At 38.1% G+C, this 113,787-nt stretch overlaps 1 protein-coding gene across 4 annotated transcripts; it reads right to left on the minus strand.

Annotated features, from left to right (window-relative positions):
* Window positions 1-3,213: 3,213 nt before the first annotated feature.
* On the minus strand, window positions 3,214-42,052 carry KIF5B (kinesin family member 5B). Of its 4 annotated transcripts, XM_045820076.1 has the most exons (27): window positions 41,978-42,042; window positions 41,479-41,683; window positions 32,504-32,591; window positions 30,574-30,647; window positions 29,514-29,618; window positions 28,938-28,986; window positions 28,399-28,454; window positions 28,219-28,306; window positions 27,936-28,060; window positions 26,295-26,399; window positions 25,849-25,994; window positions 25,007-25,155; window positions 24,404-24,597; window positions 23,494-23,562; window positions 21,419-21,625; window positions 20,770-20,913; window positions 16,358-16,546; window positions 15,390-15,507; window positions 14,793-14,854; window positions 14,589-14,698; window positions 12,864-12,965; window positions 12,268-12,328; window positions 12,082-12,153; window positions 11,807-11,911; window positions 10,717-10,933; window positions 10,032-10,158; window positions 3,214-5,652 (listed from the first exon to the last, which is right to left on the minus strand). In XM_045820076.1, exons 2-27 carry the CDS (start codon window positions 41,602-41,604, stop codon window positions 5,646-5,648), a joined length of 2,895 nt encoding a protein of 964 aa, XP_045676032.1. In that variant the 5' UTR covers window positions 41,605-41,683; window positions 41,978-42,042; the 3' UTR covers window positions 3,214-5,645. The 4 variants fall into 4 exon arrangements, with proteins under 4 accessions (XP_045676032.1, XP_045676031.1, XP_045676034.1 ...); XM_045820075.1 differs by having other exon boundaries at window positions 41,479-42,052; XM_045820078.1 differs by having other exon boundaries at window positions 16,358-16,543; window positions 41,479-42,042.
* Between the last annotated feature and the right edge of the window lie 71,735 nt (window positions 42,053-113,787).

The following is a 113,787-nucleotide window of genomic DNA, read 5'->3' on the forward strand; positions in this document are numbered from 1 at the left end:
TATCTTACCCATTCTAGGGAAAAGACTCACAGATTTATGCTGAGATGTTTGAGAAGCAACTGCTGGGCTGTACAGTCTTAAAGAGGTTATCTGGGGGTTAAACTGAGCATCCTAAGTAGACTGTCAAGTAATCCTCTTTTCAGCCCTTCACTCCAACTTTGAGAGGTATCTGATGTCACATTCATGGATATTAGGGGATTCTATGGAGGCATTTTGGGTTGCTTCTTGGCACTCCCTGCTGCTGACTTAGGAATCAGACTTCTGGGGTCTGCTAAGTTTTGCTCTTCTTTTTCCAAGATGTTATTATTGACTTTTATGCTTTATAAATTATTAAGTAAACCCTTTATTAAATTGTAAAGGTAATTCAGAGAATACCCCTTAATGCTTTTTATCCAGTTTCTCTTAAGGTTAACATCTTATACCACCACTGACCCTTTGTCAAAACTAAGAAATTCACTGGTATATTACTATTTAACAGACTTTACTCCTTTCCCACTGATGTCTTAGTGTTGCAGGATTCCACATTGCATTTGTTTTATCTCCTCTGGCTTGTGACTGTATTTGCTTGTTTTTCACAACCTGACACTTTGGGAGAGTACTGGTCAGGCACTTGTATAATATCCCTCTATTTGGTTTGCCGGTGTTCCTCATGGTTAGTCTAGGATTATGGGTTTTGGGGAAGAATACAGGGATGCAATGTCTTCATCACATATTTGAGGAACAAGATATCCATGTTATCATTGGTGATGTTAACCTTGATCACTTGGTTAGATACAAAGTTCAGTGCTGGCTCTCTTCTGTAAAGGCAAGGCTGACAATTGGTAAGGCTGTTTATAGATTTGCTGATGGCAATGCAGGTAAAATTCTACCCCCTCACTTTTATCATAATGGCTAATAGAACAGTGTTTCAGGGAAACATAGGCGGCCAACAATGGTATTATTGAGCATTTATCACGTCAATGATGGAAGACAAAGATCATCAGTTGCCCTAATTTTTAAAAAAGTGTTTATTTTTAGAGAGGGGAAGGAAGAAACAGCAATGTGAGAAACATTGGAGTTGCCTCTTTATGCACCCTACAACCCAGGCATGTGCCCTTACCATGAACTGGCCACCTCTCACTTTGCAGGACTATGCCCAACTGAGCCACACTGGTCGGGGCCAGCTACCCTAATTTAAAGTCATGACTTCTTGCCCACTAAGCCAAACCAGTTTTCTGGCCCAGAACAGTGAAGGGGCTGGATGCCCAGGAGGAAGTTCTTTGTAACACAGAAAGTTCAGACTATAACATCCCCCCCACCACTTCTGCCCCCAAAGTAATCAGGGCCTTTTACTGAGGTAACCATACATTTAAGGGGAATACCCAGATACTTGAGGGCCATTGGATAGGGGGTCTAAGTTGACATTGATACCCAGAGATCTGAAGCATCACCACAGTGGCAGGATGTGGGGGGAGGGTATAGTAATAAACCGAGTGCTGACCAAGTTATACATGCATATACTCACATGGGAAATGTATACTCTGTGGACTCACCTGGCGGTTATTTGTTTCCTTATGTATAACTAGACTGACATACTTAGTAACTGCCATGACTTCTCACATGCATCTTTAGCCTGTGGGACACAGGCTGTCAAGAGGCCATGGAGAAGCCTCTGCAGCTGCTATGTGGCCCCCTTCTCACTCTGCCAGCTAAGAGTAAATGTGCTTATCAAGCACACTTACCACAAGAGAGCCAAATGCAGGTCAAAGTCACAGACAGCAGTCAACACATATGCACAGTAGTGTAAACATCTAGTCATCCCACAGAACGTCACACTGACACCATTTAATGTACAGCTGGATGAGCCGCAAGTAGATGGTACAACAGAGGCTCTGGTAATGTAGAGTGTCAGGTATAAACCTGGAGACTCTAGTTAAACTCCAGAAAAGAAAAAAAAATTACTTGGGGGAATCATAGAGCACACCTAAAACCAAATTAACAAAAACCAAACAAGGGACAAAATGCACAGCTAACTGGTCATCATTGGAAGATAGAGAAGCCACTCATTTTGAAACTCACAAATGGAAAAAAATCAAGCATTTATCTTATTTTTCATCTATAAGCTATACTACTAAGTAGCCAAATAGTGGATGAGAACAAGTTTCTCTACTGCAGCTAACAATGAAAGAATGATACAAGTTGGAATACTGCCATTCTTTAACTTTTAATAAACTGATGAATTAGGCTTTCTAGAACAATGGTGGCTAAATCCAATGAGACAACTAGACATTATATGCCACCCACTGGAAGAACACCACCACCTACCTGTAAGGTACCACCCTCCAATGAAATCAAACAAAAATATGAATCTGATTAAATCTGTGAATCCAGAAACAAAAAGTCACTGGAAACACCGTAAGGGCAAAGTATGTTGAATGATATCAAAGGAATGCAATCAGGAAAATCTGGGAAACTGTAGGACAACTAACCTTATTCTCTCTCTTCATAGATTAATTGCAGGGAAAAAAGTGAAAAATAGACAGAGGGAACTCTATTGTAATATATAGATTTTAATTGGATCATGATTCAAACAAACTGTTTACAAAAATTGAAATTTTGTTTAGGAAATTATGAATAAAAGCATATGGTATCTGAAATCACTTCAAAATAATATGTAGGCATGTGCACAAGAATGGGTTATATGGGAACAAGATTAGTCATGACCTGGTAATTGTTGAAATTGAGTGACACATACTTGAAATTGTTGCATAATTGTTGAAATCAAGCAGACAAGTACGTTATTTATTGTCTGCGTTCATGTCTGAATAAAAATTTCCATAATAATTTTAAAAGATAAAAAATAAGAAAAAACCCCAATCATCACTAGATTTAGAAAGTTATTCTTTAAGTTTTCTCCAGCTAGACCTGAATGGCCATTGAAAAAGTACTGAAAAACAAACTTCCACACTTATGTTAATATATCAGGCTTAGATAAAAAAAGAACAGGTAAATTACACTAAAGTGAAATAATGTAGTAAGACCAATAATTCATTTCTAGCTCTCAATCCTTCAGCCTACATATTTAATACCAAATGTCCAAAGAATATGCAATACTTTAGGAAACAAAATATACATGAATATGACCTATAGTCACTATTTGGTCAGAACAAAAGGCCACTGAATATAAAAATCAACCCAATACTTTATCAAGTAAGTTTGTTAAAAGTCATTACATTTCAAAAAAAATTTGCCTCTTTATTTTAACATAAAACACATTTACAGCATGCAGGTTAAAGTAAAAATTAAAATTACACGTTGTCTTCCCAAACCAATGATCTCTGAATATATGTCCAAGCACTGAAAATAAATCAACATATTCCACAGGTAGACTCATATTCTACTATCACCTCATGTCAAACTGAGTTATGCACACTAGTTTTCTTAAGTTAGGCAAATAACTTAATTGATCACCATGAATAAATATTACTTTTATTTTACTGAGTTTATCTTCTGAACTGTTTATCAATACCATTCAGAGAAACATTAATATATTCAGTCAAAAAAAAGGATACTGCAAATTGAAATGTGTCAATGTTCTAGATGATCAGAAATTTTCATTTGTAAGAGTTAATGCTGTTTAATAACCAAGCAAAAGAGCAGTTCACAGAAAACAAATTTATGAAATTCTCTGTACATTTTATGAAAGTTTAAAATTATAAATAAAAAAAAATTGAGATATTTTTAAAAACCTAACATTGTATATACCCCGAACCACGTTAGTTACAATTCATTGTTACACAGCACCAATACCCATGATACATCTAACAAGAAACTACCATATTGAGACATGAGGGAAAAAAAAATTCTGCTTCACTTATGGGTATTGCCAAAGAAGCAAATTTTCATTTGAAAACAAAATATAAATGTCTATGTGAATACAGCCAAACATTTCTCATTTTAGAAAAGTACCATCATAAATAATAAGCTGTAGTACTTTTTTAAAAAATTTAATTTAACTTCATTACTTCAATCTTGCTGCACCAAGGTTTCATATAAATTTTTGGAGTATTTATTTTGATCAATCCTAAAGGCAACACAATCATTTCAAAGGTTGTAGTCTACAACAGCAAAGATTTCTGACTGTTAAAAAAATAAGTAAGTTTATCTTTTAAATCAAAAATTATATAAAAGTGGAAATTACAATAGTTAAGGAAATAGAAAAATAAGTCAATGATAATCTGTGTCTTCTGATGATGGCTCCAAATTTATTACAAATATCTGTGTATAAAACTTCTTCAAAAAGTTAATTCTGCCAGTCAGATCCTAACACAGAACTTTTAAAGTTTTTCTACTAACTGAATACCCTTATATCCCCATTCTTTGCAAACTTCTGACATGGTTGCAATCACCACCACATTGATGAAGCATATGGAAATCACTTCCCCTATTACTTTTATAGCTTTGTAAAACAAACTGTTGACTTAGTTTAATCACCTAAAGAAAAAAGAGGCAAAAACAGGTACACTTAGTACTAACTATAAAATTAAAGGTTATAACCAACAAAATAATTTATTTGAGGATTATTAGTAACTTCCAAACAATTAACTATTTCTAGGCAAAACAATAAATTATAGTGTACGACTTAGTGTAGCAAGTTAAAAATGCCTGAAGGATTTTATACCAAATTTTACCTACATATATATAAATTCACCATATATTTGTCCAGTTCTTCCACTTTTTTGTTTTCATAGGCTATAAATTTAGATCAACCAATATAGTACTAACAATATAAAATTGTTTAATCCTATATTTTAATTCATTTAACTATATTAAATAGACAAGTTAATATTGTGTTCAATTCTTATAATAATTAGCAGGCTCACCAGAATGAAGCAGGGTATTTTCATTTCACCAAGCTATGTTGATTATAGAAGTGAGAAAAAGAGAAGCCCAATTCCTTTCCAACTCTTAATCTGAGATTTGTTTTTGATACTGTAAAATACATCTATTCAAGAAAACTGAGCAATAGGCATTTCATAAGATAACAATTAAGTAGCTGTGCTCAATCTTAAGTGCCTACTTTAGCAGTTTTAAGGTTTCAGTGCTCAAATAGTAGTTTTCAGAAGCAAATAATAAAGATATAAATAATTTTGACTCTGAAATCATTTCAAGGGATTTTAAAGTACAGTACTGACCTGATATACTTTGTGAGCATGTAGTGTGTAAGTGGTAAAATTTAAGACATATAACCTAAATGTTTCATTTCCTCTAAAATAAGGAAGATAGATTAATAAGGAAAAAAAGCAGTAGCAGCTAGGTAATTTAAGATTAAAAAATAAACACAAACACACAAGTACAAAAAACACAATCCTATATTGTACAGTTAGCTTGGCACAATGAAGACTAAATTAAAACACAAAAGACAAACTGTGTAATAAATAGGACCACAGTTGTAAACTCATTTTCCTCTCCTATGATGCCAAAATTGCACTCTAGTTGTGTTGGGAAGCAGCAGAATTTACAAGAAAGTGGGCAGGAAACAGCTGAACAGGCCAGATATAATTTATAGATTTTAAAAAAGTTGTAGTTCTACAATTCCCAGGAGTAAAGGTTAATCACTGAATGACTCTGCTTGATACTACATCCTCTTCATATTTCAATTACTGTCAGCATCTGAAAATGGGAGAATGCATAGAGAAAATATTTTTTATTTGCATAAAACCTATGTTTGAGATAATCATGAAAGGAATAACGTAAATAAAACACACCAATATTTTAAAAACATTTTGGCTAAAAGCTTTGACCACTTCTGCTAAAATTAATTAAATGTCATTATTAAATGATTTTATTTTTTCTCCTTTAATTTACCTCCTAAGTAGAGCTATTTATGAGTAGTACAATGTTTAAAAAGAGGTCAGTCCTTCATTTGTTTTTATTCTTCCCAAGATAGCCTATGAGTAAGCTGATGTATGAATTACATATTTTTTAAAAGATTTTATTTATTTTTAGAGAGGGAAAGGGAGGGAGAGAGGGAAACATCAGTGTGTGGTTGCCCCTCGAGCACCCCCAACTAGGGACCTGACCTGCAACCCAGGCATGTGCCCTAACTGGGAATCGAACCTGAGACACTTTGGTTCCAAGGCTGGCACTCAATCTGCTAAGCCACACTAGCCAAGGCTGATGTACAAATTATATTTTTTAAAAAAAGAAGATGAAAAGCAGTAGACGGTGTCAGTAACATTCTTAAAGCTAAGGACCATTAACCAGCAATGTTATATACATGGTAGCTATAAAAAAAGGGGGAGGAAAATGAGGGGGAGGGATAGGGATATATAAATATGGTAGGAACTGACAGGAAAATAAACAATTTTAGTAGTTGCTACCTGGAAGATTCCTTGTATTTAACTACTTACCTATATGTTTAGAAAAACTCAACTTTCAAAGTGCTGTATGTTGCCATGTACAATGTGCACTTTTTTTGCCCAGATTTTTGAGGAAAAAATCAGGATGCACATTATACATGGGTAGTACCTGAAATACTTTTTATCTGTTCTTGTGTTTTGTAATTATGTTATATAAAATTTCTTGTACCACAGTATGTTCAAAAATAAATGCTAAAATTCCTTTATAATACAAAAAACCCCCCAAGTATCTAAATATAAATAAATAAAAAGCTGAATTAAAAAATTAAAATGAAGGATTTTCCCCCTGTAAGTTTGGGCCAAAAACGTGGGCATGCATTATACACTGGAATATATTTCACACGGCAAAATACAGTATTATGTAAGGTAGAAGACCAGCCATGTACAGCTGAATACTAAAGGTATCAGTATTAATATATTGCCACTGTTCCCAAGAATAAACCCAGTGTTTTGTAATGTTTTTCTCGATAATTAAAAGACGGATTTCACAATTTCTCTACAAAGCTGTACATTTTTCAATAATTTATCACTTAAGTAGATCATATGCTCCTCAATGATGGTTTAAGACCAAATGATGGATGTAAGAGTTAAAAAAATAGTAACTACTATGTCTGGACCAGCAATGAGACAAACCTGTAAATTTTATACTTTTATAATTACTTCAGGTGTTGAAAACCTAGGTTATAGCAAGGTTAACTATCTCCCTCAAGGGCTAAACTGCTGTATTCTTTTTTTTTTTTTAGTATTCTACTTTTAAGCTAAAACCCAACTATTTCACCATTTTTTGCTTAAAGTCACAAAACCCATTGATGATGTTTAGTGAGAACTTACTATACTTCAAAGGGGGAAAACAGACCATGCCTAACTGGCAGGAAAACTGGCTAATGTTGTATCTAGTAATGTAACACAGTATTAAGCACATATTACCTACCATGTAGTCTTGTTAAAAATGTTTGTGCTGAGCCCTGGCCAGTGTGGCTCAGTGCACTGAATGCCAGCCTGTGAACTGAGGAGTCGCCATTCCTGGTCAGGGTACATGCCTGGGTTGCAGGCCAGGTCCCCAGTGGGGGGGCGTGTAAGAGGCAACCGCACACTAATGTTTCTTTCCCTCTCTTTCAAAATAAATAAATAAAATCTTTTTTTAAAAAATGTGCTGAATCTAATAAATGTTTTCAATATACAGGGAATAGAGGAACAAAGCAATTATATATAGAAATAATCGAACACATTCAGAAGGTGGCATATGCCAAAAATAAACAGCCTAGTCTCTTCAGTAAATCAATGTTAATAAAAAGCGGGTAATTCTAGATTGACAGAGACTTAAGGGATAAAACCAAATATAAACAGCAGCCCTAAATTTTATGTTGGTTTAGGCCAGCAATTTTTAACAAGTGTGCCGTAAGAATTTTTAAAATGTGCACTACTGGACTATTTAGTCAGGGGCACTGACCTCTTTCCCCTTAGATTGTCAAAAAAAAATGACAACAACCAACACAACAATAATTGTCGGGTGTGAAGGAATCAAAATTACACCTATTTTTTTTTTTTTTTTGGTGAGATTGGTAAAAAGCAGTTTTTTGTGTGCTGCAGAATTTTAGTGATTAGTTTATGTGTGCCAGGAGATTTAAAAAGTTGAAAATTGCTGCTTTACACAACCCAGTGCTAAAGAACTTTAAAAACACAGAAATCTGAATATAGATTGGTATTAGATAATATTAAAAATGTTTTCAGTTGTTAGTTGTCTAATATTTTGTTGATGTTATTCTGACTATAAAGAAAAATGTTATGTTTTAGAGATACATTCAACAAGTTGTGAATCCATAATTTATTTTTACGCTAAAGAATTTTAAAAGGAGTCAAAATGAGAAAAAAAATTACTTAAAAAGGTAACTTGCTGAAATTCATGAAAGTCAGGATTCAAACTCAGAACCTCAAAGTCTGTGCTCTTTTTACTTTATCACTATCTTTGAAATCCTATGCTATATAGACAATAAATATTAAATTATAATGTGAATCCTCCAGAATATTATATAATTCTCCACCCAAATTGGGAGGCAATACTATGCAAAATGTCAAAGTAAAAACAAAGATTAAAATCAAGCGATTTTAGTGTTTGCCAGAAATAAGTTAAGCATCATAATAATCTAGCATTTTTAGTTTCCAAAACACCTACACATTTGGGACTTCCTAAAGAATTAAAATCTGAGTTGCTGCTATATGATGAAATATTAGGCAGCTATTTAATTAATGAATCAGATTGTAGGAAAAAAATGTTCAGAATATACTATTAAGATAAAGAGGCAGGCTACAAAGTAGCATTATAGAGAATAGGGGTAGTATGTAACTAGATATTTATCAATAGTTTAAATCTTTTAATTTAAAACATATAAATAAAGCTCCTCCTCTTCTTTTTTTAAAAGATTTTATTCATTTATTTTTAGAGAGGGGATAGGATGGAGAGAGAAACATCAATGTGTGGTTGCCCCTTGAGTCCCCTCACTGAGGACCTGGCCACAACCCAGGCATGTCCCTTGACTGGGAATTGAACTGGCAACCTTTTGGTTCACAGGCCAGCACTCAATCCACTGAGACACACCAGCCAGGACTAAATAAAGCTCTTCTATACACACAAAATATTGGGTGGTTTTTCTAGATGATATTTACTTCCACTTTGTAATAGCTTTTAATGCTCTATAAGGAACAGATATTACTTATATTAATTAAAGACAAATAACTATAAGAACTCATACATCTGTTAGAAAAAATTCACTCCAAATAGGTAATTTGAAAAGGACACAGAAATAACTCATAAAAAAAAAAAAGTGGGCCAATAAATACATGAAAAAAAAAAATCCAACTTCATCAATAAAGCAATGAAATGCTAATGTTGGCCTATTACATTAGAAGCTTAAAAACTATTAATACTCAGTGTTGGCAAAGATTCAACAAAATGGACAGTATTCTTGGCTAACAGGCAGTTTGGTGCAGTCTTTCAAAAGCCTCAAAAAATGTTCACATTTTCTTATAATTCCACTTTGGGAATCTTCAAAAATAATCTAAAAGGGTGTAAAAAGATTTTTCATACTTCAAATTTCATATAAGAAATTTCAATTTTGGAAAATTTCAAGTATGGAAAAAATTAACATACTTATTTACATGTCCAGTAAAAGGGAATATAGTTATAAACTACGGTGTATCTACTAGACAAAATAGAAGTATCTTTTTTTAAATGACCCAATATTAGCTGTAGCTGGTACGGCTCAGCAGACTGAGCACTGGCCTGTGAACCTAAAGGTCCCAGGTCTGATTCCTGGTCAGGGCACATGCCTGGATTTTGGGCCAGGTAGGTGATCAATGTTTCTCTCACACATCAATGATCCTGTCCTTCTCTTTCACCCTCTCTTCCCCTCTCTCTAAAAATAAATAAATAAAAATCTATGTGAATTATGAAAAGACTAGAAGAAATGTGTCAAGTTACTTTTAAAGTTACATACATTAAAAATATCAAGACACAAACGTAAGAATCCAAAAAAGTGTTTTAACGACCAATGGTTGAACATTTCCATTTATAGCTGTAATTCTAAAGCCAGATATAAACTACAAACCTGTAGTTAATGCGTTAACGCTTACACTTGTTTGCCTCCTCCACCTCGTACTGCCACTGGCTGGCTGTTCTGAATAAATGCACCTCCTCCACGAATTGCACTTGGATGAGTTGGAGAAGCTGCTGGATGTTGCCCAGGACGAATAGGTTTAGCTAATACAAAAACCAAAAACTGGCTTTAGAATAAATCTGAACACATGACTGTTAACAACTTTTTAGGCCTTTTCCCTTTATTTACAACAAATTATTCAAATTATTAAGTGTCTTTTTTCTGTGCCTTTTTGTTGTTCATTAGATTCCTCTCTCTTTTCTATTCTGTTACATACTTTTTTCTCTAGCCTCTTAGCCACTTTATTCCTTAGCCTCTTAGACACTTTACTCTTACTTCAATCATTATTCTGGAGCATGAAATATTGCTGATAACTTACTGTCAGCAAATTCTTTTTGTTTTAGTAACACTGCTCGGTACAGTTTATCTCCTATCCCTGATCACTTTTGCTTGTCTATTTCTCATCTTCTTGTCTTGCTAATGTGGTTATTCCTCAAACTTTGTGCTGCTCTCCCAACAATGCCACTCTTTGGCAAGTTAGAAAATAAAAATAGACAAATACCACCATTATAACACATAATTAATGAATCAGATTATGTTTTCAAGTAAATAAAAACACTCTAACCAAATGAAGTTTCAAGGTTTGCATGTGGTCTACTAACCAATTTGTGCAGAATGCCCTCTTCTGGCCATATTCTTTGACCTGACTGCTTCCTTTATACGATCTACTTCTTGCTGATAGCGTTTGCGATCACGAGATGCATTTTCTTTGGCTTCTTTCAGTGCTGACTCCAGAGCTTTCACTCTCTCAGCTGTAGCTCTCAGTCGCTTTTCCAACTTAGGAAGTTCACAGCGAAGATCTGCATTATCACGCACCAACTAAAAATACATAAAGAAAATTAGGATTCTAGCTTTAACAAGATGACTTGAGAAAGTATGCATAGTTCATAATTTCTCTTTAGAAAATAAGTAAAACTACATTTTATATTAAGGTTTGCCAATTAGCTAATTTAATTTAGGCAACCTCAAGCAAGACATACATATATATCCATATGCATATATTTCTCACTAAGATACAATTTCATTCAGATTTTTTGGGGGAGGAGAGGGCTGTTCTTTCCCACTTCTAGGTAATGACATTAAGTTAAAACACAGTACTAAGTCCCTCAGTAAGATACAAATCTGATGGAAATGAATATCCTTTCAGACCCACAAATACATGTTTATTATGTCTTAATAACAGTTTTGAAAGCAAAAAGAGCTAAAATTTCTTTAACCTTACCCTAGTGCAAACATCTAGTGTAAACATCAGGTTTACAGTAACAAAGACATACAATTTAGTGCCTTAAAAATATTTTTGTAATTAAATCATTTATCAAGCCATTAATTAAAAGACATGGTAAGCACTACTTTTTAAAAAATATTAACTGCCTCACGATATTATGTTTCATGCTAAGGGCATTAAATGTAAAAGAACAAAAAAAAAATTGTATTTCCATTGCAAAGACTTATCTACCAGAAAATTTTAAATCACCATGAATCAATTAAGAAAGCTGACAGACCTAGAATCCCAGAAAGGTTTCCACTGGCCTCTTTTGATAAAAATGTTGTTAAAAATTGCTAGTGGTTTCTTTATATAAATACTTGAAAAATAATGAAATAGCTCAGGGTATATAAATTAAAAAAATTGCCACTCCCCATTCTTTTAATTCTTACAATGTTAAGGGTATCACAAAATATATCCTTTATTACCTGTTTGTGCACTTTAGTGAGTTGTTCAAGATTATTTTCAAGGAAGGAGATTTTTTGCTTCTGAGCAGCACTGCCTCCAGTGTCATCAGAATCGATTTCTGCACTCTAAAGAAAAAAAAGTCAATGAATACCGTGAACAAATTTAAAGATCAAAAATACCTTAAACTACACAAAAACTGGTACGACTATAAAATTATTTCACTTATACATGCAAATAACTGCACACTGTAGGCAGCATTTATACAAATACCCATACCTCAGTACAGTTTCATTACCTTTTTAACTCTGGTGGCCAGGTCCTGAACAAAGAGCTTCCGCAGGTTGTGTAAAGTCTGAAGTTCTTTTGCCTTGAATTAAGAATAGCAATATTTTTGGAATCCAGACTTCAAATTTAGTATGATCAAAGGGGAAAAAACCCATTAAACGTTCTGCATCTTAATTTATTTTCAAGTTTCTCTTACCACTGTCTCTTCCAAACCCTTCAAGTCCTGTCTTGCTTGTTCTCGTCTATCTTGCATAACCCTAAACAGAGGAAGAAGAGACATATATATTTTCAACTATGAGTCCATAGAATTCTAGTTTTACTTAGCATAGAAATTAAAGCAAATATTTATCTAAAAGAATCAATTCCTAAATCCAAATAAATGAAAGATACTTATTTTAAAAGTGCACTCAAACTATGTCTTTCAAAGAAATTTTTATAATGCCTTACAATTCCCTCTATATCCATTACTAGAAGCAATAAAATGTTGCTGTATCTAAATAAGGAGTGGTTCTTATTTATATTTTAGAATATGTCACATATAGCATATTGCTTTTATCCAAAATCTGATTAACTGGTTCTTACAGAGATTATAAATTATCAAAAGTTAAAAGTCTACATATTTTACTTAAAATTATTCTATATAAATGATGGCAGATATCACACCAATGAAGAGGGTTTAAGAAAAACACTCTTCACCCTAAACAATGTATCCACTGGATATATCTTCTAGTAATGCCTATAATTCTCTAATTTAGTTTTTAATTTTAAACCTGAATTAAAACATTTACTCACGTAAGTTCATGTAGTTTTCTGCTCTTTTCCTGATCGGTAGCTTTCAACTTCTCATGTTCTACTCTCAGACGTTCCTGCTCTAACATCATTTTCTGGTTTTGACTGATAAAAGAAACAAACAAACAAACGAACAAATCCCACAACATCATCACCACCATTTTCTGATTGTTGTCATTAAGACTTTTTAAATTCTTAAATTCTACCACCTCACCATTCAAAACAGGGCCTCCTGTGATCCAGCCAACTGCAGGGGGCGTAAGAGGACTGGGCTACGTTCAACTGTACAATATTTTTCCTATTTCGGTTTGAAATCCTGATTTTAGTCTTTTATATCTTTCATCTCCTCAAGTCCTCGTCCCTAAATACATTATGTTCAATAATAAGATCCACACCTCAAACTTTGTCTTAATTTTTTTCTTAATGTGCCTCTGATGCCTACTCAAATCATGATTTAGGTGCAGACCTCCAATTTCTATCAATTCAATGCTATTTATGCATATGGTTATAAGAGTGGGAACATGTCTTCTTGATAAATGACAAAGATAACTTTTTTATACTAACATTTTTATTTCTGAAGTAACTGCTTATTAAACCCCCATTATGGGTGTTTTACAAACTGTTTTTCTTGTTTTGTTTTTTAAGATTTTACTTATTTTTAGAGAGAGGAAGGGAGAAAGAGAGGGAGAGAAGCATCAATGTGTGGTTGCCTTTTGAACACACCCCAACTGGGGACCAGGCCTGCCATGCACGCATGTGCCCTGACTGGGACTCTCTGGTTCACAGGCCCGTGCTCAAATCCACTGAGCACACCGGCCAGAGCTGTCTTTCTCATTCTTTTATTCACTTCTCAAATGAACCCTACAAGTTAGGTATTTTTATTCATAGTTTACATGTGGCCAAGAGTCTCAAAGGCCTTGCACACAGTTAATTGGTGGGTAAATAGTCCAATTAGGATTTTATCTCAGGCCTGCTTATATCCATAGCTTTATTTTCCTCTACAAGATGCCCTGAGTCTCACTGAAACCAAAACAGTTTTTTAGGAGTGATATTTTATTTAACTGATGGGTAATGCTCTCCTGTGTTGCCATCACTGTGCTTTGCCCAGTAACTACCAAGAAGTTCACGGAAAGCCTGCCCTGTGCATGCTATATGGCCCACATTACATCCTAGTTCCAGGAGTGAATGTTGTTTTCAGAGTGATTCAGGTAGAACTTGTTCTCATTTTCAGTCTAGGAAAATTGAGTTGTTGTATAAATGTATGAGTTATATATGATTAGTGATCTTAAATTTGGTATTGTAGTTATCTTCAGAGAGAAATCTATTTCCATCAGTGCTGGTTTACAAAGATAACTTGTATTTAAAAAAATTTAAAGCCCCAATTTCCCATAAAGTTTGTCTCAGTTAAGAATTTTTTTAAAAAGGAAGAAAATGATTTGTAGGAGACTGTGGTTTCTATTTGCAATAATGGCTAAAGTTGTTTTTTTCCCCTTTTCCTGAATAGTTACATCAAAAGACTGCAAAATATTTTCACCAGGGACTCAGAAGTTATACTTATAAATGAAAAATTTATTTTTAAATTTAAAAATAATTTCAATGAAAAAATATATGAAGGTGTATCTAGTAAGACTATATTAATTTACCAATAACCAATTATTTCCTTTTGTCTAAATAGTCAATCTTCCTGAGTTAGTTTTTAATATTTAGAGGAAAGAACAGTATACTTACTCTTGAAGATCAGTAATAAGTTTTTCTTTTGCCTCAACTTCATCTCTCAAGCTACTAATTTGTTTTTGATGAGTTTCTCTGTGGCTTTGGATCTGTTGTTCAACAGCTTGCTAAAATGTTGGGGGGAAAAGGATATTAAGTCAGACTAATAAAGATTAATAATGATGAATTAAAGCCATTACAATCCAATTACATCAAACTTGCCTTAACTTCATTTGCAGTCTGAACCTTATTTAAGTGTTCCTTTTCCATCTCATGCACTTTCTCTGTTTGGATAGGGAGAGAAAACAAGAGGGGACATAAGACATAAAGTTCTTCATAAACCCAGGTTTTGTTTGGGATGCATTTCTTAGCAGTTCTTGATTTTAAACAATCCAAATGCCACACAATAAATCTTGCAGTTTAAGTTAACGACATGTTGACTAAGTACACTTATAGCCTTCTGTTGAAATTATGGTTTCCTTTATTTTCTTCACCTAATCCCAGAACAAATGGGTTAAGGCATGGTAGGGAAATAAGACAGCTTTCTAAGTTCCTGTGTCAAAATTGTATGTATGCATAAACTTCATATATTATGTATAACTTGGTTAAGTTTATGGGAAATTCACAAATTGGCGACTTCCATACTCAAACATAACTTTAAAGATGTTTGAAAGCTTTATTAAAATATATTAGTTTACTATTCCAAATTATCCAGATTCCTTCTATTCTCTATCAGTGCAAATATAAGTTTAATACAATTACACTAAAGTAAGAACAAATTAATGTAGACATAACTCATAAACAGTTAGAAGTTAATACCTTGTGCTCGAAGCTGGACTAGTTCTTCACTGAGGGAATCGACAGATTCTTCCAGCTGCCTTTTCTTTTGTTCCACATTTTGAAGGTATTCAGTCAATGACTTAATTTTGGCTTCATGCTTTTGGGGAAAATGTACTGATATGAAGTAGAAAAAACCTCACACACATTTTATTGTTACAAATATTTAAAAATGAGCATGTTTTAGCAATGCATATAAACATACAATATTCTTCAGGATACTGAATGTTCAGGGGCCAAATTTACATGAAAAAGAATATAATCACCCTGGCTGGCGTAGCTCAGTGGATTGAGCTCGCTGTGAACCAAAGTGTCACAGGTTCGACCCCCAGTTGGTACATGCCTGGGTTGCAGGCCATGACCCCCAGCAACTGCACATAGATGTCTGTCTCTCTCTCTCCCTCCCCTCCCTTCCCTCTCTAAAAATAAATAAATTTTTAAAAAATCAAAAAAAGAAAAAGAATATAATCAATGAAATGGTCGTTGCTTATTAACACTTGTAAACAAAGGCAATGAAGGCAAAAGAGAGAGAGAGAGAGAGAGAGAGAGAGAGATGTTCTTTTTTTTCTCCATATGACATTACCCCCTTCCCTCTGTCTATAATTCCCATGTTGGTGAATGGCCCCCTCAATTCAGTTGCCAAAACCAGAAAAATGGCCATGCAGTTTTACCCACCCTAGGATTCTTCTAGGTTCTTCAACAGTCACATCAGTCACATCTTTCTAGTAAATCTGTATACTTAACCAAGTTAATAATTCATTGTACTGTAACCCAGTTAAATCATTCATTTTACTATAATGCAGCTAGACTACGAAAACTGATCAAATTAACCTTTCTATTTTGTTACTCAGAATATCCTATGGAAGTTCATTTTTCTTGAAACTCATACAATAAATAAATCTTATGTGGCCACTCAAAAAATTAATAAAGTTTGTTTTGTTAATACATACTTGAGAGATACGAAGTTGGCATGCTGCTAACTCCTTTTCATTTTCTTCCATTTTTTTGTTGCTCTCAGTTTGTGTGCTTTCTAACTGTTTGCAGCGTTTTACCATTGTTTTTACTTCTGATTTCATTTTACTGATGTAGAGCCTTGCAACAGTGAATTCTTCATCTATCATGCCAGTTCCCTCAGGCTGCTATGAGAAGACAGTGAAATAAAATAGAGAAACAAAAATGTCCAGTGTATGTTTACTCAATTAGAGTCTAAAGTCTTAGAAGAAAATTAAATATATTCTGATATTACTCAATATTCATAGAAAGTCTAGAGTTTCCCTTTTATTAAGTATTATCTTAATAAGGAGTAAGTAAAATACTTTCATTTTTGGTCTTTGTTCTTTTCCTAACTTAATGCTAATACATGCCTACAAGGAAAAAAGAATGCACCAGTAAAAAACAAATAAACCCTGATGAATCTGTCTCTTTCAATATTTGAATTTCCTCTTCATAGGCCCTTTTCAGTATATTTACTATTAATTATGTGTAACTCCAGTTTAAAGCTTAACAAATAAGCCCTTACTGGTGTAGCTCAGTGGATTGAGTGCTGGCCTGTGAACCTAAGGGTCACTGGTTCGATTCCTAGTCAGGGCACACACCTGGCTGCAGGCCAGGTCCACAGTGCAGGGGCGCGTGTGAGAGGCAACAACACACTGATGTTTCTCTTCCTTTCTTTCACTCTCACCCTCTCAAAATAAATATATAAAATCTTAAAACAAACAAACAAACAAACAAACAAACAAACAACTTAAATAAGTCCTGGCTGGGCAGCTCAACTGGCTGGAGCATCATCTTGTATACCAAAAGGCTGTGGGTTCAATTCCTGGTCAGAGTGCATACAGGAAGCAACTGATTGATATTTCTCTCTCTAAAAATCAGTGAACATATCTTCAAGTAAAGATTAAAAAAATAAAACTTAACAAATAAGGATGTTTAGGCGGCACAAAAAGGATGACTTTTAAGCTCACCAAGGAGGAACTGTGGTCACTGTACATTCCACAACTCCCATGCGTTTCCTTATAAAACTCCTGTATAATATTCAATGTCAAAATTAAGTGGAGCTTGAGACAGAAAACAAAACTGTCTTTTCTTTACAGATGACATGATTATTAAAGAAACTCCAGGAACTAATAAGTCATTATTGTAATATTGCAGAATATAAGGTTAACATACAAAAGCCAATCATTTTCCTATGTACCAGTTTATTTGAAACTGCCATTTATGTTAGCACCGGGGAAAAAAAAGAGAGAGACAAACACTTAGGTATAAATGTAACATTGTGTAAGATCTATGAGGAAACGATAAAGCTGATGAAATCAAAAACTAAATAGATGGAGGTGTTCTGTATTCATGGATAGGAAGACAATACTGTTAAAATACAGTTCTTCCCATCTTGATCTATGTATTTAATGTAACCTTAGTCAAAATCCCTGCAAGTTATTTTGTGGATTATCAACAAACTGATTCGAAAGTTTATACAGAAAAGCAAAAGGCCCTGAACAGTCAACACAAAACTAAAGAGCAAAGTCGAAGACTAACGCTACCCAACTACAAGATTCACCATAAAGCTACAGTAATCAAAATGATTTGATATTGGCCAAAGAACAAATAGGTCATTGGAACACAACAGAACTCAGGAACAGACACACGCAAATACAGTCAACTGATCTCCGACAAAGGAGTGAAGGCAATTCAATGGAGAAAGAATCATCTTTTCAACAAATTTGCTGGAACGAGTGGATGGCCCCATGTAAAACAATAAACTCTAACAGATTTTATACTTTCCAGAAAAATTAGCTCCAAATAGATCATATAGACCTAAATGTAAATGCAAAACTAAAATACTTCTAGAAGACAACACAGGAGAAAATCTAGGTGACCATGAGTTTGGAGATGGGGTTTTAAACACAACATCAAAAACATAATCCGCAAAAGAAGAAATTGGTAAATTGGACGTTGTTAGAATTTCTGCTTTGCAAAAGACACTGTTTAAGAGAATGAAAAGATAAAACACAGACTGGGGAAAGTATATGTAAAACACCTATCTGATGAAGAGCTTATCCAGAACATAACTCTTAAAATTCAGTAATAAAACAACCTAATTGCAAATTAAAGCCATGAGGTAACACTACGCATCTATCAGAATGGCTCAAAACCCGAAAAATAACGATAGTAATACTGAGGAGAATGTAAAGTTACAGGAACTCTCACGCACTGTTCGTAAGAATGCAAACTGGTACAGCCACTTTGAGAGTTTCTTACACAGCTAAAATAGTCTTAAGATACAATCTAATAATCATACTCCTGAGTATTTTTACCCAATTGAACTGAAAACTTATGTTCCCAGAAAAAGGTGCACATGAATGTTTATAGCAGCTTTATTTAAATTTTAAGTGCCCAAAACTGAAAGTAACCAAGATGTTCCTCAATAGGTGAATGGATAAACAAAGTGGTATGTCCATACCATAAACGATTAAAACATGAGCTATCAAGTCACAAAAAGACACGAAAGAACCTTAAATGCACACTGCTAAGTAAAAAAAGCCAGTTTGAAAAGGCTACACACTGTGTGATTCCAACTGTATGAAATTTTTGAAAAGGCAACACTGTAGAGATCTTTTTAGATCAGCGGTTGCTGAGGGTTCAGGGGAGAGGGATGAATAAAGCACAGGAGATGGTAGAGGATGGATGTTGAAGTGGTAAGACTATTCTGATATTGTAATGGTGAATCTGATTTATGCATTTGTCAAAATCCACAGAATTGTACCCATAAAGAGTGAACCATAATGTAAAAACACAAAATAAGTGTTAAGTGGAGTTCAGCAGGGTTTAACTGATGATGTTAAAAGGAAAAGAATTATGTGGAAATGACAATAATACTGAGAATCCATAGATTTATTTCTGAAGAACCTATTTTTAAGGCTGGCCTGCTTTCAAAATGCAAGTGTAGGAGTCAGGGAACCTATATTCTAATCACTCTGTCACTAAACATAAGCCATTTCCACTTTTTACTTTCTGTCTTTACCACTTCTAAATAGCAGTTGTAAGTCTACAAAGCAAGTTTTGAGTAACATCTCTCTAGTATTCAGTGATATGAAATGAATACAGTTTTCTACCTCCCAAGATTCCCATATAGGTTTAACATCTTCCATAACTTTACCATGAAAAGGACTGAACAGAATGTTCAGACTGATGTGAAGAGAGATTAAGTCAAGCCACCCAGTATTTAATAATAACACTTTTCCTTTCTTTCAATGAAGTGAGTTGACATTAAGAAATGACACATGAGCCCTGGCTGGTGTGGCTCAGTGGATTGAATGCCAGCCCAAGAACCACAGGGTATAGGTTCAATTCCCAGTCAGGGAGCATGCCTAGGTTGCAGGCCAAGTCCCCAGTAGGGGGTGCACAAGAGGCAACCACACACTGGTTTCTCACCCTCTTTTTCTTGCTCCCTTCTCCTCTGTCTAGAAATGGATAAATAAAATCTTAAAAAAAAAAAAAAAAAAAGAGACACACGAGGAAAAGTTACAATTCTTATCTTCATCAACAGACTTTTAATAATGAATAACAGAAAGAATTTATGTTCCATACTGAAAACCTTTATCTCATTTCCAGTTCTTGTTTAATTTGGCTTATATGCTCTCATCATAAACCTAAGTATAAATTTTTTCTGTTTGTAACTATAATTAAGCTTTAATCAAAAAGTAAAAGTTCAAATGAACACCTACTGTGACATACAAATCTTTCAAGTTATATACCTGTTTTTGCAGTTAAGAGTCTTAGTTTATCTTTTTGGTCTAAGTTGTATGATCGAGTAGGTCACCATTTTTTTAACAACATGTCTAGTGATAACACAACCATTAGTATTATTATCTTTAAAAGAATAAAAGAAAAAGGCATAAATAAGTGATAACTGATAATTTTGATAACTGATAATAGAGGTTCATGGTATTATTCTGAAAATTTTCATAATAAAATTTAAAGAAAAAATTAATTAGCAGTGCTTGTCTTTTTCTTTTTAAACAGTTAATGCAATTATAGGCCAATTCATTCATGACTTTACTCCCTCAGCTAATCTTCACTGTTGTTCCAATTATATCCTGTCATGTATGGTAATCATTAACATAACTTCTAAGTGCAAAATATTAGAAGAACTAAACATGGAGTACAAAAAATGCTACTTACGAATATTCATCTACTTGAATGCCCCATTCTCTTCCTGTTTTCTCATCTATTTAAAATAGAGATAATACTATCCATCTACCACACATGACTATTACAAAGAAAAGAATTTTGTAAAAATAATCAGTCATAACGTATGAGCTGCATACAGAAAATAACTCTTAATATTGGTTATTACATTTACCTTTACGTCATTATTTCCTACAGCAATTCCTATTTCTGCAAGGTCTTTCAGTAAAGATGCCATCATCTCAGCTGCTCGTTTTTTCTGGTGGTTAGTCATTTCCTTAAGTTTCTGAAGCTCTGCATCTATACTTGCTAAAGTTGCCTAGTAGATTCAAAAATAAACAGAACAGTTAAATCTACTGAATGAAAATATTAATGCAAATATTGACAGGTATTTCAAGTTTTCCCTTAATACTCTTTTAAAATTATTACTTTTTGCTTTCATTTTCTTGAACTATCCTCTATTCCAGAATAGCTCCCAGTTCAAACTTGAAAAATATTTCTGACCTAACAGACAATGTAAAGTTGCCATATTGTGTTCCATGAAGAGTGGTAATCAGTATTACCACTCTAGGAAGAGCAATAATTAGTATTACTTCACTAATTATTGATGTTGGGTAATGTTTTCAGCCTTGAAATGGGAAACTTCCAAGTTAATTAGATTCAATTTTCATTTACTGCCATAAGTCTGAGCAGATGAATGTTAGAACGGAATTGACAATTTTCTAGATGGTCAGTATATTTTCTTTACTGTCTATATATCTACTTAGGTAACTTGTCATTAAGAAAACGTGTACTAAAGTATTAAGAAGGAAAAAATATCTTACTGATTTTTGATTTAGCTCATCACTAAGTAATTCATATTCCTTAGTTTTATCTTCAACTTCCTGAGACTTCTGATCATAATTGACAGCAAGTTCCTCTAAGGCTTGTAAAACTTCTTTTACTTCTTCTTTAGAGGCATCATTTTCTGCTTGAAGGCGATTCAGTTCAGCTTGCATATTATCCTGATCCCTTCTGGTAGATGCCAGAAGCTATGTGGAAGAGCAAAATCACCAAACATATACAGGTTATTTAAAAAAAAAAAAAGTCTATTTGCTAAGCAAAAAGGGGAAGAAATGAGGATGCTATTCAGTGCACTAACATTAATTCATTCAACATATTTACTGAATGTCTACTACGTGCAGGCACTGCGGCTAGACATTTCGGGAGACAGGAAGAAAAATCAAATAAAGGCTTTGTCACAGAGGAATCTGAGAAGACAAAAGCACAAGTAGAATACAAGATGAAATGTAACAGCCATAAAGGAGGGACAGAGCATAACAAAGTGCTTGGTATTTTAAAAGGAGGGTGGGGGGAATATTTCTGCAGGGAAAGCATAGGGTATGGAGAAGGTGCCTAGGATAAGCAGATTTTAGTCAAGTACAAATTAATGTAATAGACAAAGGCATTCTAGGCTCATGAACACCGTGCACGGAGAAAAAAAAACAAATGCATGTTTAGAAAATTTTCTTTAAAGTTTAGATTGGGGAGGCAACAAGGGGTGACTTCTGAGCTACGCCTCAGGAAACCTTAGTATCAGCATATAAAATCTGAACTGGAAAGATGTAAGGAGACTAGTAATTAGGATACTGTGTGGGAATATTAATAATGGGGCAGAATGCTAATGGCACTTAGAAGCAGGGTCCAGGGATGCTAAATATACTATGATGCACAAGACAAAACAATATAATGAAGAATTACACAAATATTACTAGTGCCCGTTGAGAAAGAATGCTATAGCTGAAATAAAGATGATCTGATAATGGTCGGCATCTTTTCTTATTGAAACTGTACAGTCTTTGCCACCCTTCCACAAAACAAACCTTAAATGAAGGACCATTTCAAAATTATCTCCCTGCTTTGCAGGTGAGATAAAATGAAGGTCTGAGCTAGATGAAAAACTGTGGAGAAGAAACTTTGAAGTAAAGATGGCAGAAATGAACAACAGGTTAGATGAGAGTAGGAATGTGAAGAAGGAATATAAATTGATTTTATTCATTGACATTCTCTTTCTCCTAACTTACACATTATTAAAGACAAAGTCAGGGACTCAGAAACCAGTCTTTTCTTTCCTTTAACAATACCTTTAGGCCTGAACCTATATCTCTGTGTTGAAGTGAATGAGTGAAAATAAAACACTGTATTTTTTTATATTCCTTCCCTCCTTTCCTTGTATAAACACTGTACTTTTCATTAAGGGAGGGGGAGACTAAGGTTATTCCGGCCACTGTAATATGTCTTTCCCAAGGATCAGTAAGAAATGTTTTGGGCAGACAAAATAGCACTGAAATTCAAACAAAACAGGGCTTTTAAAAAATCCAGTAACTATATGTTAAATAGTAGTTATTTTTTAAAATTTATTCTCTCCCTTCTAGTTAGATAGAACTCAACCTTAAATCTTTTTTTTTTAATAAATACTCAGATCTCTTTAGTTACTAATTACTTCAACTTTTTAAACAAGATTTTAAATTTATTTTTAGAGCGGAAGGGAGAAAGAGAGGGAAAGAAACACTAATGTGTGGTTGCCTCTCATGAGCCCCCTACTGGGGACCTGGCCCACAACGCAGGCATGTGCCCTGACTGGGAATTGAACCTTAAATCTTATAGGAAGTCAATCTGTGCTTCAACCCATACGATGTATCAATCTCATAATGTATCTATAATGAAGCATGCACATATTAAAAATTTTTTGAATGTACTCTAGTATATTCTGAGCTCTGTAGATTCCTTCGACTTTTATTTTTCTGGAAATAATATGAAAAATACACAACTACCTCTTCCTGATACAACATTCTTGTCATCAATTTCAATGACAAACTATAAAGCATTGCTGGGGATAATTGAATGGTATTCAACTTACCTCTTCTTGATCTAACATTTGTGTCTTCAATTTCTCTACCAACTGGCTCTGTTGATTAATTTCTTCATCCTAGAATTTTAATATAACAAGTAGCTCACAACCTGGTTGTAACTGTTTCCTAACACAGTATGTAAGATAACTATCCTCCCCAAAATACTTCAAAATTATTTCTCCAAATTCAACATAATTTATTCCAATCTCTTATAAATGTTGAAACAAATGTAATCTCTTTCAATGATCACTAATTATAACACTTATCATACAGTAAGAAAAAAGGCTTACAACCATTATTGTCATGCAATAAGAAAAAAAGCTACTCATTAAGTATTTTAAATACAAAAAATAATTAACATTCAAAGCTATTATTGAAAATAGCCATGCAACCACATCAAACTTGTCACCCCTGCTTAAAATACATAAAAATACCACCTAAAAACAAAACTAGAACAATTTTCTTCTAATCTCTTTACTGCTTTTATTTTTCCCTTCCTTTCTATGTGGGTTCATAATTTGTTATTTTTCACACTACTGACTGATATAATCAATGCAGGAAGATATTTTCACTCTATTCTGTTCCACTATCTAATCATCTTTTATTAGTCTTCAGATTCCTGATTCTAAGAGGCCATTTCAAGAACTCTCTCCATTGACCCAATGCCAAATTATTTAAGAAAGTTATTTTTCAGTTTAAAAATGGGGGGCGGGGGGGGGGCGGGGAAAGACATGCCTCATACAGTTTCCTCACAGATACAGAAACTGTGATTTTCTATTTCTTGTAAACACAATTTTTCAAAAGGCTAACAAAAATCAAGAAAGATGTATATAGGTCATGAGGACCAATAACATTTGAAAATAAAAATATCTATATTAATAATATTCTAAAACAAAACAGAACATGAACAATATCCACCTTGTCATCAAGTTGTTTGTACAATTTAGCAATTTCTTCTTCACACTTTCTTCTTTCAGCATCAGTCAATTTTCCAGTAACTCCAATTGTGGCTGCTGGTTTATCATTAATAATAGCGGTATCTTTATCCACGGCAAAAGCTTCCAAGTTGGCTTTCTCTTTATCAAACTGTTCATCAACAGGCACTGTCTCTCCTAAAATGTGACAGCAGAATGGTCAATACAAATTCACCTGTCTAAAACTAATCTCAATTTTATTCAATTTCAGCAGCTCCTACCAACTTTTCTTATCTGCTTAGTCCCTGAGATCTGAAAAGTTGTAATTATTTTTTGACTCTCCTCCATCTTCTATGACTGACTCCATAAATCCAGTCATCAAATCTTTATTTCTACCCTAATCTAAGCACCTTGTCATCTTGTGACTTTTATAGCTTCCAAGTTGGCTTTTGTGCCTCATTTATTATTTTTGGTAAAACCAGAATTTAATGTAAAAGACTTTAAAATGGATGTTATTTTATTTACATTCATACATGAATCTCAAATTTATAAAATAGCTCTCAATCTGTATTCAACAGCTAAAAATGACAAATTCTTAAGTTATTACCATTACGCCATCGGTTGAGTTCATTCTCAAGCCACTGAATAGTGTTCCGTAGGGTCTTATTTTTTTCTTTTTCTCTTTCATACTTCTTTTTCCACTGTTCTGCAGTTAATTCTACATTGACACAAACTGTGTTCTTAATTGTTTTGGCCCTAAGAGAAGTGATTGGGGGAAAAAAGAATGTGACTGAAATTACTTTCAATTGATATATAATCTTTCTAGGAGAAAACTGTAATTTAACTTAACTATTCTTGTCTAGTTAACTCTAACTAAATACTGAGAGTTTTAATTATTATAGTGCTTTTTCACATTCCAACTAGGTTTGGGTTAGCCCCAACATCTGTGAATAGCATAAAATAAACAAACAAACAACCTGTCAACCTGATGAAGATGAAACATGAGGGCCTTTATTTTCCAATTCCTTTGCAAGGTTGAATTAATAAATTACTCTAAGTCAAAAATAAAGCTATCATTATTTTCCCAGGCTAACAATCTCATATAGATTATTTGAACCCTGTCAATTATGACAACAGGTTAAACATAGGATTATGTGTATTAGACTTGTCCTATACTACCTGATTCAAATGCTTATTACCTTACTGCTGAGTTAAAGCTTCTCACATAAATTTGACTAAGTTAACATTTGACTTTAATGTTTACTAAAACTTAATTCAAATCCAAGCAATCTAAAAATACTGACTTACTTGTATTGTCTAAATTTAAAAGTTGTGTGTAGCACACTAACAATATGAACTGATTTGAATACTGTCTACCTGATATTTTCCTAGATTTAATAAGCAAAAGGCCAATCTATGTTCAAACTTTGTATTTTATTAACAACAAACCTTTGGCCAAAAAGAAGTGTAGATTTTGTTTCTGATTCATTGTATGATGATGGAGAACAGCAAATTACAATAGTGGTTCTACAGTTCCCACCTAATGAATCTTGAAGGATTCTTGTCATTTTACTATCTCGATATGGAACATAGGTCTATAAAAAGAAAGAAAACAGAAACACAGAAAACCAATGGGCTTCTTCTACATAATAAAATCTATTACATAAATATGCTATTTTAAAAAATTACAAAGTGATTCAGTTATTTAGTTTAATATTAAGATGGGAACTAGGATATACATACTAATACTAAAAATACATTTCTAAGAGACAACAGATTCACATATATTGATTCAAACACAGTGAACCTCTCACTCACACATCCATGCACATACGCACACATTTAAGTAATTCCCCATAGGATAAGACAGGGAAATAGAAGGCATGTATACTTACACTACCCTCAGCCAAAGCAGAAATAACATTTCCAAGAGCAGAAAGTGACTTGTTGATGTTCTTGGCTTCATCCAGCACAGCACCTTCAGCTCCTGTCTTACTAACCTATATACAAGATTTCACAAAAATTTTAAGTTTAAGATGATTATATTTGAATTATCCAAAAAATCCAGAAGTCACCAATAACCAATAAAAAAGAAAGAAAATTAAAAGCTTCATGACATTATTTGCCAAGTGTTTACCCTCAGGTACCACTATTTCTCAAGTATAACTACTTCGAGGACTTGAGTCAGTAACCACCTGCACAAGAATGTCATTAAGGAAACGCCAAATTTTATTTTTAGTTTGTGCTCTTCAATGTAACCAATTCATTTACACACACACACACAGCCATAATTTACTAATTTTTTAAAAGATCTATTTTTTGAGAAAGGGGAAGGGAGGGAAAAAAATGGAGAGAAACATCAATACATGAGAGCTACACCAACTGGTTGCCTCTCGCATACCCCCACCAACTGGGGACCTGGCCTGCAACCCAGGTACATGCCCTGACTGTGAAGTGAATTAGCAACTCTTTAGTCCTCAGGCTGCCACTCAGTCCACTGAGCCACACCAGCCAGGGATATAGTTTACTAATTTTTGAGTCCCTTTTGCTAAATTAGAAAAGAAGAACCTCTCAAAATTTGCTAAAGCATGCCCAGGCTGGTGTGGCTCAGAGGACTGAGTGCCAGCCTATGAACCAAAGGGTTGCTGGTTCAATTCCTAGTCTAGAGCACACGCCTGGGTTGTGGGCCAAGTCCCCAGTAGGGTGCACATGAGAGGCAACCGAATATTGATATTTCTCTCCCTCTCTTTCTCCCTCCCCTCCCCTCTTTAAAAACAAATACATAAAATCTTAAAAAATAAATAAATAAATAAATAAAAAAAATTGAATGAATGAATAAATAAAAGAAATAACAAAAAATAAATAAAATAAATAAATAAAAAATTTGCTAGAGCATAAAGTTTATGGAACCATTAGAAAACAGAAACTAAAAATACATAAGCAAACTTGCTTCTTTAAAAAAATATGAAATATAGATATTAATGAATATGTTGCAGTGTTCGTGGAAAACTGGCATCTCACAATCTGCAAAACAGAGACAGGTTTTAAAGGCTGTACATAAGACCTTTGAGTAGAAGGAAGTATGTTATTCTAAATCAGAAGAAACAAACTAGTAGAACAACAAAAATGGTCACAGAGGTCAATATTACAACATTTCAATTTATTTTGACAGAAACTAGAGTCAGACTATATAGGACTGTAATAGTGAAATAATCATTGAAAGGAAATAAATAAATATAACCAGAGCATAAAGGACTAATGGATAGTTACCAGTTTTCATAGGGAGCCCTTTGCCAATATGCATAAAAAGATGCCAAAAATGAGAAGGATATCTACAGAATCTGTAATGACATAAGCTGAAAACATTCTCAATAAAAACATCTCTCGTAAGTCAAAGGTAACACCTATTGGTTGAACTGGACTATGGTCCAAATAACAGAGATCTGAACTGATTACTGAGTTTATATAATCATAAAGCATTGATACCAATGCTTGCAACTCTCAAAAAATGCTTTAGATATATGTAAAAATTTTACCTTTTCACTACCAGCTAAATCAACCAGATAAAGTTTTCCACTCAGCTTTTGCTCCGTTTGCGTGTTCTCTTGTTTTACATTAATAAGAAATATACTGTGACTCCTAGAGCTATGTTCATTCATATCTGCAATGAAATTACACAAACAACTATAAACAAACATGGCTTTTCTTTACTAATAATTTCTAAGGCATTATTTAACATAAAAACCTCACAATCACCTTGATAAAGATGATTTAAGGCAATTTTGTACCTTAACTAGTGTTAATAAGTATTCAACTTACTTGTAACTGCTACATGTCTGTTGGATTTTCCTTCATCTATGGTATCCATAACTTCATCTGGACTACATACAAAACGCTCTGTGCATCCCTGTAAAATAATTTTGTTTAGTATGTCAATATCCTTACAATTTTTATTTCAGGGCTTTTTGAAATAATCACTCTATATTATTTAATTAGTACCTTTACATAGGGGACTCGGTTTTTATCTTCATGAACTGAAAGGTTGGTCTTTGAAACTGAAAAGAAAAAAAAATAATGTTAGCACCACTTCCCTAAACTCTAACACTGGCTGTGAAATTCAACTGTTTCCTTCCCAAAGCAGCCTGATGGCAATAGGTAAACTTTAAAAATATGAAAACATCACTATTAAAATAAGACCTGTAGAAATAGTAGATTTACATAAAAACCAATGTAGCAATATAGAATTTTAGATCCAGTCCAACCTCTACCACCCACATTTTGGAAATAAAAACATTAAGCCAGTGTGGTTCAATGGTTTGTCCCAAAACAGTTTATCTAATTGACAGCTGATAGAAGACCAGAATTCAGGACTCAGGTTCTCTAACAACAGTTCAATGTTCTAATCAGTACTTATAAAACATTGATTAATATCTGCTTTAAATAAGTTATTCCATGTGTCAAAATGCATTCAACAATAACTTTAAAAGAAAAAATTTTAATGTCTGTTTCCTAGGTCAAAAGGCAAGAATCTAACTTACCATCTAATAGGTCCCTTATCTTATCCAAGTAAATTTCAAAATATGAAACCTAAAAGGCAAAGAAATAAAGGAAAAAAGATCGACCAAATACAAATATAAAGTTATTCATTTACTTACTTATTGAATAGTTATTGGGGTCTGAGTGCCAGATACCATCTAGACTAGGGAAACAGAGTTATTAACAACTCAGCCCTAGTTCACATTCTAACCAACAGACCTAAATTCACCAAACTGCTTATATAACTAAAAGCCAATTTCCATCACGTATTTTTATCTAAAATGAATTCAACAAAGTGAGAGTAGTAAGAACCTTAAGTTCCATAAGTAAAATAAACAGCTTTATTTTACAAAGAAGGCAGAACAGGCAAAAGAGACTTGGCTAACTTGTTTCAGGTCATCTAATGGCAGATGAAGAATCCAAGTTTACTAACTCTAATGATCTTTAACTATATCAGTCCATAAAATAATTCTTAAAATATTTAAAAATGTGTTTAAAAAGAAATTAGCATTGATTATACTTGTAACAGAATTATTCTAAGTATAAAGTCAAATATAATGTTTCCCCAAGGATTTTACCTTAATATGGAATTCCAAATTTTCATCCATAGAATAAATATAATTAAAAATATCTTGTACTATTCTTGGAATAATTCCCATGCCTTCTGGATCATGAAGTTTTCCCTAAACAGAAAATAAAACCAGACTTTTAAATCAATTGTAAAGTATGAATTAAAATTCAAAACTTTCAATGTATAATTTACAGTCAGTAGAGAATAGGAATTGGAATTGTTGCCACTTTTGGTGAAAATGGCTTTAAAAAGTATCTGAAAAACCCAATTCAACTATTACACATTTTGGGAAGTTACATGTAAGTATTGTATATAAATATATATATAAAAAAAACTTTGGTAAGTTACATATAAGTACTACACAACCACATGAGTTACCAACTTATCTTGGCCTTTTATTTAGTCATTAGATTTAGATTATCCATGTTTGTAAGTGAACATATTCTAGAAGAAGGTTTTAGCTTTTTTCCATACAAATCTGCATTATTCCTTTCTACTTCAAGTCAAATTCATGCAAATGCTAGGAATATCCTTGTTCTCAGACTTTATGAAAATAAGTTAACAGATTTAAATAAGCTGTCACTTACTTCACATAGAAAGCTCAGCTATATGATAAAAGCAGAAGCTTGGTAGCAGTGGCAGAAGTTTTCTAGAAGCAAATGCAAACAGGTCTACATCTATTATTAATTCTTACCAGAGAAGAATGGCAGTTTAAGGGAGTAGGGAGGGACCAAAGACAGGAGTGAGAAATTAATTGATCTTAATAGAACTGAAAACACATATTAAAATTTTTCCCATTGTAAGGCAATAGAAAATTCCTGTTTAATTCTAAAATGTTCACACTTTGTGGTTATGCTAATTGATAAAACTAGATATGATTTAAAATATATAATTTCACTATTCAAACTCAAGAACTGATTAGATTCTGACAATGAAGTTCCTTGTGTATTATTCACATGAAAACAGAGTAAATAAAGATGTTTAAACATGGTAAAATAATTCCACAAATGATTGAATGTACTGTCTGTACTGCAAACTACATTCAAGTTCAGATTACAAAATTTTACCTCCATTGTGTGTGTCTTCCCAGAGGATGTCTGTCCATATGCAAATATTGTTCCATTGTATCCCTCAAGTACATCTGTAAGAAAGCAGGATATTTTATACTTGAGGGGATTCTTTCCCTTAATCAAGATTCTTAAGAAATTAAGAATGTTAGAAAACACTCTAAAAAAATTCATACACACAGAACCCTTTTCCTTATCCATATGTAACCATAATAAATTTTTTATAGCAAGAATGGTGAGACAGATTCAGATTGTCCTTACACTAATATGAAAGAGTCTATCAGAGTCAAAATTTAGTACATGAAAGATTTATGAAGACATTTAAGAAAGTAAGTAATATATGTAATAGTAATTTTCTTAGTGATTATCTGATGATCCATCTAAGCAATTACTATCCAGCCCAGATTACTTTCTGTGCTCAACAAGAAACAAATGTTAGACCAATACCATATGATCTCACCTTTAACAGGAACCTAAACAACAAAACATAGAAACAAACAAAATATAGTCAAAGACACTGAAATAGAGGACAGGCTGACAGTGACTGGAGGGGAGAGAAGAGGGAATTTCAGGGGAGAATAGGACGGGTGTACAGGAACAAATATAAAGGACACATGGACAAAACTAGGGGGGTGGAAATGAGAGGCGGGGGGGAGGGATGGGTGGGTGGGCTGCAATGGGAAAAAAAAAAGGCAGAAAACTGTACTTGAACAATGACTAAGATAAAATTAAAAAAAAAAATGAAACAAATGTTAAATTCTGTTGCTTATAATTATCAGTTATGCCAGTGTACATCTCAAATGTCATTACATCTATGTTCTAAAGTTTTACATGACCTAAAAGAAAAGAAATGTCCCACCAATTTACATACAGATACGAATTAGCTTTAAAAATAGGGCTACTGATTGGTAGTTAACTTGGGGAAAAACTATCCCAATATTGGGCACAACTAACTAGGTAATAGATTTCTTACAGAAATATTTATTAGTGAGAAAAAGAAGACACCAGTACTTATTTCCCTGATAAAAACTTAATAGGCCTCAAACATTTAGAACTTTCTGTAAAAATCATTTCAGTTTTAAGAAGGAAAGCAAAATAAGCCCAACAATCATATTTAAAATAGATGGAATTGCAGTATGTCAGAAACTCTGAAGAAGAAATCATCTGGGGGTGGAGGGGGAGAAGCACTAGACCCTTCAATTCATTTCCTTCATATACAGTCTTTCTCGGCATGGCAATGTCACACCCTCTGCCTAAGATCTTTTAATCGATCACATAAAATGTAACCATAAGTTCCAAAATTTTTTAGATCTATACAAGGTCCATTCATGATATGATCAAATTATACATCAACTACAATAGGTAGTTAATATTTGTAGGTGAATGAATAAGGGACTTTCCCAAGAGTGCATCAGTAGCCTGTATCTATATGATATTATAGTACATTTGTGTTATGTGAAACTATATAATACAAGGACTCCTAGGAAAGGGGGTATTGTAGCACATTGATATTTGGGACATCAAGCACAACTTTAAGAATTTTATATGATTACAGAGATTAGGAAATACTCAACATTCAAACACTTACTGAGCACCTGCTATGACCTAGGCTCTTCTTTGGGTGCAGGGGATATGGCAGTGACTGAGTAGGTGATTTCTAAATATGCCATGCATCACCCAAAGTAATGAATTTTATATCAAATAGGAAAACAATCACTTTTTTAACTAATTTAGTACCTATTTCTGACTTTGCTTTCTATAGTGATTTAACTTCTAATTACTTTACTGTTTGCTTTAATTATGTACTGTTTTCTTTAATTATGTTTATTTTTTTCATTAAAATGAAAAAAAGTACGCTGGATAAATGGGAAAGATCACAAAGAAAATTTTACTTATTGCTGGGACGAATTAGCAATTTAAATATATTTACCTTTAACAATCTTCTTTGCACAGTCATTATAAACTTGCTCTTGAGACGTGTTGGATTGGAAAACCCGATCAAAAGCATAAGGCTTGGTCTGAAAAACAGAAACAAAGCTTTCAACAATGCAAATTAAGGGTGGATGGATTTCTAATCTCCTTCAAAGACATCACTGTATATATTACCTTCACAATAGGATAGCTAAAATACAACATAATCATGACTCCAGAAAAAGTCCCGGACATATGGAATGCTAGGGATCCCCTACTCCTTAGGTCTTAGCAAAAGAGGGAAGGGAAGGGGAAGGGGGAAGGGAGGAAGAAAGAACACACAAAAACAAAACCTTATTTTTGAATGCACAATCTTCCTCCTCAAAGCTTAGGATAATAGTAAGAATGAAGCAGACATTCCTAAAGGCTACACAAAGTCATTCCTAATCACCCTTGCCTTTGCCACCTTCCACTAGATAGGCTGGAAAGCCAACCCCCTGTTAGTCTAGTCTCCTTGCAACTACTGGCCACATGACCCAGTTTTGGATATTATGAAGTAAGTGATGGTCTGCTGGGAGGTCTTAGAGAAGGGTTTTGTTTTCCTGATATAAAGGACCATTTCAGCTGAGGCTGCCCTTTCTCCTTTCTGGACTAAATGGAGTTGTAAAATCTATCCTGAAAACATGACAAAAATGATGATGAAAAGTCAATAACTAAGGAAGACAAAGGATAACAGAGTCAATAAACAGTAGCAGTGAAGAGCCTATATCCAGAATTTTTATAAGAAAAATAACCTCTTATTTATTCAAACCACTAGTTGTTGCTTGTTTTCCCTATGCAGCTGAAAGCATTCCTGATGGATATACTAAGAGGATCAACTCTGGTGTAAACTGAAAGTAGACATGTCAATGTCTAATTATTCTTTGGCTAAGGCATATATAAAAGTGTCCTTTTATTAAAATGCCACTGTCACATTAACATGTAAACCTACAGATGTGGCAAAAAAGAGAGCAAATCTATTGTTTTACTGATTATAAGATGTATTCATGATTAACAATTCTGGAAACAAACGTAAGTACAACATTCAAAATAGCAATCACTATGTTTTTTCTCAAGATGGCAACACAGTAGGTAGAGGCTATACTTATCCCCTCCCAGGACCAAACTAGAATTACAGACAAATTATAAAACAATCATCCAGAATAGCTAACTGAAGAATAGCTGAGGAGGAATCTTGTAGCCAAGGATTTATAGAAGCTATATAGAGACTGGAACAGTGGAGGCATGAAATGGGCTGGCACCGCTCCCACGGGCAATGGCTTAGGTTCTGGAGGAATGTCTTAGATGCAGGCAGTGTCCCCTGAAAATTGTGGGGTCTAAACCCCAGGCTGGGCTCCCTAGTCCAGAGCACTAGATCTGGGAAGAGGTACCCACATAACATTTTACTATGTAAAGAAGCAGTGTTTCTTCTGTCTGCCAGGGAGAGATAGGAGTCTGCTGGAGACACAGGCACATAAAAAGTCCACACACAAGATTTCATTCACAGCCAAGCAGACTAGAATCGCCTGAGGGGAGTCTGAGGTTTATGGCTCTGGGGAGGGAGCTGGCAGGACAGCTGCCAGGATCCCTATGCTGAGTCATTCTTTCATACCGCAAATGCCATCTTTCTTGGGTGGAGCAATCCCCTCCGTGTGACATCAGCCTAGGCAAATGTAATTGCCCCACAGAGGCATCAGCTGCCTTGGCCAAGGTGTAGAGGTCTAGGCAGACTCTGGGGGTGTCAGTGAATGAGTTGTCTGGTTCATGCCCCCCACTACCCTGTGAACCTGACTGGTGCTTCACCCACAAGGGATATCCAGCAGAACCACCCTCCCATTCTCCCAGCTTCCAGCAGCCAACCTCCAGGCCCCACCCTGCTGAGGGCAAAATCCAAGACAGACAGGGTCTGCATGGCTCTGATGAGGGGACCACACCCACCACCTTCCAGAGGCCTGACTGGCACCACCTCCTCATGGGAGATTATCTAGCACCATTCTCCCAACTACACCAGAGGCTCTTTCAGCAAATGAGTGTACCAGGCAACTAACAGGTAGAGGCAGATCTTGGGGTGCCTTGAAACTTTTGCGGACCTGCCCCCAGGCTAGGTGCTAAATAAAGCTGGCCTTCATTTGCAGCTTGGTCTTTCCTGCAAGCATCAAAGCTCAAGTAGAGGCAGCCACAAATGGTGGATTGCTTGTAGCTCCAAACAGGTTGCTGGAGGCCAGTCATAAAAGCATCTGACATTGGTCACCCCAGAAAGAATAGGAGTCACAGCATATCTAAAACACAGAAACACCACAGAGAAGCAGCTGAATGGGGATACAAAGAAACAGGCCCCAAACAAAAGAGAACTCTCTAGAACAAGAGTTAAATGAAACAAAGTTAACAGTTTATCAGATACATGTTTCAAAGTTATGGTTTTAAGGATGCTCAACAGCATAAAAAAGGATACAGAAACCATAAAAAAAAGTCAGAAATGAAGAACACAGTATCTGACATCAAGACAAGGTAGAAACAAAATGTTCAATCAGAGCAGCAAAAAGGAAAAAAGAATGAAAAAGAATGAGGGTAGTTTAAGGCCAGGGTTCCCAACCCCTAACGATGGGTACTGGTCTATAGCCTGTTAGGAACTAGGCCAGGAAAGAAGCTCACCTGAGCTCCACCTCTTGCGCCCCATCCCACTCCCCACCCACTTCTACAAAACTGGTGGTCCCTAGTGCCTGCCAGTTTAAGGGACATCTGGGACAACACAGAGCAAGCATATTAATATCCACAAAAACAAGGGTACCAGGAGAGGACAGAGAGCAAGGGATTGAAAAACTATCTGAAGATACAATGACCAAAAGCTTCCCTAACACAGTGGGGAAAAAAATCAAGACACTCAAATCCAGGAAGCACAGGAACCCCAAACAAAATGAAACCAAGAGGTCCACACCAATACACATCCTAATTAAAACAGCAAAGGTTAAAGATGAAGACAATCTTAAAAGCAGCAAGACAAGAAGTACATACATTCCAACAGTCACTTTAAATGCAAATGGCTTAGATGTTCCAATCAAAAGACATAGGGTACAGCCCTGACCAGTGGGGCTCAGTCAGTTGGGTGTTGTCCCACAAAGCAGAGGGTCACTGGTTCAGTTCCAGGTAAGGGTATGTGCCTGGGTTGTGATTTTGGCCCTGGTCAAGGCACACAGGTGAAGCAAGCAATTGATGTTTGTCTCTCACCTTGATGTATAATTTTTGCATGGCAAAGTAAACCAGCAACAAACCCGCCTACCAAATGGGAGAACATATTCACAGATACATCTGATAATGGCTTAATATCCAGAATTTGTAAGGAAGGTATAAAATACACACGCACGCACACACACACAATCCAAATAAGAAACTAATAAAGGACCTGCATAGACACTTCTCCAGTAGACACATGAAGAGATGCTCAAAGTCACTAGTCATCACAGAAATACAAATGAAAACCACAATGAGATATCACCTTACCCCTGCCAGAATGGCCATCATCAATAAATCAACAAACAACAAATGTTGGCAAGGATGTAGAGAAAAGAGAACCCTTGCGTACTGTTGGGTGGGAATGCAGACTGGTGCAGCCACTGTGAAAAGCAGTATGGAGGTACCTCAGAAAATTAAAGCTGGAACTGCCTTATGACCCAGCAATTCCACTTCTGGGAATATATCCAAAGAAACTCAAAACACTAATTTGAAAGTATATATGTACCACCACTAATAGCCAAGCTGAGTGGATGAAAAGCTGTGGTACATTTATTTACACAATGCAATACTACTCAGCCATAAAAATGAAGAAAACCTTACCTTTTGCGACAGCATGAATGGATCTTGGCGAGTATTATGTTAAATAAGCCAGTCAGAAAAAGACAAGTACCATATGATTTCCCCCATAAGTAAAGTCTAATGAACAAAATAAAGAAATTGGAGACAGACTTGTGGATACAGAAGACATGGTGACAGCTATCAGAGTTAGGGTAAGAAGCATGAAGGAATTAAGCAAAGAAAATAAAAAAGACTGGTGTATACAGACAACAGTATGGTGATTACCAGAGAGCAGGGGGAATGAGGGTAGGTAGAAAGGGTAAAAGGGGGATAATTGGTGATGGAAGGAGATTTCACTTGAGATGGTAAAACAACCAATACAATATACAGATGATGTACTGTAGAATTGTATGCCTGAAACCTATATATTATTATCACCCCAGTAAATTATAAAAAGTAATAATCACCATTCAGAGAGAAACCATGCTATTTTTTCCATGCAAAAAGAAAGTAACTCTTCCTCCTCACTTATCCAGCAAACATTTATTTAGTATCTATAAGGTATTAGATATAATAGGTCACAATTTTAGAAATGAGATTTAATTGGTACAGGCTTTTGTATTCAAAGAGTAACAGAGGATAATAATAGAGTTCAACACTCAGGTAAAAAGCTTTATACTAGGATCTAATAAATATAACTGATCAATGTTAACTGAGTTGAAATGGAGACAGTCTCCAGCCTTAACTCACAACCTGATAGAGTTAAGAATAGATTTCAACTAGCTAAATATATATTTAGTAACAGGTATGTTAAAAAACTGCATGAAAGCAAAATTTAAACAATGATTATTTCTAATTTTGCTTACAAGAAACAAGTTAATCAACAGAAAACGGAAGTATGAAGACAACTGTATCCCTCCAAAATAAGTCAAATAATAAAATATTATTAAAATAAACATTTAACAGAAAGAACAGAGATAAGAGAACAATCAGAGAACTTAACTTTTAAGTTCTTATCTCCATTTTTACACCAATAAATCTGTGCTTTTATTCCATTTAGAAAGAGATACGCTAAAGATACCTAATAATAATAATCCCTGCCTCAAAAGTACATTATGCAGCCATTACTCTAGCAGCACCACATAGTAAATATGCATACTACTTCTACAACCTAATTAAAGTACAACTATAAACATGCAAACATAAAAATAATCAAGCTGGGACAGAGTGATTTATTTAGAAGTTGTATCATTGTTAAATAAAAAGTTAAGTGCTTAGAGTTAAGTTGATAAAATAGCCTCATTTTAATTCCAAAACTAAATTATAATTTTATTAAGGCAAATTTTTTATTAGAGATCTAGTCATAAGATCTCTAATGTATAATCTCTTACTAACTGACCTTGACTTCCTGGGATGAAAAACAAAACTCATGAAACATAAAAACTATTTCTAATGGTCTATAATTAAGGCACACCTCTAAACTAATAATCTTTTAAATAAACTAAACAAAGGAAACCTCAGTATTTCTCTCTCTCTCTCTCTCTCTTTTTTTTGGACATCTACATGGGAAAGCCTGGTTCTTGGCCTTGAAATGTATATTATGCACTCTATGTGATCCTTCAAAGACATTCCAAGTCACAAGATTCACTGACATACATTTTGGCTTTGACAGGACAAAACCAAATAGGAATGTTTATTTGAACTGCAACCATACCTTAGATTTCTTAAGTGATTCATGTCTGTCTGCACAGACCAGGCTGAACACCAAACTGGGTTACAAAGGAGACCTCTCTGGCAGTGAAATCGCTCTCTCTAGAATTCTTAATAGTAATCACAAGGAATTACAGGATATTAGATTTTCCTTAGTTAGCCACTGATTATGGACTAAACATTCCATAATTGTAAAGGTATGTAACAATGGCTAATAATTTTCACTGTTAAGGTAAACAGGATCAAACACCAAATCATCATTCACTTAGAAAGGGAAATCTGTTGCGCCAGCAGAAGGCAAGGAACTGGGCAAGATAATTAGGTTCATTCTCCACCTTCGATGAATTACATACAATGGACCTTTTTTGGTTCTGGCAGCCTCTACAGTATACTATATAAGTAACAAAGATTAGTAAAGATAATTAATGCAAATGTGAATGTTCCACTTTTATGATGCATAACTACAGAAATAAGTTTTCCTATGGATTTTTTTTTTCTGTTTTCAGCAGGCTCATGTGGAGTACATAAGTTTACCTTGTCCTCCCTTTTTTGGTGGATATCAAATTCTCTTATTTAAAGCAAATAGATTCTGCTTGTGTCATTTACAGGTTTTCATAAAATAAGCTTATTTCATTCAATATGTGATATTTATAGCACTTCGCCAAGCTCTTAAATAACACACAAAACTATGAAAAATGGCCAAACAGAAAATACAGTAAGATTACAAGATCTGTTTGTCATGTGGTCACATGACATTAAAAATAGCTGATTGCATGAGTAAAAGGAAAAAATCTGACCAAAATATTGGAAACCAAATTTAGATGAAAATCAGAATTCTTAAAAATTATTTTCTACATTAGCACTGATTATACTCCCAATTTGGTCACATAAACCAATATACTTATTCTCTAAATTTTTATTTAACTAAAAGACTATAAACAAACATTTAAAATCATGTTTATTCTTCATTACAGCAATTTCTTTTGAAATTCTTTATTTTGAAACAGGTTCCAGATTCAATAAAACAAAACAAACCAAGAGGTTTTATCTAGAGACTTCCCAATTTACATCCCCCAGCAGCCCTTAGAAATTCCCAAACAAGCTTTAAAAAAATAAAAACATTCATTAAAAAAACTCAGAGACCTCAGACTAATTAATGACATTACTATATGCAAAAGACTAGTTCCTGAAAATAATAAACTAAACCTATTACCCTTACATTTCTAAAGGCTTTGTCACTCAGTTGTAATGTATTTCTGCTCACACGTTTCTTAAAAACCAGACTAAAATGCTCTCCAGTTTACCTAAAGACCAACAGAACTAGTCATCACTGATTCACACAGCTCAATCATCTATCCATTATTTCTATTATCATTTAAGCTTATTTACATTACTAAGTAAACATATAGGAAACTTATAACTATCCAAAAGAAAAAACCCAGTATAAATGTGTGCTTCCTGTGGTAATTACTTGTTTGTTTGCTTTTTAACTCTTTCCTCAAACTTTTGTCATTTTTGAGCTGCATCAGAGGGTTGCCATCTAACATAATCTTAATACATTTTGTGAATCCTAAATTCTAACATCCCCCCAAATAAATCTTGGTAATATTTACAGATTTGTGTAATGACACAAAAAAGTCTGGAGAAGACATTTTTAATACAAGTTGAAAGGGAAAACAGTTTTGATGTGTCAAACATTGTTGAGGCTGAGTAATCACAAAAACTCTATGAGAAACAGGAGCCTCGTGTTTGCCTTGCAAGCCTCCTGATTCCATGTAAAATATATCATTCTTAAAAAAAAAAAAAAAAGGATGGCTACTTCTTGACCTCACTATGATGTCATTAGTTATAAGAGTTTTTCTTGTGGACTTGTTAACAAAGCTTTACTAAGGGAGGGAGAAAGAGAGAGGGAGAGGGAGAGGGAGAGGGAGAGAGGGAAACATCCATGTGCAGTTGCTGGGGGTCATGGCCTGCAACCCAGGCATGTGCCCTGTCTGGGAATCGAACCTGCCATGCTTTGGTTCACAGCCCGCGCTCAATCCACTGAGCTACGCCAGCCAGGGCTTGTATGCAGTATCTTACTATACGTTTTAATCTCCTTGAACTGGGAGTGTTATCTGAAACTTTTTTTTTTTTATTTTATTTTAATCATTGTTCCAGTACAGTTTTCTCCCTTTTACTCCCAATATTATCTGAAACTTAATACCAGAGATCAAACCTCAAAAAAATCCAGAACACAACAAAAAAAACCCCATTACATCTGGTCTCCCTGACAATGATTCAGCCAACTCTGATTATGTTATGTTTTATACTACAAAGGAACAGTATCTCACCATCCTTAGAATCATAAAAATCAACTTTATTAAAGCTAAATACCCTCAACATTAATTACAGAAGTAGGAATCTAATACTAACATGAAATCTAGTTTACAGGTCAATTTTTTTTTTCAAAATCTTCCTTTTGTAATACTCTGATATTCACACACAAAAAATTAACACTCTTACCTAGACTGGTACCTGCTAAAACCCAGTAAGAGTGAGATTATGGGTGTTTCTGGGAACTTGTTTGACCCAAGTGGGAACATATCCGCTATAATTTTAAACAAAATTGATCACTCCAATTTTAAAGGACAACCTAGTACTTCTTTTTATATAGTTCTTAGTCTTTTTCAATTAACAAAAGGTGGGCGGATAGACATTTGAACTACAGGTATATCTGTAGTTTTTTGGTACTTTTTCCTCCTCCCGCGGGGAAAATATGGTTCCTCATGTAGTTATGGTTCTATAAAACTAAGTCTTGACCATTTAAGATACAGTAGGGCTGCCCTGGCTGAAGTAGCTCAGTGAATTGAGCGCGGCCCGTGAATCAAAGGGTTGCTGGTTCATTTCCAGTCAGGACACATGCCTATGTTGCGGGCCAGGCCCCCAGTAGGGGTCGCGCAAGAGGCAACCACACATTAATGTTTCTATCCCTCTTTCTCCTTCCGTTTCCCGGCTCTCCAAAAATAAACAAATAAAATCTTTTTAAAAAATACAGTAAGACTGGTCTCACAACTCAACGTTCTTAGCTGAATTTTAATCTTAGATTTTTAACGAATGGTAAATTGGGAGTAGTCCAAAACCCCAACGGCCGTCAGCAACACTAACTGCATACATACAAACACACTAAACTCGCTCCCCGGACAGTTCCTCCAGCGTCCCAGGTTGAAGAGTGTCCCAGACTGAGACTCGGTGCCTCCCGTCTCCCGGCACTGGAGACCCGGGTGGTGGCGATCCAGGAGCACCCGTGGAGTTTCGCAGTCTCCCTATCCTCGGTTATCTGACTCCGCAATCTCCACCAGAGAAGGTCGGGAACACCACTGCTCCCTCTACATTCTGCGCCCCGACACTTCTCTGGACTCCAGGCCAGCCAGGCCTGAAGCAGAGGGACAGGGGGTAGGTGCGGGGGTAACTCACCGCGATCACAACCGTGTCTTCTCCCTGAAATTTGGCGATGTATTTATCGCCGCGGTTCACTTCAGACTCATTAAGAGGTCTGAAGCGACACATCACTTTAATGTTGCACTCCGCCGGGTCCGCCATCTTCCTTGCTGCCGGGGCTGGAGGCCCGGAGCCACTCCCCGCTGCTCAGTCTTGGAAGAAGCAGGCCCGAGGGGAGAATCTAGGGTCGCAAGGGCAAGATAATCAGCAGTCCGCAGGGTCGAGTTTTCTCTGGCGGGGGCGGCCGGGAAACTGAGACTCAAAGTGCCGGCAGCTGTCGCATTGAGGCTCACTTCCGCTCCATCATGGCAGCCATGGCGGCGGCTCGGAGTGGAGCAGCTGAGGTCCCTCGGTTTCCCTCTCGCTGGCCTGCGCAGACTGCGGGGTCTGGGGAGATTCTGGAGATCGGGAAAGTGGCCCGCCCCTTCCTCCTCGGAGAAAGCAGATGATGCCCACTGTCTCCCCACCACACTACCTGCTTGCTTTCTTGCCGACTTGCCGGCGACCTCCCGGCCACTCCTAAGGCCACAAACTGTCGACCAGGGGGTGGGATGGGCGGTACGTCGGAGCACTGCGCAGGCGTCCATATCCGCGCTCCCCCGGCGACCAATCCGTGCTCGCGCCAGGCCAAGCCACTGCCCCTTCGTCCTGTTTTTAGTTCGGTGGTCGCAGATTCAAGTTTTACTGAATGTGACTGCTCACTCGACGCAGTTTGGCGTCTCGGCCGCTGATCTCACTCCTGGCCGCAGAATTCCGCACAGCTAAAGCAAAAAAAAAAAACAGCTTTCTTTAGAGAACAATGGAATTTTTCAAAACTATGTTGTCGTTTGTTTAAATATAATACTGTATTCCGATAAGGTATGTTTGCTTTCTATTTAGTCTGGAGGTAAAATTGATCCCTATTCTCCTTTTTAGAGCTCTTTGCCAGAAAAGGGAAGATTTGAATCAAGGAAGGAATATGTTCTGTGGTTAAGCGGTTGCTGTTTCCTGAGAGAGTGGGTTGGGGAGACAGGGAAAAAGAAAAAAGGGAATTTCTTCTAAGGAATGAAGGTTGCTGAAGAAATGTGGAAAAATAGGGTGAGGTGGGAGAAGGCCTTAGTGGGAGGTCCCTCTTCTCCAGGAATAAACGAATGGAACTCATCAGTCTCAAAACCGGAGGAATGTCATTCTCGTGGGTTTCAAAGGTCTTGGAAAAATTTGTGGCTTAAATTTCTAAGGAAAACCACTCCATAGTTGTTTTTTGCCTCCTATTTGTGGAAGAATACCATAATAGGTTTACTCATGAAAGTGTATTTGAAGTGCTGTAGTAGGAGAACTGCAAAGATAATTTAGGAACCCTTCCTCTGGTTCCCAGTTTTGGTTTGTAATGTGGACTGGACTATGAAAAACTTCCATGCCCTCTGCCCTTGCCCAATCCTCATACCTCCAAAAACAAATCCATTGTTCAACAGGTTGATTGATCTACTCCAATGAGGGGAAGATCCCACCAGGGGATCTGTGGGGCATCTCCCCTAACAAAAGTGTCAACTGATGGTCCATGGTCCTTGGTGCCAATTCAATGCCAACAGGAGACCCCAGTTTGGGGTGAGGTGAAGGAAACTTTAGTTAGTGCTTACAGCTCAACAGTAATATAATATGGCTATAAAAACAGCAGTGCTATGGAATAGTTCGATACACGGTGGGGGAAAAGTAGGTTTACAGTTGTTCATGTGGGAAATAATATAGTAATTAATATGTAATAACAAAGAATAAACTTTCATATAAAACTATAAACCTACTTTGGCCCCAGTGCTATAGTGCAGGCCAAATGGCCCAGGGTCAGGCCTCGTCCAGCTAGGATGTTTTCCTCTGAGATGGTCTACTCCACTCTACTCTACTCTACCCTATTCTACCTTCTTGCTCCGGTCTTTGGTGTCCATCCCTGGACCCTATTCCCCCACAAAGTACACTTCCACAGCCACAAGGGACCTAGCTTATATAGACAGAAGTCTCCAACCCTGGTCCCTGATTGGTCAGAATAGAGCTGCTCTGATTGGTCAGAGCTATGCAACTTCAATTAGATGGGAAAAGGCTCAATCCTAGTGGTTGAAATAGTACTCCAGGAACTCCTTTCTTAGGGCTGGCTTTGATGGCAGAAACACAGTGCAGGCAGGCAGTTCAGTGCAGAGGCAGGCATCCTAGTGAAGAGGCTTCTCTGCAGAGTGTATTTTGTGTGAAGGGATCCCTGTACAGAAATGGCTGCTAGGCCCTGCTTGCTTGCTTGCTTGCTTGCTTGCTTGTTTGTTTGATTGTTTGTTTGTTCGTTTGTTTGTTTGTTTATGTCAAGTTAGCCACGAGGATCCCTTCTTAGCCCTCAGGGTTCAAAAAGGAAAAGATGGAGTTGTTACAGGGCTTTGAGGGAAGTGTGGAATTCAGGTAAAATTTAAGTGAAGCTGCGTTTTGATAGTGTTAAAGAAAAAAAACAAAACAAAACCACAGGTGTAACTGCAGAACCAGCTCAAAATGGCCCTATTCTATTCCTAACAAGATACTGAATTGTTTTTCAGACACAACAGAACAAAACTGCAAGCCATGCAGCCAAGCATAAGTAGGGGAGAGAATTTTGACCTCCAATAACACTGGGAACCAAAGTTTGGACTCCACCTTCCATCCCCCCCCACCCTTCCCCACCCTCGTCCAAACATACACACAGAGCTAAAGGACTCATTTCAGAAACGAAGGGCCCTTTGTCCAGGAAGTTCCAATGCTGAAGTCCCTTACCATATCTTACCGTATATGGCTAAGTTCCGAAGTTATTCAATTGAAATTTGCCTTGCCAGCATTTCTGCAAAACAGCCTGTTGCCTTCAACCCCTTAAATCTTGTTCTAAACTCTTGATGAGGAGATAGAATTGAGCTCTTCCTTTTGTGTCCTGGTTAATCTCACAATAAAGCTTTTTTTCCTTTTCTTAAAAGCCTGTGCTACAGTATCAGCTTCTATGCATGTAGGTCAGTGACCCCTTGCTCAATAACAGAGGCCAAAAATGGCATCATTGGTGCTAAAAACCCTGGATACCAAACCTAGGTTTAATACCTAATTTAATTGTAGTTTCAACCTCTTCCAGAAACATAATCTTAATCAAACAGTATGAAATTTTCTGGTCAAGGACAAGTAAGGTAATGTCACATAGGCCTTCTCCAACCCTCATAGGAAGAAGCAGACAATCTACACCATGAAAACCCTCCCTTCTTCCCCCAAAGAAAAGATGTATTGGTTTAAGAATAATCCTTTCTTTTCTTTTGATAGTAGTTCCCTTTCCCCACTGTTCTTCCTAAAAAATCCTTCCATTTTGTACAGCTCCTCAGATCCCCCTTCTAGTTGCTTAATGGGAAGCTCCATGATACACAAATCTTTCAATAAAACAAATTAGAGCTTCAAATGTACTCAGTTCAATTTTGATTTTTAGCAATAGACTCCAAACAAAGCAGACCTGTGACATCAGGTCTGGGCTACAAATGGCTCCTTGTTCCTGTTTCCTTGAGAAATACAAAGTTAAGGTACATTTGGAATGCTGTCTTCAGTAACCCCTGTCCCAAAACTCTGTGCTTGGCTTAAAAAAATCAATCAAATCTGCTTCTTATGACTTAGATCCTCCAGGCAACTATGGAATGTTTTATTTCTACTGATGTAATTTCGAACAGTTCCTGATAAGCTTTGTTTTAAAAAACAAAGTTTCCAGTGAGTAAGGAAGCAGTAATCACTCTAAGAAGAGGTTGTGGCAGGTATGCAACCAATTTTTAACCTTGGCAGCAGGATTTCATGAATGCTCTGCTCTTAGCCCTCTGCTCTTTTCTCTCTGAACTCACTTCTTTAACAAGTCCTGGAACCCCTTATATACAACTTAGAACTTTTCACCTGTGTGGTATTTCCACCTCTCCAGCTGCTTTTAGGTTACCTTGTTTACAATGCTCTACCTGTAGACAGAAAAAAAGGAGTTCTACAGCAAGTAATATTGTAACAGGGTGCAGCCAGGAGGGCAACTCCAAATAGGGATTTGTAATGGGGCCCAGGACTCAAGGTGTCCAGGAAATATTAGAAAAATGTATATAGGATGTCCTCACCCCCATGAGTCTGAGCTGGGGGTAAAGGACACATGGAGCAGGGCCATTCGGAGCTGTTTTGCATAGCAATAGCTTTGTAGCTAACCTCTGGCATGGTCCTTTAACATATCTATAACCTTTAACTGGTTTCATGGATATGTTAAATAGTTGTGGCAATGCTTTGAACTAGGGGGATGGAAGTGACTTCCACCTAAGATGTAACTGGGAGGCAACTCCTGCTGCTTACAGGACCTGCATGAGAGCTTGGAGATGATTGGCTCCATGCCATGGGACCACACCTGCCCAGACTCACTGTGGCAGCCCAGAAAAGCTGGAAGAATACAGGAATGCTGGCAGGTGTAACTGATTGTGGGAGGAGTTGGAAATGGGGCTGCACAGGAAGATTAGTTCAGGGATTTAAACCTAGGCAACGCAGCCATGAGAAGGAGATTCATGCAGCTTTGGCAGAGTTGGGATCTCGAGGCCTTGGGGTGCTCCCTTTTGCCATGTGGCTTAGGCAGCAGGAGAGACTTTGCCTGGAAGAAAAGGGGTGAAAGGACTCTTGCTGGTGGGCCATGAGAAGGTAGCACATGGCTTTGGATTAACTGGAGATCGTGGCGGCGACACAGCTGATGGTGCCAGGAGCCTGAATCACACACGAACTTTTCTTTTCCTGAGATACGGTACCCTGGACTGGGCAAAGGGGAGAGGGAAGAACTGTGTGTGTTTGTGGGTGTTCTAAAGAAGTTCAGTAATTTAATGAAGACATTAAGTCACTACTCTAAGTCTGTATAGCTTTTAAATAAATAATTCCTTTCCTTCTTACCAATCTCTGGTATTGAGAGACGTCTTTCCTCTGGTGGCGGGCAAAGCAAACCTAGTAGGTGGGGGGAACCCCCAGAGCAGAAGGGGAGGTCCTTTCAGTAATAGTGTATCGTACACCCACCCCCGTCTGCTCTGTAACAATATCACAAGGTGATCTGATCATAAATTCCTAACTGATCATGATAGGTAGTCATGCCCCAGGCCTATAACTTCTTTAATGAAAGGTTTTAAACACGTTCTGTCCATTGTTCTTGTTCATAAATACCAGAAGTAATGCCCTGGAAATTAACTCTCAAAACAGTATGTAATCTTGTTAACTGTCAAGTAATCTAATCCCCACCTTGCTTTTCCAGTCTTATTTACATCTCCTCCTCAATTTCAAATTCATGAAAGAAACTGCAAAACTGTTATTCTCTGCAGCATTTGAGATCTTGCTCCCCAGTATATGTGGTCAGTTTGGCTCAAAAAAACTCATAAAAATCCTCTGTGGGTTTGGATGTTTTTTATATTGACAACCTCAAATTTAGAATTCAGAGATGAAATTAATTATTCTCTACCTCCTGCAAATATTTAATTCACCCACTTGACTTTCTAGTTTTGATGCAGAATTGTTACCAGAGTGGGATTGAGCTGCCTGCCACCAAACACAAGCATTAACACAAAGATTGGTCGGAAAGGAAAAAGGTCTTTATTAAAATGTTGCCCAATTCGGGGGAAGAGGGAACCCCTTGGATCCAGGCTCTTCTTTTCTGCCACTCCCAGAACCAGGGACAGTGTCCAGAAACCCCACTCCATTTTTATCTGTTCTCCTGGGGCCCAAAGCAGTTACGGGAATGACTTTCTGGCTTTGTGTGTTCTTCCTGGAGTGTGTACTTGTGGGCCCAGTGCTGCCAATGCCTCACTGAAGCTGCTTCTCTCTCCTGGGACTCAGGGCTGCTGCCAGACCACTGCAGTTGGTCATGCAGTGGGGCTCCATTCACAGGGCCCTGTGCCAGATACTGCTCACCCTCCTCCATCCCCTGCCCCACCCTGGCCCAGGGCTGGCAGGAGTTCCAGACCACACATCTATGTTCTGATCTCAGAGCGAGAGAAAGGGTGAAGTCCAGGACCCATGTGGCATGGGGCCACAGCAGGCCATAGGCTGCCACTAGGCATGCCCAGTGTGGGGCCCAGTGCACAGGATTCAGCCCCTGTGAGGCACTTTCCGACCAGGTGAGCAAGGGGTCAGAAGAGGAAAAAGGATCAAGACTCTGCCTTCCCTCCATTTAAATCTTCAGTCCCAAAATTCTATGCACTCTGGAAGCATCCTGCTTTCCTAGCCAGTCCTGGCTAGACTGGCAGGTCTGCCTGTTCCCTTGCTGCCATGTTCCAGAAGTGGATAGGAGGGTTTCTAGCTGCGACCATAGACCAGCGTCTGTACCTGGGGTGAGGAGTCATTTGCTGGTTTGTTTATCATTTATCCAGGGGAATGGAAATCTATCCTGCAACAGCTGCAGTTCCAGTCCCACCAACTCCAGCACTTTCCAACCCCTCCCTTTTCTGGGGAAGGCAGTCTCTCCCATGCCACTTTAGGATTCTCTCCCTGCTCACAGCAATCTTGCCAGATCACCCTGTAACAGAAAAACCCTTCTTTCATACTTCCAGGCTAAAAGAGTTTCAATCACCTGTAACCACTATTTCTTTCATCCCCTGTACATGCAAAAGGGAAACATGGTAGTCTGTATCTGAAGTTCCTCAACTTTCACCCACCATTCCCACTTGCTCCCCAACTCAAAAGACCTGAGGAATGATTGATCTTGAGCAGTGATTTTCAAATTCTACTCCATGGAATAGAGGTTCAGAAGAGGTGACTGAGGAGATTTCATGGATGTGGGGAGAGAACAGAGGTGGTGAATGAAAGGAACAAAGAGTGAAGCCTAGGAACACCTGCTGCTCGAGGCACTTGGGTTGCCTATCAATTCTTGCTTCTTCTATCCTCCTGTACAACAGATTCTAGAAGCTCACACTTTATGAAAACAAAATCTAAAAATAGAAGTGTCTGCAAGAGCCTTCTGCTTTCAGATTTGACATGCCTACCTCCTCTAGGCAAAGGAGCACAAAAAGCCTGATTCTGTACAGACCAGGATAGAGAAAAATGCTGTGTGAAAAACCAAACAGTTCTAAAGGTGGCCTGTCTCATTAGTGAGGAATTGTGGTATCAGGCAATAGGATTTAGGAAATATTTTTATAGAGAAACAAAAGATTGATCGAAAAAATCCAGCTAGTTAATCCTAGTTTTTCTTCCAAATATAGAAAAGACCATGATTATTTAACATAAGCAGTGAAACAGTAGGTTTCCTTAAGAGTACAGTTTGAGACTCATTAACATAAGTTTTTCTTGTTAAAATGTGAGTGGTACTTGCATCTATATGGTTTAGAACATTAATTCTCCACTGTGGAGGTTAGCCACCAAAGATTGTCCTCTAAAAGGCCATGCATACCTGATTCACATAGTTGTGTGACCTCACTCCTTGAAGGCGATTCTTTGACTTGTAAACAGTATAATGTGGCAGAAGTGTGACACTGCCTGCTATCCAAGACTAGGTGAGAAGAAATCTTGTAGCTTCAACTTAGGTGTCTTGGAACACTCTTCCAGGGAGCTTGAAACTGCTACATAAGACCAACTACCCTGAGAACACCATGCCAGAGAGGCCACATATATGTAGATACTACAGTCAATACTGCTAGCTGATCCCAGCCTTCCAGCCATTCCCCACACAGGCACCAGAACTGTGATAGAAGCCACCATGAACTGGCCAGACCAGCACACCCACTAGTTGAATACCAGTGAGTAATCTGAATTGATACCATTGGAGCAGAAGAATCACCCAGCTGAGGCTTCTCAATTCCTGATGCATAAGATCATAAGATATAATAAAATGATTATTGGTTTAAGGTACTTGATTTTGAAAGTGTATAACATAGCAATGGATAACTGGAATAATAGCCCACAACTTAGAACTTGAAATTTATCTCCTGGAAATGATCCTATAACATGTTACCTATGTATAATAGATGTAGTTAGATTGGACTGTATTTTCAATGTAGTTGCAAGGGGTTCTAAAAACATAAATGTTGTTTAAAACATTATTACTATAAGAAATTAGTTTTATGTTTAATATGAAATGAAATTTTTTAAAATGAGCATTTAGAATAGGACATTACAGCATTTCTTTTTTTCAAATATGTACAAGAAACATCTGTTTCTTTCCATTTCCATTACCCCTTACTACTCTGAGGGTTTACTACTTCATGCCTTCCTAACTGCTACAGCTCTCAGCCTCCCTCCCACTTGATCATTCAGTAAGTATGGTTGAGCTCCTTATGAGTCAGGTACTAAGACAGGTGCTGGGGGCACAATTGTGAAAAAGACTAAAAAATTTCCTTCCATACCCACTATTTTGCATGCAATTTTCAGATTAAATTTCCTAAAACATTGCTTTTATTATAACATTTCATTGCTCAACAAGCTACAACTCCCTTTTTTTCTTACTCAAACAAGTTCATATTCCTCCACTTAGATGCCAAGACCTATTATCATCTGACGCCCCCTTATGTGAGCAGGATTTTCTTACTGTTTCACAGGTAACTTTCTTGACTCCTAGCAACTGGCCTGTCTGCTCCCTTCTTCCCCTTATAATATACCAAATCCAAGGTCATGTGATCATACCCTGAATATTTCTACTTATGCCTATCCAAATTCTGTTTTTCTTTCAAGTCCCACCTTCTTCAAAAGGTTTTTCAGAATAGAATTACTTCACAAGTCAGATGGAAAACACCTGGAAAAATAACTTAATATCATAGTTAATTCTTTAGAACATATTTTTAATGTTACAAAAAAACACATTCACAGTTTAAAAGTAAAATTGCAATAAAAAATAGTTCTTGCTCCACCCACTCCAATCCTCATTTCTGTTCTTCTGGGCAATCACTTTAATTTCTTCTGGTATTTACCTTTTTGCCCCAAATAACATTATTTTACTGCTGCTTCTTGATGTTATTAATTATTGTCCTACTAAATGAAATTATAACTCTTTTACTCTGCTTGCCATCTAATGAACACACACATTTTCTTCCTTATTTCCCAACATATTTCTATCATATTTTTTGTTAAATTAGGGTACAGTGTTTACATTCAAAGTAATTATTCACAGCTTAGCCAAATAGTACACTATAATTACATTGCCTATCTTGTACAACTTTCTGTGTTTTCTGTAGTTAACAATTGCCTCACTTTTTCCAACTTGTTTACTACTAACACATTCCAAATCTCTGCTGGAAGTATAAAGATACTCTTGATATTTTGAAGGCATTTGTCCACTATCTTCTAACTCCTGTTGTTGTTGAGAAGTCTGATTCTTTTTGAGTCCTGATCATTTGTATGGGATCTGCAATTTTCTTCTAAGTAGCTTTAGTATCCTTTTATCTATACTTCTCTTTTCTTCCCTATTTCCCATCTCTTTGGTTTTTTGTTCTACTTCTAGGGAGATTCTCTCAACTTCATTTTCAGCTCTCTGTTAGTTTTTATATGCTGATTCCACACTGATATAGATGTATTTAACTTTTTGAAATTTTGTTCTCTAAATGGATGTGTTTAATGAAATTTATTCTTGCTTCTTAGAGTAATACCTCTCATCATTTTAAAGAGCTGTTTTGCTTTGTTTCTTAGTTTTCTAAATTTTCTCTGTGGTTATTTTGGTCTGTAACTCATGTTAGAGGGTTTCTTCAAATGTATGGTAGCCCTTGGTGTTCTAACATATTTGAGCAAGAAACCAAAACACTTAATGGAAGCTTTGTGCATGTGAATTGGATTTGTAGACTGATGGATTTCACCACTGTATGATTGGATCAGGACCTAGGAATTTTATTAACAACAGTCTAAATATCATTGTATGTAGACATCTCCTTTTCCCAGAAAGGAATTCTTTAACTTTTTGCAAAATGATGTAAGTCTGGTGGCCAGTTTTCTTTGACATAAGTAAGGCCAGGTGATCTTAACATTCAGTTTGTGGACTCATCTTCCTGTTTTCAGTAAGGCAGCTCAACCTTTGTCAGCTGTGTCCCATGTCTCTGAATCCACAGCCTCTCTGGTCATCTCCAGAGTAAGCTTTCTTCCTATCTTTTTCTACTGGGGAGAGGGCAATTTCTGGCAATTCAGTTGGGAGGAATTTCATTTTAACATCTCCCTATATAAACTTTCAAGTAAGTGGGCTTTTTTTTCTACCTCCACTCTGTCCTCCTGGTATCTATAATTCCTGAGGCTTTCTGGTGTTTTGTGTGAAAAATTGACTTCTTCCTTGGCTTCCTGCCTGGCAAGCTTAGGTTTTAGTGTTCTCCAGGCTATTTAGACAATTGCACATTTCCAACCTTTTGCTGAAATTCTATTTGCTGATGATATTCTTTTAAGTTTTCTTCATCCTGTGGTTTTAGGACTTTTGTATTTCTTATTTTAGTGGAGTGTCAGGAATATAAAAAATAAATGTGAGTATTCAAACTGTTGTCCACCTTCAAATGGTGTCTAGTTGTTTAAGTATATAATAAACCCCAAAATATAAAAGTATATTGTAAGCCCCCAAATACTTCCTTGAGGGAAGTAATTGTGACTCATTTTTTCCAACAATTAGTGTGCAGGATCTCATAAGTGCTAATAAATCCTGTACTGATCAAAATTGAAATTCAGTGAGTATCTATTGTGTTCTGCTCAAGAGGTGATGAGATACAAAGGTGAATAACTTTCTATTGAGATAGTCCTAGTCTAGTGGGGGAGTTATAACAAGCATAAATCACAATATAGCTTCTATAAAAGCAGTGCCAAACATGAATGTTTTGGAGAAAATTCTTGACATTTTGAAGTTGATATCAGGGATGACAGTTAAGATCTTACACAAAATCTGCCTCTCTTACTGGCTGGATATACCATGGTTTTACCAAGTACATCGTGATCATATATTTAATTCTTATTCAGCAGTTATCCAATAGTAATAGTTATATTATAAATAGAATGCAAATAATTCAGAAAGTGGAAACTGAAAAGTCTCTCCTATTTATTCATGTATTTACTCTGATTTGGCAAGCTTGTTAATTCTGTTTTTTTAAGAGACTTGTACATATTTTAGTATTTTTAGTTTTTTCAAACTCCTTTTTAAATTAACATATATATAGCCAAGTCTACATATTTAGAATTAAACAGATTGGTCCACAGGAAAACCAGCAGGAATTTTACTTCATGCAGCCAGTCAATTCACTCAAATCAAATTGATAAATAAATCATTTACAATGTCATAAAGATGGTGATTTTTAATCCTACCAGAGAACTTTCCCTATGTCTTAGGTTGAGTTCAATGGGGAAAAGTCCCTGAGACAGAAAGTGCTTGTAGGAGGTTAACTGGAAAGTGCTCTCAATAATACCACATGCAAGAAAATGAGGGAAGCAGTATTGAACAAAGAAGTTGAACCATGATACGGTTGCAACAGAAGCCTCATCTGATTTGCAGGGAAAGTTCTGGAGCATAGCTCTTCAGAGTTGTTCTAATTGAGAGAAAGGGCTAGTCATAAGATGTTGGCTGCCCCCAGGGAAGGGGCGTAATTTTAGGTAAAGCAGATCCTTTCTGTGGAGGGCAGTTTCTGGGAAGAAATATCACAGCGTCCCCTATACTTTTGCTGCAGGCCACTTAGGGAGTCTTTATAGTGTCTATTTCTGCAAAGACTTGATTGTTACTATACTAAAAAATGTCAGTCTATGCCCTTCCATCAACTTCTCTTTTCTTTGTGATGCAGACACTGGCCCTCACTGTCCTCGTCATTATGGATGAATTGAGACATTCACACGGACTACCGGGTCCTGTGGAGGAAAAGGGACAGCATGGCTTTTCTCTCAAGGGGAGCAAAAGCCTTGGCCCTTGCTATTACTGGCCTTTATTGGGTCTCTCGGCGTGTTACATGATGGTCCTCATTTACTATGCACAGGTTCACTTTAGGTGGTTACCTTTTATAGAAAACAAAGGAGTCAGTGCTGCTAATCACATCATAGAAGAGGAATATTTGCAAATGAAAAGGCAAAAGTGATTGACCCAGTTACACTCATTTTTGGAAGGTTTAGTATGGATTTTAGGAAGTTGCTTTGTAAATGCCCTCAATTCAGGGTGAGGGAGTTTTTTAGCAAGAGCAAGACTCAAAGCAGCCTAGGCACATTGCAGGCCTGATTCCCCACGGGAGAACCTATCTGTGGACACGGGTCCTGTGCATCTCCAAGTGGGAGCTGGGCCCACGCCATGCATAACAGTCTCCTACACTTTGTAAAAAGAAAAAATCAAATGTTTAAAGAACTGAATTGAAAAGCAGGCAACTTGAAATTTATTTTCAGTGAACAGCTTCCCAGAGTTCAGGCAATTCCAGCTTTTCTAACTGGTATGCATAATAACTCTAAGCATGTTTCTTAATGTTGAGGAACCTTTGGAACCTGAACTTTGGTTGTTACCACTGACCACTTGCCTTTTGGTTCTGTTGATTATTGTCACTCCACAAGATTAGCAGTCACAACAAAGCCTATTTCCAAATATAATGAAATTTCTGTCTTATTTTGGAGGTCCTGAAGTATAATAATTAATGACACAGTTTGATATTTGATTATAGTCATCTTTATCACAGGCATTTCAGTTATAGACAGGATTAAAGCAGCGGACTCTTTAAATTAGAAAGGTAAAGTTTCTCTTATCCTGATACTAAGCGTGTAACATATTTATTCCAGGTAAGCCTTTTGCAGGACTGTATTACCTTAATCAAGACAACTATAACCTCAATTTTGTGTTTCAGCTATACAGAAACATAGAGTAAGCAAGTTATTTATTATGGTGAAGTTTTATAAACAATCTTTTTAAGGGTTGTAGTCTTTCTCAAGATCCTGGGACTGTGAGTATGTATATTATATATGAGTAGTAATTAAATGCTCCTGGCAGTAAATAGTGTTATAATAGTTTGTTTGCTGGGTGAACCTATTAGGCACTAAACCTTTTATTCACAATGTTAAAATGATTGTGATTATTTGATGTTTCTGAAAGGAATTGTACTCAGCACATTTGTAGCTGGCACTTCTATTCATGAGAATAAAAAGCTGATTTTACTATTGATGTATAAGGAAAGCACAGAAAGGAAAATGTGTCATTTTTTTTCAAATAAGCAGTAAAAACAAAGATTTTAGGTAGGACAGATTTTTATTATTAAGCATTCCTTCTACTAAAACACTTCATCTTCTTTGATATACTCCAATAGCTATTTGGATTTATGTATTAAAATAAAGGGAAGAGTTGCTATGCTACAAATTTGGTTTATTTGAGAAAACACAAAACACATTCCTGTTCTTTTTTGAAAAGCATACATTTTTCATATTAGTTGTCTATGAAATACATAGCAGTCTATATAATACATAGTAACAACACAGAATATTTTTTAAGTTCCCATTTTACCTTATGTTATAATTGAGGAAAACCAAAGATCTGTTCTTTTATTTGGGTTATCCCTTTGACTTTTAAGATTTAGTAGAATTCATGGGGATGTATAGTAAAGTGTAGGAAATATTGCCAATAATATTGTAATAACTATGTATGATACCAGGTGGGTACTTAAAATATTGGGGGGATAACTTTATAAGTATATGATTGTCTAACCACTGTGCTGTATACCTAAAAGTATTATAAAATAATATTGAATACAAACAGTAATTAAAAAAATTTTAAAAGGCTCCTACAAAAAGATTTAGTAAGCTTATAAGAATGTTAGACTTCAGTGAAGTGTAAATACAAATGTTTAGTTTTCATCTGGGAGGTAGAGTAAGTAAATATGGTACTCACCTTCTCCACAACCCCATCTAAATTATAACTAAACTACAGAAAAACTATCATTAAAAACCACCTCAAATCTAGCTGAACAGAAGTCCTATAACTAAGAATATACAGAAGCAGCCCAGGTTGAGACTGCCAGGAGGGGCAGAGATGTGGAATGGGATGGTGGTTAAAAATTAGAAGGGATATTTCTACTGGGGAGGTTTCCCCTGAGGATCAAAGGGTCCCAAGCCTCACACCAGGCCCACAAGTTCAGGGTTCCACTGCTGGAAAGAAGTCTCCAGTACTTTTGGCTGTAAAAACCAGTGGGGATTGTATGTGAGTGAGATGGAGGGCTTTTGAAATCTGAGGCATTCCTCTTAAAGAACCCATGAACACATTTACTGAGGTTCACTTGCTCTGAGTTGCAGTGCTAGGGCAGCAACTCAAAAGGTAACAGGGACATATAGGGAAGAACTAAACTGTCTGGCATCAGAGAAAGAGCTGGTGGGACAGCTTTATTCCAAACAGAAGTGATGACAGAGACCATTGTTTCCTTGCTGAGCCCTCCCCCAACACAGTGGTCAGGCAAGCACCATATCTGAGACTCTATCAACCCAGCTAACACTGTTCACACCACCCTGGTGATTCCCTAAGACGCCCCACCCCACCCAACCTTTGAGCTCACCTAAGCCACTTCCAGTATCTCTTCCATACAAATGGCCTGTCTTATCTCATGCTGTGGGTCTTCTTAGAATCTCTCAAAGGTACACAAATCCCAAACTAGCAGCACCTTGCCTCAGCATTTCCCATACCTCTTGCTGAGTGGCCCCAAGCCCCACACTAGTGACAGCCAGCCTTAGTTCTCAGCTTGGCCTCTTTTGAGCACAGCCAAGCCCAACAGAAGTAGCAGGCATCTGTAGATCACTCTGTAGCTCATTCCAGGTGGCCCTGGGTAGAGCACAGGTAGCAGCTGATCTTTGGCTGCACCTACTGGTAGGCCCCAGAGCCAGTATGCTTGATGGACAGCTTCAGACCATACCAGGGCACCTCCTAACCACCTCCAGAGAAACACACTCAAGGGGTAGACTCATTGGGTACCCAAGACCCACTGAAGTGAGTACTGTTTTGTAGGGTCATCCCTTGCACATCAGCTCTGTCACAATAGTCACAGCTAGTCCTTGAATGAACTGGGGGTAAATCCCTCCCATTGATGTAACAACAACATCAAGGCTCCACTACAGTAGCCCAAACAGGATTGGGTAGGGGGAGGATGCATCTGGAGCACTCAGCTCAGGTGCCTGGAGAGGCTGAGCCATTGGGCCTCATAGGACCCTACTATATAAGGCCACCCTACCAAGACTGGGAGATTAGGAGGGATATCTCTGCTGTGGAGGTTACCAAGCAGAGATATCCCTCCTAATACATAGGAGCAGCTCTATCTAATACATAGAAATAAACACAGGGAGGCTGCCAAAACGAGGAGACAAAGAAACATGTCCAAACTGAAAGAACAGAATGAAACTCCAGAAAAAGTCCTAAATAAAATGGAGATAAGCAATAAACCACATGCAGAGTTTAAAACCCTGGTTATAAGGATGTTTAATGAACTTAGGCAAAGAATAGATGAATTTAGTGAGAACTTCATAAAGAGATAGAAAACATAAAAAAATAACCCAGTCAGAGATAAAGAATATATTAACTGAAATGAAGTATACATTACAAGGAAGCAACAGAGGAGTAGATAAAACAGAATCAAATCAGTTACTGGGAAAATAAGGAAGCAGAAATGCCCAATCAGAATAGCAAAAATAAACAAATAAATGAATAAATAAAAACCCCCAAAATGAGAATAGTTTAAGGACACTTTGAGACAACTTCAAGCATACCAACACTTGCATCATGGGGCTGCTGGGAGGAAAAGAGGAAGAGCAAGGAATTGAAAACATATTTTAAAAAATGACAGAAAACTTCCCCAGGCTGGTGAAGGAAATAAACATACAAGTCCAGGTAGTGCAAAGAAGCTAAAAAAAAATGAACCCAATGAGGTGCACTTCAAGACACATCTTAATTAAAATGCCAAAGGTTAGAGATAAAGAGAGTATCTTAAAAGAAGCAAGAGAAAAGCAGCTATTTATCTACAAGGGAGTTTCCATAAAACCATCAGCCAATTTTTTAAGAAAAAATTTTTAGGTTAGAAGGGATTGGCCTGAAATAATCAAAGTGATGAAAATCAAGGACCAACAACCAAGATTACCCAGCAAAACTATCATTTAGAATCAAAGGACAGATAAAGAGCTTCCCAGACAAGAAAGAGCTAAAGGAGATCATCACCACCAAACCAGTATTACAAGAAGTGTTCAAGAGTCTTCTTCAAGAAGAAAAAAAAAGATTAAAATGTGAATAATAAAATGGTAATAAACATATATCTATCACCAGTTACTTTAAATTCAAATGGATATGTTCCATTCAAAAGATATATGTTGGCTTAATGGATAACAAAGCATGATCCTTACATATGCTATCTATAAGAGACTCACTTCAGATCAAAACACATACAAACTGAAAATAAAAGGATAGAAAAAGATACTTCTGTTTTTAAAGATTTTATTTATTTTTAGAGAGGGGAAGAGAGAAAGAAAGAGGGAGAGAAACATCAGTGTGTGGTTGCCTCTTGCACACCCCCTACTGGGGACCTGGCCCATAACCCAGGCATGTGCCCTGATCTGGGAATTGACCTAGCTACCCTTTGGTTCACAGGCCAGCATTCAATCCACTGAGCCACACCAGGCAGGGCAAGATATTTTCTTGAAAATGGAAGGGAGAAAAAAAGTTGGGGCTATAACAAGAGATCAACGAAAGACCCAACAATTCCACTTTTGGGTATTTTTCTGAAAAAAAAAAAATGAAGACACTAAATAAAAAAGACATGCATCCATATGTTTCTTTTTAATTTATAAAATTAAATATTTTGGCCCTGGCTGGTGTAGCTCAGTGGATTGAGCATGGGCTATGAACCAAAGCATTGCAGTTTCGATTCCCAGTCAGGGCACATGCCTGGGTTGCAGGCCATGGCCCCCAACAACCACACATTGATGTTTCTCTCTCTCTCTCTCTTTCTCTCTCCCTTCCCTCTCTAAAAATAAATAATAAATAAAATCTTTTTAAAAATTTAAGTATTTTATTGAAAACTTTTAACTATTTAAATTCTTTTTATTGTATTTTTTCCTTTACTATTTATCTCCCTTATAACCCCATCCCCCCCTACACCACCTACACATGACTTACCAGCATCATGGGTGAAATAGGCAAAGGGATTAAGAAGTACAAATTGGCAGTTACAGAATAGTCATGGGGATGTAACATACAGCATAGGGAATATAGTCAATAATAGTATAATAACTATGTTTGGTGTCAAATGGTGACTGTATCAGGGTGAGCACTTCACAAGTCATAAATGCCTACTCACACTTAAAACTAATACAATATTGTACATCAACTGTAATTAAAAAATAAAAACCTTATTTTTTAAAATACTAATATTTGTGATGAAATAGAACAAGCATATTTGATTTAGCAAGTCAAACAGAAATTCTCAGTAGGGTATCTGTAATTTATATGCAGAGTTTCCATTTTATTATTGGTACTCTGAGAATGAGCACATGACTTACCAGCATCAGAGTACAATGTGTGCCCTGATTACAAAATCTTTAAATTAAATGTGAGAGCAGTTCAAAGTATCTTTTGTTAAACTTGAGTTGCTGTGAAGTAACTTGCTCTCCTTTTTCAAGGTCATAAGAAGATGTGTGTAAGATTTGTCTAAGTTCATAACAGAATTCTTTGTTATCACTATACTCACCTACACAAATATGTAACATATGCAGCATATACATATAAATCTATAATACGTATATCTGTGATATATATGTTATATATGAGATAAAACCCCCCAAAACACCAGAATTATCTTCTGGAGGGTGAATCCCTAGTAGTACAGTCTTCCCCTGCTAGGTTAGTGTCCTAGGACCCATCTGTATCATTGGGCCTGGTGGTGGTGTTGTGAGAGGCTGCCTTCGGCTTCAGTGAATTTTTTTGAAGACTCTTTCAATGCATTTGCCCATTTCATGATGGGTGATTTATGAGTGTACCTGTCCACACCACACTGTCTGTTCAGCAGTTTTTGACCAAAAACAGCATGACCTCTGTGCTCCATCCTCCCTCTGTACCCCATCTTGCCCCCAGCGACATTTTTTTTAATTTCTTTGGGTGAAAAAAACCCTCAAAGGAAATGTTTTGCTGATGTGGAAGAGGTGAAACCAGAAAAACTGCAGAAGCATTAAAACACATTAAAATTGACAAGTTCAAAAACTGTTTTGAGCACTGGGAAAAAAATCTTGAGAAGTATATTGCATCAAATGGACAGTACTTTGAGGATGACTGAAATTTAAACATTTATGAATAACTACACAATTTTTTGTAAGTGAATTCTGTTTTTTGGGTCCCCCCTCATATCTATATTCTGAACATGAAGTGCATTATTTATTTCTACAGTACTCCCTCCTTATCCCCTAATCCAAAATCCTAGTTCCCTGTCCCACTTGTAATAGCTATTGTAAGAGCAAACAGCTACAGATTCTATTCCTACAAATCTTCAAAGGAGTTCTGTCAGCCACTAAATGATGTTAGGCCAAACTCATAACACTCATCACTGAGTTTGCTTATTGGTAATCAGGAGTCAGTGTCACAGTTGATTTATCACAGCTGACAATGAGCAAAAAAGAGGATGAACTCAGAACTCAGCTACCTGGCTATTACCTCCAACCCTTGGCAAAAGCCAAATCACAACAATCCCACAAATGACAGGATCTTCCAGGACTGAGGTCTTCATTTCTTATTCTTCATTAAACAACTATTTATTGATGTCTGGCACCAAGCTCTGGAATTACAATTCCAGAGAGAAAAAACAGAGCTGGAGCAGCTCAGTGAAAAAAGGCTAAGCCTAGACTATAGTGAAAATAGCCTAGACTATAAGGCTAATAATTAAGATGGGAATCTGATTATTTTTATGAATAGCTTCTTTTCCCAGCACCATTTATTAAATAGTTAATCATTCCCCACCATTTTATATATCTACTTTCATATACCAAGATCCCTCAGACTCATAGGTACAATGGTCCTGGGTTCTCTATGATTAAGCATTCTATTGATTTATTTGTGTATTCCTTCACCTTTAATTTTTAAATTTACAACAGATTTTTTTTTACTGATTCTACAACTTTACTGAGTTTGCTTATTAATTCTAACATTTTTTTGTGCAGTCTTTAGGGTTTTCTTTTTTAAGTATATTTTATTGATTATGCTATTACAGTTGTCCCATTTTCCCCCTTCACTCCCCTCTACCCTGTACACCCTCTCCCAACCATATCCCCCCCTTTAGTCATGTCCATGTGTCATACTTATAAGTTCTTTAGCTTCTACGTTTCCCACACTATTCTTACCCTTCCCCTATCTATTTTCAACCTACAACCTATGCTACTTATTCTCTGTACCTTTTCCCCACCTCTCCTCCTCCCACTCCCCTGTTGCTAACCCTCCATGTGATCTCCATTTCTGTGGTTCTGTTCCTGTTCTAGTTGTTTGCTTAGTTTCTTTTGGTTTTGCTTTAGGTGTGGTTGCTAATAATTGTGAGTTTGCTGTCCTTTTACTATACATGTTTTTTTTTTATCTTCTTTTCTTCAGTAAGTCCCTTTAACATTTCATAAAATAAGGGCTTGGTGATGATGAACTCCTTTAACTTGGCCTTATCTGAGAAGCACTTTATCTGCCCTTCCATTCTACATGAAAGCTTTGCTGGATAGAGTAATCTGGGATACAGGTCCTTGTCTTTCATGACTTGGAATACTTCTTTCCAGCCTCTTCTTGCCTGTAAGGTCTCTTTTGAGAAATCAGCTGACAGTCTGATGGGAACTCCTTTGTACATTACTGTCCCCTTATCTCTTGCTTCTTCTAGGATTCTCTCCTTCATTTTTACCTCGGCTAATGTAATTATGATGTGTCTTGATGTGTTTCTTCTTAGGTCCAACTTCTTTGGGGCTCTCTGAGCTTCCTGGATTTCCTGGAAGTCTATTTCCTTTGCCTGAATGGGGCAGTTCTCCTTTATTATTTGTTCAAATACATGTTCAATCTGTTGCTTTTCCTCTTCCCCTTCTAGTACCCCTATAATTGGGATGTTGGAACGTTTAAAGATATCCTGGAGGTTCCTAACCTTCTCCTCATTTTTTTTTGAATTCTTATTTCTCCATTCTTTCCTGTTTGGTTGTTTCTTTCTTCCTTCTGGTCCACTCTATTGTTTTGAGTCCCAGTTTCCTTTCCTTCACTATTGGTTCTCCGTGCATCTTCCTTCATCTCTTTTATGGTAACCTGCATTTTCTCATCTAATTTGCACCCAAAATCAACCAATTTTGTGAGCTTCCTGATCACCAGTGTTTTGTACTGTGCATCTGATAGATTGGCTATCTCTTAGTCACTCAAAAGGGTGAGTCCTGGGGCATTGATCTGTTCTTCTGTTTGAGACATGTCTCTCTCTCTCTCTCTCTTTTTTTTTTGGGGGGGGTGGTCTGGTCACTCCTGTTATGGTGAGGGGTGGAGCCTTAGGTATTCACTGGGGCTGGGCACCCCAGTTGCTAGATTGTGATGTTGTATGTGGGGGCGGGGGTGAACAATGGTGGTGGCTCCATTCTCCTGGGACCTCAGTCCCTCCTCTGAGATCCTGGGTTGTGCTCTCTGCCCTGGTCCACAATCACCACCTCACTGGGTCTGCCAGCTGCCACTTTCATACTTGGGGTCCACCCGCTGCGATCTTGCGCACCCCAGATGCCTTACTCACTCCCAGTTGCCTTATGCACCCAGTTCACCCTGTTCTCTGTGCGCTGAAACTGGCTGCTCCTCTCTGCCCCTCCTACTGGTTTGGATGAACGGGTCTACTTCAACTTCTTGGCTGTCTGACTTCCATTCAGATAAATTTTCTATCAGTTCTGGGTGTTATTCTGCCTCCAAATTGTTGTTGTTCTAATCTTGGTTGTGCGTGGAGGTATGGTGCGTCCACCTATGCCTCCATCTTGCTGGAATACAACAGATTTTTAAAAATAAAAATTTAAACTGACAACAAAATCAAAAGAATTTTATTTTATTTTTTAAAAGATTTTATTTACTTGTTTTTAGAGAGAGGGAAAGGGAGGGACGAAGAGGGGGAGAGAAACATTGATTGGTAGCCTGAACCAGGATAGAAGCTGCAACCCAGTCATGTGCTCTGACTGGGAATCAAAACAGTGGCCTTTTGCTTTGTGGGATGATGCCCTACCAACTGAGCCACACCAGTCAGGACCCCAAAAAACTTTATAATGAATACCTGTTTAGTCACCATCTAGATTCAACACTCAGTAACATGTTACTGTACTTCCTCACTGACATTCATCCAGTTATTACTCTGTCCATACATTGATCCATCTTCTTTTTGGTGCACTTCCAATTAAATCGCAGACATCAGCATATTTTTTTTCTTAAATACAATACTACACTTTACAATTATTATAATTTTATAGTGTTTATAGTTTTACTTTTATCATAATTGAGTTTTTAAATTATAATCTGAGAAATTTTGATGTTTAAAGATATTCATATTAAGACTATAAAAAATGAAAAGTTGAGACTTCAAAAATGCATAGTCAAGGGTAAATAGAGCTTTTACAGTAAGTCTGGGCTCTAGCTTCTGAACCAATTGGAGGGAGGGGAGCTCAGATAACTACTCTGATTATCTGAGTACTGAGATCTTTAAAATGTGAGATACTTATAATTCAAAGATTCAGCTTCATGTTCCAGAGGAGAAGGCTTGAATTTATCTCTGAGGGTATGGTTTTTCCTAATTCTTCTATTTTTGGAAAGAAAATGTTAGTAAACATTTTAGTGGAGAAAACCCTATTTTGTAATAAAAGATCCAAGAAAACGAGGTGCTATACTGTTCTAGTATTTCCAACATCTGTTTTCATTGTGGGAATTACATCCCTGAAATTTATGATTTCTTTAGAATAATGTTTCTTTCTTAAATATGGTTTTGCTATTTTCTGTCCTTGAAAATTATTGTTTGTTCATGTAGATGTATATGTGTGTCTGTGTGTTCTTGTTTAAACTTAGGTCAAAGTTCCTGGCACATCATAAACACTCAATAAAAGTTTATTATTATTAATGATAAAAATCCTAGACTTCCATTGTTCATATAGGATGGATACTGAGGCTTTTCATATTTCTGCAGGAAGGGAAGGAAGCTCTTACAGGGTTGAGATTAGGCATATCTGAGTTACATATTATTTTAGAACATTATTATTGCCTTATCCTCTAATTATTGTGGTTATTTAATTTCCCAGAGAGATGAATGTTAACTTGTGGTAAATTATTAATTATAGGGATTCCTGCTTCAGAGTCAGGCAGATAAATAAAGGAAAACTGAGAGATGGGGAGGATGCAGGGAGTCCGAAAATATTATGCAAAAGTACTGAAGGAGTCAGATTTCCCATTCTGCCTGCTCCTAGTATCACCTCTCCTTCACTCAGCTGCACTATCTTTCCCCATCACAACCTCTCCTCAGTACAAGGTTTTAAACTTAGTTACAAAAAGGTACTAACAATTTGCAGCGTGAAGTATTAGCCTTTCCCAGGGATATCAGCATTTTAACTGGAATTCAGTTTTAATTTACCTACTATAGGGCTGCCTGCAGGGCAATGAGAAATGCAGGCTTTAAAACAAACACTTAGATGAATAATTATCTCGTAAATATTGGGGCCATTTCACATTGGTATAAGAAGTGATCCCCTCAAACATGTATGTGCAGAGATACATTTTAACTGTCAACACATTTGAATGGGAATGATTAGATGCATTTCTCTTGAGATGTTTCATCCTAATAGTGAGTCATGAGATGTCCTACAGCTCCTCTTGGCTGTGACAATTCCTCAGACTTCCCTTGTTTTTTTTATGACTTTGATAGTTTTTTCCATTTCTTTTTATTTCCAAATACATTTTAATTTTTAATTGTGGTCCACAAAGCTCTGTAATGGCCTGTGCTACCTGTATTAGTCTGCTTGGGTTGCTATAACAAAATACCACAGATGGGGTAGCTTAAACAATAGACATGTATTTTTTCACTTACAGTTTTGGAGGCTGGAAGTCAAAGATCAAGGCGTCTACAGAATTGGTTTCTTCTGAGACCTTTCTCCTTGGTTTGTGGATATCTGCCTTCTCGGTGTATCTTCATATGATCTTTCCTCTGTTCATGCACATCCCTGGTGTTTCTCTGTGTTCAAATTTCCTCTTCTTCTAAGGCAGTCAGATTGGTTTTACTTCTTTAAAGACTCTTCCAAATATAGTCATATTCTGAGGTACTGGGGGTTATAATTCCTCAAAATTACGTCCTCAAAATTCCCTGAAGGTCTTATCTTTCACCCCACCTTCAGCCACAGCCCAACATTCCTCACTCTTCTTTCCAGCCTTTATCCCCAAGCTGTGCCATGATTAGCAATTTTTCCACCATCTTAGAAACTGATAAAGCTGACCTACAGGACAACACAGTGACTGCCCTGCTTCCACTGCCAGTCAGTTGTGTAGTCTCATTCAGGACTGCCCTCAAAATGGCTCTATTTATCTCTTGGTAAGAAGAGGAAATTCTGTACATGGAATTGCCATTCTTTTGGTTTGCCTGCTATGAAAAAGAAACTAGTTACTGCCATGGAAGTGTAACTTTCCATTCAGCCTGCAGAACAGCCAGCATGTGAGGTCGTGTGGGAAACGGGAAGAAGTGAAGGTCTGGGACACCTTCCAGGAGTGGGTGATGCCCACATCAGGAGACCAGGGCAATGGTACAGCTATGGTTATATAGCTGCCACATGTACCCTGGAGACTGTAGGGTACCACATTCACTGCTTCAAGTTTCATTCTTTAGAGGAGGGTTTGGGAGAGGTAGATCCCTGTTTCTCCCTCTGACTCATCCCTTGGTACCCCTTCTGCATTTTATCACAGGGCTACTGTCCCAGTGCCTCATGGGAATCTCATCTTGGCAAAGCCATTGACTACTTTGACAGCATAAGAGTCATATTAGGTAGAAAGCTTTTCTCTCTAATTTACTGGTCCTTCAATCCATAAGCACAAACCTGATCTACTTCTCATATATATACTCATTAATGTATGTGTATCTGTGCACAGATACAAGATATATTTACTTCTAAATCTATAGTACAGTGGTGTCCATAACTCAATGTATTGTTTAATTAATTTAAGTTAATCTACCAATGAACAAATATTCTTAATGGTACATTATGCGCAAGCAAGAAAGAAGATTTTTTAACTCCAAGTTTTGGAATTTGAATTCTAAACAATTACAAAAAAAATAAGTTAGGAGTGGGGTTTTAAGAATAAAGATACAGATTTTAGATATGTTGAGAGAATAAAGATACAGATTTTAGATATGTTGAGGTATCAAGGGACTGTTCAAGCTGGTATAGCAATGTCAGCTTGGTGAGCACCCAGGGCTGAAGATAGAATTTGGAGAGTTAGTTTCCACAGGAGGCACAGTGAGAGACAGAATATATGAGGGAAGACCAGAAAGTAGAAGGTCACAACTTCCAAACTAAGTTATTTAAAAAAATATTTTTCCACCCGGGCTGATGTGTCTCAGTGGATCGAACACCCGCCTGTGAATCAAAGGGTCACTGGTTCAATTCCCAGTCAGGGCCCATGCCTGGGTTGCAGGCCAGATCCCCAGTAGGGGATGCATAAGAGGCCACTACACATTGATGCTTTTCTCCCTCTCTTTCTCTCTCCCTTCCCCTCTGTCTGAAAATAAATAAATAAAATCTTTAAAAAAATACAAGTTAAAAAATATTTTCCTAGTTGCATCAGATTTGTGGTGATTGAATACATTCAAGAGCATCTTTTCTAATTCTCAATAAACATTTGTATTTTCTGTCGTATATGGCTTGTAATGGGTTATGGTCTCAAAAACATTGATTTTGTGATTGGTTTTTCTTTCAAAAACATTCTTTAATTTTTATTTTTTACATTATTTTTACTGTATTTTTCCATTGCCATTTATCCCCCCAGACCCTCATCCACCTCCACTCACCTCCTCCCCCCACCAATTACCACAATATTGTCCGTATCCATGAGTTCTCTTTCTTTTTGGTCCATCTCTTCTCCTCCTTACTCCCTTCCCCAGAGCTGTCAGCCTGCTCTCTGAGTCTGTTTTGCTTGTTAATTCAGTTTATTCATTAGATTTCATATATGAATGAAATCATATAGTACTTATCTTTTCCTGACTGGTTTATTTTACTTACCATAATGTTCTCTAGGTCCATCCATGCTGTCCAAAAGGGTAAGATTTCCTTCTTTTTTATGGCCAAGTAGTATTCCATTGTATAAATGTCCCATAGATGTTTTATCCACTCATCTATTGATGGAAACTGGGGCTGCTTCCAGATCTCGGTGATTGTAAATAAAGCTGCAATGATTAAAACAGTTGCTTCTTTGAGTAGAAAGGCTCAAAAATTACAGTTCGTAACTGGTAGAATTAAATAGTGTTTTAGTACTAGAGGAGACCATCAGCAGGATACAAGTTTCTATAATTTTGTTATTTGACATTTTGACCCATTAAAATGTGTATAGACAATCCTCACTTTGATGTTAATGCAGGACTGTAAAAATGACCATGTAAGCAGAAACCATGTAAAGCCATCTTTAGTATTAGTAGAAAAAATTACAATTGTTCTGTGACATTTAAAAATTTTGTCAAAACATTAAAAACTCTGTCAGTTATAAAGGTATAGAATAACAGGAAATAGTAAACTAACATTTAACATATTATAATGTAACACATTAGAAATATTAAAAACTGCCCTGGCTGGTGTAGCTCAGTGGATTGAGCATGGGCTGTGAACCAAGGGGTTGCCGGTTCGATTCCCAATCAGGACATATGCCTGGGTTTCGGGCCAAGTCCCCCAGTGGGGGCCATGTGAGAGGCAACCACACATTGATGTTTTTCTCCCTCTCTTTCTTCCTCCCTTCCCGTCTCTCTAAAAATAAATAAATAAAACATTAAAAAAAAGAAACATTAAAAACTAAAGTGGTTTTTTTTTTTGTTAAAAACTAATCAAGAATAGTTTGGATAGTACTTGCCTTCTTCTTATAACTTGCAATATGCATGAAGCAAATTTCTATGCCTTGGTAAATTGTCACATTCTTCTAGGTTTGAATCAGGTTCCCACATTTTATCCTTTTGATTTTTAGTATTGTGCAGTGTCTCTGAGTTTCTTTGATGTGAATTTGTTGTCAGCCTCACTTTCTTTGGGACATCATCTTTTTCATTACCACCACTTTACTCATTTATGTCGATAAGTTGCTAATTTCACTAAGTTCACTGAGTTTCTCTGGCTGTACATCTAGAGGCCCTAACAAGAGCAGGGTCACTATTCCCACAGTTGGCTATTTCTCTTAGAACTCATAGGTGCTCTATTCAAATTTTACTTTTAGCATTGTAACTTTTTCTTCCTTTGTTGCACTTTAATATTTGTTGGCTAATTCCCTCTTTCTACAGTATTACTAATTTTTATAAAATGTCACTTCAGTTTATCACTGGGAAACAAAGAGGCTATACGATTCTATCCTTAGCTGTCTTTACATGTTTGAATAACAGATATGAAGTGACCGATAACCAACAGACTTGGAAGAAGTGATGTAACGGTCACTGATCATAGTTCACGTCTGTTACTTACACAGCAATTTGTGAACCAAAGACCTAGCAGTGATTACTTTATATAATTACTGCATATTGTAAGAGATGGTAACTGAAATTTGAATCATGTTATTGGAGGACAGGTGTCATTTACCAATTAAGAGAAAATTGTGGGCTGTCCCAGATTTAATTATAGCAGCCCAGAGAATGGGGGAGAGAGAGAAGGGAGGGTAACCAGTTAACTTCTGTAGGGGAAAACAAAAGACTGCTTACATTCCTGAATGCATGTTGAAACTTTGAATCAACTTCCAAGTGGTGATTTCAGCCTTTACCTAGAGGGAGTAGCTGAATATCAAATACCACCATGTTTTGCTTGCACATGAACTTTCTGGATAGTTGTCCACAGCCAATGCAAAAGCAGTAAACACTTCTTCTTATGGTCTACGCATCTTTCCCAGAACTGTCTCTACTTCACTTTTTCCTGTTTTCCCTTATCTATAGCCAATGCAGATTCTTTTGAAACAACTTGCATTTTTCTTTCCCAAATCCATTGTATAAGAAAGCTTCCTCCACTCAAAGATGGTAGACATATTTGTCTTTTCCACTTAGCCCTTTTGCTGGTGTTTTATACTGCATGACCAGGATTTGGTCCTTTTTCTGGATAGTATATGGTTCAATAAGCCCTTTCTTTCAGAAAAGCTTTGGAAACTTCAGATTGAAATGTTAAGTACTATGTCTTTGGAGGGTAAATAGATGCCATGTGGAAAGGAAGCTCTTAAATGGCAGGAATTAGATCCATATATGCTGCTGGATGCTCAAGAAACAACTGAAACAACAATAAATATCTATTTTACAGAACTGTTACCAGTAATTCTTGTCATTGACACCATTTGTCCTTCTAGGATCTGCCTGAGAATCAATGACTATATGTGACATATACAGGAATATCTAAGATATTAATAGTCAGAATAGTGGAATATGCTTACTATCAGAGCACTCTGCATTTAAGGAACCATTTCTGGAATCATTTTCTCTGTTAATGAATGAATGAGAGGAAGCATGTTCACTCTTCCTTCTCCAGGGGTGAAGTTTTAATTATTAATTACAGAAAAAATATTCCAATATCTCAGTGATAATTGGTAGAATCTCTCTAGAAAATACAACAAACTTCAAAGCCACTGATTCCTCAAGGTCAATGGAAATTCTGATTATCACACAAGTAGGAAGAACCTATAAATAAAATATAAATTCTTTTTTTTTTAAAGATCTAGTTTGGCTTGAGGATTCCACAACTTAGGTGAATTTCTTTACAGTTGTCTAAATGTCTCCACCCAATATTCTCTCTCAACTTCAGATTTGCCTGTCAGTGGAGTGCTCTCCCAGATTTCCTTAGCTCTCTCACTACTTTCCCTTACCTAGTCCTTTTTCTCAATAAAATTCTTACACATGTAATCCTATCTTGGCATCTGGACTAACACATCTTCCAACAGCATTTCTATTTCTCTTCTCTTCATTTCCATGGGCCTATATCAGGCAATTAGAACAGATAGGAAGAATGTGAAAATAATGAGATTTCAGCCATCTGAAAGAATTTCACTCTAACCATAAGGGAATCAAAGCAAGTGTTTCCATTAGAAAATACTATACACACATAAAAATGTTGAGTGCTTGGGGATTTGGAAGACACAAGGTTGAGTAGTCCTTTTTTTAATGGTTCCCAGACATCATTGGTGTGCACAAGTGCCTTGTGTGCATGTATGTGTTTAATGCAAATGGCTGGGTTCTTCTCCCTCACTCCCCAAGACCTACTGAAATGGTATCTAGAGATGGAGTTCAGGCATATGCACTTTTTACAAAATATCTTGATGATTCTAATTTACAGCAAAGTTTGAGAATCATTTGAACATCACTGCCCTGTTGCTCCAGAAGTTGTTTTCCTAGCTGTAACAATAAATCAAAAGCTTCTGACTAGTTTCCCCCCTTCTTCCTACAGTCATGCCTTTCTTGTACTTGTGTTATTGATTATTTGTAACCTGAGATTTTTTTTTAAGATTTTATTTGTTTATTTTTAGAGGGGAAGGGAGGGAGATAGACAGAGAGAGAGAGAGAAACATCAATGTGCGGTTGCTGGGGGTTATGGCCTGCAACCCAGGCATGTACCCTGGCTGGGAATCGAACCTGGGACACTTTGGTTCCCAGTCTGCGCTCAATCCACTGAGCTACGCCAGCCAGGTGTAACCTGAGATTTTTAAAACATCTGAAGTATGGAAAATTTGTATAAGACTCATTTGTTCCAGAAAAGTTATGTATATATTTAATTGTCTGACATGTAAAAGTAAATGAGGATGAACCACATCCATGTTTAATTATGTCTTCATGTTTGTAGGTTCTACATCAGACTTTCCTAAGGTGAGCCTCATGTGTATGTATTTTCAAATAATTGATGCATGCCACTGGTGTTTTACTTTGAATATGTCACTTTCTAGAGAAGTGGTTACTCTAGATTCTGAAAATTGGTTCACCTTATATATCTCTCCCAGAAAAATTACCACATTTATGGTCTTGATGGAAGTGGAGTGAAGAAACAAGTTCTAGCTGGTTTCTGTTTGATTTAGGTAGATAAATGGCAAGGCTTCCAGACCAAAGGTTGTCCCAGAGTAGGAGGGATAGAAAAATCACCAACTAGATAAACATGAGCAACAATTTTCCACCAAGTTTTCCTTCTAACTTGAGAAAATGCATACTTTGCCCTGGCTGGTGTAGCTCAGTGGATTGAGTGTGGGCTGTGAACCAGAGGGTAGCTGGTTCAATTCCCAGTCAGAGCACATGCCTGGGTTGCAGGCCAGGTCCCCAATGGGGGACGCATGATAGGCAACCACACATTGATGTTTCTTTTCCTCTCTTTTTAAAAATAAATAAATAAAATCTTTTTTGAAAAAAGAAAATGCATATTATGCACATGAAATATTCCTAAATTTGAAAGCTTTTAGGTTACTCAAATATAGTGCATAGTTCTTTTTGTTTTTTTTTTTAAGTGTGAGCTTTCACAACTATTTGGTCTTTCAATGAGGGTACTCTTCTTTGTAGTCCTGAGGGGTTTTTTGTAGTAATTCACGATGATTTGGTACATTTTAGGTGGTAAATACTCATGATAGCATTACTACCAGTGTAATCTTTCTTAAGCAAATTTCTAGTTAGGTCAAACACAAATTCCTCAGTGGCTACTGTAGACCCCCTGTAATATATGTTTCATTATCTTTACAGCTCCCTCAGTTCCCTTGCATGTACCCCACTGGACCAGTTTTCTGTTTCCAAAGGTTCCATAGCATACCACCTTTGTGCTATTGTGTCCTCCATGTGGAGCACCCTCTCCCAACATCTCAATTCACTGATTCTTCAACTACAAGTTTTGTAACCCCCATAACTTTTGGTACGGCACTTTGTGGAACTTTATTGCCATAAGCCTTATATTAGTTTAAACTGAATATTTCTCATACCCAGTCACATTAGATGAAAATTCTCTGAGGGGGGAATTGTTTCTAATTCATCCTTTAGGGTACTGAGACCAGCACAATGCATTAGCCAGTGTTTTAGTTAAATTGGATAACTTCAACCCACTGGGCCACACCAGCCAGAGCTTAAATTGGATAACTTCAGAGGCTCCAACCAGTGGAGATAGAATAAACAAATACTTTCAGACCCTTTATTTAATAAGGTATCAGTTCATAAAAAGTACCTGGTTGTTGAGAGTGGCAACCATAAATCTATCATTAGATAGCTGGGTGCAAAAACATAAAAAGGAAGGCTAATAGTTTTGAGTGCCTACTGTGTGCCATGCATTATTATGTCCTTTTATACAACTCATTTATTCAGTAATTTAACAAACATTTACTGAGTCCTACTAACACTGTGCTAGGAGATGAGAACACAAAGGTAAAAAGTTATGATCCCTGCACTTAAGGTGCTAAGAGTCTAATTACAAGTACAGCATGATGGAAGTGGTGGTAGACAGACACATGAAGTGCTTTGAAAATACAGAGAGTGGGTAGATAAATTCAATGACCTGGGCAGCCAGTGCTTCCCAAAGGAAATATCCTTGAGATGAGTTTTGAAATGTAAGTCAGCTAAAGAACTGGGGAAGTGTATTCCAGGGAGAGGGAACAGTATGTGCACAGGGCATGGTGGCCTGAAATAGCAAAATGCATGTGGGAGCGAGAGCCCTGTGTAGGCTATGGCAGGAAATGAAGTCACAGAAGTAAGCAGTGGCCAGGATATGAAAGACCTGGGGAATGAACTTAGGTCATTCTGAAACCTAGTGGAAATCTTTGAAGACTTTAAAGCAGGAAAGTGACATGATCTGACTTACTTTTTAGAAAGCTTCCACTGGCAATGATTTGAGGATGCATTGTGGGGAAGACAGGTAGACTATAGTAGAGCTGACTAGTTAAGATGCTCCTGCAGTCATCTGGAAGGGGAGTGATGAGACAAATCTAAACGGGACTGTGGATGGAGAGAGCAGAGGAGGATAAGAGAGGGGGAGAGCAGATGCTATGATGCTTGGAGGTTGGATATGGGAGGGCTGTCACTAATCTCAGGTATAAAAATTAAGGTGGATCCAAAAAAACTCAGTTATCAATACTGTTATAATTCAATATTTTAAAAGTCAAAATTAATGTAAAAAATCCTCAATGAAGTAAATATCAAAAATTTCAGTAAAGAAAGAATCTGACCCTACTCTCATGCAGCTCTCTCTCACTCATTTCACCTGAATCTTGGCCCTGAATAAACATCCCTGATAAGAAAGGCATTGTTAATCCACCTTCACTGAGAAACTGAAGTCTAGAGAAGTAAAATAATTAGCTGAAGGTCACATAGTCACCAAGTCTCAGGAGCCTGAGCCTAACCCATGTAGTGTTGGGCTGTGATGGAAGTGCTTTCCTGTACCACAGGACCTTTGCTGGGGTGAGATAGCCAGTCAGCAGTGCTATATTTTCATTTCTTTGTTTCACTTTTAGCCAATAGTGACTATGTCAGTAAGGAGAGGTGTCATCACACCCCATTGTCTTAGAGTTGAGTTAGCAGTAAAAAAAAAGGTTACAAGGAATAACAGAGAGGTAAGATTACAAGTTTCAAAGAAAAGAAAAATCTTTAAAAGCTGTCTAGACTCAAATAACAAATGTTAAATCTTGAGGTTTCTGTAAGTGTAGAATCAAAACAGAATTGATTAATTGAAATATTAACCTGAAATTCCTGTATACATGTATTAAGGATGATCACATGGAATTGATGCAACTGAAATAAGCGAATAATTCTTTCAGCATCCACCCTGTCACCAAACTATGGGAAAAATTCAATCTTTTAGTTTGGTCAATTTCAGAAATTTTGAACTCTTGTTTATTCCTCTTCTTCCTCCTCCTCTGCTTCTCCTCCTTTTTGTCAATATACTATAGCATACTTAACTATTCCCCTCTTTTTTTAAAAAAAATATTTTATTTATTTATTTTAGAGATAGGGGAAGGGAGGGAGAAAGAGAGGGAGAGAAACACTGATGTGTGCCAGAGAAATATTGATCAGTTGCCTCTCACACACACACAACTGGGGACCTGGCCCAAAACCCAGGCATGTGCCCTCACTTGGAATCAAACCAGTGACCCTTCATAGGCCAGCACTGAGCCAGCCATCCATGGCCCCTCTCTTTTTTATTAAGTATATTGGGATGGCATTGATTAATAAAATTATATAGGTTTCATGTGTACACTTCTATAATACATCATCTGTTTATAGTATTGTATGTTCACCGCTCCAAGTCAAGTCTCCTTCCATTGCCATTTATTTCCCCTTTACCCTCTTCTATCTCCCTGACTCCACTTTCCCTCTGGTAATCACCATACAGTTGTCTATGCCTATGAGATTTTTTCATTTTGCTTAATACTTTCACCTTTTTCAGTCATCTTCCCAATCCCACTCCCTTCTAACAGCTGTCAGTCTGTTCCCTGTATCTATGAATCTGTTTCTATTTTGTTCATCAGTTTATTTTGTTCATTAGATTCTATGTATCAGTGAAATCATATAGTACTTGTCTTTTTCTGACTGGCTTATTTCACTTAGCACAATACTCTCCAGGTCCATCCATGTTGTCACAAAAGGTAAGATTTTCTTCTTTTTTTATGGCTAAGAAGTATTCCATTGTATAAATGTACCACAGATGGGGTGGAAGATGGCAGCTAAGTAGCTGGGAGCTAAGCCCACTTGCTCGGGCAACCTAACTTGGACACTTAGTTGATCTTCCAAAAACAAAGTGAACATTCAACAAAATCTTAGCTGATATGAAGTTTGGAAGCCAAGCAGTACTGAGGTTACTTTGAAACTGGCAGTAAGGAGGTTTTATAGGTGGATGAGGAAAGTCCCCAGGTATGGCTCCAGAAACCAGGGTGGCTGCAGGGACAGCATCAGAGGACAACCCAGTCAGAAACAGCAGCCTAGCGGCTATCTCCCCTCCCAGGGTGAGGAATCCACAGACCCAATACCTGGGAACAATTTGAACACACAGAGTCACCAGGGAAAAACAGGATGTACACATGCACACAGCTGGCAATGCACCCTAGCTGTGGTGGCAGACACCAACCAGCATGGTGCCAGAGGGTAGAGAAGGATTTTGGCTGCACCTGGAGCTGGAGGAAGTAGAGGGCCACAACTGGCCATGGCAGAGATGGACTCTTGACTTGTCAGAAGTTGGAGTGTGTGGAAAGCCAGGCAGTGTCTCAGTGCTATAGTGGGAGTGCCCAGAGAGACTTTTCAAAAGGGAAGCTGAGTAGTGCTGGCCAGGGACCCTGAACACGTAGCTGCCTGGCCAAAAGGAGGGAAGTTTGTGGGTACAATCTGCTCCCACTCAGAACAACTGGGTGGTTTGATCGAAGGGGTGCAAAGTGAGGTGGTTTCTTGGCCCCAGCCTGGTGCAGTGGTGCAGAGTGAAGAGTGCAGCCACAATGTGCTGTGAGGATGGTGGGCTGGAAATTGTGCACCTGAGATTAATTGAGGCCAGACTGGACCCCTTCCTTGGTGGAACCTCTGGGAAGGGAAGATTGAACCCAATCCCCTGCTGCCAGCAGGAGGGGACTGCAGACCAAGATCTGCAAAATCGGCTGGGCAGGCTTAACCACTCTGCAGGGGACATTTTTGCAAGAGTAAGACACCTAGACAAATCCCTAAAAGGGCCCATTTTGAACTCCCCACAGGTAGACAAAATACTCTGGGTCCTAGGGGCTATTCACTGAGGCTGTCAAAGTAGGAAATTAATAAAAGGTGCAACATGGTGGATTCAGGGAGTTGCCCAGCCTTGGCTGGCATACAAGAGCTGCAGTCTACACCAAACAGGAGAGAGATGACACTCTTACACAGATTCCCCCTCTTCCCCTGTAAAAGGGACAGCTATTTAATCGGAAACTATACATTATTGGAAATAAACTGGGGAAAAATAAGATGGGAGATGTAGGAGCAGGGGGAGCATCCCCACAATTTTCCCAGAAGGCTGAACAGTGCCTCCCAGGGGAGACACAGAGGCCTCACCCTCTTGATAACAACAGAAACTCCCTCTAGAGGCAGGAGAAGTAGATACAGGCAGTGTTGCCAGAAGTTGAACGACCACCCAGCACCTTGAGCTGATAAAAAACCAGAGGCGGATTCAGAAAGAAGCCAGAAGGCGAACACCAACAGCTGAGGTGAATTTCACTTCCTTCTTCCTGAGAAATTGCATGATTTCCCCCTCTTTTTCCCCCCTCACAAAGCAGTTTAATATTTCTTCTTTCGCTTTACTCGTATTCCGAATAACTCACTGCTCTTGGTCTTTTTTTTTTTTAAACGAAATTCCCAGAGCTGACAATGGTCCAGTAGGTGACTTAGACTGCACAATTTCCAGTCGATATCATGACAGCTTTAAGCTACTCCAAAGTTCTCCATAAGGTACAGGAGATCACTAGACATTTTTCACATTTCTCTTCTCTTGTGAAGTTAATCCATTATACTGTTCTATAGGATTTTTGTTTGTTACTGTGAGTTAGTTACATTTCTGTTTTCTGTTATGGCTATTGTTCCCAAAATTTATGTAAAAATAACTTACCACTCGTAACTTACTTGGTTAACTCAACAAATTGAACATTGTTAGTGCAGAAAATGTTTTCCTGTACACACACATACTGTTTGAGGGCATGGCATATGCCAAATGTCCACAGAGGCAATGTGCCTTAATGTCTAGAGAATATATTAAACAGTTCCACAAAAATCTGATTTAATGGATTAACATATATTTAATGGTGAATGCCATTGGAATAAAATGTTAAGGCTAATTTGCAATGTAATTATCTGATTTGAGCAGTTGTTGTAATGGTCTTGAACTTGCAAAATTCTACCTTTGGAGATGAGATTCCAAGGTGCTGATGTTTTTTTAAAGTAACTTGAATGAATCTAGCCATTCAGTTTGGACTAAGACCACCTTTTTGATAAGAGTTTCTCTTCCATCAAATACAACTGTAAATTTGTTTTATTATGAAATATTTCAGCAGAGAAGAATCCATAGAATATAATAATATGAACACCTATTTGCCCAAAAGCCCAGTTTAAGTAATAAAGTTGGTAAAAGGGAGGCCTCCCTCCTCATCCTATTCTTCCCTCCCCCACTGAGTACCATCATCAGTCCAAGTTATTCCTGCAACATGCCACCCTTCTGAACTGTGGTTTAAACTTATTAATGCCCAGGAGTTTTGTAACATGGAAAGGTATACTCACAACTATTTGTACTTTGTTTAATGCCCAGATTATTAAGTTCTTATATCTAATAAAACTCTGAAAGTTGAATTTCCCTCAGCATTTAAAAATCAGTCCTGGCCACTGTGGCTCAGTTAGTTGGAGCATCATCCCATGCACCAAAAGGTTGGAGGTTCAGGGCACATGACTAGGTTGTGAGTTTGATTATTGGTCAGGTAGCATATGGGAGGCAACTGATTGATGTTGCTCTCTTACATTGATGTTTCTCTCTCTCTCTCTCCCACCCCTCTCTCTAAAATCAGTAAACATACTTCAAAAAATTTAAATCATCTCTAATTAATTGCAGACTTGTAAACAATTTAAACTATAAATCACAAATGTATATTAGTATTACTGATTTTTAAAAACATTTCAATCCTTCAGTTGATAAAACATATGCAAGTATTATAAAATGTATTATTACACTGAAATTTATTTCTGAGACATCAGCCTAATGGGCTTACTCTGTTTCTTCATTATTTCTGTATTTGTTTTTATACCTTTTTTGGGTTATAGCTATTCTTATTTTAATAAGAATATTTTGATATCTTCCTAGGGTTTTCATAAATTTATTTAAATACTGTCCCAGGAATACAGAAATCTTGCCAGACCCAAAAGAATATTCCCCAGACCAGACCATTTATACAATATGGCTTACCAATTAATTTTTGGTGAAAGTACAGGACTTGAGGTGAGTCAAACCTGGCCCTTGGATATCCCAGCTGAGCTTCTTGTTGACAAGGAAGCTCTACTTACCAGCTCAGTCAAGTTTTCAAGATCACTGATTTTTTTTTTTTTTTGGTAACTTGGTATATTGCTTCAGAGTGGTTTATATTTAAAGTCCTGCTTGGCTATTGTTAGATAACATTTTTTTTCATTAAGCTATATTCACCTTGTCTCTTACCATTATTAAAACTGTATTTTGTCCCTTATTGGTATTTCATTATAATTAGTAGAACCATCAAGAGGTTTAATTAATTAGCTTTCTCTTTAGGACATTTGGTTTATTTTGTGTCTTTAGTGTGACTACCTGTAGTGATTAAATATTATGTGCAACCACTAGGAATGAATAATCCTTCCTGTCCTTTGTTGTAGTCTCTACAACTTCTTAGACTTTTTATAGTATTTTGTATTCACCATTTTTACTCACACAGAAGCAAGTATATACCCATACTTTATAAACAGGCATAAGCTTAATGAAAGAAAGATAATACACACCACTCTCTTTTTCATTTATTAATCAATACAAATAAAACATATCCCTTTATGGTTACTCATTTTTGTACTACCATTGCCTTTTGTATAGTTAATGTTAATATTTCCTTTACAGTATCATAAACCCATGGTCTTTTATAGATTGAACTTGTCTTGATTATATTCACCATAATATTTCCTGTTTGCTGAGGTTCTCTTTCACAGTAGGAAATTTTAAACATGTTGCTTTGCCTGCTAGCCCTGCTTCTGGCATTTTTTAAAGTATTCTTGCTTCTTGGCAAGACATGATGTTCCAAAACCATCCCAATTTTTCTTGTTCCATAACATGGAATGAGGTATCCTCTGGGAGTCCTTTCTCTTTTTGGTGGAGAATATTATCAGGGAGCAAAAGATGTCATGAGTAAATGTGCTTTCTGTTGCTGTGGGACCAAATTTAATAGTGTTAGAGCTAAAAATATGTCTTTTTTAAGCCCAAAGTTCAAACTGATCTCTCCATTTTAGCATATCAAGTTAATACTCTACTTTCATGTAGAAGTAGTGTCTCTATTGTCTACATGAGAAAAGCCACTCATTGAAATAAAAAGGACACTTAGTTCACGTCCATGGATCATACATATAAGTTCTTTGGCTTCTCCATTCCCTATACTATTCTTAGCCTCCCCCTGTCTATTTTGTGCTTACCATTTATGCTTATTCTTCCCTGTACCTTTTTACCCATTCTCCTTTCTCCCCCTGCCCACTGATAAACCTCCATGTGATCTCCACTTGTGTGATTGTGATCCTGTTCTAGTTGCTGGCTTAGTTCGTTTTATTTATTTATTTATTTATTTATTTAATTTTTGTTTTTAGGTTCAGTTGTTGATAGTTCTGAGTTTGGTGTCATTTTACTCTTCATATTATCGATCATCTTCTTTTTGTTAGATAAGTCCCTTTAACATTTCATATAATAAGGGTTTGATGATGATGAACTCCTTTAACTTGACCTTATCTGGGCAGCACTTTATCTGTCCTCCCATTCTAAATAATAGCTTTGCTAGATAGAGTAATCTTGGATGTAGGTCCTTGCTTTCCATGTTTGAATACTTCTTTCCAGCCCCTTCTTGCCTTCAAGATTTCTTTTGAGAAATCAGTGGAAAGTCTTATGGGAACTCCTTTGTAGGTAACTGTCTCCTTTTCTCTTGCTGCTTTTAAGATTCTCTATTTATTTTTAATCTTGGGTAATGTAATTATGATGTGCCTTAGTGTGTGCTTCCTTGGGTCCAACTTCTTGGGTATTCTCTGAGCTTCCTGGACTTCCTAGAAGTCTACTTCCTTTGCCAGATTGGGGAATGTTCCTTCATTATTTGTTCCAATACGTTTTCCATTTCTTGCTTTTCCTCTTCTTCTTCTGGCACCCCTGTGAGTTGGGTGCTGGAACATTTAAAGTTGTCCAGGAGGTTCCTAAGCCTCTCCACATTTTCTTTTTTGCATTTCTGTTTCTTCATTTTGTTCCAATTGGATGTTTACTTTTCCCTTCTGCTCCAAATCATTAATTTGAGTTCTGATTTCCTTCCTTTCACTGTTGGTTCCCTGTGTATTTTTCTTTATTTCACTTTGCATAGCCTTCACTTATTCCTCTATTTTGGGACCATACTCAACCATTTCTGTGAGCATCTTGATTGCTAGTGTTTTGAACTGTGCATCTGATAGGATGGTTATCTCTTCACCACTTAGGTCTATTTTTGGACTTTTGATCTATTCTTTCATTTAGGCCATATTTTTTTTTTCATCTTGGCATGCCTGTTATATTCTAAGGAGTGGAACCTTAGGTATTTGCTAGGGCAGGGCAATCCATTTCGCTGTGTTGTGGCACTGTATGTGGGGGATGGGTCTGAGAGGGAATGGTGCTGGTTGCTTGGCTCTCTGCCAGCTTTTGGTCACTTCCCCTCTTCCCACAAGCAAATTGGGCACTTCTGGTGCTGATTCCTGGGTATGTGAGCTTGTGTATGTTCTAGAACCCTGTGGGTCTCTCCAGCAAACTTTCCTGTGAGGCTGGAATTCTCTCCTGCCACCGCAACCCCCAGAGGTTTTTATAGCCAGAGGCTTTGAGGTTTTATTTCCCTGCATTGGAACACTGGGTTGTGCAGTCTGTCTCACTCCTATGTTGTTCTTCCTGGTTTATCCATGCATGAATGTGGGACCTCACAGTCCTCCAGGTGCCACCTTGCCATGCATCCTCTCTACACTGACTGCTCATTTCCACTTTTCCTACCAGTCTGGATGAATATCTCTTCTTTAACTCCTTGGTTGTTGGACTTCCATACAGTTCAATTTTCTGGTAGTTCTGGTTGTTTTTTTGTTTTCAAATTTGTCATTGTACTTTTGTTTGTGTGAGGAGGCAACATGTATATACGTATACCTCCATCTTGGCCGGAAGTTCAGTATTATTATTTTTAAAAACATTTTTATTTATTGATATTAGAGAGAGGAAAAGAGAGAGAAACATCAATATGTTGTTCCACTTATTTATGCATTCATTGGATGATTCTTGTATGTGCCCTCCTGGGGATTGAACAAGCAACTTTGGTGTATCAGTTTGAACTCTAACAAACTGAACTGCCTGGACAGGAACTCAGTGTCATTATCATTCTTGTTTTATTGAGGAGAAAATGGATTCTGAGAGGCTAAGTGATGTTCCAGTGTCACACTGGCAGCGAGGGGTAGAACTAGGAGTAATCTGACTCTAAGGTGAGCATACTTTCCACTGCCCCTTAGCTGCCTAACATGCACCAGTAGAAAACCCACCAGTTGAGTTAATAAGGCACCAACAGAATCTCAGGAACAACCAGTTTCCTTTTTCTGACTCTAGGCTCACCAAATCATCTTTTGATTTGGCATCTTGGGAGAGGCATAACTCCAGAATTGTTGCACTCAGAACTAGCTTTGTGTGTCTGCAACCTGTGTAGTTTCATAGGATTATATGCTATGCTTCACTCTTTCTTTTTCTTTTTTAAAGATGTTGTCCAAGTACAGTTGTTTCCATTCACCCACCAGCATTTCCTTTGCCCCAGCTGCCCCCACCTCCCAGCCAAAATCCTAACTGCCTATAACTTTGACCATGGGTCCTTTATACATGTTCCTCAAAGACCCTTCCTCTTCTTTCCTCCATTATCACCTCCCCCCTCCCCTCTGGCACTGTCAGTTTGTTCTGTATTTCAGTGTCTCTGGTTGTATTTTGCTCACTTGTTTGTTGTGTTGATTAGGTTCCACTTATAGGTGAGATTATATGGTATTTGTCTTTCACTGCCTGGCTTATTTCACTTAGCATAATGCTCTCCAGACCCATCTATGTTGTCGCAAAGGGTAGGAGCTCCTTCTTTCTTTCTGCTGCATAGTATTCCATTGTGAAAATGTACAACAACTTTTTGGTCCACTCATTTACTGATGGGTACTTAGGTTGCTTCCAGCATAGGGCTATTGTAAATTGTGTTGCTATGAACATTGGGGTACATAGGTTCTTTTGAATTGGTGTTCCAGGATTCTTAGGATATCCTCCCAGCAATGGGATAAAACATTTTTAATTTTCTGAAGAAATTCCATATCATTTTCCACAGTGGTTGCATCAGTCTGCATTCCAACCAACAATGCCCTTTTCTCTACAACCTTAGAGCACTTGTTTGTTGCTTTGTTTATGATGGCCACTCAGACTGTTGTGAAGTGGTATCTCATTGTGGTTTTAGTTTGCACCTCTGTGATGGCTAGTGATGCTGAACACCTTTTCATATGTCTCAGGGCCCTTTGTATGTACTCCTTGGAGAAGTGGCTGTTCAAGTCTGTTCAGTGTCTGCCCATTCTTTGATTGGGTTGTTTTTCTTCCTGGAGTGGAGTTCTTTCTATATTTTGGAGATCAAACCCTTGTCTGAGGTATCATTGGGAAATATGTTCCCATACTGTTGGTCCTCTTTTCATTTCTCTGATGTTTCTTCAGCAATGCAGAAGCTTTTTATTTTGATAAAGTCCCATTTGTTTACTCTCTCCTTTATGTCCCTTGTTCTAGGGGACGTGTCAGTGAAAATATTGCTGTGTGGAATATCTGAGATTTTCCTGCCTATATTCTCCTCTAGGACATTTGTGGTACTGTGACTTATATTTAGGTCTTTTATCCACCTTGACTTTATTTTTGTGTACGTTGTTAGTTGGTGGTCGAGTTTCATATTTTTACATATAGCTGTGAAGATCTGCCAGCATCATTTGTTGAAGAGGCAATTCTTATTCCATTTTATGCTTCTGCCCCCTTTGTCAAATATTGACCATAGACACATGGGTTAATAATTCCTTGGCTCTCTATTCTTTTCCATTGATCAATGTGTCTGTTCTCATGCCACTATCTGAATATTTTGATTACAGTGGTCTTGTAATATAGTGTGATGTCAGGTACTGTGTTCTCTCCTACTTTGTAGTTCTTTCTCAAAATTTCTGCAGCTTTTTGGGGCCATTCATAGTTCTGTATAAATTTTTGAAATATTTGTTCTATATCTGTGAAATATGTCATTGGTATTTTATTAGGGATTGTGATGAATCTCTAAATTACTTTGGGAAGTATGGCCATTTTGATGATGTTAATTCTTCCAAACCATGCCTCCATTTATTTGTGTCTTCCTTAATTTCTTCAGTACTGTGTAGTTTTCTGAGTATAGGCCTTTTAACTCCTTGGTTAGGTTTATTCCTAGGTACTTTATTTTTCTTGTTGCTATGTCAAAAGGGATTTTTTCCTGATTTCTGTTTCTGATATTTCATTGTTGGTGTGCAAAAATGCCTTTGATTTCTGAATATTGACTTTACATCCTGCTGTTTTGCGGGATACAAAGTCAAAATTCACTAATTAGGTCAAGTAGTGCTTTGGTGGAGTCTATAGGGTTTTCTATGTACACTGTCATGTCATCTGCAAATAATGACAGTTTTGCTTCCAGTTTCCAATTTGGATTCCTTTTATTTCTTCTTCTTGTCTGATTGCTGTGGCTAGGACTTCCAATACTATGTTGAATAAAAGTGGTGAAAATGGACAACCCTGTCTTGTTCCCAATCTTAGTGAGAAAGCTTTCAGTTTTTGCCTATTGACTATGATGTTGGCTGTAGGTTTCTTGTATATGCCTTCATCATGTTGAGGAATACTCCCTCTTCTTCCCCTTTGCTGAGTTTTTTTTTTATCATAAATGGGTGCTTTAACTTATCAAATGCTTTTTCAGTATCTATTGATCATATGATTTTTGTCTTTCCTTTTTTTTTATGTGATATATTCCATTTGTTGAGTTGCAAATATTGTACCATCTTTGTATCCCTGGGATGAATCCCACTTGACCAAGGAGTATGATCTTGTTAATGTATTGTTTGATGTGGTTTGCCAATATTTTGTTGAGGATTTAGCGTCTATGTTCATCAGTGATATTGGGCTGCAGTTTTCTTTTTTTGTTGTATCTCTGTGCAGTTGGGATTAGAATGATTCTGGCTTCAGACAAAGAGTTTGTGAGTCTTCCCTCTTCTTGGGCTTTTTGAATAGCCTAAGAAGGATAGGAGTTAGCTGTTCTTTAAATGTTTTGTAGAACTCTCCTGTGAAATCATCCAGTCCAGAGCTTTTGTGCAATGGGAGTTTTTTAATTACTGCTTCAATTTTGTCAGTTATTGGTATTTTCAGGCTTTCTGCTTCTACTTTATCCAGTTTTGCAAGACTATATTTTTCTAGAAATTTGTCCATTTCACCCAGGCTTTCCAATATCTTGGCATATAATCGTTCATAGTAATTTCTTACCATCCTCTGTATTTCTGTGGTATTGCTGTAATCCCTTCCCTTTCATTTCTGATTTTGTTTATTTGGGTCTTGTCTCTTTTTTTTCTTGATGAGTCTGCTTAAAGCAGGAGTGTCAAACTTATTTTCACAGGGGGCCATATAAGCCTGGAGATTGCTTTCAAAGGGCCAAAATAATTTTAGGGCTGTATAAATGTAACTACTCCTTAACTGTTAAAGAGTTGAAATTATGCCTGGCCCTCTGAAGGCAACTGCAAGGCTGATGTGGCCCTCAGTGAAAATGAGTTTGACACTCCTGGCTTAAAGGCATGCCAATTTTATTTATCTTTTCAAAGGACCAGCTCCTGAATTTATTGATCCTTTGGATTGTTCTTTTAGTCTCTATGTCATTTAATTCTGTTCTGATCTTTCTTATTTCCTTCCTCCTTCTTGCTCTGGGTTTTGTTTGTTGTTTTTCCAGTTCTTGTAGATGTAAGGTTATCTTGTTTCTTTCTAATGTTTCTATCTTTTCTAGGTAGGCCTGTATTGCTAAGAAATTCCCTCTCAGGACTGCCTTTGTTGTTTCCCATAGGTTTTGGATTGTTGTGTTCATTAATACTTATTCCAGAAACATTTTTATTTCTTCCTTGTTCTTATTGTTAACCCACTCATTATTTAATAGCATGTTATTGAACCTCCATGAATTTGAGTGGTTTTGAGTTTTTTCCATGGGGCTGACTTCTAGTTTAGGCCATTGTAGTCTGAGAAATTGCTTGACATGATTTCAATTTTCTTGAATTTGTTGAGGTTTGTTTTGTGTCCTATCATGTGGTCTATCTTTGAAAATGTCCATTTGCATTTGAAATGAAAGTGTTTTTTGCTTCTTTCAGATGAAAGGCTCTATATATATCAGTTAAGTCCATTTGATCGAGGACCTTTTCCAATGCCACAATGTCTTTGTTGATATTTTGTTTGGAAGATCTATCCATTTTTGACAGTGGTGTGTTGAAATCCTGTACTATAATTGTGTTGCTCTCAATATCTTTCTTGAAGTCCTCCAACATTTTCTTTATGTATTTGGGTGTTCCTATGTTGGCTGCATGTATGTTTACAATGTTTATGTCTTCCTGATGGATTCTTCCCTTGAGTATTATGAAGTATTCTTCTTTGTCTCTTTTAATGGCTTTTGTTTTGAAGTCTATTTTGTCTGATTTAAGTATCACTACTCCATGGTTTTTTTTTTTCTGTCCATTTGCTTTGAATATTTTTTCTAACCCTTCACTTTAGTCTGTGTAGGACTTTTGTTCTGAGGTGGGTCTCTTGTAGGCAGCAAATGTGTGGGTCATGATTTCTTATCCATTCAGCTACTTTATGTCTGTTGATTGGAGCACTTAATCCATTTACATTTAATGTTATTTGATAGATACTCATTCATTGCCATTTTACTCCCTTTGTACTTGTGTTCTTCTTTCCCTCACTCTTCTTCCTCCTTTCCTTAAAGCAGTCCCTTTAGCATGTCTTATAGGGATGGTTTGGTGGAGGTGTGTTCTTTCAGCCTTCTTTCCTCTGTTAATAAGAAACTCCTTATTTCTCCTTCCATTTAATTGAGAGTTTTGTTGGATAGAGTAGTCTTGGTTGCATGCCTTTGCTTTTCATTACTTGGAATATTTCTTGCCATTCCCTCCTGGCTTGCAGTGTTGCTGTTGCGATGTCAGCTGCTAGCCTTATCTGGGCTCCTTTGTATGTTACTTCATGTTTCTCCCTCGCTGCCTTTAAGATTCTCTGTGTTGGAATCTTGCCATTTTAATTATGATGTGTCTTGGAGTGGGCCTCTTTGGGGTCCTCTTGATTGCGACCATCTGTGCTTCCTGTTTTTGTGTGACTTTTTCTCTGATCAAATTAGGGAAGTTTTCCATCATTCCTTATTCAAACAGATTTTCTGTCCTTTGCTCCTCTTCTCCTCCTTCTTGTATTCCTATTATACATATACTATTATGTTTCATGTTGTTCCGCATTTTCCTTAACCCCTCTTCATTCTTTTTCAGTTGTTTTTCCTTTTCTTGCTCTTTCTGGAATTTTTTTGTACTTTGTCTTCCAGGCCACTGCTTTTATCGTCTGCTTCATCTAGCCTGCTTTTGATTCCTTCTACTGTGTTTTTAAGTCCAAAAATCATATTCTTCATTCCCTCTTGGTTCTTGTTGATAGTCTATGTTCTTTTTCATGCTTATCTAGTTCACAGTAAGTTCCTTGTAGCTTCCCTGTAGTTTGTGGTAATTCTCACTGAACTCATAAGCTTCCTTATAACCATTGTTTTGAACTTAATATCTGATAGTTGACTTGCTTCTATTCTCTTTAGCACTCTTTCTGTGGATTCCTCCTTTCCTTTTGATTGTGGTTTGTTTCTTTTTCTTCACACTCTTTGTTAGACTCTTCCTGTTTGTTTTTACTTCTCATATTGATCTATTTTGAGTGTCTGACTTTAGGTGTGAACCTTTATTACAGTAGACTTGTGAGAGTCAGAGGTGCAATCTCCTTGATCTGGTGGACTTGGTGCTGTTTAAATGCCTGTTATGTGGTTTATGTTGGCTTTTTGTATACAATTAGCTTTTGATTGTTGTTTGGTCATTCTTCGGTGGGTCCTTCCATCACATTGGTTAACTGAAGTTCATTCCACTCATCACATCTTGTATGCTGTTGTGCAGATGCTTCCAGAACAAAACCACAAAGCCCAGGAAACAAACCCACACCTGCAAAAATAATTTCCCTCAGAATCTCACTATGTACAGTAAATGAACCAGTATTAATAAGGGTGTAAAGCAACTAAGAGTACTGTAATAAAGAGAGCAAGTATGAGATAACCTACAGAAAGAAAAGTGATTTTGAGAGGATAGAGGGAGGAGCACTAATAAGATTTGGGAGTCAAAGCAATGCAAAGAGAGAAAATACAATATACATCATAAATAAAAAAGGGAATGAAATAGCCAGAATAGGCTTGATGGACAAGAAATGAATATTAAAAAGCAATGCAGGAAAACATATATTGGAAATCATGGAAGAGATCACAGTGGATTTCATGTTGGTTGCCTCTAGTATTTTCCACTGTTTCTTCTTTCTGGATCTGCCTCTTGTGATTTCAAATGTTCACCCTGTCTGGCCTTAGGCAGACTCTTCAAGACTTCCAAAGATCACTGTCTGTGGCTCTCTTCTTCAGTTGTTAATCTAGTCACTCTGCACTCAGCAGTCAGGCTTAAGCACCACAGAGCAGGGCAGAATCCCTCCTGGGGTTGGGGTTATTGTTTCCCCTCATGCTGCTGCTTGGAGGGGAATGGTCTGCCTGAGTGGATGGCTGCCCCTTATGGAGGATGACTCTACATCACAACGCTGGTGTCCACTCTCTCAGTTCTCTCCCCAAAGCTTCCATGCCCAGTCTCTCCTCAGGTATCTGTAGTCCAGTCTGCCCCCACCTTTGCTGGAGTTCAGGGTAAGTGGCTATAAATGAAAATTTGTGCACTGTCCCTTTAAATGGCTCTTTGTGCCTCTAGCTATCTGTCTCTGGCAGAGAACAACTCTACTTCTTTTTGCTGCTGGATGTTATCTGTGTACTTTTTGGGCTCTGGTACTCTAGGTTGAGGATGCCAGCTTAGCGTTTTGACCCCATTCTTTTCAGGGGGAACCAACTGCCTGCTTAATTATCCCTCCACTTAATTACCCCTCTGGTGCTGCCACCTGTGGGTACCCAGCCAGCCTCTGAGAGTCCCCTCTGCACTCCTTACCAGTCAGGATGTGCTGAAGCTAATTCTTCTGTCTGTCTGAGGTTATAAGGCTTCTCTCATACTACTGTTCAGTTGTTTGGGTGATTACTCCACAATTTAGTTGTAATTCCAGATTGGTCCAGGGAGGAGGTTAGTGTGACTTCCATTCACTCCTCTATTATCTTGCACCTCCATCATTATTCTACTGGTTTTTTTTATTGTTTGTGTTGTTTCAGTTGTCCCAAGTTTTTTTCCTTTACCCTCCTCAACCCAGGCTGCCCTCTACTTCCATAGTCAGTCCCTAGACTATTATCATTCCTCTTTTATTGTCCATGTCTATGGGTGCTTCATATGTGTTCTTTGACTAATCCCTTCACCCTCTTTCAAATAGTCATCAACTCCCTTCTTCTCTCTTACCACTGTCAGTCTATTCCATGATTCTATGTCTCTGGTTTTATTTGGCTAATTAGTTAATTTTCTTCCTTAGATTCCTCTTATAAGTGAGATCGTGTAGTATTTGTCTTTCATTGACTGGTTTATTTCATTTACCATGCAATCTCTAGTTCCATCCATGCTGTCACAATAGATAAGAATTTCTTCTTTTTTCTGCTGTGTAGTATTCCATTGAGTAAATGCACCACAGGTTTGTTTTTTTTTAATCCACTCATTTACTTATGGGCTTTTACGTTGCTTCCAGCACTTGACTATTGTAAATTGTGCTGCTATGAACATTGGGATGCATTGGTTCTTTTGAACTGGTGTTCCAGGTTTCTTAGGGTATAGTCCCAGCAGTGGAATTGTCTGGTAAAAAGGCAGTTCCATTTTCAGTGTTCTGAGGAAATTCCACATTGTTTTTCACAGTGGCTGTACCAGTCTGAAATCCCAACATTGCACTAGGGCTCCCTTTTTCTCCACAACCTTGCTAGCACTAGTTGTTTGTTGGTTTGTTTATGATGGTCATTCTGACCAGTGTGAAGTAGCATTTCATTGTGGTTTTATTTTTCATCTCTATGATGGATAGTGATGTTGAGCATCATTTCATATATCTCTGGTCCCTCTATGTGTCCTGATAAGGAAACAATCTTAAAAACAGCAAGAAAAAAGGAGAGAGTTATGCAGAACGTAGTTCCCATAAGACTGTCAGCTGATTTCTCAAGAGACCTTACAGACAAGAAAGGCTGGAAAGAAGTATTCAAAGTCATGGAAAGCAAGGACCTACATCCAAGATTACTCTATCCAGCAAACCTATTATTTAGAATGGAAGGGCAGATAAAGTCCTTCCCAGATAATGTCAAGTTAAAGGATACATCATCACCAAACCCTTATTATATGAAATGTTAAAGGGATTTATGTAAGAAAAAGAAGATGATCAATAATATAAACAGTAAAATGACACTAAACTCACAACTACCAACAACTGAACCTAAAAAACAAAAACAAAAACTAAGCTAACAACTAGAACAGGACCAGAATCACAAAAATGGAGATCATATGGAGGGTTATCAGTGGGGTGGGGGAGGAGGAGAATGAATGAAAAAGGTACAGGGACTAAGAAGCATAAGTGTTAGGCATAAAATAGACAGGGGCAGGTTAGGAATAGTATGGGAAATGGGAAAGTCAAAGTACTTATATGTACAACTCACGGACATGAATAAGGGGTAGAGAATGCTGGAGGATGGAGGTGGTGCAGGGCAGAGGGGAACAAAGGGGAGAAAAAAACAAAAAAAGCATAATCAATAAAATATTACTTAAAAATAAATAAAGGCTGCCCTGGCTGGCGTAGTTCAGTGGATTGAGCATGGGCTGTGAACCAAAACATCGCATGTTCGATTCCCAGTCAGGGCAGATGCCTGGGTTGCAGGCCACAGCCCCCAGCAACCACACATTGATGTTTCTCTCTCTCTCTCTCTTTCTCCCTCCCTTTCCTCTCTAAAAATAAATAAATAAAATAAAAAATTTCAAATACAGGGATAGAATAATAAACAACACCTCTCTACCCATCAAAAATAAATAAATAAAGGAAGTAAATGTCCGTTTGAGAACAATGTAAATTTTGCTTCTTTTAGGTGAAAAATTCTGTAAATTTCAATTAAGTTCATTTGAGCTAGAATATTGTTTAATGGTACAATATCCTTATTTATATTTTTTCTGAAAAAATATATCCATTTTGACAATGGTTTGTTAAAATTTCTTACAATTGCTATTTTGCTATCTGTCTCTTTCTTCAAGTCCTGCAAGATTTTCTTGATCTAGTTAGGTGCTCCTATGTTGTGTGCATATATGTATACAAGAGTTATATCTTCTCGTTGGACTACTCCCTTAAGTATTATGTAGTGTCCTTCTTTGTCTCTTATTATGGGCTTAGTTTTAAAGTATACTTTTTCCTGATATAAGCATTGCTTATAAGGCTAAGCCATTAGTGTTAGTTTTGTCACTGACCTGTCTATTTGTGAGAGGGCTTTTGGGGCAATCGGGAGGATGAAACCCCTGGATCTTCCCTGCGAAGGCACCCTTTAGACTTTGAGGAAGATGTTTTGTGTGTTCCCCCACACTTGCACCATATGTCTTGGTCAGTCCCGTATTACTTCCGGTAATTTATAGTTTCTGATGAATTAGCTGTTTGTTTTGTGTGAGGTGCCAATCAGTGTAAAAGGGGCAGCTCTTTCCTGTTTGGCACTTATGACAGCTCTGTATAAGATCCAGGGCTGGCTGGGGCCCAGAATACCCTTTGTTGCTCCAATTTCTGATCTCTCTGCTCAGTTGGTTTAAGTGAAATAGGACCCAGGGAATCAGCATGTCTTGGCAGGTGAGAAAGGTTCAGAAAGGCCCTTTTTGTAGTTTCTCTTTCTTTCTTTTGCAGAAATGTGACTAGCAGGGGGATCTTGAAGATGGCAGGACTGTTCTGCAGAGTTTCCCTTTTGGATGTGGTATCTGCAATTTTGTGGGAGGATGGGCATGCCTTTCCCTCCCCAGAGGTTTGTATTTTGCGTGTGTGTGTGTGTGTGGAGGGGGGTGGTTGCCTGGCAGCAAAGAATCTCAGGTGCTCACTTCTTGCCCATCTAACTCCCAGTCCTCTGCCTTTGCATGAGATACAGTCCAGACCTCTCTGTTCTGCTAGCCAAGCTGGGTGGGGCTCAGCAAACCCCTTGTTGCACAACTTTCTGATCTCCCTGTCCAGTAGGAATGGACTTGAAGATCTAGCATGGTTTGGCGTGGCTAAGAAAAGTTCAGAATGGGTGAAAAAGCAATTTTCCTATTCTGCAAGATTCCTCTCCACAGCCACATCATCAACAGCTGATTAGCTCTTGCTGAGGGTGGGGGCACTGCCTTTCACAGACTTGAGACTGGGGAAACTGATTTTCTTCCCCAGTCTGCTCAGCAAGATCTCTGTTCTGGCCTCCCCCATGTGTTGCACCAATCTCTGATCTCTCTGCCCAGCTGGTCTCAGTAGGAAGAAAACCATAAATACATTGTAGTTTGGCATGGCTGAGAGATGTTCAGAACAGGTCCAAGAGAAGCACCTTTCCCATTCTGCTAGATTTTCTGCATAACTGTGTTTTCAATCTGGTCTCTTTGCTGGCAGAGCATTTGGATGTGGGGTCCTTGCTCTGTCATGTTTCAGTTCCTTTTTAAAAAGTCTCTATGTGGTATCCACACCACAGTACTGAATCACCCTCTGGCTCACTGCACATACCACATTCCCCAAAAGCAAAATGTCTCTTAAGGTCATAGCTGGCTGTATCCTTCAGGTGCCTCTGACAGACCCAGGTGTGGCAGCCTGCTCATTTTAGGAGATTGTGTCCTTATCTGGAATTCTTAATGTTGGTGCTACAGCTTTGGATGTGCTGCTTGCTATGTGTTTGCATATACAAACTCTCAGACTCCTACTTAGGGTTGGGGATCCCTGTGTGGGACTGGGAACCACTGCTCTGAGAGGAGAGGGAGCTCCAAGGTGCAATATTTGTGTAGTTCTGCCACTGCCTCAGGTGCCACACACAGGGTATTTCTCCTTCAACTTATAAAATCTCCTTACTGGGTAGGATGAAACATCTTCTATCTTCCTTGGCTTCAAAATGTCATATCAGCTAAGATTCCATTGATTGTTCAGGTTAATTGTTGGAAGATCAGCCAAAAATCTGAGTAGGGGGCAAGAGCAAGTGGACTCAGCTTCCACCTACTTGGCTGTCATCTTCCCAGGGCCTATGCTTTACTCTTGATTTAATTTTTTGCTGTTACTATCTTGAAATTCCTCAAAGTTTTGAACAGGGAGACCTCCAATATTTTAATTTTATCACCAGACCCTACAAGTAATGTACTGGCCCTAACTGCCCAAATGATGGCTGCCAGCTGAGCATGAGTCCTTGGGTAATCAGCTGTTGCCTGGAAGTTTGAAGGACATGTGGTATTTGGAAACAAGGACAGGAGAGAAATTGGAGAACAGTCTTCCTAGGGGAGAAACTCTCAGAAAGGCAGTGATGAAACACACAAGACTTGCTCTCAGGAGTAATGCCATCTTATAAGACTGCTCCCTTTGCTCATTACAAAATATTCTTGATGAGAGTTATCACAGAAGATCTGTATGCTTATTCCTTACATGCCTCTGAAGGAACTATGATTGACCCTTGGCCACCACCTAGGAATGTATTAGCAATCGATCATTTTGTTGTATACTCTTGGAGGAATGGCCCATGCTATACTGATTGTCAGGTTGGTTTGCACAAATCTCAAGAGTGATTATGTGTACCTGTGTTCATTGTGTAGTCTTTCATTTTGGTTGTCATGGCTGGTTGTAGAGAAAAATGAACCTGTGTGACCTGCCCCCTATAAAGGCCTCAGGTTCTGAGAATGAAATGGATTTCCCTGGTCAGAGACATACTCTATACACCCAGAGAGAAAGTGCTCTGGTGTGTCCTTAGATGAAGGACATCAGAAACTTGTGCTGAATTTCTCTGGACTCCACTGATACACATCTATTTCTTGCTGTTTTTACTCAGTATCCTTTGCTATAATAAATTTCAGCCATGAGTATAACTTCCTATTTGGTCTTTGAGTGCTTCTGACAAATTACCACACAAAGCAGTCTTACCTTAACTGCAAGCATAGCCTGTGTGCTATTTCTTGCCTTTTTATTAATCAAAATCATGTATTTTAATGAAATATCCTCATTTAATAATACTAAATACAGATAATTACAATATTTATAATGATAAACTGTAGTCCCAATATAGTCTTTTCCTTAAATTCCTTTCTAAATTTTAAAAATTATTTTTTTACTGAAGAGTTTGGAGAGTCTAATAAGATTTGAAATGATTTTAAAAGACTTAAAAAGAAACCTATATGATACAGATGCCATTTGACTATTTGAAATCATCTTTCATTTGGAGACATGAGCACTTGCTAAAACAGACTTAGAACAGCTCACAGAGGACACGTCTTTGTGTTCTCTTGGGTTGATTACTGACATTCCTTTCTCCCCAGCATTCCAGAGGTGCTGACTCATAGATTACAAGTGTTTCAAAATTCTGTCATATATGTCCCTGCCTATTTTTATATCTTTGCAAAAACTACTTCAAATGAGGCCTTAGGTTTATTTTATAATCCACTTAGCTAAAAATAACTAGAGTTAAATTTCTTTTATATTGTACAGCATTTGTCTGTATAGTTAGCTCTTGTAGTATTGATTAAAACATATAATAAAAAAAATTAAATGTGCCCTGGTTGGTGTGCCAGTGGATTGAGTGCCAGCCTGTGAACCAAAGGGTCACTGGTTTGATTCCCAGTCAGGGCACATGCCTGGGTTGTGGGACTGTTACATGGTGCAGCAAAGAGGGGGTACCCCAAATGGGCATTTGAAATGGGGTCCAGAACTTAAGGTGTCCAGGAGATTTTAAGATGTCTCCAACCACCCCCCCCGCCCCCAGGGTGTGGGTTGGGTGAAGGGACGAATGGAGCAGGGCCATTGAGAGCTGTTTTGCATAGCAACAGCCTTGCAGCTAAGCTCTGGCGAGGTCATTTAACATATCTATAGCCTTTGGCTGGTCGCTTAGATATGTTAAATAGCTGTGGCCATGCCCTGAGCCAGGGGAATGGAAGTACCTTCCCCACTAAGACATAACTGGGGGGGCAGGTCCCCCAAGTTACAGCGCCTGCGTGGGAGCTTGGAGATGATTGACTCCAGGACATGGGGCCACGCCTGCCCAAACTCATGATAGCAGCCTAGTAAAGCTGGAAGGATACGAGTTCTAGCATGTGAAGCCGAGTGTGGGAGGAGTCGGAAAAGAGGCTGCAGAGGAAGATTGGCCGAGAGGATTTAAAACCCAGACTTGGCAGCCATTGAGAGGAGGAGAACCATGCTGCTTTAGGAAGGAGAGCCATGCGCAGCCATTGAGAGGAGAGAACTGTTGGGAACAAGGAAATTAAGAACTAAATTTAACCTTAATAGACAAGAACCACACTGTAGCTAAAAAGAAATGATAAAAGAGACAAAGTACAGTTAAAGCAAACATCCTGTGTCTAGCAGACGTTCTCCCCTGGGTAGGCTAGATAAGCAGTGCTTTGTAGTTTTTAATGAGAAAATAGAAAACTAGCTAGCTAGAGCCAGGAGATTACTAGGTTAATGAACAAACATCCTGCCTTCCCGCCTTATGAAAGAATGCTTGGTTTGAAATTCCCGCGCGGTCTTTGTAAGCGAATTACTAACTGCCACGTCTGCTTCTGTATAACGCTTGCTTGCCCACCCATATATAAGAACGTAGTTGTAAGCGCTTGGCGCAGCTCTCATTTGCAGCTCCTTGTGGGCACTGTGTCGCTGGACACTTTGAGAATTCGCCCCTGCGCAGGTTAAACTTGGCCAATAAAGTAACATCTTTGATACCCTGAAAGTCTCCGATATTTGTTCTCGCATTTGCTGGATGCTACAAGAACCATGTGGCTGTGGAGGTGCAGAGAGGATCACGGCCATTGGAGAGAGAGCCACACAGCTTTAGCAGAGTGAAGACTCCAGCATCCCTGAGAGGGAGAACCATGCAGCTTTAGCAGAGTGGGGACCCCCACAGCTTTAGAAGGGAGAACCATGCGGCTTTGGCAGAGTGGGGACTCTCCCCTTCCCGCAGCCCTGAGAGGGAGAACCACGTGGCCTGGCAGAGTGGGGACTCCGTGGCCCTGGGAGAGAGGACCACGTGCCTGTGCCAGAGTGGGGACCCCCACAGCTTTAGAAGGGGAACCACCACCTGGTTTTAGCAGAGATCCCGGCGACTCAGCTGAGGGTGCCGGGAACCCAGGGAGGTCTCCCAGTTGAGATGGAGTGCTAACTAAGAACCAGAGGACTGCCTGAGCCACGGACTTCTATTTCCTTTCCTGAGATACGGTACTCTGGACTGGGCAAAGGGGGAAGGAAGGAAGGACTGTGTGTGTGTGTGGGTGTTTTTAGGGACTTTATGATTTTTGATAAAGACATCAGGTCACTACTTGAAGTTTGTATAGCATTAAATAAACATTTCCTTTCCTTTTCACAAATCTCTGGCATTGAGAGACGTCTTTCCTAGGGCAGTGGACATAACGGACCCGGGGCCTTCTTTCAATAATAGTATATTGTCCCAGGCCCCCTTGTTTGTTCTGTAACAGGACAGGTCCCATGTAGGGAGTACATGAGAGGCAACCACACATTGATGTTTCTCTCCTGCCCTTTCTCCCTCCCTTCCTTTCTCTCTAGAAATGAATAAACAAAATCTTAAAAAAAAAACAACCCACCAGTGAATGTTTGGAAAATGCCAGAAAAACATTTTTTTTCTTTAATTTCTTTCACTGTATCTCTCTTGACCATGATGGATAGTCTAGTTTATACTATACATATGGTGATTTTACCACTTAAAACCTTTTACTTAAACTCTCTTATTGAGTATTAAAATATAGTTATATATACAAATATAGTTATATATATATCTTGCTTTGCAAAACATCTTTATTATAATCAGTTGAGTATAAAGGCAAGTTTATGTAAACTAAATATAATCTTTATATTTTCATCATCCCAATTGAGGTTTGCATTGAGTGTTCATTATTTTACTTGATCTTTCAACCAACCCAGGAGTCAGGTATTATGAGAGATCAAGGAAATTGCCATAGTCATGTGGTCATTCACTGGAAAAAATGAAGTTCATCTTGCCACCTTGAAGTTCAAAAATCTTCAAAGGTTATTCATTTCTAACCAAATCACATTAAAATTGTTTTGCTATAATTTTTAATGTCCTCTGTAATATGGCTCCATCCAACCTATTTGACTTCATTGCTTAGTTTCCTTACATGGATACTTAGCTCCTTATTCTGCTTAGAACAATGCTCAGTACATAGTAAGCATTCAATAAATGTATATTTACTTATAGATTTTTAAAGATAAAAACAAGATATTCCCATAGGCTACCAATAAAGTAAAAAATCTGAAGTTATTAGAAAAGTATATGACAACTGGGCAAAGTTGAACTTTGTTAAATATGATATTGAGATTATTGCTATTTATTTTTAAGTGTGATAATGGTATTGTGTTTATGTTTTTGAACATCATTGTCTTTTGGACTAAATTGTTTTCTCTAAAAATACATATGTTGAAGCTCTAATTTTCATGTGACTGTTTGGAGATCTCTTTGTCTATCTGCCTATCATCTATCTATCATCTATCTAAATGATGTGATATCTGGCATTTGCTTCAAAATAATTGTTGGAGCAGATTGGAGTATAGATGAAACATCATTGATAATTCTTAAATCTGAGTAATGGGTATTTGGAGATTAATTATGCTATTCTGTTTACTTTTGTTATCTTTAAAAGTTTTATCTTAAGGGCCTTTAAGGTGGTAATTAAGATTAAATGAGGTTGGGGTCCTAATCCAATAGGACTGTTGTCCTTAAAGGGATCAAAATCCTGCCACCCTAAAGCTGCTTTTTGGAATATTAATTTTAAGCTGTTTATTAGGAAATTAACTCCGAATCTTTGACCCCTGTCCTCTTTTCTTGCCCAAGAGATTCAGACAGAGAAGCCTGCTTCAAAAAGGAGATCTTAGGATGCTGCTGTAGACTAATTTGAACTGAGTAGGTAAATGAGGGCTTCAGGCAGGTACTTGTTAGCTAAATACCCCCTGTGTCTCATTGTTTCTAAGTAATTTAGCAAGGATTTTCTGGCCATGTGTGCTCCTCTCTTCCTTAACTACCTCAAAATTGACCATTCTCACTTCTGAAATCCAATAATGCCTTACTTCTTTCTCCTTTGTCCAAAATGTCTTACATACCTAATGTGGCCTCACTATCTTTGGGACTTTTCATGGATTTATCATGCCTAAGTGGATTACCCATGAGCACGTATTAAACTTTGATTTTCTCCTGTTAATTTGTCTCATTAATTTGGTAATTAGACTACCCAGAGGAACTTAAAAAGTGAGAGAAAATTATTAATATTTTTGCCCCCCATCTTTATAAAAAGAGGAAGAGAAACCAGGGAGGCAGAAGCACAGATGCAAAAGGTCATGTGAGGACACAGTGAGAAGCTGGCTATCTGAAACTCAGGAGAAAAGATCTCACTAGAAGTCAACTCTGTGGCATCTTGATTCCAGACTTTCAGCCTCTAGAATTATAAGACAATAAATTTATTTTGTTTTAGAAATCCAGTCTATGGTATTCTGTATGGCAGCTAGAGCAAACTAATATATCTTGTTTTAAAGATGTATCTCTATATTTATCTATTATCTCTTTGTCTATCTGCCTATCATCTATCTATCATCTATCTAAATGATGTGATATCTGGCATTTGCTTCAAAATAATTGTTGGAGCAGATTGGAGTATAGATGAAACGTCATTGATAATTCTTAAATCTGAGTAATGGGTATTTGGAGATTAATTATGCTATTCTGTTTACTTTTGTTATCTTTAAAAGTTTTATCTTAAAACTTTTTAAATTTTAGCAAAAATGAAAAACTAAAAACAAAAACTTGTCACTGAGAAGAGGGCACAGTTGTTACCAGGTCAATGGCATATGGCAGAGGGTGGGGAGTTGAGCTGGAAAGATGTTGGGGCTTTGTGGCTTTGAGAACTTTCAGCACTTATCTGACTCTAGGAATTTCTTTTTCTCAGTAATTCTCCTTGCTTATTCCCAGACCTATCTATAGGTCATCATTCTAATTCTATCCAACCAATTATGAGAAGGAATGAAGCTGGCCTGATACATCAGTGGAATAGTTTTATTGCCAGTGGAAATGGGGTCCTTCCACAGAGTCACAAGGAAAGCATTTTCAGGGACCCACACATAGGAGAATGAGGTGTACTGGTAAGATTTATTAGGGTAGAAATAAGAGACTGCCACTATTTCTAAACAGACACACTTCAGGCCAGGAGAGAATGGCAAAAAATATACCAAATAATGAAAAACCAAGGCCTAAAACCAAGATTACTCTACCCAGTGAGGCTCTCGATTAAAATGGAAAGTGAAATAGGAGTTTCCCAAACAAAAGAAGGCTGAAAGAATACACCTCCACCAAACCAGCATTGTAAGACATGCTCAAGGAACTGCTACAAGAAGAGGAAGGAAAAGAGTGAGAGAGGAACACAGGTACAAAGGGGCAAAAATGAATAAGTACCTATCAATAATAACCTTAAATGTTAATGGATTAAATGTTCCATTCAAAAGACATAGGGTAGGGGTAGGGAAGGTGGCAGCAAGGTAGGTGAGAGCTTAATCCACATGCCTGTACACCCAACTGGAACACCTATCTGATCTTCTGAAGGATGGCGTGAACAGCCAACAGAAACCTAGCTTATATGAAGTTTGGAAGCCAAAACTGTAGAGGATGTTGAAAAACAAACAGTAAGGAGATTGTATTAGGATGGTAAGGTCCCTGTGACCAGTGCGGGGACCAAGGTTTCTGCGGTCCCTGACCAGCACCTGGTACAGCAGTGGGCAGCTGCCCTTTGGAGGAGAGCCTGATCAGTGATTGTAACTCTGCAGTTTCCTCCCCTACCTGAGAAGGGAAGGCAGCCTCACATCAGGAGAGACCTGGATGCTTGAAGTCGCTGCAGGGAATAAAGACTCAGTGGGAGACACACAGAGGCAGTGTTTCCTCGCTGGACGAGGAAACATTCCAGATGGTGGTGTTTGCGGTTACGACATTACCAGAGAAATTGAGGAGCCAGGTTGTCACAGGTGAGCACAAGTAACTAGGTTCTTGGTGATTGGGACAAAGAATTGATCCGAACACCCAGAGTTCATAGAAGAGAACATGGGAGCAGGCCAAATTCAAGCAGAGATTGACCTCATGGGCTGGAGGGACTTTATTCTTATAGGGCAGATCCTTTCTGGCTAGTTTTGGTGGGTTTTTACTGTGCATGTACAAGTAGTTGTATTACTTTAAAGCTACTGCACATGTGGTCTCCCATGATTTTCCCTGATTGACCACCAGGGAAGAGGGTCCCACAATGCTACTGAATTGACCCCCTGTTCTGCTGGGGTCCCCCTGTACTAGGTTTACCTTGCCCATCGCCAGAGAATTATAGCTCTTCATGTTAGAGATTGGTGAAAAGGAAAGGAACTATTTATTCAAGTTATTCAGACTTAAGAGTAATGACTTAATGTCTTCATGAAAATCCCAAAGTCCTTTGAAATACCCACAAACACACACAGTCCTTCCTTCCCCCCTTTGCCCAGTCTGGGGTACCATATCTCAGGGAAAGAAATAGAAATCCATGGCTCAGGCAGTTCCTGCTTCCCAGTAATCTGTGCTGGTTGGTAGGCCTTCTTCAGTTCCCAGCACCATCAGCTGTGTTGCTGGGATCTCCAGCTAAAGCTGCATGGTGGTTCTCTGCTAAAGCCACGTGGTGATTCTTCTCATGGCTACACAGAGGCGGGGGGTGTCCCCCTACTCTGGCCAAAGCCAAATGGTTTTCCTCACTGCCACAGCCTCATGTTCCCTTCCTTACATGGCTGCAGCCGTGTTGCTCCCTCTTCAATGGCTGCTGAGTCTGGGTTTAAATATCCTTCCAGCTTTACTGGGCTGCCATCATGAGTCTGCGCAGGGGTGGTCCCATGTCATGGAGCCAATCATCTCCAAGTTCTCATGCAGGCACTGCAACTAGGGGGAGTTGCCTCCCAGTTACATCTTGGGGGGAAGTTCCTTCCATCCCCCTGGCTCAGAGCATGGCCACAGGATATTTAACATATCCATGCAACCAGTTAAAGGTTATAGATGTGTTAAATGACCAGCCAGAGGTTAGCTGCAAAGCTATTGCTATGCAAAACAGCTCAGAATGGCCCTGCTCCATGTGTCCCTTCCCCCAACTCACACCTGTGGTGGAGGGTGAGGCCATCCCATATATCTTTCTACTATTCCTGGACACCTTGAGTTCTGGACCCCATTACAAATCCATCTTTTTGGGGCCCCCTGGCTTCACCCTCCTACAAAGTGACACCTGGAGAAGGGAGAAGTTTTGGGCCATGAGGGACCCTGACCTGGATAGTTTCCAGACTGGTTAGAGAGTTGGGCTGTGTGAAAAGCCAGTCGCTTGTTAAGAAAGGCAGGCACAAACGAGGAATTTACTACAAAAAAAAAGTCTCACAGGTGCTGTGAGGAACCTTCCTGCAGCAGCTGGGCCGCCAAAGAGGGAAGAGAAGGGGCACTGTTTGCTCCTAATCAGGGTACCTCATGGAATGACTAAAGCGGGGCAGTGGGGCTCAAAGGGGTAGCAGTACCCAGACAAACTTAATTTAATAGGGGAACTAAACTGCCCTGAAGGGACTTTGAGAGTTCTCAGCATCCAGGCCAGCAAAGAGGGAGGAGGTGGGGTGAGAGTTGCTCCTAATCAGGGCACCTCATGGGTGGAACAATGAGGTAGATTAAAGGCACCAGCCTGGTGCAGATAGACATTGGGGGCCTGGCAGCACTCTGAAGGCCTGGGCTGGAGGCTGGGCACCTGTGGATATTGTAGCCCAGACCTAGCCTCCATCCTCACAAAATCACAGGAAAGGATAAGAGTAAAGCCCAGGCCCCTCTGCCAGTAGCATCTTGGAAGACCAGCAGAACTTGCTTAGCAGGTTTAAAGTCAGCAGGAAGCTTTTTGTTCTTTCTTTCTTTTTTCCTTTTCCCAACTATAAGACAATAAGACCTGGAGCTGTGAAAGAACCAAGGACAGATTCAGAGAGGGATCATAAGACCATAAGCCAACAACTGAGAATCTGAGACAAAATTCACTGCTATCCTATAGAACTTGCATTTTATTATTTATTTTTATTATTATTTTTTGATATTTTATTTCTTTTATTTGATTATAATTTTTTATTTCTCCTCTGTATGTTTAGGTTTCTTTGTTTTGTTTGTTTAAATGCATTGCTTGACTGGTTTTTCTTGCTCTCTCTTTCATATTGCATTTTAATTTTTCTTCTTTCACTTCACTCATATTCCAATAACACAGTACTCTTGCTTGTTTACTTTCTATTCTTTTTATTCAGATCATATATTTCTTGTTATATTATTGTTGTTCCATATTATTGTAAATCCTACATAGCACCCCTCCCTGGTCTTGGCCTATTTCACTATCTTCCTAAGCTTTATTACTCTTCTGGTTAACTCTATTCTCTCCCACACTATGCCTAGTTACTACCCTTTACTCCCACTATATATCACCATCTAACCTTGCATAAGTGCTCTGTTTTTTGGATTTAGCTCACGTTCCTCCTCCACTCTAATAAGAGTCTTATCTCTTTTTTACATTTTGTAAAAAGTAGCTAGTTGGGTGAAATATTATGGTTATTGTTACAGGGTGCAGCCAAGAGGGAGGACCCCAAATAGGCATTTGAAATGGGGTCCAGAACTCAAGGTGTCCAGGAGATTTTAAGATGTCTTCACCCCTTCCCCCACAGGTGTGAGTTGGGGGAAGGGGCACACAGAGCAAGAACATGCAGGGCAGCTTTGCAGCTAATCCATGGCATGGTCATTTAACATACCTATAGCCTTTGGCTGGTCAGTTAGATATGCTAAATAGCTATGGCCATGCTCAAGGCCAGGGGGATGGAAAGGGACCTCCTCCCCCAAGATGTGACTGGGGGGCAGGTCCCCTGAGTCACAGCGCCTTTGTGGGAGCTTGGAGAAGATTGGCTCCATGACATGGGGTCACACCTGCCCAGACCCACGATGGCGACCAGAAAAGCTGGAGAAGACAGCAGATTGAGGGCAAGTGTGCCCGATTGTAGGAGGAGTCAGAAATGGGCTGCAGAGGAAGATTGGTGCAGGGATTTAAACCCAGACACGGCAGCCATTGAGGGGAGAACCACGCGGCCTTGATAGAGTAGAGACTCTCGCAGCCCTGAGAGAGAGAACCACGCGGCTTTGGCAGAGTGGGGACTCCCCCTTCCCACAGCTTTATTGCGGGGAGAAGCACACGGTTTTGGCTGAGTGGGGACTCCTGTGGCCCTGGGAGAGAGGACCACGTGCCTTTGCCAGAGTGGGGACTCCTGAAGCTTTAGAAGGGGAAACCACCACCTGGTTTTAGCAGAGATCCCGGCGACTCAGCTGAGGGTGCCGGGAACCCAGGGAGGTCTCCCAGTCGAGATGGAGTACTAACTGGGAATAACCAGAGGACTGCCTGAGCCATGGACTTCTATTTCCTTTCCTGAGATACGGTACTCTGGACTGGGCAAAGGGGAAAGGAAGGAAGGACTGTGTCTGTTTGTGGGTGTTTTAAGAGACTTTATGATTTTTGATAAAGACATTAGGTCACTACTTTAAGTCTGTATAGCATTAAATAAACATTTCCTTTCCTTTTCACAAATCTCTGGCATTGAGAGACATCTTTCCTCTGGCGGCGGACGTGACAGACCTGGGGACTTTTTTTTCAATAATAGTATATTGACCCAGGCCCCCCTTGTTTGTTCTGTAACATTATCACTGTATACCTCCAAAGGATATCCAATCTGTTCTCTACTTGTTGTTACTTTAAGTCCCATAGAATACTTTCCCGCTATCTTAATGCATTTTGCCTTAGCCCTGCCACTGATCACATACAAGATAAAGTGGTAGTTGTGAACACCAGTAAACCCACTGGAGGAGAGAACACACCAACAAAGGAAACACCAACAGATATAACCAAAGTACAACAAGAGAGCCCAAACAAACAGAAGAAAGGGCAACACTAGGACATCCAGACAAGGAGATAAAAGAGACCACATCACTGAACCCCAAAGAACTCCTACCATAGGAGCACACCCTACAAAGACAGCTAGTAAGCAGAGCATCAGTAAGCATAAAAAAAAGGCTCACCTAAAATGGGAAGACAAAGAAAAACCCTGCAATCAAAAGGAATGGAAGACTCCCCACTAAAAGAGTTAAATGAAATGGATGCAAGCAAACTATCAGATATAGAATTCACAAGAATGCTTATAAGAATTCTCAAGGAACTCACAGACAACTACAAGGAACTGAGTGAGAACTATAACACTATGAAAAAGGAAATAGAAAGTATTAACAAAAACCGGGAAGAAATGAAGAATACAATTTATGAAATAAAAACTACACTAGAAGGAATTACAAGCAGTCTGGATGAAGCAGAGGACCGAATTAGTGAGCTGGAAGACAAGGTACAAAGAAGCACCCAGGTAGAGCAGCTACACAAAAAAGAACTCAAAAACTATGAAGATAGCTCAGTGGAACTCCAAGAAAACATGAAAGGCAAAAGCATTTGAATTATAGGAATACCAGAAGAAGAAAAGAAGGAAAGGATAGAAATCTTGTTTGAAAAAATAATGACAGAAAACTTTCTGAACCTGGAGAGGGAAAAACCCTGCATTTCAGGAACCACAGAGGGTCCCAATTAAGATGAACACAAGGAGGCCTACTCCAACACACATCAGAATTAAAATGCCAAGTTTTAAAGACAAAGAATGAATCTTAAAAGCAGCAGAGGAGAAACCAGAAGTAACATAAAAGGGAGCTCTGATAAGTCTAGCCGCTGACTTCTCAACAGATGCACTTCAGACCAAAAGTGAATGGCAAAAAAATATGCCAAGTAATGAAAAGCCAAGGCCTACAACCAAGACTACTCTACCCAGCTAGGCTCTCAATTAAAATGGAAGGTAAAATAAGGAGTTTCTCAAACAAAAGAAGGCTGAAAGAATACACCTCCACCAAAGCAGCACTATAAGATATGCTAAAGGGACTGCTACAAGAAGAGGAAAGAAAAGAGTGAGAAAGAGAGGAATACAGGTACAAAGAGGGAAAAATGAATAAGTGTCTATCAACAACAACCTTAAATGTTAATGGATTAAATGATCCAATCAAAAGACATAGGGTAGCTGAATGGATAGAAAAAAACATGACCTACACATATGCCTTCTACAAGAGACCCACTTCAGAACAAAAGACCTATGCAGACTGAAAGTAAAGGGTTAGAAAAAAATATTCCAAGCACTTGGATAAAAAAAAAATAGCTGGAGTATCAATACTTATATCAGACAATATAGAATTCACAACAAAAGGAATAAAAAGAGACAGAGAAGGACACTTCACAATACTCAAGGGAAGACTCCATCAAGAAGACATAATATTGTGAACATATATGCACCCAAGATAGGTGCACCCAAATATATAAGGAAAACCCAGAGGACTTTAAGAAAGATATTGAGAGCAATGGAATTATAGTAGGGGATTTTAACATCCCACTTTAAAAATGGATAGATCTTCCAAACACAATATCAACAAGGATATTGTGGCATTGAAGAATGCCCTATATCAAATGGACTTAACAGATGTATATATATATATAGAAACTATATAAAGAAAACTATATCCCAAAGAAGCAATGTATATGTTGTTTGAAATGCACATGGAACATTTTCAAAGATAGACCACATAATTGGACACAAAATCAACCTCAACAAATTCAAGAAAATTGAAACCATATCAAGCATTTTCTCAGACCACAAGGGACTGAAACTATAAACCAACCTCAAGGAAAAACTCAAAAACACTAAAATAACATGCTATTAAACAATGAATGGGTTAACAATGAGAACAAGGAAGAAATGAAAACGTTTCTGGAAACAAAAGAAAATGAACTCACAATAGTTCAAAATTTATGGGACACAGCAAAGGCAGTGCTGAAGGGAAGTTCATACAATACAGGCCTACACCTACAAGAACTGGAGAAACAACAACGAACAAAACCCAGAGCAAATAGTAGGAAGGAAATAACCAAGATCAGAGCAGAATAAAACAATATAGAGACTAAAAGAACAATCCAAAGGATCAATAAGTCTAGGAGCTTGTTCTTTGAAAAGATAAAATCAACAAGCCTTTAGGCAGGCTCAAGAAAAAAAGAGAGAGTACCCAAACAAAATCAGAAATGAAAGAGGAGATATTACAACTGATACCACAGAGACACAAAGTATTTTAAGAAATTACTATGAGCAACTATACCCCAAGAAATTTTGAAAACCAGGGTGAAATGGACAAATTTCTTGAAAAATAGAATCTTCAAAAACTGCATGAAGAACAAGCAGAAAGCCTGAACAGAACAGTAAGAGCTGATGAAACCAAACAGTAATAAAAAAAACTCCCAGTACTCAAAAGCACTGCACCGAATGGTTTCACAGGAGAATTTTACAAAACTTTTAAGGAAGAGATAACCCCTATCCTTCACAGATTATTTCCAAAAATCCAAGAAGACAGAAGACTCCCAAACTCTTTTTATCAGGCTGGCATTATCCTAATTCCAAAACCAGATAAAGACACAGCAAAAAAAGAAAACTACAGGCCAATGTTGGTGATGAACGTAGACACTAAAATCTTCAACAAAATATTGGAAAACTGCATCTAGCAACACATTAAAAAGATCATATACCATGATCAAGTGGGACTCATCCCAGGGATGCAGGTATGGTACAATATTTGCAAATCAACAAGGTAATACATTACATAAACAAAAGCAAAGACAAAAATCACATGATCATATCAATAGATGCAGAAAAAGCATTTGATAAGGTACAGCACCCATTTATGATAAAAACAGTCAACAAAGTGGGAATAGACGGAGCATTCCTGAACATGATGAAGGCATATACACAAAACCTACAGCCAACATCATACTCAACTGGCAAAAATTAAAAGCTTTCCCACTAAGATCAGGAACAAGACAAGGATGTCCACTCTCACCACTTTTATTCAACATAGTATTGGAAGTCCTAGCCATAGCGATCAAACAAAAAAGAGAAATAAAAGATATCCACTGGAAAGGAGAAAGTAAAACTGCCACTGTTTGCACATGATATGGTAGTATACATAGAAAACCCTGTAGTCTCCACCAAAAAAGTATTTGACCTAGTATGTGAATTTGGCAAAAGAGAAGGCTTCAAAGTCAATATTCAGAAATAAAGGGCATTTTTATACCCCAACAATGGAAGAACAGAAATAGAAATCAGGGGAAAATTCCATTTGATATAGCAACAAGAAAAATAAAGTACCTAGGAATAAACCTAACCAAAGAGGTGAAAGACTTGTACTCAGAAAACTACAGAACACTGAAGAAAGAAATTAAGGAAGACACAAGTAAATGGAAGCATATACCATGATCATGTATTGGAGAATCAACATCAACAAAATGTCCATACTACCCAAAGCAATTTATAGATTCAGTGCAATCCCTATTAAAATGCCAAAGACATTTGGTATTTCACAGATATAGAACAAACATTTCAAAAATTTATATGGAACCATAAATGACCTCGAATAGCCACATCAATTTTGAGAAAGAAGAACAAAGTGGGAAGGATCATAACACCTGATATTAAAGTATGTTACAAGCCACAGTAATCAAAACAGTGTGGTACTGGCATAAGAACAGACACATAGACTAATGGAACAGAATAGAGAGCCCAGAAATAAACCCAAGTCTCTATGGTCAATGAATATTTGATAAAGGTGGCAGAAGAATAGAATTGGAGTAAAAATAGCCTCTTCAACAAATAGTGTTGGGAGACCTGAACATCTACATGCAAAAAAAATGAATCTCAATCACCAACTTACACCATACACAAGAATAAATTCAAAGTGGATGAAAGACTTAAATATAAGTTGTGACACTATAAAAGTCCTAGAGGAAAACATAGGCAGGAGAATCTCAGATATTCCACATGACAATATTTTCACCGATATGTCCCCTAGAGGAAGGGACATAAAGGAAAGAATAAACAAATGTGATATCAGATTAAAAGTTTCTGCACAGCTAAAGAAAACAGCATTAACATGAAAAGAGAACCAACCATATGGGAAGCCATATTTGCAAATGACACCTCAGACAAGGGCTTGATCTCCAAAAAGAACTCACACAACTCCACTCCAGGAAGAGGACCCAATTAAAAAATTAGCAAAAGATCTGAACAGACACTTCTCTAAGGAGGACATACAGAGGGCCCAGAGATATAGGAAAAGAACCTCAGCATCACTAGCCATCATACAGATGCAAATTAAAACCACAATGAGATACCACTTCACACAGGTCAGAATGGCCATCATGAACAAATCAACAAACAAGTGTTAGAGAGGTTGTGGATAAAAGAGAGCCCTAGTATACTATTGGTGGGAATGCAGACTGGTGTAGCCACTGTGGAAAACAGTATGGAATTTCCTCAGAAAATTAAAAATGGAATTTCCTTTTGACCCAGCAATACTACTGTTGGGATTATATCCTGAGGAACTTGAAACACCAATTGAAAGAACCTTTGCACCCCAATGTTCATAGCAGCACAATTTACAATAGCCAAGTGCTGGAAGCAACCTAAGTGCCCATCAGTAAATGAGTGGATCAAAAAGCTGTTGTACATTTATACAACAGAATACTATGCAGCAGAAAGAAGAAGGAGCTCCTCATCTTTGAGACAGCATGGATGAAACTGGAAGCCATTATGCTAGGTGAAAGCTGGGTGGTAAAAGACAAATACCATATGATCTCACCTATAGGAGGAACCTAATGAACAAAACAAAGAAGCAAGCAAAATACAACCAGAGACACTGAAGTAAAGAACAAACTGACAGTAACCAGAAAGGAAGGAGAGAGGGAAATAGAGGATAATAGGGAAAAGGCCATCAAGGAACACGTATAAAGGACACATGGACAAAGCCAAAGGTGGTAAGTTTTAACAGTGGGAGATGGATAGGGCAGAGATGGATGGGGTGGGGGTGGTGTGGTGGGGTGAAAATAGAGACAACTGTACTTGAACAACAATAAAAAATAAATAAAAAATAAAGTACTGCCACCAGGGCCCTGGCTGCATGGCTCAGTTAGTTGGAGCATCATCCCATGCAGCAAAAAGTTTGCAGTTTTGATTCCTGGTCATGGCACATAGGAGAGGCAACCAATCAGTGTCTCTCTTCTCTCTCTCTCTCTCTCTCTCTCTCTCTCTCTCTCTCTCTCTCTCTCTCTCTCTCTCTCTCTCTCTCTCAAATCAATAAACATATCCTTGGGTGAGGATTGAAATAAAGACTGCCTCCAGGTTCACCACACTGTATGCTAACAAATCTTTTTGACAAACACTCTTCTACTCATCCATTGCTTCTCAAAGCACACTCTGCTGAGGTGATAAATTCTGTATTGGGTAGCACATGGTCTTCCCACAATTCCCACATACAGAACTTGGGTTTCCAAGTTGGACTTACGTTTTATTCAAGTCTATTTATTTAAGCAATCTCCTTGTTCTCTACTCCTGGTTCTTGTTTGGGGCAGCCTTGATCCTTTCTGACCAGACATTTTAACATTGACCTTCAAGGAGCAGTGAATAAATTGCCAGGCTACTTCAACCCAAGAACACCAGACTCCTCAATTTGTCCACCACCTTCTCTCAAAGTCTACATATTGCTAATAGTGGAGAAGAGTTTGAGAGAGAGGGTCAGTTTTGCTTGATGAAAGGAGAGATCACCTTTTATTCTGAACTCTGGACCAAGGATTCCTACCTAACCTTATTGTTGCAGAATTAAAAGGGCCACTGCAGTAATCTTTACATGACAAAAAGGATCCGCTTCAAGGTGAATTTCTGTCTATGTAGTATCTGAAGCCTTCATTTAAGAAAATAAGTAAACGGGGAGTAAAAAAGGAGAAAATGGTATTTGAACAATGATTAAAATAAAATTAAAAAAAGAAAATAAGTAAACAAAACTCACTATTTACAAATATAAAGGATAGTGCTCACTTTCGCAGCTATATACTATAAATATAAATGATATATCACATCATCCCATCTGGTTTATAGGTGATTTTTATTTTGCTTGTGTAGGAGGGTGCAGCCAAAGGGTCCCCAAAAGAAGGATTTGGAATGGGGTCCAGAACTCAAGGTGTCCAGGTGATTTTAAGATGTCCTCACTCCACCCCTCAGGTGTGGGTTGGGGGAAGGGAAAAATGAAGCAGGGTCATTGAGAGCTGTTTCTCATAGCAACAGCCTTGCAGCTACCCTCTGGAGTGGTCATTTAACATGTCTATAACCTTTAACTGGTTGCATAGATATGTTAAATAGCTGTGACCAGCTCTGAGCCAGGGGAATGGAAGTAACTTCCCCACCAAGATGTAACTGGGGGGCAGGTCCCCCGAGTTACAGCATCTGCGTGGGAGCTCAGAGAAGATTGGCTCCATGACATGGGGCCACTCCTGCCCAGACTCACAATGGCAGTCCAGTAAAGCTGGAAGGCTTTGAGAGTTCTGGCATGTGAAGCTGAGTGTGGGAGGAGTCGGAAATGGGGCTGCAGAGGAAGATTGGCGCTGGGATTTAAAACTCAGACTTGGCGGCCATTGAAGAGAGAACCATGTAGCTGTGGCAGTGCGGGGAGGGCCGCAGTCACTGAGGAGAGAACCATGTGGCTTTAGCAGAGTGGGGACTCCCGTAGCCACACAGACACCGTCCGCGATGCAGCCACCTGCGGCTCCTCTACCACCCAGCTCAGCTCCGAGCCCCAGCCAGCTCTGCAGCCGACTCCGCGAGAAAGGGACATCAGTAAGTGACTCCCAGGTCACTGCCCAGCCGCCGCAGCCACCGTGAGGCCTCTGCACGCTGCGCCTGTGCTCTCACCGCTGGGGCTCAGCCAACCTTGCAGCCACCTGCTCTGGCCAGGACACGATGAGCTCCATGCTAGTCCTCTCGGTGGTGCTGCTGGTGGTGCTGCTGCTGCTGCTGTCGCTCTCCCAGAAAGGGGGATCCCCACCCCGCACAGCCATGAGAAGAATCACCATAGGCTTTAGCTGGAGATCCTAGCAACACAACCAATGGTGCTGGGAACTAAGGAAGGCCTGCCAGCTGAGCACAAATTACTAGGAAAAACCGAGAGCTGCCTAAGTCACAGACTTCTATTTCTTTTCCTGAGATATGGTACCCCAGACTGGGCAAAGGGGGAAGGAAGGACTGTGTGTGTTTGTGGGTGTTTCAAGTGACTTTGGGATTTTAACAAAGACATTAAGTCATTACTTTTAGTCTGTATAACTTGAATAAATAACTCTTTTCTTTTTCACCAATCTCTAGCATGGAGAGCTATAATTCTCTGGCGGTGGGCAAGGTAAACCTAGTACAGGGGGACCCCAGCAGAACAGGGGGTCAATTCAGTAGCATTGTGGGACCCTCTTCCCTGGTGGCCAATCGGGGAGGATCATGGGAAACCACATGCACAGTAGCTTTAAAGTAATGCAACTACTTGCATATACTCAGTAAAAGCCCACCAAAACTAGCCAGAAAGGATCCACCCTATAAGAATAGAGTCCTTCCAGCCCATGAGGTCAATCTCTGCTTGGAGTTGGCCTGCTCCCATGTTCTCTTCTATGAACTCTGGGTGTTCAGTTCAATTCTTTGTCCCGATCACTAAGAACCTGGTTACCTGTGCCCACTTGTGACACTTGCCTGTATTTTATAATTTTTTTTATCATATAAAAAAGTCAGTATAAAAGAAATTTGAAACAAATAAATAAACATAAAAGTCACAGGCTCTGATTACTCTGAATAGGTCTAATCAGGTGCCAAGGTAGGGTGTGGCTTTTTTTGTTTGTTTTTTGCTGGGTTTTTTTTTTTTTTTTTTGGAAAATTAGGCCTGTGGAGAAAAACCTTTATAAAATATGCTAGGAAGACAAAAAGACAAATGATCACATTTCACCTAAACCTACCTTTCTTTTGCTGTAATTCTGGAAGTAAAAATAGTAACTGGGGCAGATAATCTGGGGCACATGGAATTTTGTAGAGACATTCAAATCTAGTTAAATTTAACAATTATTTTATTTCTTCTTTGATGTGGCAGCCACAATGGTAGGTGTAGTGGGAGGTGCAAAACAAAAAAGACATAATCCTTTGCCTTCAAAGAGCAAGATGACTTGGGATTGTACACAAAAGATTTTATTAGAAGACAGGACATAGAGGGGCCTGCTGTGTTTAAGGGCTCACTCATGTGTGGGGGCGTGGCTTGGGGAAGGGGGCTTCAGGGGTTTCAGAAGTAGTACAATAGAGGAACATTTTAATTGGATTTTCAGGAATTTCAAAGGTGGATATTGTTGGGCCAAGTATAGACAAATGACTCCACTGCTATATATGGGTCAGGTTGGTAAATCTTAGCAGAAAAGCCCATGTTCCTGTGATATCTGATCTATTTTAAACTGTAATTTCTTTTGAAATATTAAAGATATTTTTTAAGTAAAATGATCACTCCAAAAGAAAGTCCCTTTTCTTGCTTTACATCCATGATGGTCTTTTTTTTCATTAAAGTAGTGAACCTTACAAAGAAGTTTGAAGTCTTTCACACATCCATCAATGTCACTTTCTTAGGCAGAACTTAAAAGAAAGACAAGAGGATTCCAGAAATACAGTGTGAAGAGCTCTTGAGCTGTGCTTGGTGAGCAAAGCTCTCTACAAAACTTCTTTATATACAGTTATAACTGTAGAGAAAACAAAACTGCTTGTTGATGGTGAAAGAAAGAAAAGTCCTGCTACATAATTAATATTCTGAAGAGAAATATGGATTCTTGATCAAAACATAAATAAAACAAAGGATAAAATTTGGTAACATTCCTCAGGTAAGTTTACTCATGGAATCTCTTTCAAGTCAAGTTTTCTAGTTTTACTTTTTAAAAATATAATATGGTTTTGCCTTTTTTTCAATGTATTTTTTTCTGTTTTAAACCTAGTGTTTTGGCTCTGAAATTTAATACCATGAAAGTGAGTGGAGGCATGGATTAGTTATCAAGTGGATCAGGAAACTGCATCTTTTAAATTTTTTTCTAAATAGCTAAGGATTGTGATTCAACCAAACTAAAAACAACAAAAACATTCCACTAGATTAAAACATAAATAAATGTCCCTCACTGTAGTTTGTTTATATAGTGCACACTGTCTTCAAAATGCCATAATGGTGGAAATGCTGTCTTAGAGATGAATCAAAATTTAACTTGGGTTTTTTGACACAAACCAGAATGCTCTGAACATTGGATGCCAGGAGTAGAGTGGTTACTTTTCCTCCCATCACAGAGGCACCCCTTCTGTAGATAAGGCATTTGGTGCCAGGGACAGACAGAATCTGGCCCACTAGGGTGTATCAGTAAGGAAAAGGAAGTCTTTGGCACAATGGCTTTTGTGAGGGGTTGTCAGGGACTATGGACCCTGCCTATAGTACAGTCCTTAGTGCAAGGAACAACAGTGATTGTAGTTCAAAATGGAAAGTAACAGGTCCCTAGGGAGTCCTTGCCCTACCCCACCCTCATCCTGGGGAAACAGTATTTGGCTGTCTTTGTTCATTAATCTTTTAAGTTAATGGGGGAAATGGCTGACCTTTTGGGAGGCTAGTCCCTGGGGTGGGACCTGTGGAAGGCTGCACAGAAAGAAGAGGACAGAACACAACACTAGCTGTTGTGAGTGATGCAAAAGCACAGATGATGAGAGGGGATTTTGAGGGCTAAAGGTGGAGCTGGATTATTTTATTTTACTTTATTGTTTCTTGCTAGAAACTCTCAGACATCACAGGAAAACACATTTCAAAGTACAAAATTTGGAAAAAATAGATGCTTTTTTCTACATCTTATCCTTTGAAGGAGGTAGGTGTTGATCAATTTGGGATCAAACAGTGCCTTGAAGTCATCAAGCTGGGAGCTAGTGTTACAGAATGGACCCATGGGGAAGCCAAGATACTGTTACCAAAACAAGCTCCCTTCCCTGGGGTCTTTCTGTACTATGGTTCTTTGCCTACTACCCTTAGAAATTGTGGCTTTCAATGCCAGAGTTTGGTAAAAAGGAAAGGAACTATATTCAAAGTTATATAGGTTTAGCAAAGTCCCTTTAAAACACACACACACACACACACACACACACACACACACACACGCAGTCTCGACTCCCCATCTTTCCTCAGTGAGGGGTACCTTTATTTCAGGAAAGAAACAGAAGTCTGTGGCTTGGCTAGGTTCCCAGTTCATCCCAGTAATCTGTGCTTGGCTGGCAGATCTCCCACAGTCCCCAGCACCATTAACTATGTCGCCACATGGATCTCCAGTTTTTAATCCAAAATACACAGCATCTTCTCATGGCCCACCAACAAGAGTCCTTTGACCCCCTTTCTTCCTGCATGGTCTTGCATTGTCCTCTCTTACTGACCTGGATTGTCCTTTTGTCTCCACTCACCTTGCATTATCTCTCTGCAGTCTTTCAAACTAAGAGAGAGTTCAGCTTCGCTGCTACATCTTGCTTTCCTGCTTTCTAAGCCAGGTGGTCAAGGGACCCCCTCTTTACTCCAAAAAACCACATGGTTAAGACAAAAAGCATGGTGACCACGCCTAGGTTTAAATCCCTGCTTGAATCTTCCTCTGTAACACCATTTCTGAATCATCCCACAATTGGCTCACCTGCCTGCACTCCCAATATTTTTGAGCCTTTCTTGGCTGCCATAGTTAGTCTGGGTGGGTGTGGCCCCGTGGTGAGCAGTGAACCATTTTCAAGCTCTCAGGCAGGGGCTGGAATGGAGAAGAGCTGCCTCCCATTCACATCATGGGAGTGTGGGCACTCCCATCTCCCTAGCTAGACTTGTTGGTATGCAAAATAACCATTTTTTTGCATATCAGGTATGAAGGTATTGGTATGCAAAGTAACTCAATGGTCCTGCTTCATGTGTCCCATTCCACATGGCAACCTGCCTTGTGTGTGGGGTTATCCTATATTTTCTGGACACCCCAAGTTCTGGACCCCGTTACAAGT

The sequence above is a fragment of the Phyllostomus hastatus genome, unplaced genomic scaffold, assembly GCF_019186645.2.
Source record: "Phyllostomus hastatus isolate PE091 unplaced genomic scaffold, TTU_PhHast_1.1 phas_scaffold_39, whole genome shotgun sequence".
Lineage (NCBI taxonomy): Eukaryota > Metazoa > Chordata > Mammalia > Chiroptera > Phyllostomidae > Phyllostomus > Phyllostomus hastatus.

Bases quoted from the DNA above. Each gene is read 5' to 3' on its own strand.
- KIF5B (XM_045820075.1), bottom strand. From the start codon at position 41,604: ATGGCGGACCCGGCGGAGTGCAACATTAAAGTGATGTGTCGCTTCAGA. The intron at 12,966-14,588 runs GTAAGTATACTG...TTCTTTTATCAG, and splicing joins CTTATTACTGATCTTCAAGA to TCAAAACCAGAAAATGATGT. The intron at 12,329-12,863 runs GTGAGTAAATGT...TCCTCTGTTTAG, and splicing joins AGAAAACTACATGAACTTAC to GGTTATGCAAGATAGACGAG.